General features: G+C 24.5%; 2 protein-coding genes across 2 annotated transcripts; both read left to right on the plus strand.

Moving 5' to 3' along the window:
* Positions 1-11,900: 11,900 nt before the first annotated feature.
* LOC134829050 (phenoloxidase-activating factor 2-like) lies at positions 11,901-14,188 on the plus strand. Its single transcript, XM_063842042.1, has 3 exons — positions 11,901-12,646; positions 13,541-13,821; positions 13,884-14,188. Exons 1-3 carry the CDS (start codon positions 11,901-11,903, stop codon positions 14,186-14,188), a joined length of 1,332 nt encoding a protein of 443 aa, XP_063698112.1.
* A 33,857-nt stretch (positions 14,189-48,045) lies between these two features.
* LOC134831159 (uncharacterized) lies at positions 48,046-105,310 on the plus strand. The gene is made up of 12 exons (XM_063844818.1): positions 48,046-48,092; positions 62,549-62,738; positions 71,374-71,510; positions 78,544-78,681; positions 80,944-81,048; positions 83,053-83,138; positions 86,393-86,629; positions 89,863-90,021; positions 91,967-92,145; positions 100,793-100,980; positions 102,462-104,214; positions 104,874-105,310. The coding sequence occupies exons 2-12, from the start codon at positions 62,549-62,551 to the stop codon at positions 105,176-105,178; spliced, it is 3,477 nt and encodes a 1,158-aa protein (XP_063700888.1). The 5' UTR covers positions 48,046-48,092; the 3' UTR covers positions 105,179-105,310.
* Positions 105,311-144,179: the final 38,869 nt, after the last annotated feature.

Here is a 144,179-nt window from a genome sequence, read left to right on the forward strand (position 1 = left end):
AAAAGTTTCTTATACTAAAAAATGGTAAGTAAGTTATTTTAAAATTTTTAAATTAGATCTTCTGAAATTTTTTCTTAAATTTTAAGATGCTAATTTTTAGTTTTTATTAAAAAATCTTAAAATTTAAGAAAAAATTTCAGCTTTTTTAAATTGAATCAAAAAATTATCAAATTTCTTTACTTACCACCCTTTCTCCATACAATTTAATTTTATGCCATTGCACATAAACCGGATTAAAGCAAAATTGATTGAGCAGATATATGTTCATTTTTCAATCCTTTTCCATCCATTTAACCTCTTTTTTTATTATCCCATATTCGATTGACTTTAAAGTTCCTTCCTTCACTAAAAAAAAAATCAATAAAATTGTTACAAAATTTCAAGCACCTCGTCATGTCGAAAAATGAAGCAATATTTATTTATATTTACTGACCATAATTAAAATCGTAATTGTACTTAATGAATTGAGTAATTATAATAAAACACACACGAAAAAAAACTACAATCTCAAAAACTTATAAATCATTGCCAAAAAATTCACGCACGCCAATCCGAAAAATTCTACCCATTATTATTGAAATTACATTATAATCAATTATTATTTTTATTGTATGAGTAAATAGCTTAATGAAATTTATGATTTTTAATTAAGCCTTTTTTACTGCGTTATGTATCGCCCGTCGAGGGTGGCGGCGATGCACGAAAAAAAAAAACATAAAATAACAACAGCGAAAAATGTGAAAAAAAATTGAATATGCATTAATAAATTAATTTATAATCAAAGTAAATATTCAATTGGACAATTTTTCGTTCGGGCGATTAAACTGAAATGATTTTTTTATTTCGAAAAAAATAAAATGAGATTCGGAAGAAATTTTGTATTTTCCAATCATGTAACAATTTTTGGAGATACGAACAAACTTAATCCGATTAAAAGTGTATTTGTATAATTTAAATCTATTAAATTTATGTTTGAATTGTAAAATGGGAAGAACAAAAGGGAAATGTTCGCATCTTTTGTGCAAATATGCAGAAGACAACGACATCGTGTGCAAACAATGCACGAAGAAAGCATATTAAATGCATGTGATTCAATTGTTTTCGAAACACTTCGTTTGTTCAGAGGTTAATAAATAAATTGGTAATATTTGATCTATATATTGAGTTTTGGAGGAAAAATATGGAACAGGGTTCGTAAAAATTTTAAAATTTTCAGAAAAATAAAAAAAAATTAAATTTTTGATTTTTTTTTAATTTTTAAGATTTTTTGAAAATTTTAAGTTAAAGAAAAATTTAAAAACTTAAAATTTCTAAAGAAACCTTAAGTTTGTTTAAAAATTTTAATTTTAAGAAAAATTGAAAAAATAGGTTCAGAAAAAATAAAAAAAAATTTTTTTGATTTTTTTTTTAATTTTTAACATTTTTTGAAACTAAATTTAACTAAATTTTAAAAATTAAAAGTAAAATTGTTTATTGATCAAAAAAATTAAAATTGCTCAAAAAAATCTTAAGTTTTGAAAAATATTAAATTTTTCTTAAAATTTTTCCTTAAAATTTGAGATCTTAAATAATTTTCTTACCCCGTAAATTAAACACGTTCGAATTCAAACAATCATTATTGTTACAGGCGATATCATGTTTTGCAATGATATTCCTCGTAATTCCCAGAAATTTATTGTGCACGTACATATTTGCTCTTCTCTTACAAACAACTCTTCTCTTACTCCTCGACACTTTGGGCAAATTAACTTTACAACGAATATCTCCATTTATAATTTAGGAGTTATTATTAACTTGTTGAGTTAGTGCTTGTTCTTTGGTACATTGACAGTTTTATGAGGAGCATTTTACATGCACGAAAATTCAATAAATTGTGTGTTTTTGTTAAATGACTTGGAACAATAACCGTAAAGTGCTCAAGGGTCAACTAACTTTGTTTGTTCGATTAGAAAATTTTTTAGCAAGATTAAGGATTCAAATTTAGGTCAAAAGTTCATTTGCTGAGAAGAATCTGACAAGAACCCGTTAACATACCTGATTGGTTGGCTGATGGCGGAACGATGATGACAACTTGGTGGCTTACCGCAATTCTTGCATCAAATCGTTTGTTTGCATTACAAGCAATCCCTCGTAGCGCAAATATCAGAAGCAGAAGCAGCAGTAGTACAACAATGATAGGTAATAAAAGACAGGATTACTAACAGATGAACGATCTCTTTATTACTTCAATCCACTTATTGTTTTACTGAAATGAAATACGACAATGTTTTATGTTGGTGTGTTTGTATTTGCCTGGCGATATAGTTTTTGCTGCTTGTTTGCTTTCTGCTGTGGCAGGGACGTAGATGAAAGAAGTTTTGTGAGAGGATAAATGGCAATAAATACTAAATTGAGTATTGGAAGGAACTAAGATCAAATAAAAGGTAAGAATTTTTATACAAATTTTAATATTTTTTTTTCTTTTAAGGTCAAAGATGTTTAGAACATAGTCTTGAATAAATTATTTCTTCTTGAATTAATCACACTTTCCGGAGCCAATATCATTAAAGAGGATGAGGAGCAACTGACTAACCTCTGGGATTTAAAAGATCTTGCGAATCGACGAACCAGATAGCGACAATTCGTGGATTGCCTTTGCTTAACATGAGTACAGTTTCGAATCTTCGGACAAGAAAAATGGATAGAACTTAAACAGTTTCCTAAAATAATGATATCGGTTGTAAAAAAATTGAAAGAATCAAACAAGCTATAGCAAGGATCTTCTGTGTGTCAAAAATTCATCAAAAGTCTCCTCTGAGGATCTTCTGTGTGTCAAAAATTCATCAAAAGTCTCCTCTGAGGATCTTCTGTGTGTCAAAAATTCATCAAAAGTCTCCTCTGAGGATCTTCTGTGTGTCAAAAATTCATCAAAAGTCTCATCTGATGATCTTCTGTGTGTCAAAAATTCATCAAAAGTCTCCTCTGAGGATCTTCTGTGTGTCAAAAATTCATCAAAAGTCCCATCTGAGGATCTTCTGTGTGTCAAAAATTCATCAAAAGTCTCCTCTGAGGATCTTCTGTGTGTCAAAAATTCATCAAAAGTCTCCTCTGAGGATCTTCTGTGTGTCAAAAATTCATCAAATATCTGAGGATGCTTCTGTGTTCAAAAATTCATAAAAGCAAATCCCTGTTCTATCAAAAGTCTCCTCTGAGGATCTTCTTGCCCCTTCTACAAATCTACGCCCCTGTTATGCTATGATACAATCTCTATAAAGCCAAAGCAAGAAAGAAAATGAAATATAAATTTAAAAGAAGATGCATCTCTACCAGTTTTATTGTTGGCAGTGGTCACTTTTTGCTTGCACATCACCGTCCTGAAAAAAAAACAAGAGAAATTGTATGAAAAAGAGCAAGCAAAGACAAACAATACGGCTTTTTTTATTACCCACAAAAGACAATATTGCTCGGTTTGTTCTAGATTTTTATATCCTTCTCATGCTTTCGGTTTTTTTTGCCATGCAACTAGATGTTTTATTATCATCATCTGCAATCAAACCTAAGCTCATTCAAATGCACAACTCATCGATCAAACTTTGCCCAAATTTACATTTCATTATCTCACCTCACCCGATGTTGCACGGGGCGCGATGTCTTCCAAACAAATCATTATCGTGCCATCATCATCGCATCGTCGAACAACTGAAAAAAAAGAATAAAACCATAAGAAAGAGAAACTTTTTGGAAAATATTAAATTTACGGTACATTACATCCGCTTGTGTGTCTCAAGCTCCATCCCTCACACTCCCCCATGTGAACACGAAAGAGTTGAGAGGTAGATTATATAATACTTATAACTAACGACGATATGCATACAATTACATGTTAAATACGTCTCTGGCGTCGTCGAGCATAATATAATAAAAATAAGAATAGTGGAAAAACTAATAGGAAAAATCTTATCAAGTTAGAAGAAAGTTTGTAACAGCTGCACTACGTTCGCAACTTTGGGTACGGAAGAAATCGCATAACACGTAAAAAAATGCATAAAACATGTATTTTCTTGCTCAATCATATCATCATCAAAATCTAATCATGACAAACTAATGTTTTTATGCTGCATTTTGCTGTGTTTTATGTCTGTGACGAGGAATGAGGAAGCACGGAGCATAGCATATCCGTATATAGGTACAGCCGAAGCAAGGAGCATGTGAAATGAATTTTATGGGAACATGTGCTACAAATATGATTATTTTATGAAGAAGTTTTTTATTTTATCTCGTTTTGAGTTTGAGGAGGATTTTGAATTGAGAGTTTTGGAATTAAATGGGCATTTTTTGTTTTTTTATAAAAAGTTAAATCTCAGCTTAAAAGTTTTTTTTATTGAAAAAAAAAATATTTTTTAACAAGAATTCTAAATAGTCAAGTTCATTGACGGAAATGCAAAATTTTGAATCAAAATAGATAATTAAATTTTCATTTTTTGGATTCGATTTAACTCTTCAAATTTTTCCATGACCTAAATTCAAAATTTTGAAAACTTAGAATTAAATTTTACTCAATAAGAGAAATGTTAGTTTCTTGTAAGATAATTTTAAGACTTCATGAGTTACTTTTTTTAACGTCTTGAGACTTAAAAAAATGTTTTAAATTTAATATTTTAATATTTTAATTTTAATATTTTTAATTTTAATTAATTATTTTTAATTATTTATTTTTAATCAATTTAATTATTTTTAATTAATTTAATTATTTTTAATCAATTTAATTATTTTTAATGCTTCTATAAGGATTAAATTTGCTTTTAAAAACTGAAAAATTTTGGTTGAGGCTTTAAATTGAGCTAAAATAGCTTTATTTCATTCAAAAGTTGCTCTTAAAATCTAAAAAAAAAAAATTAAATTTCGTATAAAAATTAATATTTCCTTTTGAGGATCTAAAAATGAAGTTTATGTTATCCTTAAAAGAAATTATTAAAAATTAATAAAAAAATAAATTAAAATTAAAAAAAATTAAATTAATTAATTTTTAATAATTTTCTTTTAAGGATCTATTAAGAACATAAACTTCATTTTTTATTTCCTCAAAAGAAAATATTGATTTTTTAAACGAAATTTTAATTTTTTTTAGATTTTAAGAGCAACTTTTGAGTGAAATAAAGCTATTTTAGCTATTTTAAAAAGCCTTAAGTTTAATTTATTAGTTTAAAAAAAATAATTTTTTGAAGCATTTTAGCACTTTGAAATTTAAAATCTTTGAATATGAAATAAATTTCAAAGCAAAAATGTCTATAAAAATTTTTCACATAATTTCTATAAAAAAACTTCAACCGGATTCAAATTATAAAAACAAACAAAAAACCTTCTTACGACATTTTTCTCTTTTCATTTTCCAAACAAACTTTTAATTTTTTTTTAGTTTTTTCACAAAACATTAACTCCCAACAGCACTTTTGCCATTTCACACACTCGCAGGGGACAACAAAAACTGTTATAAGAGGAAAAGAAAACAATTACTTAATAATTAATTATGATAAATACTGCATAATAAACGCCACTTTTTTAACCACAAACCACGAGTCTGCCAGCCACAGAATAATTCACATTTTTTCCCCATCATCATAAATGCATTCATATTTAACATTGTCGACGACAACGACGTTACAGCAGGACTTTATGAAAATACTGCAAAAAAAATATGAATAAGCGTTTGTTGGATTTAAACGATTTTTCAGCCTCAAGTGACTCATTAGAGTGCAAAACAACACTTGGACCACGATGCGACGCTCGAAATAAAAAAGAGGGAAAATGGAAGAATAGCAAGAAAAACACGGATGTTCTCATACATTCAATTTCCATTTCTGTCATCTTGATCCTTAAATTGAAATATTATTTCCACATTTTTGCATCATTTTCATTTTTTTTCGTTACCTGGCTTTGGAGCTTGCAATTGTGAGACCAAGGACAGACAATTTTTGCATATTAGAAGGTGCTCGCTAAGTGAATATAAAATGGGGCATTTAAAAAGAAAAGCAGAAAAAATAATAATATAAAATGAAAAGAGACACGCCGCTCCATACATGAACCCCAAACAGCAGCAGCAGCAGCAGAGACAATTGTTAGCATCTGCATATCAATTCGTACGGCGATGCATTAAAAAAAACTGCCGACCAACGACGACGAACAACGACGACGACGACGACGAGAGATATGAATTCAATTTATATGCTAATTTTACATGTCAAATTTGAATTTAACTTTTTCTTCTTATAGAATTTCAGTACAGCAAAAAAAAAATTACTTGCCTTTTTTTAAATGTTTATTCTTCATGAAAGAAACGAAAAATATGAAAAAGGGACATATTTGTACAAATTTTATTTGTTATCTCAAATAATTTCAAATCACGGTCAAAATATTATTCAATTTTGCAGAAAAAAAAGGACGGAAGAAAAAATTGAATTAACTCAATAAAGAAGAAAATCAGCTTGGCGAGTCACGATGGCGATTGATTGGGCATTGCTCACTTGTTGCATGGATTTTTTTTTTTGTATTTTTTTTTTTTGGAGGAATGAACGGAAATGATGAGAAATTTTCTATGCGTTCAAGTAATAAATTGGTGAGTGTGGTAATAAAGTTATGATGACAATATATTTAATTTTATGTTATATCTTTTTTTTTGTAGTTTCCTGTCGACACAGTAATGTTTCTGTCACTTGATTTGAAATAGGGAGGGATAATGGTTTTTTCGTAAAAAGGTAAAAATTTTATTAAAAATTATATTTAATTTTTTTTAGAATTAATTTATTTTTTTTAATTTAATTAAATTTAAAATTAATTTTAAAAAATAATTAAAAAATGTTTAAATAAATATTATTTTTTTAATTAAATTTAAGTTTAAATAAAAAATTAATTTAAAAAAAATTAATGATAAATAAAAAAATTATTTTTTTAATAATTTAATTAAATTAAAATTAAAAAAAAAATTCAAATTAAATTAAATTAATTTTTTAAATTAAACATTTCTAAAATTTATAAAAAAAAATTATTTTTAAAAAAAATAAAATTTTTAAATTAAATTAAACTATTTAATAAAATATTTATTATTAAAATTAAATTTTTAAAATTTAAATTTTTTAAATTAAAAATAAATTAATTTTTAATAAATAAATTAAATTTAAAAATAAATATAATTTTTTAAATTAATCAAATTAAATAAAATTATTTAATTACATTTTTCAGAAATATTTCTCAATACTTAAAAAAAAATTTAATTAAAATTTTAATTTATTAAATTAAAATTAATAAAAATAATAAAAAATTTCAAAAATGAATATATTTTTTAAATTAATAAATTTAACATTAAAAAAATAAATTTTAATTAAATTAATTTATTTAAATTAATATTTTAAAATAAATAAAAATAAATAATTTAAAAAATATTTTTTTAAATTAAATCAAAATTAAATAAAAATTAATTAATTTAAATTAATATAATATTTTTTTATTAATTTTTTTAAATTAAAAAAATTATATTATTTAAATTAAATTAAATTTTTCATTTTTTTTTATTTTATTTTTTTTTAATTTAAATTTATTTTTTTAATTTTTTATTTAAAATTAATTTTTTAAAAAAAAATCCAAAAAAAATCCTGTGCAGCTCAAAATCTATTTCAGTTAATTCAAACCAAGCTTATTAATAAAAAAAAATAAATTATCTCTCTCGGACCCGTAAACTTCGTTCTACCGATTAAAAATTTTTGTGATATGAGACCTAAAAATTTAATGAAACTTTTTCAATAAATTTTAAAATTTGTAAAAATTTTAACAAAATTGCTCTAAAAAGTTAACTTTTTCTCACTATTCCTGCTTCAAAATCTATTTTAATACACATTCCCATATAAGAGCCACTCAAAACGCTCATCAAAACTTTTTTTTAAAAAACAACCGGATGCTGCCTCACATTTTATATCACATTAAATAAGACATTTATTGGACAAAAGGATTGAATTTTTCCTTCCACATGCTGCTTGTAACTCTCCCTCCTACTGACATCCATCCCCGAGAATTACCATGGCAAAACTTTTCGAATATAATAAATTATTGTATCACTTCAGCTGTTTTTTTTTGTTTTATTTTTATTTTATTACAATTCCGCACACAGCAAATGCCCGGCCTCAGTTGTGCGACTCGCATTCACAAAACTCACACAAACAGAGGATGATTATCTGATTTCAATTGTTTCATAACATTATTCATATTCACATTTATTATTATTATATTGTCGTCATTTATTGTTAGTGGTAGTCGTACGAAAGTTTCTCCTCGTCGTCGTTGTAAAAGTTGAAATTTTCCGGCGTTTTCAGAGAATGTGTGTGTGTATCAAATAAAATAAAGATACAATTTATTATAAATTGTCTCAGTAACTCGTTTCTCAGAAGCGAGGCAGTAAAATAGGGGATGATGGTGACAATTTTAACGACACACGATGACAGAATATCGGCAAAGACAAAGTCTCCTTTTTGTGTTGTCTGTGTGTGTTTTTGTAGCAAGCCGCATTATTTGTACAATATTTGATACACATATGCACAAACAAACTGCCAAATGAACTTTTGAGAATTTTGTTACTGAATCGTATTTTGAAAATTTTTATTTTAATTTGAGTTTTTTTACTTTCACAATTTAAAAATGTTTCAAAACGAAAATTACTTTAAATAATTGGCAACCCTGTAATAGAAAAAAAATTATTATTTTTAATTTTCAACTTTTGGCGCCAAAAGTTTAAAAAAATTATAAAAAATTATTTAAAAATAAATATAATCAATAATTATTATTTATGATTTGTTAAAAAAATTAAAGTTTAAAAAAATTTATTTTTTTTTTAAATTTTATTAAAATATATTTTTTAGTTAAATTAATAAAAAAAATAATAATAATTATTTTTAAATAATATTTTATACTTTTTTTAAATTTTTGACGCCAAAAGAATTTTATATAGATAATTTTTTTTTTGTAAGAAAATTATTCAAAAATATTTTTTTTTGCAAATTTGGCAACCCTGAAAATCAAAATTTTGACAGTTATGACTTTAAATCTATTTTAAAAAAATTAAAACAAATAAATTATTTCAATAGAAGTTTTGACTTAAAATATAAAACTTGTTAAAAGAGAAAATTTCAATACAGGGTTGCCAATTTTTTAAAGTAATTTTCGATTAGAAAAATTTTTAGAATGTGAAACTGAAAAATTTTACTTTAAAACAAAATTTGAAGAAAAATATGTCTAATTAACTTGAAAATTATTCAAATAAAAAAATTAATTAAAACTAAAATTTTTTTTTTATAAAACTAAAATTTTTGGCAACCCTGCAATTTAAATTTTTTCTTCAAACAAGCTCAATTTTTGCTTCTCTTATTTTTTTTTTTCTTTTAACTTCTATTGAATTAATTAATTTTGTTTGAAATTGATTTGAAGTTTTTTGATGTAATTTTTGAAAAACAATTTTGACAGTTAAAATTTAGAATTTCAGGGTTGCAAAATTGTAAAAAAAATGATTTTTAAATAATTTTCTTACAAAAAAAAATTTAATAAAAATTCAAAAAATTCTTATCAAAGAAATTTTTTTGCAACCCTGGATTAAAAAATTTTCCATAAAATAATTTTTTATATAATTAGGCAACCCTGTATTAAAATTAAAATAAATAAATTTAAAAAAATTAAAATTAGAAAAAATCAAATTTATTTTAAATTTTTCAGAAATTATAGAATTGAGAAAAAAACCAACAGAAAGACATAAAACATTCAAAAAACATCTTTTTTCTCAAAATCTCCTAAAATGCTATAAAAAAATGTAGAACAGGAAGAGCGACAGCAGTGGTAATATTTCCTATTGTATTACGACTCTCGTAGCAAAGCTCTGTTATTGCATTATTGCCACTGTAATATATTTCAATATAATATAATTTTCCTACAATTTACACGAGAAATGTATCTTGTTAACAACAAACGTACGAGAGCAAAGTGTGAAAATATCTGAAAGAACGGAAGTAACACACAACATGTTCCGTTCAGCATAAATTCGTAAAAAATTTAAAGACTTTCAATGAAAATTCTTCAAAAATTGCCGCAAAAATATTATTGCAGTCCCAATTAAAACTTTATTTGTCTCAAACGATCACTTTTAATTTAAAAATCAAATTACCAAAAAATAAGTTACACAAATATTGACAAACAAAAGTTATTCGAGAGAACTTTACTTGCATTCGATTACAGACAAAAGTCACGTTGCAGTCGAATAGTCACAAAAGTCGACACAAACACAATAAAAAAAGTTGCAAAAAACTTTTAAAATTATATAGAATTTACTTTGACTCGTTGTTGTTTCGCCTTTTTTTGAAGTTTTTTTTCATACAAAAGTATTTTGTTGTCACCTGTGGCCATTATTCAAATTTTTCTACGAGTGAGAGACATCAACTACTCTCGAAAATGTTTGCACAAACAGCAAAAATAACAACAGCAACAAAAAAAAAGTTTGTAAACAAATTAATTGCAATTTATTATAGAGAAAATTTTGTTTTGTCACAAACCATCGACCTGAAACTCTGTTCGTTTTGGTTTTATTTTATTTTATTTAATTTTTTTTTCTAGTTAAATAAATTTAAATAGTAGAAGGTTCATACCGCAGTCGTTGCTCGTGTGTATGGTAAAAATTTATAAAATAAATGAGTAATAATAGTTGTGATAATCTGTAGTTGACAGTATTTATTTTTGCTTGTCATTTTAGGGGAAAAAGTTTTTAATTTAATAATGAAGAAAATTTTTGTTTGGAATTGCATCATTTTTATTTTCGTTTTTATTATTATCCTGAATGGAATTTTTATGTAATAAAAGTTCAGATTTATTGGATTTTCTGAGAAAAAATAATTTATGTTAATTAATTATTATCCTTTTTGTTTAAAAAAATTTTTTAAATTCAAATTTTCAACTAAATGAAATTTATATTTTTAAATAAAAAAATTAAATAAAAATAATTTAATTAAATTAATTTTAAATAAAATTAAATAAAAATTTTAATTAAAATATAAATACAATTTTTTAATAAAATTTTAAATTTTAATAAATTTTTTTTAATTATTATGTTATTAAAAATAAATTAAATTATTTCATCAAAAATATAAAATTTTTGAGAGATTTTTAGAAAAACAAATAATTTAATTTTTTTAAATAAAATTAAAATTAATTGTTTTAATTAAATTATTAAAAAATTATTCATTTTATTAATTATTATTATTAATTAATAATATTTAATTTAACAATTAAAAAATTTTAATTAAATTTTTATTTTTTTAATCATTAAAAATTAATATCAATTTTTTAAATTTTAAAAAGAAAAAAAAAATAATTATAAATAAAATAAATGAATAATTTAAAAAAAAATAATTAAAGCAATTAATTTTAATTCAATTTATTTAAATAATTTTTGAATTAATATTTCTTATTTCAAACTATAAATATATTTTCTAAAAATATTTTGAAAAATTCAAAATTATTTTTTTTACTTTTGTATTTTCAATATTTTATAATATTATTCAATGATATTTTGTAATATTTAATTAATTATTTTATTTTTAAATTTAATTAAATTAAAAATAATTTATTTTTTTTTCATTTTTTTTTCAGAAACAAACACACGGAAGTTAAAAATATTAAATGAAAAGCAAAAACTTACCGAAAGTGAACCTTTAATTTAAATTCGGGGTTATTTTAGTCTATAATAAAACGTTTTGTGAACCATTTGACTGTGAATTATAACTAAACTACAAAAAAATTGATAAAAAATATAACTTTTAACCAATAATTTAAAACAAAAGTTATAAATTAGCTCGACTTACCTCAAAATATTTCAGTGTACCGCGAAATATCTCACCATGTTGCAACTTATTTGTACATTCGTCTCTATTTCGATCCTTTCTGTGATAATTTTTCACATTTCCGCGCAAGATTTTGACGCTCCAACATGGGGAATGCCTCCAAATGAGGAATTTTCTCCCCCCATGGAAGAAGCACCAACTTTTGACTTTTCTCCTCCTGCTGATCAACAATTCGAGTATCAACCATCGTTCGTTCCTTCATATCCCGAACCAAATTTCGGCATGGATTCTCCTGATTTTCCGCAATTTCCCGACGAAAATTCGTACGGAGCGTCTCCCGCTTACGGCGACAATCCCGCGTATTCTTACAACGACGAAGGTCCCGGATTGCTGCGTCAAGGCACTTCAACGGCGACAATTTGCTTCTGCACGCCTGTCGGAACTTGCGTGAATGGCACGACAAATCTCGGCGAAGGACAGATCGATATTCGGGTTGGCGGAACAACAACTCAAGTTGCTTCCGAGACGCAACAACGACCGATTGTGACAAATACCGTTCCAGCAAATGTTCGATCTTGCTCGAATTCGTCGTTGCAGTTGTGTTGCACTCCGGGTCCTTATCAATGCGGGATTTCGTGGCCTGCAGTAAGAGGAAGTCCAACGCCTGCGAGTGGGCAAGCTACGTTCGGGCAGTATCCGTGGCAAGTTGTTCTGCTTTCGAGAAATGATACTTATTTGGGATCAGGAGCGTTGATTGATAATTATAATGTTGTGACGGCAGCGCATAAAGTCGTTAATTACACGTAAGTTTTTCAAAAAATTGAAGAATTTCTATAAAAAAAATTTAAAAAATTCATAATTTTTGTTAATTTTCATAAAATTTAAAAAAAATTAATATTTTTTTTTTATAAAAAATTATAAATTTCTCGAAAATTTAAGAAAAATTTTAACTTTTTTAAAAATTCTACTTAAAAAAAATATTGAAAAAAAAATTTAAATTAAAATTTAAATTAAAATTTAAATTATTTTTTTTTTACAAAACATTTACAAATCTTTTAAAAATTTTCAAAAATTTTATTTAAAAATAAATTATGAAATTATAAAAAAAATTCAGAATATTTTTAAAAAATTTAATTTTTTTTATAAAAAAATTAAAAATATTTTAAAGATCAAATTTTTTTAAAATATTTAATAAAAAAAATTAAATTAAAAAAAAATTAAATTAAAAAAAAAAATTTAAACTCACCTCAAGAATTTGACAATTTCTCGATAATTCAAAAATTTTTCTCAGAAATTTAAAAAAAATTTCATAATTTAACAAAAATTAAAACTTCAATCCAAACATTTAACAAATTTTCAGAAATTTATAATTTTTTAAGAAACTCAAAAATTTTGGAGAATTTCATAAAATATTCTCAGAAATTGATCAAAATTTTATAAATTTTTGAAAAACTCCCGAATTAAAAAATATATAAAAATGTTTGAAAAAGTTCATCAATTTCATTAAAAAAAATAATTTTTAAATTAATTAATTAATTAATAAATTAATAATTTTTAAATTAATTTTTTTTTTAAAATCAAAAAAAAATTTTTTTTAAGTTCACAATTTTTTTTAAATTCATATTTTTTTAAATAATTTAATAATAAAATAAATTTTTCATAAACTCACCAAATTTCACATTTTTTTCCATTTTCAGAGCATCTGGAGCAATGAAAATCCGTCTCGGCGAATGGGACTCCTCCGGAAATCGTGAACCAATTCCTGCGCAAGAGTTTTCCGTAAGTCGAGTTGTCATCCATCCCTCTTTCAACGCCCGCAACTTGAGAAACAGCATCGCCATGCTTCGTTTATCGGCTGCTGTCCCTCTTGGCATGACTCCAACGATCAACAATATTTGTCTGCCGAGTTCGAGATTCACGAGCGGCACGTGTTGGGTTTCCGGTTGGGGCAAAAACGACTTTCGAGGACAATATCAAGGTAAATTCTGAAAAAAATTTCATAAAAAAATTAAAATTTAATATTTTTTTTTGTTTTTTAAGCTATTCAACGGTCTATTGACTTGCCTCTCGTTCCAACAAACACTTGCGAATCTCAACTCCGAAACACTCGTTTGGGTCCCTCGTTCGCTTTGGATCCTTACAGCTTCTTGTGTGCCGGCGGCAAAGCGGGAAAAGACGCTTGCACGGGCGACGGCGGAGCTCCTTTGGCGTGTCAACAAGGCGGAAAATGGTATCTTGCTGGATTAGTGGCATGGGGCATCAGTTGCGGCGATGCCAATGTACCAGGCGTTTACATCAACATCACAAATTACATTCCATGGATGATGAACTTGACGCGCGTTTGAATTCCCTTACACAAAAAATAATGACACGAAATTAAAACATGAAAAACCTTTTTTTGCTCTTCGTTCGTTCTCGACGGTACCATTTCAACCGGATGCCATGCTAAATACAAATATTAGTCACACAATTACTTCAAACACAATTTTTGCCCGTATTTGACTTTGTTTGCTGCTGCCGTTGCGTTGATTCAGATTGATTCGTTTAGAATTTTTCATGCATGACGAGAATTGACGCACTTTTGTGACAATAGAAAAAAATTCTACTTCAAAAAAAAAAACGTTTGTATGCACAAAAAAAAAATTAAATAAAAATTGGAAAAGGGAGGTGCTGGCCTCGCAAAAATTGATGCGGCATCAAAACATTATTATTATTTAGATTCAATTCGATGCGGGTTTCATAAATGTGTACTTGTTATTTTTTATGCTTGCTTGCTGCTTGTGTTAAATAAATTTTATTAATAAAGAATTGCAGGAAATAAAAAAATATTGGAGTTAGCAGGAAATCCGATAAAAGTGTATTTTTTCGTTTGAATTTTTCATTTTCATTTGAATTGAAAAAATTCTACTTCGTTTATTTAAATAAAAAAAAAATAAATAAAGCAAATTTAGCGAAATATAAGAAAAATATTAAAAAAAATTAAATTAAGAGCTCTAATTAAAATAATAATTAAAAAAAAAATTAAATTTAAATATTTGATGAAAAAATAATATAACATATTGAAAAAAAACATTTTATAAATTAATTAAAAAATTTCAATTAAAATTTTCAAATAAATTAAATAATCTTATAGATATTAAAAAAAATCTTATTAAAAAAAATAAATAAATAAAAAAATAAAATAAATTTGAATTAAAAAAATAAAGTAAAAATTTTTAATTAAAAAAAAATGTCAATGGTAAAATAATTAATTTAAGAAATATTTTGTAAGATTTACTATTTTTTTATTTTTTAAAAAAATTTTTATGTAAGATTTTTGAAAAATTAATTAAAAAAAAGAATTTTTAGCTCCGAAATATGTGGTAAAAAAATATTATTTTATTTTAAGAAAAATATCCATTAAAATAATCACAAAATTATTTAAAAATAAATTAATAATTTTAAAATACTTGATAAAAAAAAATATATTATTCCATTATGAATATTAATATTAATATTATTTAAATATAAATATTATTTAATATTATAAAAAATCACAAAATTTAAAAAAAAAATTAAAAAATATGAATTTTAAAATAATTAATGAGAGAATTTTTATTTAATTTATTTAAAAACAAAATTGAAAAAAAAATAATTTTAATATATTTTGATATTAAAAAATAAAATATTGCTTCAAAAATCGAAAATATAAAAAATTTTTTTTTATAATTTTAAATTTAATTTTTGTTTAAAAAATTTAAAAATATAAATTTATTTAAAATGTAAAATTTTTAATTATTAAAATATAAAGTTTTCCATAGACTACAATCAAACAATAAATAAATTTAATTTGAATAAATTTAATTTTTTAATGAAAATTTAATTTATTTCGTAAAGCACAAAAATTTTCTTCAAAAAAATTTTTTTTTTTTTGAAAATAGAAAAAAAATAAAAAAAAAGTTAATTAAAAAAATCGAACTCCAATGAGACCTTTTCCTCTCTATTCAGACAAAAAACTCCAAAACGGCGCCTTTTTTCCCCGAAATCCAACCACGCAGTAATTTATCAAACAAAAATATGTGAAACGGGTGGCTGATATGACATTTTCACTCTGACATGGTTTTATTCAAAAATTGTTTTAATATTTTATGTTTTTAGGAAAAATGTACCTTTTAATTCCCATTTGAGTTTTCGTTCAATTTGAACACGACAGCGTTTTTGCGTTTGACAATTTTTGTGTCATTCATATTCGGTCCCTCACTCCCATCAATTCACTTCGCTCTTCATCGTCTTTTATCCCTTTTGTTTCCTTTTTGTCGTGATCTGGGAATTCGGAAGGACCCGAAATTCAATTATCCCCGAAAAAAACAACAAAATTAACTTTTTCGACAAAATTAAATTAATTCACTTTTGAATTTTTGGAGAATTTTTAGTGCAACGGAACTCGATATCCCCCAATTTTGTGCGTTCCTGGAAGCGCAATTCAATCCTTTAAATTAGTGTTTGATGTTTTGTGCTGACACTTACTAAAAAAATATTTTTTTCTCTCGTTTTGTGACAAATAGCGCGTTTTTATCCGATGTTTAGTGGTTCGAGTGTGCTGCTTTTCATTAGATCAGATTTTTTTTTGTTGACGACAACACGGATATCAAATCATTCATTTGCTTTTGCGCTGCCTCCATCGAAGTTTGTTTGGTTATCTGCTTTCATTCAAATGCTATCGTCGTGCCCTCACAACATTCATTGCTGACGAGCGTCGAGCGTGGGTAAGTGAATTTAACACTTTTCATTCAATAAATTTAAAACTTTTTTTTTCGTCTATTTTTTATTTTTTTCCCGTTCATTTATATCATTATTTGATGCCTTTTATTCACATCGACTGCAGTCTACTTTTTTTTTGTTTTGTTTTTAAAGCATCCGGTCATTGCTGATGTTTGTTAAAAATTAAAAAAAAAATGCTGAGAGTTTAGTTTTTTTTTGCTTGTTCGAATGTTGGTTACTCGCTGTTAGTGCTGCTTCACAATGAATTCTGCGAAACTTTTATGTTACAAGAGAATATTTGATTTTATGTGGATGCGAAAATTGAATGAAAAGTGGGGTTTTGTAAAAGTACTCAAAACGTTAATTAAAAAGGTCAATTAACATGTATTTTTGATTAAATTGAAAATTATTTTCTAAATACAAAAAATATTTTGAAATTTTTATTTTAAATAAAATATTAATTTGATTTAATTTATTTTTATTTAATTTTTTATTAAATTTATTATTATTTTAATAAAATATTTTTTATTTAAAAAATTAATGATAATTTTATATTCATAAATTTAAATTTAAATTAAACAAAAAAAAAATTAAACGGAAAATATTTTTTTTCATTTTTTTACATTTTTATTTTTGATTTTTTTAACCTCATAAATTTTTGTAAAAATTGTATTTTTTTAAATTAATAATAATTAAAATAAATATAAAAAAATTAAAAATTAAAATTAAAGAAAAATAGGAATATTTAAAAATTAATAAACAAGAAAAATATTAAAATAAAAAAATTATACAAAAATTATTTTAAATGAAAAAAAAAAAAAATAATTAAAAAAATTAATTTTAAATAAAAATAAATTAAGATAAAAAAATTAAAAATAATTTTTATTTCATTTAAATGTTAATATTAATTTTTGATTTTTTTTAAAATATTTTTAATTTAAAATTTTCATTCAGTTAAAATTTAATTCTTTATTCTTTTTTTTTGTAATATGTGTAATTTATCAAAATCAATCTATTTATTTACTTTAAAACTATTTTTTTCTGTTCTACAAATAAAGTTGAATTTCGTTAGAAATGCATTAACACTAAAAACTAATTGCAAACAGAGATTAAACCGCAAAAGTTTCCATAGTATTTGTTCAATAGATAATTGATACGTTCGTATTTTAATGACCAACGATGCTGATGAAATGGTTAACTTTTTTTCTCAGAACAGGCATTCAGTAATTTTTTTTCTTTTTTTTATTTATTTTTTTTTTATTATTTTTTATTTATTTTTTTTTTATTATTTTAATTTAATTTATTTAAAATATTAAAATTAAAGTATTAAATTAAATTAAACTTAATTAAATTAAAATTAATAAAATTTAAATAAAAGAATTAAAATTAAAAAAAAAATAAATAAAAAAAATTTTAAAAATTTAGATTTTAATGAAGAATTAAAATAAATAAAAAAAATTAAGAAATAATTAAAATTAAGAATAATTAAAAAAAATAAAATAAAAAAAAAATAAATTTTTCAAAATAAATAAAAAAAAATTAAAATCGAAAATAATTTTTATAAATACTATTATTAAACGACCAACATTAATTTTTATAAATTTTTTAACCAACAAATTTTTTTTTTTTTAATTTTTCTCCTTAAATCGATCACTTTAACTCAATTCCTAATCATTAAAACCATTTTTATTTATTTTTCTGAATTTTTCGCGTCCATTTTCGCCATTAACTTGTGTAAATACGCGATATATTAAGCTTTGTGAACAAAAAAAAAAAAATATATTTGGATTTTGCTCTCCATCTCTTTTTATTTGCCTTTTCATTAGCATAATAAATTTCCCGTTTTTTACACGTCATTCGTTTTTCTCGGCACCTTCCGTTTCTCTTTGTCTCTCTCTCACTGAATGTGTTCAATCATTATTAGACATTTTGTTTGTCGATCGGCAGTTTACTAAGACAAATAATAAAGTAAATGGAAAATGAATTGATGTCGGGATGGAAATAAAAGAAAAAATTGAAAAAAAAAATGAAAAGTAAAGAAAATTAGAGAGGGTCGAGAACGAGAGACAGACTCACTTGAGAATTGAATAAAAAAAATCAAGTAGCAGACGAAAAAAATGTTGCGGGATTTTCGTGACTTATTTGGAGCATATGTGAGTCTCTGTCGACGAGTAAACAAAGAAAAAATCTGTGCATCCATCCTAATGTATAATAAGGCAAGAAAAATGAGTCTGCTTAACCCTTAATACAATTTTATTACACAATCACACCTCTCTGACAGCGATTTTGGTCTACGACGAGCGATAAACTTTTTTTTTTCGGAGAAACTGATGCCTTTTCACTTTATCTTGTCTTCTTCTTGTGTTTCGAGTTTTTTTTTTATATTTATTATATTTTTGTCGGTACGCGCGCCATTCACGTGGAATCCTCGCATAAGCCAGTTGATTTATGTGCTAATACTTAAAAAAGATACAGACGCATTAGGAAACGACGAGGACGAAGAGCGAAATATTTCCTTTTGTCAAGCGTGAAGAAAAGCAAGATATACTATTGAAAGGTTACTATTACAAAACAACAACAACAAAAAACGTTCAGAAGAATGAAAAACGATTGAAAAATATACAAATCTAGATATTATTATGCGTATTCTCATACCAAACAACAAAAGAAAGAAAAGGAAAGAAAATTTGTAGAAAGTTTGTCAAAGAGAATGTTGAAGTTATCGGTTTTAGATTTAGAGCCCAATGCACATTTTTTGAATATAAAGTACAAATTTTAAAAATTTAGCTAAAAAAAAAAATTTTATTTTTTGACCCAATGCACATTTTATATTTTTTCTCAAACTAAATATTTTTTACCCTACCGAAAATTTTTATTCTCAATTTTTCATGACAAATTTTAATTATTTTCTAAGCAAAAGAATTTTTTTAATTTTAACACAGCTAACATTGTAAATTTTTGAACCCAATGCACATTTTTTGAACCTTAATACAAAATTAATACAAAAATTTAAAAGTTTAGCCCAAAGTAAAAATTTTTTTTTTACCCAATGCACAAATTATAGTTTAACTAATATTTATAATTTTTTTTTTGCCCTATGGCATATTTCGAATTTTCATCCCAATGCAAATTTTCGAAATTTTAACAACATAAAATTTATATAAATCTTCAAGTTCACAGTAAAAATTTTTCCTCTCAAGAGATATTTTTAGTACAATTTTTTGATCCAAGGCACAATTTCACTTTTAATTCTTATTTATTTTATTCAAAAATTTTAAGAAATTTAACTATTTTAGAAAACCCCAGTGCAAATTTTTAATTTTCTCCCAAAGTACAATCTTAAATTTTTCAAAATTTTTTGCTCAATGCAAACCTTGAATTTTTTCTCAAATTAAATTTTAATTTTTTACCTTTCTAAATATTTAAAATGTTTATCCCAATGCATATTTTGAATTTTCTCCCAGTTTACAATCTGATTTTTTTTCAACTAATATTAATTTTTTTATTTAATTTTTGACTATTGGAAAATTTAAATTTTTTTCTCAAAAATAATTTAATTTATTTTAACCCAGTTAACATTTTTGAATTTTTGACCCAATGCACATTTAAAAAATTTTTCTAATGTAAATTTTAAAATTTCATTATTTTCATTAAGAAATAGACGTCATTCCTTGCATAATTTCTTATTTTTTCTCAAAAAAATTCAGTAAATACGGAAAGCATCACAAAAAAGAGAAGATATTTGTCAATTTCGATGAATATATTTGTCGTCGAGGACGACACACTTATTCACCTAAAAGCATGGTAAGTAAGAAAGAAAAATTATGAGGGTAATATGAACGGAAATAAATCCTCATCTCACATTCGTCACCCCGCACTCATTCCTCACTCAAACACAGAAAAAAATGAACATATTCAATCAGTTCAAGATATTTTCTGTCACACTTGTCATTTTTCATTGGATTTGAAGTGAAGTGCGCGCGAAATTTCTTCTTTTTTTTCGCCATCAAAGAAAAGCCTGCATGACATGAAGACGACGAAAAAAAAGAAGAGGAAGGACGACGTCCTTAAATATTATTCATAAATAGATAAATAAATTACGTCGTCTTATCAACGGTTTTTTTTTTCTTTTTTTGACGGAAGATGGATTAGGCGATAAGATAACGAAATCTGGCGTTTATCAATCAAGTTAAGAGGAGGATGAAGGACGGAAGACGAAGGATGTAATAAATTTGATTGAATTAAAGTTTGTCGCGACAGATTATTAGCTGATGGCTGCCACGTGAAGCTGTTGAGGATAAAAATTCAAATAATTAGATTTACCTGTGAAGACGATGGCGAAGGTGACGATGATGATGATAGGTTAGAGGTCATCCATGTAAGAAATTGTACATGAATTTTTAAAGGACGAAGTTTACACGGAGAAGATTTTTACACAATTTTTACTAAAAAGAATTTTTTTATCATTTCAAAGGTAGGAAATTTATTCAAATTAATTTTTTTTTAAATTTCTTCAAAGAAAAAAAAAATAAAAAATAAAAAAAATAAAAATATAATAAAATTAAATTTAATAAAATAAAATAAAATAAATAAATTAAATAAAAAAATTAAATTAAATTAAATTAAAAAATTAATAAAATAAAATAAAATAAATAAAAAAATAAAAAAATTTTAAATAATTTAATTCGTATTAAAAATTTCTTAGTCAATAATTATTTTTTTTACTTTAAAAAATTAATTAATTTTTTTTATTTTTTTATTATTCAAATAATTTTTAAATTTATATTAAAAAAATTTACTTTAGCAAATTTCAATTTTAAAATTTATTTTTTTTATAAGTTTTTTTATTTTATTTTATTTTTTTGACAAAAATTGATAAAAATCAGATAGAAACCTTCTCTGTGTGCATCTAATTTGCGATAAATTTAAAATTTAGGCACTACTCGTTCAACGATAACATTAAGGCATTGCATATTTTGCGCCGATGACGACAAAAATATTTTTTTACCTTTTCATGCCCTGCAGCCAAGTTAAATAGATGGAAAATTTTCAATCAATATTTTATTATCACAACCACATCATTTTATTTATAGCTTGTCGATGCTTTTTTTCTCACATGGGAGACATGAGGATGGCACATGTATCGAAAAGGTGAAAATTTCTTCAAGAATTTACTAAATCGCTTTTCTTACATTTTTTCAAAGCAAAAAAAAGAAATTTTTTAATGGAGAATGAAAAATGTTTCAATTCAATACTCTTGCTTAGTGCGCTGTAAGAGACATTGCAAAGTAACGTTTAAACGATTTTACGCCAATATTCGCTCGTTACTGCTGCATTACTGGAGAAAAAAATAAAATATAAAAATTTTTTGACAACATCATCATTCTTTCTTCTTCCGAATGCCTTCTTCACACATTTCAACTCAAATTTACTCCTTCTCCATGCGAAAAAAAAAAATAAGAAATAAGGTGTAAATAAAATAAAGTTTATTTTTTCTTTAGGTGAAAAATGCTTAAACTGTCGTGTGAGAAGAGATATTAGCGAAAGACAGAGAGGCAAAAAGACGGCAGCTTGTTTGATGTTTTGACATTTATTAGATATGATGAAGATGCACCTGAAGGCGATATTTAAATATATGAAAAAATTGGTTTTAATGTGTTTCGCGTGTTTTATTGCGCGGATCAAAAACCTTTAACGGAAGCTTTTGAAAAAAAAAAATGAAAGTAAAAATTTCAGCAAAAAATTAAATTTTAGATTTTGAAGTATCTTAAATGGAGCCAAAAATTAAAAAAAGAAAAAAAAGGTAAGTTACTACTTAAAATAAATATTTTTTAATCCAAACCATATTTTTAAGAAAAAATTAAATTTTTTAAATTATTGTTAAGAAAATATGAATATGTCAATATTTTTACAATTTTTTTTTTATTTAAAGTTTATTTATAATTTTTTATTGTTAAAAAATTTTTTAATACATTTTACGATTTTTTTTTATTTTTAATTGTGTATGAAATTAATTTTTTTATTATTTATTTTCACTCAATTTAATGAAATATTTTTATTTTAAAAAAAAATTAAATGTACTTTTTTTAATGAAAATCATTTTGTTTTGTAATTTTTTTTAAAAAACTATTTTTGTTTAATTTAAAAAATAATATTTATTATATTTTATTAAATCAATTTTATTAATTTTCAATCTTTTTAATTTTTAATATTTTTTTTTATTTCATATATTTTTTTTTATTTTGAAAATATTTTTTAACGGTTTTATTATTATTTATTTTAATTATAAATTAATATAGTTTTATATAAAAGTATTTTTTTTTAAAATAATTATGAATAATTTTTTTCAAAATTTATCAATTTTTTTCATATTTTTTATTCATCTAATATTTTATTTTTTTTTTTATTTAATTAAAATTTGATTTTTTTGAAATTCATCTTTAAGTTTTTTTTTATTTTTTGTTAAATTTTTTAAATTATTATTTTTTTATTTAAAAAAAATAATTTTTATTATATTTTATTAAATAAATTATTTTTTTTAAATTATATTATATTTTTCAACATTTTAAATTTTATTTTATTTTAATTTTTTTTATTTTATTAAAAAATCATTTTTTTAAAATTAATTTTTAAAGTTTTAACTTTTCATTTATTTTTTATAATAAAATAAAAAATTATTTTCATTTATTTCGCTCCCTCTTTTTAGTTCATTAACCTAATTCCATATATTTCGTGTCAAAAAAGCACGAAAAAGAGACATCACGAGTCCCGCTGAAAACCATAAAAACCGCATCCCGCCGCCGTTGTGTCAGAAAAACTTTGTTTCGGCGAAAAATCTTCTGCGAAAAACTTTACGAGCACGACAACACATAAATTCATCTCTCGCTGTAGCAGAATTATGAAATGCCGAGAAGAATATAGCGTCATCGTCAATGATCGCACATAAAAGCTCATGAGAGTAATCAAAAGCTTTTAAATAAATTAGCTAAAATAAATAGATGGTCTGGAGCGACAAACGGAGAGAGAGCGGAGCGCAAAACCATATTATAATAATATTTTCATACAAATTTTATGTTTTGTATCAAACGACATGAAAGCAAGCAAATGTGTAACCGCAAATCTACTCAGTGACTCTTTGTGTATTCATGAAAATTGTTCGCATTATCATTATTATGAAATTCAGAGCAAAAGTCCAAAAACTTGTACATTATTATTATTATTATCGTCGTCATGATGTCATAAATTCTTTGCTGCATGCACCACAAATGATAAAAAATTCTCATAAAAAAAATTCTGTGGTCTCTTTCTAACTCCAACTAATTTTTTTTACGGAATTTTGTTCCAAAATATCCCGGGAATTCAGTTAAAAATGATTAATTGACACAAAAAAGTGAGATAAACACGAGAGGCATGCACCGATGCGTGCGTGAAAAGTCATGCAAACAACGCTATCTAAAAAATTCTAATTAGTGGAAAATTTTTCAGAGCATACACGCGACATCGACGTCATATTTTGTCATAAGTGAATTATCTAAACAGAAAGTACTTTAGGGATAATTAATGGTCGCGAATTTATTACGAGTGTTGCTCGCATGAACCATGGCATGGTAATAACTGCGGGAGTGCATTTTAATTAAAATTAGTGTAAAGTTGAGATAAAAAAAATTTAAAAATTTTTGGTTAGAAGAATTTTTTGTTTTAAAGTCCATCGCGATCTGAAAAAAATAAATTTAATAAAATAATTATTAATTAATTTTAAAAATATTAAATAATTTTCATCACAAAAAAAATAAATTATTTTTTTTTAAATTTTTAAAATATTAAAATTATTAGAACAAAATTATCTTTAAAATTTAATTTTTTTTTAATTTCATTTTTCTTAATTGTAAATTATAATTATTTATTAAAAAAAAAATAATAAAAAATTTATTAATTAAAAAAATGTTTTATTTAAAATAAAATTTTTAAAATAAATTAATAATTTTAATTTTAAGTAAATAATTTAATTTTTTTAATTAAAATTTTAATTTTTAATTTAATTATTCAATTATTAAATTTTTTTAATAAATTTTTATGGCTTAATGTTTTTTTATCATCTTTTTTTAATATTTTAAAAATTTTAATTTTTTTAAATTATAAAATGGGCAAATTTTTAAAATAAATTAATAATTTTTATTTTAAATAAATATTTTAATTTTAATTTTTTTAAAAAAGAATTAGTCAAAATTTTTAATTTTTTTAATTTTTAGAAAATTTTTATTTTTTTAATTTTTTGTAAATTTTAATATTTTAATTTAATTGATCAAATATTAAAAATTTTTTAAATTGATATTTTATTATTTTTTAAATAAATTAATTTTATGGTTATTTGAATTTCGGGTATTTTGTTTTTTTTTATATATTTTTTTTAATATAATTTTAAATATTTTTTTTATATTTTTTAAAATATTTTTTTTAATACCTATATTTTTTGTGAAACTAAATTAAATTTTTTATTCGTTCAATTTATTAATGTTTTTAAATCCTAAAAAATAAAATTAAAAAAAAATTAATAAAATTTTTTATTTGATTCATTATTTTTTTAATAAAATATTTTATTGATTTTTTAATTTTTTTTATATATTTTTTATTTATTTTTAAACTGAATATTTTTATTGCATTTCTTAAATCAAAAATTTAATTTTTTTTTATCAAAGATTTAATTAATTTTTTTCATTTCAAGATTTTTCAACATTTAAAATCTTTTTTAAAAAAATATTTAAATTATTTTCAACGTTAAAATTTTAAAATATTTTTAATTTAGGATTTTAGTGAGAAAAAAAAAACTATTTTCTATTTATTTTACAAAGAAAAAATGAAAAACAAAAAAAAACTTAAACCCTTTTCATCTCCCTTCATTCTATTTTTAGCTCACAAAACAAAACAAAATCCCTTTGTCCATTTTTTTTTTGCACAAATTTTTCCTTAATGACGACACAACAATCCAAAATCTTTTGAATTTGAACCGTAAATTGCACCGAAAAATCCCTTTTTACTTTTATTTTTACAGCCGTATGATGTCCATAATGATGCCAAATTACGAAAATTGAGGTAACTTGAAAGAAAAGTGAAAGAAATGACGAAAAAAAAACGCAAAAGCAGGAAATACCTAAGCGGAACACTCAATTTTAAAACTTACAATTTTTTTTTAATGTCTCATGCCCATTATTTTTCCCCGTTTTTCCATCGTTAATCAATCCTTCTACATTCCTCGCCTTGCCTTGTCTTGTCTGCTACCCGTACAAACAAATGATTGATGTACCTCTTTTGCTCGTTTTTTGCTGCAAAATCCTCGTAAAAATATTCGTAATAAAGTAGATAATAATAAAGAGGCATTGAAAGTGTATTACGGCGAAAAGTTAAGAGAACGCAAAAAAGGTAATAAAAAGGATGTTTTCGAGACAAATTACTGTTACAACTTGGCGAGCACGGAGCGAGAGAGAGAAAAAGAGGATGATACGAAAGTATTCCTGTTGTTCTGTTTACTAAGAATGGAAATCGAATTGAACACTGAATGGAAAAGGAATTGAATTTTAAAAATAAATTAACTTCCTGGCTTTTTCTTTCTTTTTTTCGTTCGTTCGTTCGTTCGACTCTTTATTATAAATAAATTATCCGTACATGCATTGTTGTTGCTGCGTCGAGCGGAAAGGCAAGTAATGACTAAGAAAATGCCGGATAAGAAGGGTTAATAAATAGGATTTGAATAATAAATTTACTGTTAGTGCCTTTCATTTTTTTTTTGCTGTTATTATTTGTTGAAACTCCCAATCAAGGTAAATTTCCTGTTTGCTCCTAAAAATAGTTTCAATTTGCAATTATTTATCAATTTTGCAATGCAAACAACTCGTCCCGATAATTTCATGGTTGTTCATGCGTGTGTTTATCTCGGGTATCCACGGCTCGGTGTGTAAATAGGATTCGCTTTCACACATTTAAAAGCACGAAATAATTGTTTCGCGTGTCGTGATGAATTTTTTCGATTGATTAATTTAACAATTACTTCATAAAATTATCAATTTTTAATGCATTTCGAAGAGAAAATTTGTTAAAAATGATTTTTTGCTTTAAAAATTTTTAAAATGTGCATTGGGTCAAAATTTTAAATTCGCCTTGGGATAAAATATAAAAGTTCGTGATTGAAAAAAAATATTATAAAATTATAAGAATGTGCTTTGGGCAAAAATTTCAAAATTTTATTTGAAATTAACCAAGAAGAAAATTTTCGAAATGTGCACTGGGCTTAATTTTAGAAAGTATTTTTGCGTAAATTCTACATTTGCTTTTGGAAAAAAAATGAAAAGTTTGCTTTTGATAAAAAAAATTTAATATATTAAGAATGTTTAAGCAAAAGTTTTAAAATTTGCATTGGGAAAAAATAATATAAAAATATTAAAAATGTGCATCGGGTCAAAATTTTAAAAAAACCTTTTTGGACAAGATATAAAAGTTTGTGTTTGAAAAAAAATTAAATATTTATAAAAATGTGTTTTGAGAAAAAAATTTAATATTTTATCGATATTTTATAAGGTAAGATGAAAATTATTTAAATGTGCATTGGGTAAAAATTTAAAATTCGCCTTATAATAAAATATAAAAGCTCGTGATTGAAAAAAAATTTATAAAAATGTGCTTTGGGCAAAAATTTCAATATTTTATAAGGTCAAATAAAAATTAGATAAAAATTTTTAAAATGTGCATTGGGCTGAATTTTAAAATGTTTCTTGGGCGTAAATTTTAAGCTTGATTTTGGAAAAAAATGATAAGTTTGCTCTTGATAAAAAAATTGCAATTTATTAAGAATGTGAAAAAATTTTAAAATTTGCATTGGGATGAAATTAATATGAAAATATTAAAAATGTGCATTGGGTCATTTTTTTTGAAAATGAGTTTAGAATTACTATTTTGAAATATGCAAAAAATTTAGATCTTTAAAAATTTGCTTTGGGCCCAAATTTCAAAAATGTGCATTGGGATTTCAAAAACTCAAAATACGCTTTTGGTCACTTTTCTGCCACTAACTTTTAAATTTTTTTTTTATCAAATTGCCAATTGCTACTACTCCGTTTTTTTTAATCTCATCTCCAAATTAATTGACGAAAAAGTCAGTGAAGAAAATTTTAATTGTTTAAATTTATCAGGAAATTCGTCGCTCATCGTCTATTGTTCGTTATTAAAACAATTTAATGTGCCCCGTTTTTTTGTGTAGCATTCGTTATATAATAATAATAATTTTAATGAATGAAGAGACGAAAAAAAGAGAGAAACGAGAACAAAATGAAAAGAAATATATAAAGTTAGGCAAAAGTTTTCTTTTTATGCCTTTTGTGCAGACACAAATCAAAATGCAAAAACTTTAATCATTATTTCTTCTAAAAAGTGTGCTGAAAATGCAAGAAAAAAAACTAGAATAATGCAAAAATTGTAGAAAAGTTCTTCTTAATTACTTGAAACACTGCAATTAGTTCCTCCTTAACATTTTATTATGAAATTTCTGTGGATCGCATATTTTTTTTTTGTTTTTTAATTTCTAAGTTACGGGTGTTAAAAATAAATGTTGAAATGCAATTTAGTTCAGAGTTAGTTAGTTAGTTAGTTTATTGACGTTTTAGTGTAAAAAAAAGTAATTAAAGTTACTCATTCAAACTTGACTAACAGATGTCATATTTTACGCGCGCTTTTTATCAAAATAAACAAAACAAATTTTGAGGAGTACAAAAATGTGAATTTTTTTGAAGCGCCCTCTATACAAGATCTGATCAAAAATTGAAGTTAATTAATAAAAATAAGTCTAAAAAGCTTTAAAAATATTTAAAATAATTTTTTTTCCTCAAAATTATTTAAATTAAAAATTGGCGGGAAAATTTATATTCTATTCTTTAATGAATTAAAACAAAAAAAAAATAATTCTACCACAAAAAAAAATTCCATTTTAATCACAACTAACATCATTATCGCTAGACTACAATTTATCGCTTTTGTTCGTCTGATCCAATTATAATTTTATCATTTATTATAATATTTTATTTTTCTCTCGCGTACCTCCATACCTCGTGTAGCTCCATTCATACCTTGAGTAATTAACTTCATTTCTGTGCGCGTTGGCGCGGAATGGATATCAGGTGATTTTCTCTCTATTCTCAAACCAATAATAAATTATTATTATGATACTTTTGATTAACATAATGGTCTAACGCAATGGCGCGCAGCTGAAGCGTCTTTTCCGGTTTGCGTTTCCCGCGCAAAAAATTATCGACATTTAAAATTGCATTTAATCATCCTCTCCCCATCCAAAGGGATACTTTTAATGGCATTCAATGGATAAATCAACAAAAAATAATTTCTTTGTACTTTCATGCTATTTAACATTCATTTAAATTCCATTAAAATCAGCTTTTCAATATTTATCGCTGAACGACGACAAAAAAAGAGCGGGAGAAAATGGAAGTTCAAACAAAAAACAGCGAGATTGTCGGTCGATCGTTATTCGTTCGTTTGTTGAATATTTAAAATGCAATAAAATTATATTATATTAATAACATTCGTACCTTTTATTCTTCTTTCAGTGGCAGCGGCAGCGGATGTCGAAATGTTTTGAATTGACAGTTTGATTCATCATTGTCGGAAATGAGCCTCGAGCAAAAATATGTCATACTTTTTGTCTTATCTTATCTCTCTCGTGGATCGCTCATAATTTATTAACGACATCATTTTCTCAGACGAAGAGTTTGCCAGTAAAATCACACAAAGGGCCTCGTGTATGTACGAAAATGTTGTAAAATTTTGCACAGAACGAACATCAAAAAGTTTCCTTGTCATTCTTGTGCCGCGCGGAGAGGAATGGAGTTTAACAATGTGCTTGCTATTAAAATTATAAAGGATGATGGAATTTTGATGGAAAAGTTTCCTGCTGTTTGATTTGAAGACTTTTGATATTCGGTAAGTAAAAAAAAAATAAGAAATTTCATGTTTTGTTGACTTTTCACTTGCATATCGAGGAAATTATATTTTCGGGATAATCGGATGTGTGACAAATTGTTCAAAAATGAAGTTGATCTTTCGTCTCAAGTACTTTCAGGAGTGTAAATAAGAGAAAATTAACTAATTTTAACAAATTTTCTCATTTTCGTACTCCTCAATTTATTTTTTTTTTTAATTTTACTTTAAAATCTATAAATTATGAGTTCTAAATTCATTTAAAATGCAAAAATTGATAATTACCTCCATTTTTGATAATTATTTGTTTATAGAGGGCGCTTTTACAAATTTTATCATATTCATACTTCTCATCTAAAAAAAAACGCGCGAATTTGAATTTGTAAACAAAAACAATTTTAACCTCAAAATTTCATTTAATTCTATAGTTCAGCAAAAAATGTCAATTTTCTCGTCCTTGATGACCCAATTTAAAGTTTTTCTTGTCCCTGAACTCCTTTTTTCCACAGAAGTACATAATCTCCGAACAATCATCTCTCTTGTAAAAACACCCACAAAAACAGCAATTTATTACTTTTAAAAAAATCATTTTGTAAAATGCAACGGAAATAACCTTTCATCTCGTTTACATGCAGCAGCAGCAGCATTTCTGCTTCGTTTTCGCTCTCTTCTCGCACGGTGTTGCCAGGAAATAAATTATGATCATATATGATTTAAATTCTACCATAACATACTCACACCCAGCAGAAAAAATTAATATTCAAAGTAGTTGTTCACTTTTATGCACTTCCTCTTTCGTTTTTTTTTCCTTGCTCCGCTTTTTCGATGTTCATGAATTTCATGCAGCATCCAAGCCATTAGTGTATCACTCGTCTTCTTTTTCCTCGTTTTCTTTGCTTCTCAGGCTGCCACACAACTGTTAGGTACAAATAAACTGCTTACACACACGAAAAATAATTTTTATTATCATTTTTGCTCGTAGAGGTACGTCACACATTTAACCCAGAAAAGAAACATCACGTTTTTACGCTATTATTGTCCATGTTCCTACGACAAATTTTCTGTTATTTTTTCAGATCTAACTACAAAAAAAAATCTTTGAAATATGACAGTTTTCGTGTCTTTCAGGCGTCAAGCGGAGTTTGCTGAGCAAGATTGCCGCTGTGAAGGAAATTCAAAACTCCTGAAAGTAAGTTCATATTAAGTATGAAGACGTTCATTTGTTCTGAAGTGACAGAAATGTCGAGACAGGATTTTTTGTAGCGCGCGGAGATGAGAATTGCATGTCAGAATATGTTGAAAAGTTTTTGCATGTGAAAATTTGGTTTGATGCAAAAATTTTATGAATTTTAACCAACGTGAAAAGCCAACTTATATTCAGGTAAGTTTTGAAAAGGATTCCTGATGGGATTACAGGTGAACTATTTAACCCAGTTGGAAGGAAGTGACCAATTTTTAGGAGTCAGAGGTGGGTTTTAATTTTTGTTTTATTTTTTTGAAGATTTGACAAAAATTGCTTTGACACAGTTTTTTTGCTCTTGATTTGGTTTTCAAATCAAATCTATGTCAAAGGAAAAAAATTTTTTCAGTTTCAATTTTTTAGCAGTTTTGAGTTATAAAATGATCAAAAATGATAAATTAGAGCCCTCTGACAAATTTTTATCCATTTGGAGCAAGATTTGACAAAAATTGCTTTGACACAGTTTTTGACACAGTTTTTTTGCTCTTGATTTAGTTTTCAAATCAAAACTATGTCAAAAAAAATTTTTTTTTTAGTTTCAATTTTTTGACAGTTTTGAGTTATAAAATGATCAAAACTGATAAAAGAGCCCTCTATTGCTTTGACACAGTTTTTGACACAGTTTTTTTGCTCTTGATTTAGTTTTCAAAACAAAACTATGTCAAAGAAAAAATTTTTTTCAGTTTCAATTTTTTAGAGCCCTCTGACAAATTTTTACCCATTTGGAGCAAGATTTGACAAAAATTGCTTTGACACAGTTTTTGACATAGTTTTTGACACAGTTTTTTTCAAAATGATTAAAAATGATAAATTAGAGCCCTCTGACAAACTTTTATCCATTTGGAGCAAAATTTGACAAAAATTGCTTTGACACAGTTTTTGACACAGTTTTTTTGCTCTTGATTTAGTTTTTAAAACAAAACTATGTCAAAGAAAAAATTTTTTTCAGTTTCAATTTTTTGGCAGTTTTGAGTTATAAAATGATTAAAAATGATAAATTAGAGCCCTCTGACAAATTTTTATCCATTTGGAGCAAGATTTGACAAAAATTGCTTTGACACAGTTTTTGACACAGTTTTTTTGCTCTTGATTTAGTTTTCAAAACAAAACTATGTCAAAGAAAAAATTTTTTTCAGTTTCAATTTTTTGGCAGTTTTGAGTTATAAAATGATGAAAAATGATAAATTAGAGCCCTCTGACAAATTTTTATCCATTTGGAGCAAGATTTGACAAAAATTGCTTTGACACAGTTTTTGACACAGTTTTTTTGCTCTTGATTTAGTTTTCAAAACAAAACTATGTCAAAGAAAAAATTTTTTTTTCAGTTTCAATTTTTTGGCAGTTTTGAGTTATACAACGATTAAAAATGATAAATTAGAGCCCTCTGACAAATTTTTATCCATTTGGAGCAAAATTTGACAAAAATTGCTTTGACACAGTTTTTGACACAGTTTTTTTGCTCTCAGTTTTGAGTTATAAAATTGATTTGAGTTTTCAAAACAAAACTCTTGTCAAAGTTTTCAAAACAAAAATGTTTTTTTTCAGTTTCAATTTTTTGGCAGTTTTGAGTTATAAAATGATTAAAAATGATAAATTAGAGCCCTCTGACAAATTTTTATCCATTTGGAGCAAGATTTGACAAAAATTGCTTTGACACAGTTTTTGACACAGTTTTTTTTTTGCTCTTGATTTAGTTTTCAAAACAAAACTATGTCAAAGAAAAAATTTTTTTTCAGTTTCAATTTTTTGGCAGTTTTGAGTTATAAAATGATTAAAAATGATAAATTAGAGCCCTCTGACAAATTTTTATCCATTTGGAGCAAATTTGACAAAAATTGCTTTGACACATTTTTATCCATTTGGAGCAAAATTTGACAAAAATTGCTTTGACACAGTTTTTGACACAGTTTTTTTGCTCATGTCAAAGAAAAATTTTTTTTTCAGTTTCAATTTTTTTGCAGTTTTGAGTTATAAAATGATTAAAAATGATAAATTAGAGCCCTCTGACATATTTGACAAAAATTGCTTTTTTTTGCTCTTGATTTAGTTTTCAAAACAAAACTATGTCAAAGAAAAAATTTTTTTTCAGTTTCAATTTTTTGGCAGTTTTGAGTTATAAAATATCCATTTAAAAATGATAAATTAGAGCCCTCTGACAAATTTTTATCCATTTGAGTTATAAAATGATTAAAAATGATAAATTAGATTTGACAAAAATTGCTTTGACACAGTTTTTGACACAGTTTTTTTGCTCTTGATTTAGTTTTCAAAACAAAACTATGTCAAAGAAAAAATTTTTTTTCAGTTTCAATTTTTTGGCAGTTTTGAGTTATAAAATGATTAAAAATGATAAATTAGAGCCCTCTGACAAATTTTTATCCATTTGGAGCAAGATTTGACAAAAATTGCTTTGACACAGTTTTTGACACAGTTTTTTTGCTCTTGATTTAGTTTTCAAATCAAAACTATGTCAAAGAAAAAATTTTTTTTCAGTTTCAATTTTTTGGCAGTTTTGAGTTATAAAATGATTAAAAATGATAAATTAGAGCCCTGTGACAAATTTTTATCCATTTGGAGCAAAATTTTTTTTCAGTTTTTTTGCTCTTGATTTAGTTTTTAAAACAAAACTATGTCAAAGAAAAAATTTTTTTTCAGTTTCAATTTTTTGACAGTTTTGAGTTAAAATAAATTAAAAAATTAATTTAAATTTATCGTAAAAATAATTCATTTTTTCACTTCAGGGCAACAACCATGGATCAAAAATATTTTTATTTTAAATGCAAAAATTTTTCAAAAGCGGAATTCCGTTAAACATAAACCCCTTTTGCAAAAAAAAATCATGGCAAACATTTAATTTAAAATTAATTTGAACAAACAACAAACAAATAGTTTAAAGGTCATTATCCATCTCCGGCACTTTTAACATGACACGTACACGTGAATCCTCCCTTTTTGCATGTAAAACAAGCCATTAACACATTTCTCCAAATCAATCCCCCTCAAGTTAAGTTACAAACAAGATCACAACATAAACATTTATATTTACATGCCGCACACATTTGACACATCTCCTTAATATTTCACACAAACACCTCGTGCACGACGTACAAAACTTAATACTGCATCATTTCAATTCAATTATCAGCTTTGCCATGCTATTTTAATACCTTCATTCGTGTCCTTATTTCTCTGTACTCTCGAACTCGTAGCGCTTCGTATTTTATTATTTAAACTCTGTAAAATTGATGGAGACGATAATTGATTTGATGTCTTCAAGAGCCGTAGATACGAGAGAGGTGATAGATGATGATACCGCTCTGTTATAAATAAAAATGTAAATTCCTTTCATATGCACACACGGAACGAGATAAGGTAATCGACGTTGTTGTTGATGATGATGTAAAAAAAAGCAACATGAAAAAATGACACATACACACACAAAAAAACGTTGGGGTGACACAGAACGTTGACAGCCGACAATAATGACGAAGCCTCGTCGTAGTCGTCGTCGGTGTCGTAGAGAAAGGTAGATGAGCGTAAAATGTGTGTCATGAAAAATGTAAATAATGCAGACGAAAACCGACCGACCGAAGTATCTTCCTACGGAATTCACACAAAATTCGAGAGAAAACTCGGGAGTTGGAGAGAAATTGTTGAGAGTGGCAAATATTTCGTTCTCGTGTGCAAAGGAAAAGTCATGTCAGGTGAAAATTTTGATGGAAAAGGATGAGAGGGAGAGAGAATTGAAGCTCTCTCCATTTCAAAAACCGCTCTCACAACACTTGATGGTAATTGAAAATGTACATATTTAAATAAAGCTTTTGGGTTTTTTCGAGTTTTTTTTAGACGAAAGTGGTTTTATGAAATAGTTCAAAAAATTATTTTTAATTAATTTTTAAAAATTTTTAAAAAATTAAAATAAATTAAAATAAAATATTTTTTAAAATAAAAAAAAATTAAAAAAAAATTTTTTTTGAAAAAAAATTTTTACCCATGTTTTTAATTTTATTAAAAAAAAAAAATAAATTTTTAAAAAAAATTATTTTAAGAAGTTAAAAGAAATTTTTTAAATTAAATAATTAATTTTTTTTAAATTTTACTAGCCTTGAGACACTTTTTTAAATTTTTATTAGACAAAGTTAAATGTAAATTTTTTTTTAAATTAATAATAAAAATATAAATTTTCTTCAAAAAAGTTAAAAAAAATTATTTTTTAATTTAATTAAAAAAAAAATAATAATTAAAAAAAATTAAAAATCAATTTAAAAAAAAAATTTATGAATTTTCATTCAAAAAAGTTTAATTAAAAAAATTTTTTTTTTCGAATATTAATAAATTTTTTATTTAATTAAAAAAAAATAAAAATTAATTTTAATTAAAAAATTAAATTAATTAATTTAAAAAAAGTATGAATTAAAAATTTTTTTTTTAAATATTAATTAAAAAAAAATTATATTTTTAAAATAAAAAAAAAATAATCTTAAAAAAATAATTTGTATATAAAAAATAATTAATAAAAAAAAAATAAATTAATTAAAAAATTAAATTAATTAATAAAAAAATTAAATTAATTTAAAAAATAAATTAATTAAAAATTTTTAAAAAATTAATTATTAAAAATTTTGATTTTTTAATTTTATATTTTTAAAATAAATAATTTTTTTAATATTTATATTTTTTTAAAAGAAATTTTATTTTTAATTAATTTTTTTTAACCAACAGACCTCTAAACTCCCCAAAAACCAAAATTTCTCTCGCAAAATCCCTCAAAAAATCGTCTAACACTCCGAAAAGCTCGCCCGAAATCAATGTACGACATTTGAAAAGCTTTGCGCATCGTCACACTTTCTGTCTCTGTCACTCCAACACCCGAACTCGCACAGCAGAAAAGGACACCGAAAACATATGACGTCGCTCATGCCGTTTACCGTACACATTTTACACAAAAGTTCTCCAGGTCCCAGGTCCTTCATTGCAAAACTTGTGTAGACATCAGTCGGAACAAGGACGTCATTTGCGTAACATTGTCTCTCTTGCGTGATATTGCGAAGGAAAAAAAAATATAAAAAAACAGAAAATTAATCAAAAAAGTTTCGGAAACAACAAAATTCTTGCGGTTTTTAAAATTCGCAATTATTGAAAAAAATTTCGGACAACAATTTAAATTAAATTCGCAAAAAAGAGAGAAATAAATAAATAAAAGTGGAACGAAAATCAGCAGTAGCAGCAGCATCCGAGACTCGTACGCGCGTGTTGTCGTCATTTTCGTCGTCAGTCGTGCGCTCGTGTATCTACGGGATAAAATATTAACCTATATAAAATAAATGTGAATGGATGTAAAAGAAGAAAACGAAGAAGAAATCAAAAAAAGAAGAGAAATAATAATAATAAAAGTGTCTGTTTTCTTTCATATTACGACGACGACTGCAAGGAAAAATCCCTAAATAATAAAAAAAAAGAAAAATAAATGAAGCAGTGAGAAAAATCGATAACTTTCGGAAAATATTGCTAATAATAATAAAAGAAAAGAAGAAAAATACGAAAAAAAATTATTTCTCGTGAAAAGACGAAAAATCACCATGAAAACATAAAATAACCGAGCGAGAGAGATACATTAATAACAGCAATAAAAAGTTTTATAATACCAGCATTTTTCGCGTAAAAAAAAATAAAAATAAAGAATTTTCGGATTTTCAAGGGAATTCCCGCTTTTGAGATACGAACGCGATAGACAAGTGTCTAACAAGAGATAAATTTTATCATTTTTCGCACATGTGTGAACTTTTCTCTCGTTAACGACGACGAACATCGTGTCTATATGGCTGAAGTGAAGGTCAAATAATCTCGCAACATAAAATACGATACGATAAAAAAAAGTGAGATAAATGACAAAAGCGAAAGAAGGGGGAGAAAGAAAAAGAAAAGAAAACAAGCTAAACATAAATATTCCCTCGGTGATGACGATGATGCGATAAGAATTTAACCGCACAAAAAAAAAACAAATAAAAAAAAAATACGAGAAATTGTAAGTAAATTACATAATAATAATATTAAAAAGTGTTCAAAAAAAAAATTTTTTTTTTTTCAAATTTTTTCGTGTGTGACTTCAAGATTAAGACATTAAAAAAAATTCAAAGAAAAAAGAGACAAGCACCTGCGTGTGTCAAAAACGTGCTGAGTGAAGTTAAAAAATTTCAAACAAAAAAAAAATGAGGAAAGAGTAAAACCACGAAAAACATGACACACAAAACGAACGACGACGACACAAAATATTTTTTAGTGAACCGCATGAGACTTGTCTGTGTGTGGGAGTGTACTGAAGACCACAGTTTGCTTCAGTTTTTTGTTGAAAAAAAAAAGGAAACAGGACAAATGACACACACGTGGTGTTCGGTGATGTACTGTTGAGTTTCAAAAATGACATGCTACTGAAGAGGGAGATTTTTTGTTTGAAAAAAAAAAATAAATTAGTTGGAAAGTCGTCACACGGTGAAAATAAAAAAAAATAAAATAACGAAAAAAGTTTGAAAGTTTTAAAAGTAATGTTGACAGGGAATTAGTGACCTACTTTGAGAGAGAGGATGGGTGAAAATGAACAAATATTTTTTTTCTTTTTTAGATTTTTTTTTTACAGAAAAATATTTTTTGCTGTTTCAATAAAATATTTTTTTAATTAAAAATTGTTTAAAACAAAATTCAAAATATTTAAAGTTAATAAATACTTTTTAAAAAATAAAAATTTAATTTTTGAAATAAAAATTTTAACATTTTTTAATATTTATTTATATTTTTTTATGAAAATAAAATTTATTTTTTTTTTGTATAAATATTAAAAATTAAATAAATTTAGATTTATAAATTTTTTTATTAATTTTAAATTTTATTTTTTTAACGAAATTTTTTTTTTTTTTAATTTAAAAAAATTTTAATTAATTGATTTTCTTTTTTTCTTTTTTGATTAGTTTTTAAAAAAATTAAATTAATTACAAAAAAAAAATTTTTTTTTTCTTAAAGAAAATTTAAATTTAAAATTGATTTTTTTTAATTTAAAAAAAATTTTTTTCTTCTTTTAAAAAAATTTTTTTTATTAATAAAAAAAATCAAAAATTTTATAAAAAAAAATAAATCAAAATCTTTCTTTAGAATTTTTTTTTATTAATTAAATTAATATAATAAATTAATTTTAATAAAATAAAATTATTAAAAATTAATTAATAAAATAAAAAAATTTAAAATTAATTAATAAAAAAAATTAAAAAATCGAAAAATTTTTAAATATTTGAAAATTAAAAATTGTTTTCTAATTCTCGATTAAAAATTAAATTTTTTTAAATAAAAATATTTTAAATAAAGTTATTAAATTAATTAAAAAAAAAAAATTAAAAAATTAAAATCCAAAAATTATTTGAAAATTAAAAATTTCGATTAAAAATCTTTTTTTCGATTAAAAATATTTAATTAAAAATATTTATTTAAAAAAAAAAATTAATTAAATTCAAAAACCTTCAATATTCAGACCTTAAAAATCTAATTTAAATATTCTTACCCTAAAATTCTCGAAATAAATTGAAAATTCTAATACCAAATATTTGACATCAAACAATAAACTTTTTGTTTGTTTCTTGAACCGCAAACACAAAAAAGCTTAAATTTTTTTTCTAAGCCTACCCTTCATATAATAAAATATTCAGAAATTGAACAAATTTTAACAAATTCCCCGAAAATCTATCAATAAATTATTCATTAAACTTTAATAACAAATGGAACGGAATATTGCATTAGGTAAAAAATTTGAATGGCATTCTTGGAAGGTCGATTTGACCAATTTTTTATTTTATTCATACAAAAAAGAGAGAAAAAGATCTAATTCTTATTAAGCTTGTTTTCCCATAAATTTATTTTTTACTCAAAATATCATGAATTTTTTTTTCGTAAATTATTATTATTGAGAAAAAAATAAAAAAAAAATATTTTATGAGAAAATAATCATTTTTTACCCATAAAAATAAAAAAAAATAATTTTTTAAGCACGAATTTCAGCTCAAAATCTCCAACACCAAAAACCAAAAAATATTTATAGCTTTAAAACAACCTCATTTAAAAGTAAATTAAAGGCCAAAAATGTCTGAATAAAATATGAGGTTTAATGAATGTTGTAACAAAATACATAAAACTGACTCGAAGCATCCCCAAGTACTATTTTGTTGGTATTTAATATAATGTATCCACATTTTTCCCTTTTATATAGCTTCGCATAGCACAAAAAAGGGAACCATCTACCGCGTTTCACATTAAATGTAATATTTTCCTCTCTTCCTTCTCTGCCATCATAGAGAGTGTTTTCGGTCGAAAGATCATCGCTTGAGGTGAATTTTGTGGATAAAACTTGTTCCGGGTACCAGACGTCTCCATTTACTGTTGCTTTTTAATGATAGGCGGATTAAATTTAAATAATAAAATATTGTGTGATGATTAAAAAAGTAACAAATGACGTATTTGCTCATTATTTTTACGCTTTTTTGCCTAAGAAGAAAAATTTTATTCGCCGTCGTATCATTTTTAATCTCTTAATTCTATACATTTTTTGTTCTGTGTGTGTGAAAATTCGAAGAAGAGACAAGGAACGAGCATTTCTATCATCTCATCATAATCTCTCTGTGTGTGAGTTTTTTTTCACTATTTTGCCATATCACACAAAAATTGACAGAGAACGTCTCTTGGTTGTGTGTTTGTTCATGGCAGATAATCCGCCTATTCTGGCGCTGCTTTGTCTGTTTCTTGATCATTACAAAAAAAAAATGTGATACAAACAGCTCGGACGTTGTTAGTTTTCTTTCATCTTTTTATGAAAGGTTTTGACTGATTGACGAGGCGTCTCCATTTTTTTGCTTTTCGATAAAATATCGTCTCGTCGTCAAGTGTCAACAGAGACTTAGAGGAGAGACATGAGGTTCAATTACCCTCGGCAGAGACGAAAAAGGAGATTTTGTTGATTCATGCAAAGAGATAAAATTTGATTGAATGATTTGAAAATAAGATAAAAAGAAATTAGATTTGGAAAGATGTCGTGAAAAGATATAAAGTGATCGCATTTTTCGAAATTCTGGAAAATTTTCGAATTTTTTCTTCAGTTTTAAAAATTTTTCATGAATTTTTCTTCATTTTTTAAAAATATTTTCTAAATTTTGATGATTTTTTAAAATTTTTTAACTTTTCACAATTTTTTTATTTTTAATTTTTTTGATAAAATGAAATTCTGGAATTTGTTTTTCAAACTTAATATTTTTTTTATAAATTTGCTTCAATGTTTTTATGTTTTTTTAAAATTATTTTTAAATTTTGCGAAATTTTTTACACTTACTTTCTGTTAAAATTTTTATGAAATTTCCGAATTTTTTTTTAAATTTTTCTGAATTATCTTTCAGTGTTCTAAATTATTTTTTTAAGTTTTGGATTTTTGCAGTTTTCATATCTTTCAATATACCTAATCTCAAATTTTCAATTTTTATTTAAATAATTTTAAAAAATAAAAAAAAAATTAAATTTTTTTAAGAAAATTTCATGAAAAATTTATATAAGTTTAGAAAAAAAAAATTTTCACATAAACAAAAAATATTGTAGAAAAAAAATTAAATTTATTTTAAAAAAATTATTTAATAAAATTTAACAAAAACAGGCAAATTAATTAAAATAAAATTCATTATTTAAAAAAAAAATTAAATTAATTTATTTTTTTTAAAATTAATTTAATTAAAATATTAATTAAAATTTATTTACTTGTTGAAATTAAAATAATTTTTTAAAAATAAATTTAATTTTTTTCCAAAAATTTTGTGAAAAAATTTTTTTTGAACTTATGTAAATTTTTCATGAAATTTTTAATTATTTATCAATTTATTCTAATTTTAGAAAAAAAAAAAAAAAACTAAAAACTAGAATTTAAAAAAATATTCTATAATTTTTTTTTAAATTTTTCTTGATTTTTTATAAAAAAAAAAATTCTAATATTTTTTAAATAATTTTTTTTTCACAAATAGACGACCATAAAATATTTCCCAATTTTTTTCTATAAAAACGCTCCAAAAATAATATGAAACAATAAAATAATAAATTTACCTCTCTCTCTCCTTCTTTCAAAATTTTTTTCTTCCTCGAAAATCCTTCACACAACTCTCAAAATAGAAATAAAAAAAAATATAAAATAAAATAAATCCACGCGAAAAATTACAATGTAATGAGATTTTTTTTCTCTTCCATTCCATAATAAATTAAATTTTTGACGCATTTTGCGAAAAAAAAAAGAAATTCAATTCTCGCCCTATACCACGCGATGTCTCGTCGTCTTCGAACAACGATGATTTTTCGTTTTTTTTCTTTGTCGATTGTTAATGAAATTCCGAGAAAAATGACGAAAAAGAACACAGACAGATTGTTTTTTTTTCTCCGCTCCGTGTGTGTTTGCAAAGTGTGTCGACCTTTGTTTGTTTGTGTATTTTTTGAGTGAAATGTCAAGGAACGATTTATTTACGATTTTGAGGAAAAAAAGAAGAAATAAATTACGCGTGATGATGTCAAAAATTGCCTTGAATCATTTTTCACGAATATTTTTTGGCGAATCGTCTTGAAGGTAATTTCCGAATTGTCTGACACTTTGGGAAAACACTTTTCGGGCTACATTTATGGCCCATTGAACGTTAGTGTCTATAAATAAACAAATAATTTCCAAGACAATGGATGTTGTCGACAACTTCAGTAAATTTACCCAACTGGCACTTTTGTTTGCTTTTCGGTATCTTTCGAAAATTATGAACAAACAAAGGTTAAACTATTGATTAGAATTGCCGTTTCGTTACAATTCCGAACAAATTTTATGATTATTAATAAATTTCTTCGGCACGAAATTTCAATGGAGGTGTTGCAAAGTACACAATGGAGTACTATTAACCCTTTTTTAACGCAATAAATATCATTTTTGTCGACCTCAAACTATTATTATCGGCTTTCAGTGTCGAGCGAGCTACGGATTGTTAGTGCTTTTTTGTGTTATTTTCACAGCTGAATGGATACAATTGTGTCTAATTTTAAAATATTTCGAGTGTTGTTTTGTTTATTTGTGAAATTTTGTACAAAAATTTGCCCGTTCTTTGTTTAAATATCGAATGAATGACGTCGGTGAAATTAATCGAATGAAAAAAATTTTGAAGTTATTCGGGCTTTGTGTTTGAGTAATGATGAGAAAATTATTTGAATGGGAGGATTTTTACTATTTTTATGAAAAATAAAAATTTAAATATTTTTTTACAATATAATTCATTCTAAATTTATTTAAATTAAATTAATAATAATTTTATTTAATAAAAAAAAGTATTAAAAAATAATTAATTTAGTTTAAATTTTAATAAAAAAAAAATTAATTAAAAAATTTAATTTAAAAAAAAATTAAATTAAAAATTTTTAATTAATTTTTTTAATAAAAAAATAATTTATTTTTTAAAAATTAATTTGATTATTTAATAATTAATTTTTAAAAATTTAAGAAAATTAATAAATAAAATAAATCTAAAATTTTTTACTGAAATTAACTTAATTTTTATTATTATTTATGGTTTTTAAACAAAAAAAAATAATAATTAAATTTAAAAAAAAAAATAAAATTTTTAGCGGTTAATTTCTTGAATTGACATTTAAAAAATTTTAACATTTATTATTCAATTTTTTGACAAAATTATTTTTATTAAATTTTATTTAAAAAAATTATTTATTATTTTTGGACAGTTTTTATATATTTTTTAAGGAAGACACTTTCAGTATTTTTCAAAAAAAAATTTTAATAGTTTTTAAAATTATTTTAATTTAATTTAGATTTTAAGAATTATTAAAAATTATTTTAAAATTTTATTTCGATATTTTCTAAAGTAATATTTTATTTTCTGAATTTTTTAAACATAAAATTAATTTAAATTTATAAAAAAAAATAAAAAAAAATATTTTTTACGTTTAAAATTTTTAAAATCAATAATTTTTATTTTTTTTTATTAAATAATAAATTAAAATTTATAAAAAAAAAAAAATAAAATAATTTTTTTTATGTAAATTAATATTTTTTTTTACAAAAAATTCACATAATATATTCTCAAAAAATAAAAATAATTAATTGAAGCATCCAAAACCATCAATTTTTGTCTCCGTGTCTCTGAATCATCAACAAACAAACAACAATCATCATTATAATTATCATGAAAGCCATTTCCACGCGCCAAAAATGTAAATAAAATCCTTACCCATAGGCAGACACGAACACACACACAGATAATGGCAAGCCGAAAAATCTCGTCAAAAAGTTAAATACGACACTTTGTTCACTTTGTTCCGCGTTTGTCGTTAATGATAAATGTGTTGTTGTTGCTGCTGCTGCCATGCCACGTTTGAAGCTCAAATTAACTGTGTCGCTTTATTATTATTTAACGCAAAGATTATATTTTTGTGGCAAGTTCGTGGAATGTTTAATGATGATGTTTAACTTTTTTTTTTGGCTCGGTGACGAATATTAATGGAAGGATTTAATTTGTTAGAAAATTAAGGAAAAAAAAATGTCTCGAAGGAAAAGATGACGAATGACAAAAAATCGATTGGAAAAAATAATTTTTTTCTTGTCTGTTTTTTATTTCTGTTAGGAGTTGTCGAGGAATTGGCTAAAAATAAAATGAAAACGTAGAGAGAGCAATTTCAATGCAATAAAACAGATGTCACCTATATTTCCCGTTGTCTTCGTCTTTTGTTTGAAAATCGATACGCGATACAATTTATTTTATTTTATTATTTATGGATTTTTTATCGTCGTCTTTTTTTCTAAGGAGTGTTGCAAGAAATATTGCGATTCGTTGCCAAATAATGGAAACGTCTGGTTTTTTTTATTAAAAAAATAAAATAAAAAATATTAAAAATTAATTAAATTTAAATATTAATAATTTAATAATAAATTGAATTATTTATTTATTTTTTTTTTTTTGAATAATTAAAATTTAATAAATTTAAAAAAAAATTAAAAATTATTTTAAATTTATTTTAATTCAAAATAAATTAAATTAACCTATAATAAATTTATTTAAAAAAAAAATATTTTTTAATTTTTTAAAATTAAAAATTATTAAAAAATTTTTAAAAATTAAAAAAAAAAAATTAATAATTTAATTAAAAAATAAAAAAATTATTTTAAATTGAAAAAATAAATTTAAATTAATAAAAATTATTATTAAATTGAATAAATAAATAATTAAATTTAAAAATAATTTCAAAAAATAATTAATTAAATAAAAAAATATTTTAAATTTATTTTAATTTTTAATTTAATGATTTTGATTTTAATTAAATTTATTTTAAAAATTATAATAAATAAATAAAAATAAATTCAATAAAAAAAATCAATCATCACAAGATTATTTGTGAAAAATTGCAACTGTTGCCTTGACAGAAAAATAAATAAAAAAAAATCAAATCCATAATTTTCATCGTAAACGACCCATTTAGAAATCCCCATCCTTCCATTCGCCAGAGCGGCAGAAGAGAGATAACCATCACACTAAAAAACATTAAACGAGGAGCCAACAATTTTAATTGCCTTATCTATGAATGAATCGAAAATATTTTCCTCTCGTGCTTGTGCCTTGCTGCATGCATGCTGCAGGTGTCGTTATGAAAGTGAAAATCCAAATGTAATTGTTTTTTGCTACGAGAGAGAATTTTAATAGGATTTTACACACCTGACTGCAGGATGCCATGCAAACATTTATCTCTCCAGCATTTTCCTGGCATTTCCCATTTTTTTTCTATTTTTTTGCCCTGTTTTGAATAATACTAACAATAAAAATGCAACAAACACAAATTGATACCCAAAAATTCATTTCTCTCTCTCTCTAAAAATTTGCTGCAAAATATTTTAACATTTAAATGTTTAATGTACATGTGCATAAAATAGGCATATTTTATTTTATTTCATGTATGAAGCTCCAGTGTGAGGATGAGGATGCAAAATTAAAATTGCCAAAGGTGCAATTGGTGCCATCAGATAAAATTTTTGGTATAATTTCCATTTGTTTGGATATTTCCCTAAAAATTAATTTAAATTTGTTATTTTTCTTCCATCTCTTTTCCTCTCGTTTCTCTTCTTGTCTCGATTTGTAGGCAAAATGAGGAATTTTAAAGGGTGTTAAAATAAATTCAAATAAAATTTATCAATTTTTCGTTCTATTTTGTGCTGCGTGTAAAATTTAGGAGGAATTTAAATCATTTTAACAGGTTCATAGAATAAATAAAAGTTCATTAAATGAGAAATAGAAAATTATTTGGCTTGAACCTGATGTGAATTATTTTTATTTATTTTAAAATTGTTGATTTAAATTTTAAAAATATTTTTATTATTAATAAAATTTTTCTCTGATTTATTTTTTTTTTTTAAATAATTAAATGAAAATTTATTTTAAAAAATTAAATAATATTTATCAAAATTTTTTGTTTTTATTTAAAATGTTAAAAATTACAAAATAATTTATTTTTAATTTATAAACAAATTTTTTTTTATTTTTGATTTTTAAACAGTAAGCTTTAAAAAAATTTAAAAAAAATATTTATTTTTTTTTTAATTTTTTTTTTTAATTTTATTAAAATTTAAATAAAAATATTAAATTTGAAATTAAAAATAAAGTTTTGAAATTAATTTAATTTAATTTTTTAATTTTAATTTTTTAATTTATTTTTTTTTATTTTATTTTTTTTAAATAAATAAAAAATTTAAAAATAATTAAAAAAAAAATAATTAAATATTTTTTATTTATTTATTTTTAATTTATTTATTTTTAAATTTTTTTATTTTATTTTTTTTTTATGTCATCTAATATTTATTTTAAATCCTAAAAAAAACTCATTAGCAACTCCAAACCATGAAAATCTAAGCAAAGCAAAAACGAATCCAATTACCGACTATCATTTAAACCATCGCAGTCATCATATCGCGACAACAAAGTGAATAAAATTAACGCAAAAAAACCTACAAATGACGAGTGATAACGATCAAATTTGTTATAATAATTATTAGCATTAACATAAAACTAGTGACTCTCATAAAAAAAAACTTGACAAACTTCGATGAAAACGCGAAAAAAATAAAAATTATTTACGAGCGATTGTCACGTGACCCGTTTTCATTCAGTTTTTTTTACACATTTTTAATCGTCGTCGGTAGGGTTTTAATGCAACTCATTATTATTACAAACCCAGCAATTTTTCTTCCCTTTTTATTTTTTTTTTTGTGTAATAATCTGACATTATCATCTAACGTTGCGGCTAAGTATCAAAAAAGAAAAGTTGCTTAGCTAGATAATAATTAAAAGCTAAAAACGAGGGTTTTCTTTCAAATAATCAAAAATTTCCTTGAAAAACTTGAAATTTTTGGCTTATGCAATTTTTTTTACGGTATTTAACCCATTTTTTTCGAATAAATGGAATGAAAGAAATAGAGAAAAATTCTATTAAATAATTTTTTGCACTTGTTCGAGTTCGTTCATGTACAATTTGTAGAGTTTGACCTTTTGTTGAGTATTATTTAATCCAATCAAGCTCTTTCTTTGGTAATTGTTGTTGACCTGAACTTTCAGTTTTAATGCTTCATGAATTGAATGAGTGATTTTGTGATTTTTTAAAATTTATTTTTATGAAATTGACATAATTCTATATTAATTTTTTTATTTTTAAATTAATTAAAAGTAATAAATTAACTTTAATTTAAAAAAATTAAAAAAAAAAAATAAATAAAAATAATTAAATATTTAAAAAAATAAATTTCTTTTATTTTAAATGTTAATTTTGACTCAAAAAAAATTAAATGAAAATAAAATCTATAATAATGATTCACACAAAAAATATATTTCGGGTCAAAATTTTAAGTCTAAATGAATTGAAAGAAAAAATAATATTTAAAATATTAAATTATTTTTAATTCATTTTTTTTTTAAATTTAATTATTTTTAATTTATTTTTTAAAATTTAATTTAATTTATTACTTTTAATTAATTTTAAATTAATTAAAAATATATTTAAATATTATTATAATTAAATTATTTTTTTGAAATCTATTAATTTTTTTTAATTAATTTAAGTTTATTGATTTTTTTTAAAATTTATTAAGAATTTTATAATTTTATTTTAAAAAAATAATTTTTATTTTAAATTAAATTAAAGTTTTTAGTAATTTTACTTTTATAAAATAAAATTAAAAAATTTAAATTTTTAAAGTAATTATTTTTTTTATTTATAAAACTATTAAAAAATTAACTTTTTACTTAAATTAAAACAAAAAATTTAAATGTCATAATTAAAACCATAAAAATAACTTTGAGGTCTTCTTTTGTTAAGAACTTTCAAGTACCATACTCTAACCCACAAAAATTTTAACCAATAAAACTTTATTTAGTAAGAATTTTTTTTCAAGTAACTAACTTCACTTTTCATTAGCCATCCCTATAATTTTTATTAAAAATAACTGACAGGAGTTAAAAAAAACTTTTATTTTTTTCATAATTCTCGTAATCACGCGATTATTTATGAGACTTTTCCACGTATTTACGTTGCGATGAGTGCTTAAAAGTATGTAAACACAGTGTCTTCGTGTCTCGTGTTTGACATTCGTGGGTGCCATAAGACGTTGCCTGTAAGTGGGTTACACACCGCAAATAGGCTTTAATTTCTTAAATCAACATTTTCACGGCAAGCAACCGAATTTTCCGAAGTAATTCCAGGGAAAGAAATTCGATTAACTTTTTTCCATCCGTTTTTCATTATTTTTAAGTAAATTTAATTTTTTTTCTCTTTCTCTTGTTTTACTTACAGCATTCTTCACTGCCATCATCATTTACAAAAGAGGAAAGAAAAAATATTAAACAAAAGAGAAACGAGATAAAAGTGAATAAAAATTACAACAAGTAAGTAAAAGTGCTTCGTCTTCTCTTTTTCTCTCGCAGTGCCTCTTGATTCATTGATGAGATAAACGAGTGAGATAAAGACGAGAACGACGACGATTCGAGGAAAAATTTAATTCAACGGGAAAAATATGTGAAAATTCTCGTTTAGAAAAATAAATTTGTGTCGTTGTGACTAAAATGACTGCGATTCATTACAAAAAGTGAAAAAGTGAGAGACAAAAAAATAAATAAAAAAAAAAACAAAAACAGACGAAGCAACAAAAGAACGCAGAAAAAATGAGTTTCCAGGATTAATTAGTTAATTAATTAGAAATTACAAAGGTGAGTAAAGAATTTTTTTTCTCCTTCTTTCATCTTTTCTTCTTCACAAAATAAAGTGTGTCGGGCGAAAATTGATTGTTGTTGCTTCGGCAATTAAGTCCCGCCTTGTTGCGTCAAAATGTAAATCACGAGTTAATGGATGTAATTAAAAAATGATGAGGATATTGACGTCTTTGCAAAAAATCTCACAAAATATCTGTCCTCCCAAGAAATTGGAAAAAAATCGCTCGAAGCGAAAAAAAAGTACAAAAAAAATTCTCGGAAAAATAAGAAATAAATAAATTTATGACGCCCACAGCTATTTTATCCGGTCGGCTAATGTTTGGTGACTTTTTATGGGAAGAGTCTTCTTCAGTCTCAGCGTTGATTTGAATGCAAATTTTATTCATTTTGAAAAAATGTGAAAAGTCGTTGCTTGACAGGCAATTTGCATGGAAAATCAATAAATAAGGGAGAACAAAGTATTTAATGGAAAATGGAGAGTTTTTGATTGAATAGATTAATTGTTGAAAGTGGGTCAATTTTGAAGTGATTTATTGAATTTATTTAAAGTTTTTTAAAATTTTAAGGAAAATTAAATTTTTAACAAAAAAATGTTAATTTTTGGCAATTTTTGTTCGAAATTATGAAAAAAAATTAAAAAAATAATTTTTTAAAAAATTCAAAATTTAAAAAAACGACCGAAATTTTATTTATAGAATTTTTTAATTTAAATTAAAATAAATTAAAAATTTAATAAATGGTTTTTTTAATAATTAAAATCGAAAAATAATTCAAAAAATTTAAGTTTTAAAAGTTTGTTGGTTTAAAATAAAATTTTATAAGCTTAAAAATAAAATTAAAAATAAATAAAATAAAATAAACTTTTAAAGCAATAGTTAAAATAAATTATAAATAAGTTAAATTATTAAAATAAATTAAATAAATTAATTGAAAATAAAAAAAATAAAAAAAGTTTTTTTAATAAGGGAGAAAAATTTAATGGAAAATGGAAATGAAAATTAAAAAAAATTGTTGAAAGTGGGTCAATTTTGAAGTGATTTATTAATTTAAAAATTTCAACTTTTTGAAAAAATTTTTTTTTAAAGAAAAAAATTATTTTTTAATTTAAATTAAAATAAATAAAAAAATTTAAAAACTATTAAATAATTTTAAAAATAAAATTTTGCAAATTTTTTAATAAAAATTTTCGAAAAAAAATAAAGAAAATTTAATGTAATTTATTATTTTACAAAATAAAACTGCATTTTTTTTAATAAAAAATTTTCAAAAATGCTCAAATAATTATTTTTTAAATATTTTTTTAATTCAATTTTTTTTTAAAAATTTTAATTAAAAAAATAATTAAATTTAAAAAAATTTAAATTTAATTTTTTTAAAGCATTAATTATTTATTTTATATAAAATTATTTTTTTTTTTTATTATTTTAATTTTTTTTTAAATTTTTAATTTTAATTTACATTTTTATTTTATTAAAATATTTTTTTTATTCAAAAAATTTTTTAAAATAAAATAAAAATTAAATAAAATATTTAATTTTTTTTAAAATATTTAAAAATATAATTTTAATTTAAAATTAATAAAATAGAAAAAAAAAATAATGGACAATTATTCATTTTTACTATTAAAAATTACAAAAAAAAAAAAAAATTCAAAAAAAAAAATTATTAATTTGCAAAAAAAAATGATGAAATTCGATTTTTTTCTTATTTTTAACTAAAATTCAAATAAAAAAATAAATTTCATGAAAAATTAAATTTAATTATATTAAAATGTGTCAAAATAAAAATCTTTCCATAGCAATATGGAATTAAAATAAAGACACTGTCATTTCCAAAATCTCCTCCAATCTCATTTCACTTCAACGCTACACAAAAAAAGTGCAAAGCAGGACAAAAAACAAACAAAATCCTCTCCATCTGTTTATTTTCCTTTAAAAAAAATGGCAAAAAATAAATATTTTCCAAAGACAATATAAAAGTAATTAGGACTATTGCGTTAAATTATGTCTCGTTTGCTTATAAATGACCGACCTTCGTATCTTTCGCACACAAGCAGTTGTAAAGTCTTCGTATGCAACATTCTTTCTATTTTTCTTCCTTCTCTCGTTTTTTTTTATAATTTCTTCATTATATTCCGAAAGAAAGATAATGTGGCGGAATGTTTCTCATCTTCCGTGCTCCAGACTCGCAACGAAAAAGACAATTTAATGGTTTTCCGAGTATTTTCATGCCATTCATGTATTTAATTAAATTTTAATGACCAAACTACCATTTTCCCGTTTTTGCCTCATGGCATGCTAGAGATCCACATTTTACGGCTCAACTGAAGGATTTTAATATATTTATAAATAAACATCTTCGTTTCTTTTCATCTCTCGTTCTTTCTTGGGTCGTTCGAGAGTTTTTAATGCTCATGTCCATTTCTTTATAAAAAAAAAAATTGTGAGTAAAAACGACACGTAAATGTTTATGGGGATGTCTTAAAAATTGTACAAACGAAAAAAAAAGTTGCATGCATTTCTTCCTTCGCTTCACTTTAACTACCGACGAAATTTACGACTGACATGTATGAACTGTTGTTGGGCGAACAGTTTCGTGCCAGCTTATGGCTTTATCATTGTTGTTATTATTAAATTTATGAACTTTTTACCCCCTTCTCGTATTTTAGACGGTATTAAATGTAAAGCTGCTGCTGTTGGAGATAAAGTAAAACGGAGAACAAACAAATGACATTTAAAACTATTTTCAATTAAATTACAGGCATGCGTTTTGGAGGGACAATAAGGGATGCAAATTATAGTGAAAAATACTTTTTAAAGTAAAATAAGGTTAATTTAACATCTTCTGGAGAGTAAATTAACATCTTTAGGAATTATTTGAAAAAAAATTCTAGAAAAATTAACAATAGGTTTACAAAATGGGTCAGTTTAACGCATTTTGAGTCGATTTTAATTCTTTAGGTGTTAATTTACTTCCTTAAAGTGTTAATTTAACAACTCTTAGGTTTATTTTTAACACTTTCCGGATAAATTTAATCCTCTAATACTTTAAAAAGCTAATTTTTGGGTGTTTGAAATTTAAATGAAACTAAATCAGGGTAAGAAAGTTTCTTAAAATTATTTTGTATGTTAAAATATAAGAGAAAAATTGAGGTTATGTTTTGAAGTATGCAATGAATATTACATTTCCTTTTTTCAAATTTTCTCAACTTTCTGTCATTTTTTTAATTTTTTAAACTTTAATTATTTTATTTTATTATTTTTTAAAGTTAATACCTCATTAATTGAAAAAAAAAATTATTAAAATTTTTTAAAATTCAAAATTAAAAAACTACTACTATTAAAAAATTAATAGTTATTTTTATTTATTCAATAAGGTTTAAAAAAAAAATATTTTAATTTTAATTTATTTTTTTTAAACTTTATCAAATATAATTTAAATTATTCCCATTAGATGCTAAATTAACCCCTTTCTTCATTTGAACTTCAAAATGACCTGTAACCCTTCAATCCAACGTCACAAAAAAAGCTTTTACTCACTCCTTTGACTCTTTATCGTTCCTCAAAAAAAAATCACATATCACTTCCAAAGAAAGTACGATCAAAAACTATTTCGAATCCCTTTTCAAACCCTTTTTCAGGTCCCATGACAGACAAAAAACTCTCAGATTATGACAAATTTACATGCGTCTCACACCGAATATCACACATGTGACAAAAGTTTTTTTTATTTCAAATTTCAAACCGAGAAAAAAATCAACAACAATATAAAATATTTACCAACTCATTTTCCTCCAACGACATTAACGATTTTTTTTGTGGTTCCCTTTCTTTATTTTTTTTTGTTCCTTTCAATGACTTTTGTCCAGGGAAATTTTTAGAATTTTTTTTTTTCAGGTAACAAGATTTTTTTGTTTGTTTAAAAAATGAAAAGAAAAAAAAAAGAAGTAAAGGTGAAGACAAAAAGTGAGCGTTTTAAATAATTAATTAGGGTACCGAGATTAGGGAACGTGGATTTCATAAAATCCAAACCGAAAAAAAATTGTGACAAACTTTTTGAAGGATTCGTCGGCATTGGCAGGTGTACGAGCCAAAAAAGGAAAACTTTCTCCTCAGACTTTGTGTGTGTCGTGTTTCGTTTTGTTTTCCTCTGTTCTCAACTTTGTCCTTTAATTTCTTATGTTTTTCTGGTTATTTCATTATTATTATAAAGTTTTCGTCTCCTTCCTCGTTTTTTGGTCGGATCACAATAACTAGAGGTAGGTAAGAAATTTCCGTACAGACAAAAGGTACATATTGTTCGGGATATAATTTGATAAGAAATTTATGTTTCCTCTCTCTTGTTTCTTGTTGTTGCTAATTTTTTTCCTCTCCTCTGTTTGCATTATTATTATTATTTTGATTCATGTTGAAATTTGTCGGTATGGGATCGACAAGATAAGTTTTGTGTTCCCTTGTTTTGCGCATAAAACAATCAAGTCGCAAGACAATGAGTGCACAGGTGCTGTAAGAAGGTTATGAATACCAACAATGAGCAGCAAAAAAGATGTTTTGATAAATCAAAGACAGTTTTTGGGGTGCAAGACAAAGCAAAGCAAAAAAAAAGTTGATAAGGAACATTCATTAACGTGATAAAAAGGGACAGCGTTGGATAATCTTTCCGTGATTTGTGTTTCTGATTTGATAAGCGAGAGATAATAAAATTTAAGATGTTTTGTTTAGTCGGAATAACGATCAACTTTTGTTTAGGATGTCTTCGAAGGATGATGATGAATGGAAAGTTTAACGGAGGTAAGAAGATTAATGAGCTTACAAATACTTAATTTGGAGCGATTTGGAGGAAAATTGGGTGATTTGATAAGCCGGGGTTTTTTTTTTTAGAAAAATAGTTAAAAATAAATAATACAAAAATTAATTAAAGAAAAGTTAAGGATAAGTTTTCTATGAAATATTTAACATTTTTAAATAATTATTAAAATATGAAAAAAAAATATTAGGAAAACATTTTATAACTGATGCTTTAAATTTTTTTTTTTTAATTTTTTAAAATTTAAATTAAAATTAAATTAAATTAAAATTAAATTAAAAATAAATTAAATTAAAATTAAATTAAAATTAAATTAAATTAATTTTTAAAATAAAAATAAAAATTAATTAATTAATTTTGATTCAATTTTTTTTAAATTTTTTTAAATTTTAAAAAAAAATAAAAAAAAAATTAATTTTAATAAATTTTTTTTTAATTATCAGGAAAAAATTTTTTTATAACTTTAAAAAATAATAAAATAAAATAATTAAAGTTTAAAAATTTGAAAAAAAACCATTGGAAGTTAAGAAAAATTGAAAATATGAAATGTAATATTCATTGCATACCTCAAAACATAACCTCAATTTTTCTCCTATTTTTATCAAACAAAATAATTTTAAGAAAATTTCTTACCCTGATTCAGTTTCATATCAACCAAAAAGGACTTTCTTCATTTCTTTTCAAAGAAATTTTCCATTTCTCATCCTCCAACCCAATTTCCAGCCCCTTTGGCGTCTTCTTTTCCCCCGCCATACTTCCATCCGCTCCAGACAGAGTAATTTCCTGTAAATTGAAATTGCGACTTTCACTGGTTTGTTAATGCCTTTTTGCGCCTTTGTACTCCATTAAAAGCAACTTTTAGCAGAAAGGAACTTAACTAAATGCCTACACAAAGCTAATCCCCAATCCATAAAATTATTTATGTACATTCCGGAATGTCCGTACATCAGGCATCAACTTGGCATTAACAAGCTATTAAAAGGCGTCGTATTTTAAATGGAAACAGAATTATCATCAAACATAAACAACAACTTCGATGCAAATAAATCACTTTCGTGTCGCCTTCGTTGTAGAATAATAGAATTTTAATCGTTTGTCTCGTTATTCGTCAAAGTCTTAGGGAGAGAGAAACAGTTAGTCAGTAAGGAATTTTCTTGTTAATCTGTTTGTTTCATGACAAAAACATCAGGTGAGTGATGGATCGAAATTTCTGCAAAAGCTTTTGAAAAGTTTCTTTTTTTCTTCGTCGTCCTTGTCCGGCTTTTTGTTACGCAATCGATACAATAGGCGAGCAAAAAACAGCATTAAAAGGGTTGAATGGACAAAAACTAATATGTTAATGTAAAAACTGCGCTCGTTATCGTACGTACAGAAAAACCTTTTTATTTTACTTGAAAAGCAACCTCAGAGAGAAAACTTGTAGGAGAAAATGTATTGAATGACAAGGCACATAATAACAATAATAACGTTGAGCTCATACAAAAAAAGAAAACTGCCTTATTGTTATGTATTTCCTGTGTGATCCATTTTTATGCAGAATGAACAATGACGAACCTTTACCGTTTTTTTTTTCTTTCTACAACGAGTAGGCATTGAAAAGTCTTGGTGATGTCATAACGAGCAATTCCGCATTCACCCTGCCGGCGATTTGAATGAACATGAAGCGAACGAAGGAAAATTGAATCAATGATGTTCTTGAAAATGGCGCTCAATGCGATGGGAATGATAGTACCTCTTACTTGTCTGTCGAGGCGAATGTATGAGGTACCTTATGGTAGTTAAGAATCTGTTTTCTATGGGTAATCTACATGGGGCGTTTTTGAAAGAAATTGCTTCGTAAGGAGTCTGTCAGTTAAAATTTTACTTTTTCAATTCCTGTTTTTAAAAGTTGAAGTCAATTTCAAAAGATTTTTAATTATTTCTGTTTAAAGGTTCTGAGGTTTAAATTTTTCTTAAAACTTTTAATAGAAATTTTTTGAAAATTTTCTTTTTGAATTATAAACTTTCTTTCATGATTAATATTTTACAATTAAGTCTTTAATTAAATAATTAATTTCTTTTGATAAAAAAATGCTAAAGTTATAGAAGGTACTTCATGAATATTGTTCAAGGTCAAAAAGGTCAAATTTCAACAAAAATTAATTTAATGGATTTTCTTGAAAATAAGTTGAAAGTTGGTCATTGATTCAAATAAATAAGTGACTTTTTCTTATGCTTAAGCTTAACTTAAGATAAAGTCAACTTATTTTAAACCTCAATTGTCAGTTTCCTTCATATCGCTATTAACATCATGAATTCGTTAAATTTTTTGCTTGGTTTGGATTAATTAGATTATTTTTGCTTGGTTTGGATTAATTAGATAGGATCTTTTGCTTGGTTTGAATTAATTGGAATAGATTTACCAACTTGGATTAGAGTTTAGAATGAGCTTCGATATTTTTAGGCACTTTTAATACAGTTAGGTATGCCAAAGAGGTACTTGAAAACTCCAAACCCACTAAAAATGTCTAAAATCTCAAAAGCTCATTCCAGAATTTTGAATTTAGGTTTTTTCGATTACTTTAGGCCTAACTAACACAAAACCATCAAAAAATCTCATGCCATTTTTTTTTTTTCGATAAAATCATGAAGCTTTTTTCCTGAAAAAAAATTAAAAGAAAAAATTACTGAAAAAAAATTTAAATAAAAAAACTTACCAAAAACTCATAAAATGCGCTCTCATCTTCTTTTTCTTCAAATTCTCCAATTTCCCTCACTTTTTATCGTTAACCTCATTATTCTTCTTTTGTCTCTTCCTCATTTTCTTCTTTTTCCCATGCCATCCTCTCATCTTACGGTTTCTTAACAGTAATTTTCCGTCGTTTAAAGTTACGGGCTATCCCAAACTAAGCATACGACAAAAAATTAAACGGGATACGATTCTACCATAGAAATTGTTGACGTCGAAAGTGATATTAATTTCGAACGATTCACCTTTTCGCCATTATATCCTCATACTTTTCTTAAATAGGGGACGAAGATCAAAGTGACAATTTATTTACGTAACTTTTCATCATTAGCTCGGCTCGTGGCTTAAATAAGGGCAGGTCAAGGCTGTAAATTTATTTTTATATCGATTAGTTAAAATATGTTAACTCACCTCCGTTATAATTATTAATGCAATCGACAGTGCATAAATTTTCCAATCTCACTTCCCGTCCATCTGCAAAATGAATAAATAAATCGATTTCGCGTTTTTTTTTAATTATGAAATATCCCGAATACAGAAAGAGAGAGAGAGAAAAAGCACCGCAATAATCAAATGGTTTTTTTAGTACTCGTTTAAATTTTTTTTGCGCTACATCGCCACAAACTCGTATTTTTATTTTTTCGAAAAAATAAAAAATTCATCAGCAGTACCAGAATATTTCCTGTGACTCTGTATCTCTGTGTCGGGCACCATTATTATAATAAAACAAGAGAGCAGAAGAATTTGAATGGAAAAAAAAGTCGGGAAAATCAACTAACAGAAGTAGGTTAAAACAATATTTGTATAAAAAGTGCAACACTGAATGAATGAATCCGTCGTAGCTACAACTTGCGAATTGCCAGCTTTTTTTCCGTAGTTGTTGTTATTTTTCCTACAAAATATGCAAATCTGGCGATGCCGATGTATAATATTGTTATAATGTGTGTGTGCATGAGGTTTCAGTATTTTTTTTATGTCGTCCTACTCTCTCCTACTTTTTTTTCCGTTGAAGCCATATATAAGCCATATACGAGACACTAACCAATATTTATTATTGTGTACATGTGTTTGGCTTATATTGGTTTCACCTGAATCAATAATTTTGTTAGGTTGTTGTTGTGATTTAGAATTTTTTTTTTTTTGCTATTTTGTATTGAGGAAGGAAGACTGGCTTGGCATATATTTTTATTATATATTCACTTTTCAAATTGGATTAGAAGCTTTAATCAAAATAAAAAGAATGATGCCAATAAAAAATATAAAATAAAAGGGTTGGAGGAGAGGAAAGGCGGCAAATATAACGAGGCAGAGAGCAAATGAATTAGAACGAAAATTGGGGTGAATGATACTCTTTTTATTTTTAGCACAGGTGAATGCGATGGAATTTATGATGAAAAAAGGGTTAAGTGTTTACAAAAGAGCTTAAAGGGAAATGGTTTGAGTGAAAGGGAAATACGTGAAAGTGAAAGTGACAAACAGGTTATGGGATGTTCTAAAGAATCATAAAAAGGCTTCGAGGTAACTTTAAATTACTTTCAAGTCTTCCATAGAAGTTTTGAAGTTTCAAGAATCGATCTTGAAGCTTTATGAAAGTCTTCAGAGGTTCAAGAATCGATCTTGAAGCTTTATGAAAGTCTTCAGAGGTTCAAGAATCGATCTTGAAGCTTTATGAAAGCCTTCAGAGGTTCAAGAATCGATCTTGAAGCTTTATGAAAGCCTTCAGAAGTTCAAGAATCGATTTTGAAGCTTTCTGAAAACCTTTAGAGATTCAAGAGTCGATCTTGAAACTTTCTGAAAATCTTCAGAATCGATCTTGATGCTTTATAAAAGCCTTCAGAGGTTCAAGAATCGAACTTGAAGCTTCATGAAAGCCTTCAGTAGTTCAAGAATCGATCTTGAAGTTCTATGAAAGTCTTCAGAGGTTCAAGAATCGATATTGAAGCTTAATGAAAATCTTCAGAGGTTCAAGAATCGAGCTTGAAGCATAATGAAAGTCTTCAGAGGTTCAAGAATCGATCTTGAAACTTTTGAAAGCCTTCAGAGGTTCAAGAATCGAGCTTGAAGCTTAATGAAAATCTTCAGAGGTTTCAAGAATCGATCTTGAATCTTTCTGAAAGAAATAAGAACTTCAAGAACCAACTTTAAGTTTTCAAAACTTCCTTAAAAACTTTTCAATCTTCCACAAAATCAATTTTTATTTCTCTTCTGTACCAAAAATTTTCAACTTGCCATAAAACAAAAAGCATCCTTGACAATATTTCACTATTTATTCACAAATTCCCCAAAAAACACAACATCCACTAAATCTCGCATTAAAATTTCATGACAAAAGCGCATTTGACTTGCAAACTCATAATTTCCGAATTCCAGACACAAACTCACATGCTTTGTATTTGCCGAGGACCAACCAACAAAAAAGACATCGACACAGCCTGAAAAAAAAGTAGAAAACAAAACGACATGAAAATTTATTGCACCTAAAACAAGTCACACACATGTACACATGAAACAATGAATTATACAAAAATTTATACTCTACATGGCCTTTACTTCAACAACGGGCCGGAGAGAGAGAGAGGAGAACTACTACTGCCTCCTATAAAATGCATGCTTACAAATAATCTTTTTTTTTCTGTCGTATTTTAAATATACGAAAAAACGACGAAGAAAAAACTGCAGCGAAAGAACATTGCTTTGCTAAAAACATTATCATAATGCATACGAAATATATTACATTATGGAGTCAGGAGCATGAAACGGGACTTTTCACGTAGCTATGGCGAGCATGCATAATAGATAATGTCTCCCTGCTTTCATTGTGTACGTGTGGCGGTGGCTCCAGCAATAAATTTTGAAAGAAATTTGTTTGGGTCATATGTTCATTTTTGGGCTTTTTTTGTGTTATTTGAGAAAAAACAAAAGGAACAAAGGAAGGCACTTTGTCATTGTTTTGTCTAAAGTTTTTTTCTAAAATAACTTTAAACAATAAGAAATTAGGTCACGTGGTTTTTTAAATTATTCTAAAGAAAATTTTCTCATATTTGATCACGTGGTTTTCGAAAAAAATCATAAATTTCACTTAAGGGATTAAATAATTTTTGTCAAAAAAAGTCACGTGGTTTTCCAATTTATTTCAAATAATTGTTCAATGTTCAAATATTTGGTCACGTGGTTTCATATAAAAATTAACGAATTTCTCTATAGTTATTCAAAAAAAAAATTTTCAAATTAAGTCACGTGGTTTTTAAAATTTATTCAAGCAATTTTTCTCATATTTGGTCACGTGGTTTAACCAAAATTGAACAAATCTGAGAAAAATTGCTTGAAAAAAATTAAGAAAAATTTTTTTTAAGGAAAAAAATTATTTAAATGTAGGAAAAAATACATGAAAAAATTTTTTAAACCACGTGACTTAAAAAAATAATTTAATTAAAAATAAACATTTTAATTCAAGAAAAATCATCAAAAATTCAACTTGAACCAAATTTTATATTTAAACAAATTTCAATAGAAGTTCCTTTAAATTTATGAACAAATACAAGTCTTTCCCTTAAAAATTCTTGTTGCATAAATAAATTATTAAATTCACATTTTTTTTTACATTTTCCGAGCAAAACTTCCATAGAAACGCTCGAGACAAAGCAAAGTAGCAACGTTCTAACTGAAAAACCGACATCAATGCACAAGAAGGCAATACATTATAAAATTTTAATTCTCTTTTAAATTTAAAATCTCCAGGCGATTTTCAGTGGTTGGCCAGAGAAAAAACAAACAACATTTTGCATACATGCGCTTTCAATGGGAAAATTCGCATAAATCTTTGGGTTTTTCAGCAAACACACGTGGTTGCGTGCTCACACAGAGAAATAAATTTGCATTCACTGCTAAAAGAAAAAAAATCCTAAAAATTACATAATTTTAAATCTCAAAATTTGTAGATGACCCATTTTTGAGGAGAAAACGCGCTAATTCATCGCGAAGCACGTAACTCGAAAGTACTTGAAAAAAACTTTCAAACAAGAGAACACTCAACATATTTGTAAAGAACGAGCTTTACAAAAGTAATAATTGGGTGAAATAAAAAAAAATACCTGAGAGTTGTTATTTTTCCAACCGAGTTGCATCCAAGCTACATCTTTCGTTCGTTCTCTCTGGATAGAGTGTGACCGCCCCCGGTGCAATGCATTCAAGTTGATATATGGCCGAGGGAAAGAATAATAACAGCACGACGACGACGACGTTGAAATAAAGTAACAATATGCACTATTTTATTCAAGATTTAATGCCTGACTTGCAGGTATTGCTCGCCGTTGCACGAATTTGTTGAATAAAATACATTTTGTGGTGTGCATTTTCGGGTTTGTCGGCTTTGTTTGTCGAAATGGATGGATGACGTGAAACTGAGGTTTATGTGTCGTCGTCGTCGTCGAAAGTCGACACCGAACAAAAATACCGTGAATGGCTGCCAACTGCTGACAGAAATGGTTGCGAGAGTAAATTAGAGGAGTTATAGCGAGAAAAGAGGTGAAGGACTGGAAATTTTTGATGTATGAGTTTTGGTGAGTGAATCGATTTTTGTTTTGATGGTCAACATTGTTTTGTTTTAATTTTCATCGTTCTCATGAAAAAAGAGCTAAAATGATAAAAATTGAAAAAAATTTTAGTCAGTAAATTTTTGATTCAAACCTTAAAAATTAAAATAAAATATTTTAAAAATTATAAAAAAAAAATAAAAAAATAAAATACTTTTTTATTAAAATTTCAGAAATTTTATAAGTAAATAAATTTTGATAATTTATTTAAAATAAATTTTCATAATTTTTTATATTTTTTTTAAAGAAAATGTTTAAATTTTATTTAAATTTAATTTTTTTTTAATTTTTTAAAAATAATTTTAAAAACAAATTTAAATTAATTAATATCTTAATTTATTTAAACATTTGAAATATAGATTATTTTCACTTAATTGAAGAATCTCAAGATTTCTTTATTTTTATATTTTTAATTTAAAAGAAAAATTCTTAAAAAATATTAATTTATTATTTTTTTTTAATAAAAAAAATGTTCAATGTTCAATAAAATTAATTTTAGATTAAAAAAATAATAAAAATTAAAAAAAAAATAAATAGCAATTTTTTATTATATTAATTATGTATATTTATTATTATTTTTTTTTTATTTAATAAATAAAAATTTATTTTTTGTCATTAAAAATTTTAATTTATATTTTAACTTCTTCAGAAATTTTAGTTCATTATGTTTAAATTTTATTCTATTTTTTTCATCTCATTTTAGAAAATCTTTAGATTTTTTAAAAATTTATTTATTTTTCAAATTAAAAATATTTTTAATACAAAAAAAAATTTTTTTCTTTAAAAATAAAAAAAATCAAAGCAAAATGATTTAAAAAATATAATTAAAATTTAAAATATAATTAAAATTAAATAAATAAATAAATTGAATAAATAAAATTAAAATTATTTTTTTTTTAAATTTTAAATTAAATTAAAATATATAAATATTTTCAAATTACTTTTTTAAATTTTTAAAGAAAAAAAAATATATTTCAATTAATTAATGATTTTTTCATTCAATAAATTTTTCATTTTTTTTTTAAGTTTGAATAAAAAAAAAATAAACTTTTAAAAAATTTTAAGCATAAATTCAACAATTTTCCTTGATAAAATAAAATTTCTTTATAAAAAATATTTAACTACAAAAATAAATAAAATTCATAGTGCTCTTGACAACTTTCACGATAACTCTTGAACACTCAATTTCGATTTTCCTACCATCTTCCATGTAAACTGTCATCTTCCTTCCTAAAATAAGAAGATGAAAAAAAAATCTCGAAGCAAAAAATCCATTAGAACAACATGTCAACAAGAAAAATTTCAATAAGCACTTAACTTCATAAAAAAAGCAGCAACATCACAAAAAATCCTCAGCAGTACATTCTTCATCGTGTTATTTAAAAATATAAAAAAAAATTCTAAACGACTGGCGAGCAAGTCCATAAAAAATCCCAACGACAGAAAAAAAAGATTATGTTCTCCTAAAAAAAAAACAGAAAAAAGTGTGTTATGATATTGTTATGATGGACCAACTAAAAGACACTTTCGGCACGGAAAAAAGGCCTTTTTGGCACAAAATCTTACGATGCGAGGAAAAAACGGAATATTATATATGCAAATTTAAGGACAAACAATAATTTATGCATGGAACATATATGTTGTTGTTTGGGCCTGCGACACATATTTGAGTGAGTGCGGGATGATATGGGAATGAAATTTTATTTTTTGCATAAATTTCGTCTTTTTCGTTGCCGATGACAAGAATTTACAGCAAAAACGACCTCGTTTTGCGTTTCTGGTGATTAGATGGAGGCAGAAAAGATGGTTTTTTGGGTCCAACTGATTTATTTATTTGTCCTTTTTATTTGTTTGCGGAGAGGTGCGACTCCGAATTAATGACTTACCTTTGCCAAAGTCACCGAGCGGGTCGGAACTATTCAATTAATTTAATTAAATTACCAAAATTCAATTTATTGTGATTATAATTTTCCGCATCTACATATTCATTGGCATGTAAAATAATTTTATGACAACTTTTGTATTTGCTCGCCGCCCATTCCATGATGATGTAAAAAAAATAGTTTTTCGGTGTAACGCAAAATAACAACAAAGCTGTGTGGGATGAATAGTTTTAATTTAATTATTTAATTAAAGTTATCCCTTTGCATAAATTAATTTGTCTCTTGTCACCTTTTTTCTGCCGCCGAAGCAACAAAACATGAACCGAATTTCGTATGCAAGGGTGTTGCGTTGTTTTTCGGGCCATTTGGGGATTTAAACAATAACACGCAAAACAATTTTGTCAATTTAATGAATATTTTTCTCTCTTTTTTTTGTGATTCCAGATGGTTCAACTAATAGCGGTAGTGTTTTTGATCCATCTTTGTGTACTACAAACGGCAATACAATCGGGCGATGCCTGTAGAATATCGGAATTTATGTGCAAGGGAGGCAAATTGTGTCTGCCACTCGATAGGTATTGCGATGGGAGAGACGATTGCGGGGATCGGAGTGACGAGCCGAAGCATTGCACAGGTAAGTGATTTTTTTAAATAATTTAAATTAATTTTATGAAGAGATTTTGCGAAATTTTTAATTAATTTATCAATTAATTTTAAATGAAAAATGGTAAAAATTTAATAAAAATATTTTAAAATTAATTTTTTTAATTTTCATACAAAAAATCATTAAAAAAAAATTAAAAATATTTTTTTCGTTCCTGTCGTTAATTAATTTTAATTTAATTTAAATTATTTTATTAATTATTAATATAATTAATTATTTTAATTTTATTTTTTATTTAATTTAATTATTAATTATTTTTTTTTTATCTTAAATACTTTAAATAAAATTTAATTTTTTTTTTAATAAAATTAAAATAAATTTATAAAATAAAATAATTTAGATTTAAGTCACATAAATTCAAAATTTTTTAAAAATATTTACATAAACATTAAAAAAAATTAAGTAATATTTTTAAATTAAAAAAAATATTTTATTAAAAAAACATATAATTTAAAAAAAAAATTGAAAAATCTATAAATTTAATATGAAGCCATAAATGTTTAAAAAATCATGAAAATCCGTTGAAATAAATAATTTAATTAATTTTAACCGATATATTTTTTGTTGTTTTTGTGAAAATTTTAATTGTTTGAAATTGTGAAAGCGAAAAGTTGATTTCTGAAAATTACTTATACTTTGAATTACTTACACTTTGAATATTTTTTCTATAAAAAAAATATTTTTTCAATAAAAAAAAAAAGTAATTTAATAATTAAATTCTCAGAAATCAATTTTTCGCTTTAACAATTTCAATAAATTGAGATTTTAACAAGAGCAACAAAAAATATTTGTGTTTAAATTAATTAAATTATTTATTTCACTGGTTTTTCATGGATTTTTTTTTTAAATATTTATGGCTTAATGGTAATAATCCTCATAAAAAGATTTATTTTTTTTTTATTATTTTTCTAACGAAAATTGTTTATTTTTTTTCTACTGATTTCTATTTCATTTTTATCTTAATACTAATAATACATTAAAAAATAAAAAATCGTGTCAAAGCAAAAATTTAATTAGGTAATTTAATTAGTTTAATTAATTAATTTAGTAATTAAATTAAATTGTTGCTTTGACAAAACGATTTTTTTTTATTTTTTAATTTCTTTAATTTTTTAATTAATTAATATTTAATTAAATAAAATTCATTAAAAGGAGTGAATAAGAATTTAATTAAATAATTTAAATTAAAATTTAATTCAACAAAAATTTAACAAAAAAAATATAAAAATTATTTTTTTCACCATCAAAATGATTTTGAAAAACAAAACCTCATAACCAACAATTTTCCAATGAAACCACAATATGATTGACTATAATACTTTTCCAATGTGCCCCAACGTAATAAGTTTATTACACTCTACCACACATGCATTATCTCCCATATTTTCGCATGTATGTTTGTGCAAATAAAATAATAATAATAATAAAACTGACAACAACAATATAAATAATAAAACATAACAACAACTGAGTCTAACAACAACAACCTACAGTAAATTATATTGTTTTCGCGTTAGGCAGGACCACAAATGAAAATTTCCCATATTTTTCACGAAAAAAAAATCGTTTTCCAAAGAAAACTCAATTCCACAAAGACTTTTGTGGGCGAGACGTTTCGCAGTTAATATATCATTACTACACTCCGTCGTCATTCATTATTTATTATTATGATATGCATTACAGGAGAAAACAATAACTTTAACTACACCGACAATGCCAATGATGGAACAGCAATAATAATAATAACAACAAACAAACGGCATTTTCCAATATATTTGTTGAGATGTCTGTTTAGCATGCTCAACTTGCATATAAATTGTCGATATGCCAAACACAGCCAACACTCGAGTGTATTAAAAGCTGCTGTTTTCGTTCTCACACAAATACTCGTTTGACACGAGCAGGAATTCGCTTTGAAGAAATAAGTAAAGGAGCTTATGACTCGTTTTCATGTGAACGAAGGAAATTTGTTACCTAATGAGAGAGATTTTGTGTTTTGCAAGTAATTGTAGTAAATTGAATTGTTTTAAATGATATTCAACCAAAGTTTGATAGAAATTTTATTCAAAAATTTTATTATTTTAGAATTCTGAACAAATGATTAAATTCCAAGGGGATTTGATGTGACTGGAATGACATTCTTCAACAGACCAAAGTAACCAAGTAACCAAGAGGACTTTTAGATGAAATAAGAGCAAAAGACAATGATGTTAACTTAACCGCCAATTATTGGTTATGGAACATTTATCTGAATAGAAGGGATATTGGATCAAATCAAGAATACTCAAATCGTTAATTTTATCGAAAACAGTCTATATATGAATTTAAATTTAAATTTGTGCCGAAATTAAAAATTTTACTTCTCGAGAGTAAAAAAAGACATCTAAGCTACGTTACATGTCGAATTAAGATTGAATTATTTTTTTTGTAAAATTTGGACAATTCTGAGAGATTTTTTAAAATTGTTTTTGACTTTTAAACGATATAAATATTTTAATTTCCATAAAAAGGAAATTTTTTTAAATAATTTTTTTTCAAAAATTTTATTAATTTAATTTAATTATTTTATTTTTTTTATTCAATTTAATTCATTTTTTAAAATAAAAATTCATAGTTTTCCAAAAAAAAAATAATTTTAAAGATTTTATTAGAAAATTTATAGGCTTTTTTTAATCAGTTCTGACTTTTAGTTTATATAAAAAAAAATTAATTTCAATAAAAAGAAAATTAAATTTTTTTTTCATAATTTTTTTTTTCACGAATTTTATTAAAATAGTATTATTTTTTTCAAATTCAATTTTTGAATTAATTTTTTTTTTCAATTTTTTTTTTAATTTTTTAACTATTTTTTTTTTTCAAAAATTTTATTAAATTTTTTTTTATTATTTGATTAATTTTTTAAACAAAAATTTATAGTTTTCCAAAAAAATTTAATCTAATTTTATAGATTTTGTTAGAAAATTCAAACATTTTTAAAAAGGTTTTGACTTTTGTATTTTAATTTCCATAATAAGAAAATTCTATTTTTTTAAATAATTTTTTTCAAAAGATTTATTACCTAATATTATTAAACTATTATTATTTTTTAAAATTATTTTTTTAATTTTTTTTTTCAATTTTTATTTGTTTTTATTTTATTTTATTTCATTTATTGTTTTAAATTTGTTCTATTTAATTAAATTATTAAATTAAATTATTATTAAATTTTAAATTTTAATTAAATTTTTTTTTTGAACCAAAAATTTATAATTTAATTTTAAAAAATTTTTGTTGGGAAATTATCTCAGGATAAAAAGACCAAATTTACATTAACTTTTTTTATAAATTAAATTAATTCAGAAAAATCTAAAAAAAAACCTAAAACTTATATTTAATAATTTCAACTCATTAAATTACTTTAACTAATTAACGTCTCTCTAATCTTAAATCTACTTTTTCTTCTAACAAACTTATTTTCTACTTCGAAAAAAAAATCTTATACCTTATTTTATTCATCGCAGCACACTCTATCATTACCGCCCAAATTACATGATGGCCTTTGCCACATTTTCCCAAACACAAACCCCTTAAAATATTAAAATATATTAGCTAGTCAAACATGAAATTTGCACTTAAATGACACAAATATATCATTACTCATACTGCCGTTCGTCGTTATTGTTGTTGTTGTTGGCAAAAGGCTGAATTGCGAGCTGCCTATCACCTCTCAGTCATGTTGTTGCCGTGTTACAATAATCATCAATATTAAATTATATGTACAAGACACATGCTACAGATTTTGACTTTTTGGCACTAAAATCGTAATAATTTCGTTAGGTGACGACGATAAATATGCATGAAGTCGTCATGAAACAATGTTTCGCGCAAATAAATATATAAATAGTAGTTGCTTATTGATTTTTTTTCCTGACATGATTTTTGATTAACTTTGCAACATTGTTTGCGTTTCGTGTCGACGTCATTTCTCGTTTGGACAAAATTGAATAGATAAATGACAACTACATCATTTTTTATTTGATGATAGCTCAAAAAAAAATTTTTTAACAACATTTTCAACTTCATTAAAAATTACTCAAAATTCAATAGGGCAAAAATCGTAGAATAAACGAATCTTTTTAAAAAACAAACTTTTTCATTGTTATCTCGTCTTTTCTTCTCTCTCTATTCATGTTATTATTTATTCATATCCTCATACGTTCGTTCCCAGATGTCTTTTTTATTTAGATTTTTTTTGTGTGTGCCTGTAGTCAGCTTGCTAGTTGATAGTTTCTTATAGTTTTGCCGAAAATACGAGAAAAAAAATATTCATCATGAAAATTTTTCGACTCACATGTGAGAATACAAAGTCGAGAGTTTTTTTTCTTTTTTCGAACAAAAAATTATTTATGACGTGAACGAGTGGAGAAAATAGTTAAACAACAACTGCTCGTAGGCAAAAGCAGTTGAATGAGAGAGCTGCCAAATGTCAAGCTTATCAGAAAAAGTGTTTTTGTGGATATGAATTTTTAAGAGAGTTCGGGATTTTTAGCAGGAATGTTGAAAATAGAACATTTTTTGAAGGAAATTTGAAATAAATCAATTTTTAACAATTTTTATGGAATTTTATTTATAAAAAAAAATTAAGCTTAAAATGCAATTCTGTTGAAAAAAATTATTTAAAATATTTTTTTTAATATAAATTAATTATATTTAATAAAATTATTGTAAAATTAATTATTTTTTTTTATAAAAAAATTTTTTAAATTAATTATTTTTTTAAAAATCATTTAATAAATTATTTATTTAATTTAATTAATAAATTTTTTTAAATTCTAAATAAAATTTTAATTTTTTTATTATTTTTTTTATATTATTTTTTTTTCGTGTCACTTAAGTTAATAATAAATTTAAATTTTCTAAATTATTTTTTTTTTTTAAATAATTTTTTTTATTAATTTTTTTTAATTAATTTTTTTTTATTTAATTTTTTTTTAATTTTTGAAGTAATTTTAAATTTTTTAAGTCAAAAATTCATAAAAAAAATATTTTTTAAAACTAAAATGATTTTTTCTTAAAAAAATATCAAAAAATCAAGAAATTTTTCTTAAAAAACCTCAGAAAAATAATTTGAATACAAAAGTTGAACAAAAATCAATCAAAAAGGTGTCTCATCTCATTAATTCCTCCATTTTTTCCAATATGTCTGTAAATCTGACGCCAAATGATGACTTCGACATAATTTTGATTTATCTCTCAACATTTCCTTTTTTTCGCATCATCCTTGCCTGCCTCAAAACCAGCATCTCATGAACCCGCAGAGAAACACAAAAAATAACAGAAAAAGTTTGTCAACTCCTTCATATTATCGTTTATCATTCAGATTTTGCCTCTGTGTGTGAAGCCTGCTTTGTTTATTTTCCCATAAATCAAAAAATGCGACGAAAACCAAACAACAACAAAAAAAAAATCGCAAGGCGTCTCCATTCTTCCACTCTCGAAACTTTTTTACATAAACTTTTGTTACATCATGAAAAATATGTAAGAGTCATAAGTAAGTTGTATCTTGATAGCAGAGCTCCTACTCGTTGTTTAATGTTTATCTTTTCTCCTTTTCTACTTCATCTTTTTACGAGAACGAGAGATTCTGTCTCGATGCTGCCACAACATCTATTCGAGAGACGTCAGATAAACAATCTTACGACGGATAAATTTTGCATCAATAAAAAAAAAGTTCTTTTGTTTCAAGTAATATTTCTTGAGATGATTTTTTTTTGTGATTTTAATGGAATGGTGTCGTATTTCTTTTGTTTTTGTGTTTTATTTTGCAAATAACTGAATGGCCATCAATTTAAGGTTAGGGCAATATTATAAAATGTTTCATTTTACAAAAAAAAATCTGATCTAAAAAATTTAAAAAAAATAAAGCTTTAAGTAAAAATTTATTTTTTAAATGGTTCATGAGAATTCCTTTAAATTAAAAAAAAATATTTAAAATTTTTGCTTTGATTTTTATTAATTTTTTTTAAATAAAAAATTTTAATGAAAAAAAAATTAATTTAAAAATTTAATAAAATTAATTTTAATTAAAATTTATTAAAAATAATGTTAATTTATTAATTAAAAATTAATAAAAAAATGAAATTTTTAAAAATGATAAATTAAATTTTTAATATTTAATGGTCATTTTGAGTATTTAATTTAATTGTAATTATTTTTTATTTTTCATAATTAAAAAAAAACTTTTAAATTTTTTTTAATTTTTATTCAAAATGAGAAAAAAATAATTCAAAATTTTTAACGGTTATTTTTTGAATTGACATTTACGAATTTTCATCTTTTAAAAGTTTAAAAAGTGAATTTAAATTTTCTTAAATTTAAATATTTAACCTCTTTGCTGATCTTCTTATAATTTTAATATAAAAAATAATTTGAATTAGCGAAAGTCAATTTTGTAATTTTTAACGGTCATTCAAAAAATTGAATTGACATTTACAAATTTTATTTTTTTTAAATATTATTTTAGATTTTTCATAAATTTTGTTCATATTTTTATAAACATTTTGAAAAATTAAAAAATTTAAATAAAAAAAATAGTTTGAATCAGCAAAAAGCGAATTCCAAATTTTCAACTGTCATTTTTGAATTGTCATTTTAGATTTTTTGTCATTTTTAAAGCAAAAATTTACTGAAAAAATTTAGAAATCTTTTGTTTTAAGATTCAAAAAGAACATTTCAGTTAATTTTTGTAAATAAATTAACAAAAAAATTGAAATTATTTTAATTAAATTTTTCACTAAAAATTAACAAAAAATCAAATTTGTTTAGAATTTAACAAGAAACACCTTTCCTCATTGTTCTTGCCTTAATTTGATCATCCAATTTTGTTTGAAAATTTCTTTGTTATTAAAAGTCAAACACAATGTTGCAAAAATGAAAACCCTTCATACTAATCAGTTCTCTCGGCACAAAGACACGAATGTCTCGGAGCACTTATTTTGTGTTTTATTTTTGTTACTTTTTGATGCAAAAACCATCCCACACGTACACACACAGAGGACGACGGCAGTAAACATCCAAAGAGGATTATAAATTTACTTTGCAAAAGATGAAAATAGATAAAATTGAGTCTCATGATGATGCTCCGTGTTGTGCGAGAAACGAGCAATTTTAATGCGAAACAAAACGAGAAACGAACGAACGAGAGAGATTACCATTTGTACAAAATCCATAATGCATGAAGCGATTTTTGTTTGAAGGTAGAAGTGTTGCTAGATTACAACAAAAAACAATGTATTTTATTGTGTTTTACTGCCTTGATGCCTGACTAGCTGATGTATTTTATTTATAAAATATTTTATTCCTTTGTGCTAATTTTTTCTCCGTCGCTCATTGTTTCTGGCGTGCCTCGTGCCTCGCCGAAGAAGACAAGAAATAAAAGGCATTCAAATGATGAATGTGATAAAAGGAAACGAGACAGGTGGATTGTTGTTTTGTGACAGTTTGTACGACGACTCTTCTTGCCTATTTTTTTAAACTGATTTTTGAACAGGAGGAATTTTCGCCTTTTGTTTGTTTGCGTCGTTCGTTCCGTTTTGTCAAGTGAAGTGTGTCAGTTCAACGTTGCTTTGTCTTTTGTTTCGGTGAAAATGGCACCGGGACAGCCTATTTTGACAGTGTGCTGATTAGAGATTCTCTTTATGTCATTAATTCTGTACAATTGTCTCGTTTTTTATATTTTTTGTGAAAAGTTGATATTTCGCAAATATTTTTTTTTTCGGTAAGAATTAAAAATTTTAAACCGAAAATTTAAAAAATAAAAATTATTAAAAAAAAGAAAATTAATTTATTAATTTAAATTATTAATTTAATTTTTTTTGAATAAAATAAATTAAAATTTAAAAATAATTTTGAAAATTAAATTTAAAAAAATTAAATTAAAAAAAAAACATATATTTTTTTAAATTAAAAAAAATAAAATTTAGTAATTTTGCACTTCAAAAGATTCTTCAAAAATTATTTTTTTAAAATATTTTTATTTTATTATTTTTTAAATATTTTTATTTTTTAAATATTTTTTTAATTGCTTTGAAATAATTTAGAATTATTTTTAAATTTAAAAAAAATCTCTTAAAATTATGTAATTTTTTAAACTATTTCTAAAAGATTTTTATTTAAAATTTTTTTCGAAAAAAATTTTAATTTTTATTTTAATTCAAGTTGATTGTTGATAAATTTTTTAAAAATTATTTTTGTTATTTTTTTTTAAATATTTTTTTTATTTTAAAATTTTTCTGTTTAAAAAATATTTTTTTTTAAATTACTCTAAATTATTTATTAAATTTTTAAAATTTGATCTCACAGAGTCAAGAAAAATTAAAGAAAGAATTAAAATTAAAAATTATGAAAAAAAACTAAAAAATATGAAATTTTTATCATTTAGCTTCAATTTTTTTTATTTTTATTTTAATTTATTTTTTTCATTTAATTTTTTTTTTTTTTTTTTTTTTTTTTGTAAAAAAAAATTAACAAAAAAACTCTTTTTCTCTTCATCTCATGAAAGCAATTTTTGAACAAATCTCTCTCTAATTCCGACTAATATTTGGATTTTCCTCTTATTTTTTTCCAGTTTGCAATCGGACGTATTACGGCGACGTTGGCAGAACATACGCGATAAGAGTCCCACCGCCACAATGGAACAAACTGCCATTTTTGTGTCATTTAACGTTCACTGCCTCCGGACACGATAACGGAGATATTGTACAGGTAAGCCTTTTCAAAAGAATTTTTTTTGCTACTCGCCAACTTTGTGGGCGTAATTTTGTTAATCCGTAAATAATTGAAAGTTAGAGGAAAAAATGTGACCTCGTTCTTAACCTCACACGAAAAAAAAACGACAAAAAATGACGACAATGAAGACAAATGCTTTGCCGAGAAAATCACGATGTCGTTGTTCCAACATGTCCCAAGTCCTTCAAATAACATCATAAACTAATGTATCACATTTAACATGTCAGAAGTCATGACTGCTGCTCCAACCGAACGACAACAACAACACTTTCTGCGATTATTTTACGTACGTCGGGCGTGCATGATGCTTTTTCTTTCATGTCAAGTGTGTTTATGTGTGAATTCTCGTAAATTAACGCTTGCCGAGGTGCTTGGCTGATTTTTAAGTGAAGTTGTTGGAGTGACATTACAAGAAAAAATAAAAAAAACGGCGATAAAGGCGTGAAGGCGTAAAATTTTAAAGTAATTTTTTATTCTTGAAACTCAAGAGTTCTAATTTTTTTTTTAAAAAATTAAAAAAAAATTAAAAAATAAAAAATAATTTTTAGCTCTTTTTGTAAAATTTAAAAAAAATATTTTTTTAAAATTAAAAATTTTTCAAAATTTAAATTTTAATGGATTTTTAAAAATTATTTTTAAAAAATTAAATTAAAATATTTTTTTATAAATTATAAATTTTTTCAAAATTTAAAAAATTATTTTTTTTATTTAAAATTAAAATTAATTTAAAAAAATATTTTATTTTTAATTATTTTATTTATTTTTAATTAAAAAAAAAATAAGTTTTTTAATTAATTAAATTATTTATTTTAATTTTAATTATTTAATTTTTTTTTTTTAAATTTATTAAAAAAAAAATTATTTTAATTTAAAAAAATTATTTTTAATTTTTAAAGGTTTTAAAATTTTTTTAAAAATATATTTTTGATTTTCTATTTTTAAAAATTAAAAAATTTTTTTAAAAAATTAATTTTTTTTTAAAAATCCTTTAAGGATCGTGAAAAAAATTTAAAAAAAATTAATGTATTAAAAGAGATTTAAAGCACTTTTTAATTTTTTCTTAATTTTTTGACAAAATTTCAAAAAAATAAAATTTTTCAATAAATTTACCTTAGAATTTATTAAAATTCACAAATATTTTCAAAAAAGAAAATCAAAATTTATTAATGTTCAAGCAAAATTTTAAAATAAATTTGGTAAATACGCTCATTCATCTTCCATCTGGCGACTTTTGCCTTATTTTCTCCCTGTAAACGTGCTCCATCATTTCAAAAAACTGTAAAATATGTTTTTTTTTATTTTTCGTTTAACTGCACCCTCGAGACTTGACTTCATACAAAAACAACGACGAATTACATTTTCCGACACAAAAATCATGCTCGCCATCGTCAGAAAATGCAACGACTGATGATCGAGCTGAGGAATTTTACGAGCTCTCGTACCTTAAAAACGAGAAAAAGCAACATAAAATTTTGTGTTTTTGCAACAAGCGACGAAGCACGACTCAAGCAGGGACGACAAGATACATTTGATGATGATTATTATTATGATGATTCTCCGTTAGCACACATCACATTTCTCTGTCTCTCACTTGCCTCGTTTTTCTCTCGTTTTAATAATAAAAACTAATGGAATGTTTAGAAGTTTTAGCAGAAAATTTTCTGTCTTTTTGCTTAATTGAGAAATTGTGTACTTTGGCTTATTATTATTATCATTTTTCTTACAACCCCGATGATGATGCTCGACAATTTTTTTTTTTTTTTGGCAAAACACACAACAATGGAGATGATGATGAGAATGTTTGTACAAGAATTTATTGTTCTTGTTGAAATTTTTAGGTTCTCATGACATAAGTTTATTATTCGTTTTTTTTTATTTTCTTTATTAATGTTGACAAATGAGTAAAAATGTTCGTTTGAGCAATTTTTGAGTTTTTTATGACCTGGTTTAGAGATTATTTGACATTTTTTTCCGAGTTTAGCAATAAAATATGTGAAAACATGATTTTTAGACATGAAATTGCTTGTAAATTAGATGAGATGAGGATTTTTTGTTGAATGTTAATTAAAAATTTTAAGCAGGATAAATGTTGAAAATTTTTGCAAAAATTATTTTTATGATTTAATTAATAAAAAAAAATCTTAAAGCAACCAAAGAAAATTAAATTATTTTTTTTTTCTTTAAAAAAATTAAATTTTGATAAAAATGATAATTAATTAATAATTTTTTAAAAAATACTGAACATATTAAAAAAAGTAAAAAATAAAATTAAATAATTTTAAATAAATTATTATTAATAAAATAATTAATAAAAAAAATAAAATTAAATAATTTTAAATAAATTATTATTAATAAATTGATTAATCAAAAAAAAAAAAAATTAAATTAAATTATTTCATTTTTACAAAAAAAAATTTTTTTTTGGATTTGAGTAAGAAATAATTTTTAAATTTAATAAAATATAATTACATTTTTAAAGTAATTTAAATAAATATATAAAAAATATTTCCTTTAATAAAAATATAAGAAAAATTTTTTTTATTTTATTGAAATAATTTTTTTTTTTTAAATTTTTAAAATTAAATTTAATTAAATTTAAAAAAAAAAATTTATCCATAATTTATAATTTTAAAAATTAAAAAAAAATAATTTTTCACAGTTTATGCAATTCAAAAAAAAATTATTTTTTTTTTTACTCAAAATTCTTAAAAAATTTAAAGCTAAAATCATTAATTTATTGTCTTAAAATTATTTTTTAGTTTTTAATTAATTTTATTTAAATTAATTTTGAATTAATTTTATTTAAATTAATTTTAAAATTTTTTATTAAATATTAAGATTAAAAAAAATATTATTAAATAAATTAAAATAAAATTATTTAATATTTTAAATAAATAAAAAAAATAAAATTAAAAAAATAATAAAAAAAAAATTTATTAAATTTAAGAAATTTTAAAAATTATTCTTGCCAAAAAAAAATTTTAAATTAATTACTTTCGAAAAAAAAAGAATTTTTGAAGTTTTTTTCTTTAATCTCAACAATAAAAACAATTTTGCTTAATTTTTTCTTAGAAATTTCATTACAAGCAATTCCAACAATTCCTCGAAACCTAATGAACTTTTCGCAAAAAAACGTCCTTGATACTTTTTCATCGACGAGAAAAAAAATCCCTTTCTCGTCAAATAATTAACATCCCATTTAACATCTGATCCGGAAACATCTAGGTCACGTCTGACACAACCATCCTCCTCCTCGTCACCGTATTTATTTATTTTTTTGTCGTTCTTGTAAAAAGTTGTCACTTACCACTTTTATTTCAGTCAAAGCGCTCGCATCAAGCACGTCCCTATGACGAATGATTGTTGACACAGAAATAAAATGAGAGTAAATAAAAGCTGAATGCAATGTTTATTATTATGGCTTTTCCGATGAAAAAAGTTGCGAGAAAGGTTGCGAAATGTGTGGAAAAAAGCAAAAGAATAGTACTTCAATTAAGCTAATTAAAAGAGAATATGTGAAGCCGAATGAAAAACTTTCTTTTTTCTTTCTTTTTTTTCGAAAAACTCTCGTAACAACAACTCTTCTTGAGTGAATCTCTTGTGTAACATAATGATAATAACGAGCGCACACAAAAAAAAAAGATAGAAAAATGTCATCGGATCATAATAAAAATTAATTTGCGGAAAAATTTTTGCTTTTTTTGATCAACTTTGTCGCAGTAAAAAAAACAATTGGGTCCATCCATTCCTTCGCTGCTAAAAATCACTCGACATTTCGAGATTTCATCTTGATTCGCGGAAAAAAATTACGAAAGAGAAAACATGAAAGATGTCAGACACAGACACGAAAAAAAAGTTTTTTTTTTCAGATTTAATTAATGTCACGCCGAAAATTGGTAAAATTTGCGTATTTTTTTGGAAAAAACGAAAAAGAAACGAAAAAAAGGAAATTTCTCGTTTATTATTAATTTTTTTTTTCCTTTTCATAAAAAAATGCGGAAAAAAAAAGTTTGAATGAAAAAATAATCGCGGTACACCGCACGCAGGCAAAAAAAAAGAGTAAATAACTGTTCAATCGATAAAAATCTGGTCCAAAAGTTGATGACTGTTACTGACATCGATGAATTTTCGTCGTCGCGGTAAAAGCAACAATTTTACGAAAATTTTCACAAAAAACGGAAACGAGAAGAAAATACAAATTGTGAAAAGTTAAAACCAATTACATGTCCATATTTTTTAGTAAATAGCTCGTTCTCTTCCTGTTTCGCTAACATTTTTTGGCGAGTTAATGGATGATTGATTTAGGAGCGTTTAATCTGTTCGCAAATTCACAAAACAATAAATTGAAGTGAACGAAACAAAAGGAAGACAAACCGACGCAATGAAACAACAACAACACAAAAAAATGTTGAATGAAGCCCATTCGATTATTTTAATGGACATGACGGTGTCTGTGATGATGTTTGAGGGAGCATCAACGGAGTGAACCACACACGTAATTTGTTATCGGAAGGCAGCGTGATCAGCAGTTTTTTGTTTAGAGCAGAAAAATGTGAAAAAATTAATCAAATGATCGAAAATGAAGCACAAAAGCGTATTTTAATTAATTTTTAATATTATTTAATTAATTTATTTTATTTTAAATTAATTTTATTTAATTTATTTTATTTTTATTAATTAAAAAATAAACAAAATTTATTTTAAAAAATTTTTATTAAGAATTGCTCAAATTAATTTTTTTAAGAAATACAAAAATTTTGTATTACAAAAAAATCCTTATTTTTTTTCGAATTCATTCTAAAAAATTTTAAAAAAATTCAAAAATTTATTTTTTTAATTTAATTTAATTTTTATTTAAAAAAATAATTTTTTTCATCAATCTTGAGCTCAATTTTGTGTTTAAAAAATTTTATTTTGCATAATTTTTTTTTTGTTTTTAGAAAAATGGTTTAAAAATTTTTTATGATATTTACCAAATTATTGAATTATTTTTAATTTCTATTTTTTAATTTTTTTTTTTTATTTAAAATATTTTCAAAATCTTAAAAAAATCCCCAACTATTAAAACAAAATTTATTCTAAAATCCTTAATTTAGTATTTAAAAATAATATTTTATTTACTTGCAATAATTATTTATTTTTTTTTTTGTTATTAAATTTTCAATAAATTCGAGAAAAATTGAATTTAACTCAATTAATTAATTTTTAATATTTTTTTTTATTTTTTGATTGAATAAAATCTTGAATGCCTTGGTTCATTTTTAATTATTAAAAATTTTTAAGATGAATTTAATAAAAAAAAATAATTATTTTTTTTAAATTTTAATAAATTAATTTTAATTAATTTTAAATTTTAAAAAATTAATTAAATTTTTTTCTTTTAATTTTAAATAATTTTTTTTCTTAATTTTTCAAGCCTTTGTATAATTTTTTAATTTTAAAAATTTTAATTTTAACGAAAAAGTCAAAATTTTTTTTTAAATTATTCAAAAATTTAACTCAATATGGAAAAAATTGAAACAGACAGACCCGTTTGCTGCCAAATCTCAAGAAAAAAAATTCAAATGTGCCTCAAACTTCCTTTTTTTCAACTTTGACGCTTGTTATAACAAATCAAACGATGCTCTGGCAGGAAATGGAACCAACATCAGAGAGAAACACACACACCGACGAAAAAAAAAGTGAAGAGAGAAAAATGAATGTGTCCTGTTTGAACAACACAGAAACAACGAACAAACGACAACGACGAATGTTACGAAGACAGGCATTATCTGTATAATTTGCAAAGCTAAGCATCTATTGTTGTTCTTTGATTATATAAATTGTGTGAAGCAGCAAATCCATCTTTCTGTTATTTTTTCTTCTCGTTTTTTTTTGGTTCATCATCACATCAGTTTGGCGAAGACAAGCTATTTGTCAAATTGTGTACCGAACGTCGTCGTCGTCGTGCGTCGTCGTCTTCGACAAAAATGTTTGCTTGATTAGTGAAACGTTTGCAGAAATTTTCTGCAGAGTTTATGATTAAATAGACGCAAAGGAGAAAAAGTTTTTGATTTATGTCATTATAAACGATGACGATGAGCGAAAGGGAGACATCTTAAAATAAATTGACATTTGATTTAATGATCTTTTTTTCTCGGTTGTCGTACTTCCTGATTTGTTATTTTTGTTCCTTATGAAAATAAGGCTTGAGACAATAACGGAATAAATGACTTGTCTTTATTTTAAATCACATGCGACACTCTCTGACATAAAATGGGACGAATTTGACGTTCGAAAGGAAGTTACTAGCCTCAGATCTCGAAAATCAGAAATCCGTTACTATCCTCAGATGTTTTATAGAGATTTAAATCCTCAGGATGTTAATTTAAACTCTTAAGGGATTCAATAAGTCTCTGAAAAGATCTTCAGAAATTCATCGAATCCCTGAAAACGTTAAATTAACATCCTGAGGATTTAAATCTTTCTCTAAATCATCTGAGGATAGTAACGGATTTCTGATTTTTGTGAAGATCGTAATTTTTTTATAAATTTATTTGCTTGGTTTGAATTAATTGGAATAGATTTTCGCTTTTTAAGGGATTATAACATCTGAAAAAAAAATAATTCGTTCAGATGTTAAAATAATTCCTTAAAAAGATCTGTTTGAAAGATCAATGGGAAAGATCTATCTGATCTTAAGATCCTTTAAAAGCTTAAAGATCTTCAAAATATTTCTTTAAATTTTGTAAAGAAATACTTTGAAGGTCTTTAAGGATCTTAAGATCAAATATATCTTCCTCAAAATCTTCAATAAAGGTTAATTTAAAGTTTTTGAGGTTAACTTAATTTTCTGAAAGATCAATATGATCCATAAGAAAATTAAGTTAACCTCAAAAACTTTAAATTTAAGTCTAAAAGAGTAAAACTTACCTCTTCTTCCTTTACAGAGCATTAAAAAACCTGATAAAGATGTCAATTTATTAAAAACCGAAACGTAACAAGTTCTCTTATTCTCTCTATTTTTCAGATAATTTTCGACTCGTTCTCCGTAGGACGCTTTGACGAGGGATTAGTTGATAGTGATTTAGAAAATGGGGATGCTACTGCATTAATATCCAGTCAGCTTGTTGGTGAATTGCCAGGATGCCCCGAAGGATTTATGCAGGTGATTATCTAATTGATACATTGGCCAAAGTCCGATTTTTTTTTGTGCCGAGAAATTAAGACAAATGATCGTTGTTCTCTCGATGCTTTTAGAAAGAACATATAAATCTATTTTCATCTCATGTCTCACACCTGATAAATAAATAAATTGCTCCTTTACTAAAAAAAAAAATAAAAAAATACAATGAAGAAAAAATACTGTCGTCCTGTCCTGATTATTACCGACACATCTCGTTTATCTCGCAATGGCACGTAGTATATAACCTACTGAACTGCTATCGACTAACCAATATCCATCCACTTTGGACCAACTTCACTTAAAATTTGTCAGAAAAGAAAATACATTATTTGTCAAATGACCGCAAAATGTTACCTAACCCGAAAAAAAAGCAGCAGCAAAATAATAGAAGAAATTTTCTAAATATATATTTTTTTCTCTCTTTCGAACATTTACTCGAACGGAATACTGAGCAACTATATCATTATAAATAAAGCTCTTTGTCAGTCACTGTGTGTGTGTGTTTAACGAAACGTTTCACACATACCGAGACACATTTTCAGCAAAAAAAAACGAGAATTTCGAACCAAAAAATGTTAACATGGACAGGGATTGACCGTACTTTGTTTCCCTTTTGTGTGTTACATTGTCTTGGTAGTGAAACAATATTTGACGTAAACCATATTTCAACTCACCATGATGCCTGATGGTTCTGATTATAAGGACTAACGGAACATTGTTTTTACTTTGAGAGGGGATTTTTGAGAGGAAATCATCTTAATTTTATGTTGAATTGTGTCTTCATTATTTTTGGCGGGAAATTTTATTTTTAAGGGTCCTAAAATTTTTTTTAAGGTCCTTGAATTTTCTCTTGAGAATTAAATATTTTTCTCAATGACTTAAAATTTACTCTTGAGGTCTTAAAATTTACTCTTGAGGTCTTAAAATTTACTCTTGAGGTTTTAAAATTTACTCTTGAGGTTTTAAAATTTACTCTTGAGGTCTTAAATTTTACTCTTGAGTTTTTAATATTTACTCTTGAGTTTTTAAAATTCACTCTTGGGATCATAATTTACTCTTGAGGTTTAAAAATTTACTCTTGAGGTCTTAAAATTTACTCTTGAGGTCTTAAAATTTACTCTTAAGGTCTTAAAATTTACTCTTGAGTTTTTAATATTTACTCTTGAGGTCTTAAAATTTACTCTTGAGGTCTTAAAATTTACTCTTGAGCTCTTAAAATTTACTCTTGAGGTCTTAAAATTTACTCTTGAGGTTTTAAAATTTACTCTTGAGGTCTTAAAATTTACTCTTGAGGTCTTAAAATTTACTCTTGAGGTCTTAAAATTTACTCTTGAGGTTTTAAAATTTACTCTTGAGGTTTTAAAATTTACTCATGAGGTCTTAAAATTTACTCATGAGGTCTTAAAATTTACTCTTGAGGTTTTAAAATTTACTCATGAGGTCTTAAAATTTACTCTTGAGGTTTTAAAATTTACTCTTGAGGTCTTAAAAATTACTCTTGAGGTCCTTAAAATTTACTCATGAGGTTTTAAAATTTACTCTCGAGGTCATGAAATTTACTCATGAGGTTTTAAAATTTACTTTCGAGGTCTTAAATTTACTCTTGAGCTTTTGAAATTTACTCATGAGATTTTAAAATTTACTCTTGAGGTCTTTATGTTTACTCTTGAGGTCTTAAAATTTACTCTTGAGGTCTTAAAATTTACTCTTGAAGTTTGAAAATTTCTTCTTGAAGCTTTAAAATTTTTTTTTTGAGCTTCGAAGACCTCCTATAGAGACCCTTAACTTTTTTAAACAATTGAAATTCTCTCATAAAACTAACAAATTTAATTTTAATAATTTATCGCAAAATAAAATATAAACAAACAAGAAGTCCAAGGAGCAAAAACAAAAAGTTTGCAACTCGAGAACAAGAAAAATAAATACCAAAAATATTTTTGAACACATTCATATGGCAAAACAACAAACATTACTAACAACAAAAAATGAAATAAAAAAAACGAAACTTGTTAAGTTAAAATGTTTTCCAAACATCGCAATGTTGTAACGTATCTCTTGTTAAATAAGTTCACTGGAATGTGTTTTTTATTTTGAACATGAGCGTGTGCCAAATAATTGATATGCCCCAGTTTTCAAAGAAATATTATTAAATGGGCGACACAGACTTTTCCGTGCATTCAACGAGAGAGATTTAAAACAAAAATTTCTTTCAAAACTTTTTAACGATTTTTTCTCATTTTTTAGTTGAGCGAATTGGGACGTCCTTTCACAGGCGGATCGTGGTGCGGCAAAGCCAGTGGTCATCAATTATATTTCAGTGAGACATCAACAGTAACGGCATCAGTAAAGGTAATTTTTCTCCCTCTTTTGTCAAGTCTGATAAAATAAAACCCAAACACGTGTTCGACTCTCCTTTTTTTTTCGTTTGTGGCAAGACTCGAAATTAATGACTCTTGTGTATTGTCAACTGACCAATCTCCCCCTTTTCGAATTGAGGTCAAATTCTGACATGTTCTGATAAATTACTCTTTACTTGCTGCGGAGAGAGAAGAATGCCTTTTAAAGTTTCAAAAGTGACACACAAACAAAAAAAATCCAATTTACTTCCCTTTTTCGTAGAAAACTAGCTGAAAACCCTCATAGGCAAAAATCGAATCACATCCTTTTGCAATTACATTAAAATTGAGTTCGAAGCGAAATGTAAGGCAGGTGTGTTCGTTTCATGCGAATTTCGGCGTAAAAAAAATGAAAACACGGGAAAAATTGTCAAGCAATAGAAAACAGCAGAATGTTACAAGTCCGATCAGTCGAATCTATTGAATTAAAAAAATTAAATAACATTTTTTTTGGCGAGTAGTATCCAGCTAGTTTCAGGTACATTTGATCTGTGTTTGGTTTATTTTGGGGTAAAAAATGGTCGAAAGTAGGTCAAAAAGGATGTTTTGCATTAATTTCAAAGCAAAAATTGATTAGATTTTAGAAACGAGAATTTTGTTGTGATAGATTGAAAAATTTAATAAATATTTTTTATTAAAAAATTTTTTAAGTTAAAGAGCAATAAGTTAGAGTGCCTTAAAAAATAAAAAAAAAATTAATTAAAAATTATTTTAACGATAATAAATTTTTTTAAGTGCTACGTTTGAAAAATGTCTGAATAATCGAAATTATTTTATTTAAATTAATTAATTTTATTTTTTTTTATTTTTGATTCAACTTTTAACAATTTTATACATTTTTAATTTAAATTTAATAAGAAAAAATTTAAAATTTTAAGTTTAATAAATTTAATAATTTTTCACAAAAATTTTAATAAGCTTTGAAGCTTAAAAAAATTAATTTTTGACTTTTTAAAATAAATTATTTAAAAAAATTAAATTCTATTAAATATGGTCAATTTTTATAAATAAAAAAAAAAAAAATATTAAAAAAAAAAATTTAAAAAAAAATTTAAAAAAAATTTATTAATTTTTTTTTAAATTAATTTTAATTTTAAATTAAATGATTAAAATTAATTAAATTAAAATTTTTAAAATTAAAATAAAAATTGAATCAAAAATTTAAAATATGAATTGATTTAAAATTGAAATAAAAAAAATCAAATAGATTTGAATAATTTTTTTTTTAAATTTAAAATTTTTAAATTTAATTAATAATTATTTTCAAATTTAATTAAATAAATTCATGAATATTTATTATTAATATTTATTTAATTTAATTTTTCAAATTTTTTTTAAAATTTTTTAATATTTATTTAATTTAATTTTTTAAATATTTTTTTAATTTTTTCTTGAAAAATCTCTCATTTTTTTTTTTTTTTTTTTTTTGAATAATTCGCCACTAAAACGTCTCTTGATAAAAAAAATCAAGAAATCCCTTATCACAAATTACCAAAAATTACTTCATGCCATGAATATTAACTTCCGACTTTAACTCCCTTCAACTCCTAATTTAAATAAAATTCATAAACACATTTATCCTTCTGGCAATTTCCAATCGACTCCTTTCCCCTTTTTTAAAACCCGAATTTCCGCCGAATGACTGCCAAATAGCTCTATCCCCAATTTAAGGCTCAAGTCTACTGTAAAATTGGTGAAACTCTTCATGTTACCCGAAAAATTATAATTCCAAATGCATTTCGCAGCAGCAACGGAGAGAGAAAGAGAGAGAAAACACACAATCATCATCAGAACATTTCAAAAAGGCAAACAACCGAAACGCATCGCAAAGATAATTTGGTGTGTCGTCATATTTTGCCTGCTCGACTGTTTGTGTGTCGCTGCGTTAAAGTTATAAAGTTGATGAATAATTTACATTCTAATCAAGTAAAATTTTCCTCTCTTTTTGTATTCACAGGTATTTCATGCGCCAATGCAGACAGCCACACCGTTCGAATTCAGCATTCGCTACAAGTTTATTCCACAATCAGAAGCCATTGTTCGGTAAGTTTTCCTCCTGGATCTCTGTGTGTTTGCGTTTGTTTGTGTAATTTGTAACGTGATTTCTGCCTCTCGATGTTTCTATTAAAACATTCTCACGATTCTCGGGGGATTTTGCTGCAAAGACAAATTTTTGTCGCGACCGTCACGCATCAAAAAATTAAAAATTTAGTCGACCTTTTTCGTTGAATAAACCTGAAAAAAAAATTTATCGGTAATAAATTGCTATGCCATACCATGCAAAGTAGCTTTTTGTCTATTTATCGTCTCCAAAGCGTTTTTGGAATGTCCCATGTTTGAATACGTGTCTGAAGAATGCTCCTCCGAACAAGACAAAGACTAATGAATGTCGGGTGTCGTAGAGAAGATTGGAAAGTTTTGTCCGAAGATGTGAAGAGGAGAATTTGTCTTTGTCTGGGCCGAAAACGACACCCGAAGAACAACAGAGAGCGAAGATGAAAAGATTAAGTGATTGTCAATATAAATTTTGTTGGTAGTAATTGGTTGAGAATTTATTGGAAAAAGCTGTGTGTGTGATATGTGGACTAAATTGATGTCGGGAGTTCTTAGAAAATGTCTTAAAGTGTGTAAATTTGATATTTATACTTCATGAGAAACACTTTAGGTAATACAAAAATCTTAGAAATATAATATTTTAACAGAGAAATTGTAAGAAAATAAGGTTTTTCAGAAATAAAGCGCCATCTATTGTCAAAATAATTTTAAAATAGGGATAATTTTTAAAGTAAAATACTTCTAAGAACCTAAGGGTTCAACACTAAAGAGATATAATTAAAAAAAAAAAACAAAATATAATGCAAAACGTAAAAAATTTAAGTTTCCAAAGCGCCCTCTATTGTTGAAAAATTTATTTCAAAGCATAAAAATATTCATTTATACAAAAGATTAAAAAGATTTGATTTTTGGAGCTCGAAAAATTCATTTGAAATGATTTGATTACTTTCTGAATCAATGAATTATCTCAAAATAAAGCTCAGTTGAATTTTAAAATTTTTAAAGCGCCATCTATTGTCAAAATATTAATAAGAAAGTCTAATTTTTAAAGCAAAATACTTCTAAGGGCTCAAATTTAAAAATAAAAAATTTTTATAAAAATAAATTAAAAATAATCATAATTGAAAAAAAAAATAACCCAAAAAGATTGCAAAACCTAAAAAATTCTTTGATTTCTAAAGCGCCATCTATTGTGGAAAATTTATTTCGAAATATAACAAATTTTCTTACAAAATGTTCAATGGTTAACTCAAAATTCATTCAGAAGCAAAAAATTAGCCTCATATGAATTTTAGTTGAATTTTAAAATTTAAAAGCGCCATCTATCGTCAATTTTTTATAATCATAATTTAAAAGCTATTTTTAAAAAATTATTATTTTTCTCAAAAACCCCTGATACGTAAGAAACTCCGTATAATGAATTTCCATATAATGAGCGCTCCGTATAGTGAATTTCAATATAATGAACAAAATCCATGCTCTATAATGAATATACAATATCGGTAGATATAATTATGGAGATTTTTGGACAATTTAAGTCAATGGGACAGTCTATTGGGTTGTGAGGTATATGAAATTGTTGTAAGGGCCATGAAAAAATTTGAAATAAGGAGGAAGAAAATGTGAAATATGTATATTTTAGTGAGAAAAGTCCTTGATTTAAAGGTAATATGAAGCTATTGAAATGCCAAGAGGAGTATAAAATTGTGAAGTGAGGAGTATTGAAATGTAGGACATTTTTAAGATGCAAAAAACTGAAATTTATAAAGTAATTAGATTAAATATGTGAACAATTCACATTTTCTTACTCCTCTTTTCACATTTCCGTACTCCTCATTTCATATTTTTACACTCCTTATTTCACTATTTCATACTCCTCATTATCTGAAGTCTTTTTCCATTAAAATTCACAAATTTTACATTTTTGTACTCCTCATTTCACAATTTCGTACTCCTCATTTCACAATTTCTAACCCAAAATTCATTTAGAAGCAAAAAATCAACCTCATATAAATTTTAGTTGAATTTTAAAATTAAAAGCGCCATCTATCGTTTATTTTTTAAATCTTAAGTTAAAAGTTATTCTGAAAAATTATTATTTTTCTCAAAAATACAAAATTTTAGTCTTCAAAGTTATTAAAAATGTTAAAATGTTTAAACGTAGTAAGTCTTGTATGCTAAGAATCTCAATTTAATAACTAAAAATTTTATTTAAAGCGCCATCTGTTGTAAGAAATTATTGGAAAAGCTCTTAATAGTCCAAAAAAGTATTTTTTACAAACTATTGTCTTTAAAAAATAGTTTTTATGAACACAAAACTTTATTTTGAATGCATTAAGAGCTCCATCTAAAGGCAAAAATTGATAATTCGTAATTTTCAACGTCATCTGTTGAGCAAATTCGTTGATAAAAATTATAAATGTCTTCAATCTCTTAAAAAATGGACTTTTTAAATGTCTTTGAGATTATTTTATTAACCAAAATTCTCAACTTAATTAAAATAAAAGCGCCATCTATCGCCAAAAACTCAAATTTCATTACTAACAACGCCATCTATTGTCTTTTTTTCTAAAAACAATCAAAAATTACTCCCGCATGCAGTTCAAACTCAGTTTTTATGTCACCCATTTCTGTTCCCTTCTCTTCTGGACGTTTCCTTGCTTTATTTCCGAGATCCGACGGAAAAGTTTGCACACACAAATGAAGGCATGAAGCAATAATAAACAAGTTTTGATAATTTAAACATCTGTTCAGCATTTCAAAAACTTCTCTTGTCGCACGTCACACACACGAACACGAGCCGAGCTGCACACATATCGACAATTGCATTTCCATTCTATTGCACAAACGCACACGACACGACAAAATCTCTCTCTATATAAATTTTATATTCTATTTGTTCTTTATTAACAGCATCATCATCATCATCGTCGACGTCCTCGTATTTCATGCGTTTGCTTTTGTCTTGTTTTGTTAGTAGTTATTATTATTCATTTTGTGTGAAAATTTATCGTAAAACATGGTATTTATCATAAATCACGTACTCGGGCATTAACAAGGCTTTTTCTGGTGCATTAATGTCCCGTCTCTCTCTCTCTCTCGTGTTTGTTGTGCAATTCATGCGTGTCCATTTCCTGATGCGATTGTCTCGTTTAATTAATGTTCGGTGCATTTCTTCCGTCTCATGTCACGAAAAATCGAGTTTTAAATCTTTAAAAGAAATTTTTTAATTTTTTTCGCAGATACGGTTCGCCAAACGAGCTGCTCGAACTGGGCAAAGTTACGCCGGGCACGTATTGCACGCGGCAATTCGACGAATGTTACCGCAAAAAGTGCCGTCTCCAAAGTCCCAATTATCCTGGCATGTATCCACGGAATGTAACGTGCTACTGGACGATACGGCAAAAAGTTGTGCCAACATGTAAACATGCGATGGTGGCTGTGGGCCAAGAAAACGAACACAAAGCACTTGTTAAACGGTAAGTAATAATAATAATAATATTATTTTAAGAATGTTTGTTTCGCAATCACACGCCTGTCGGTGCGCGCTGCAGCATGTGTGATGGCTCTCACCGAATTTACCGAGAAGGAATATTTAATTAGAGCTTTCGGAGAAGAGATGCGATTTGCAGCTGCCAATTAAGCTGAAATCAAGATAAAAGGGAGATAATTGATGTTTAAATTGAATTATTGGGAGGGATTTTCAGTGAAAATTTAGAATATTGTCACATACGAACGATTGGTTGTGATACTTTTTGATTTGAAATTTATAGTCTTTGAGCAATTAGTGACTTGAAATAACAAAATTAAAGTAAATAATCAATTTTAGAGAAACAAAGTTTTCTTGAAAAGAAAAAATTTTTATAATTTTTTAAAAAAATAAAAAAAAAATAAATTATAAATATAAATAAATAAAAAATAATTAATAATAATGATTTATTAAATAAATTTAATTTTAATTAATTTAAAATTTAATTTTATTTAATAAAAAAATAATAATTTATTATAAAATTACTCAGAAAATTTACTTAAAAAAATTTTATTTAATTAATTTTTTTTAATAAAATTACTTAAAACTCGAGATTCTTTTATTTTTTTTTAAATATTAATTTTTTAATAATTATTTTTAATTTTTTATTAAATTTATTTTCAATTTATGTAATTTAAAAATTCACAAATTTAATTAATTTTTATTTTATTTTATTTTCTTATAAAATTATTTTTAATTTATTTATTTCAAAATTTTACAAATTTTTGTTCAAAATTTAGTTGACTTTTTTGAACACACATTTTGAGCTTAGGCTCATCTTAAAAGTAAGTTTTAAAAAAATATTTAAATTTTTTGATCTTCAAATGACCTTGAGATGTTCAAAAAAATTTTTTTGCTTTAAACTTTTAGTCCTTTAAATTGAATATTATTATTTAATGAAATTATTAAATATTAAAATTATTAAAAAATAATAAAAAAATTATTTTAAAAAATTTATTTAAAAAAAAAATATTAAATCTGCTAAAAATTTGGCTAATTTCTGAGAAAAAGCAGTTTGTTAAATATTTTTATAAAATTTAAAAAAAATAATTTTTTATATTTTTAATATTCATTTCTGATAAATTTATTACCGCTTTTCAAAGAAAAAAATGCGGTTTTATTAATTTATTTTTTTTAAATTATGCACGGGGCTAAATTTGCATTAAATTTGCGAAATACAAAAAAAAATAAATTTGTTGATAAAAATAATAATTTTCAATGCGAAATTTTGTCTAAATAAAAATTAAAAAAAATAACAAAAAATATTCTTTTTTTTTTATTTTTATTAAATTATTATTAATATTATAAAAATTAAATTATTTTAAAATTGAATTAAAAAAATTAAAAATGCAAATTTTGTCATTTCATGAATTAAAAAAAATAAAATTTTTATTTTCTTAAAAAAAATACAAGAATCATTAAATTTAGCCACAAAAAATCTCTTTAAAGAGCATTTTCATAAAAAAAAAGCCGCAACACGATAAACATAAAAAAATCAACTCGTGAAACAAGAAAATAAGATAAATTACTTGATTCCATCGCACAAATTGACAGCTACAACAACAACAATAGACACAGTCAACGAGTAACGAAATCAATATTCCATCCGTTGATGATGATTCGTTTTCATTTTATTCTTATTTCTTTGCAATTCCTTGCCATTTCCATCACATCATCGCAGCGACGACGCCAACGAGTGAGTTCCGCATCGTAATTTATGAATAAGAGGATTATTTTCAGTTCAATTACTTATGTTAAATGCCATTGAATGGAACCAAAAATGTTTCTTTCTTTTTATCTTTTTTTCATCGATTGAGTCCAACGAAAAAAAAAAACAAATAAAATAAACATAAACAGGCCATCTTCTAATGATGAAAAGAAAAAAATCTGAAAAAAGAGGAAATTAATTTGTCAGTCGATGACATCACAGCAAATAAAAAGTTTTTTTTTCAAAAGCTCAAAGAAGTAGATAAAGTGGTTCACGAGGAAAAAAATCGAGAAAAGGAAAAAGGAATCATGGGATCAAGGAGTTTTTTTTTGCTTATTATTTACTGCGAGAAAAAACGAGAAGAGTTGACCAAGAGGATGGTAAAGTCGTGACTTGAATCGACTTTTTCTTTGATTTGATGGCTTGAGTGTGTCAGTTCGGGGGAAATCAAAGGCGGAAATGCCCTTTTTTGTGTAGTTAGCGACGAGGCATGGGGAAGATTAAAAGATAGGCAAAGACAAGAAAAAGTGTGAATTTTTGATTAGAGGACATGCGGGAAGGAAAGGAGAGGAATTGCTTGATTGGAAGTTTTCAGTTGATTTCTTGAAAAAGAATTTTTTCTATTGAGAAAAAATTTATTTTTCATTTAAAAAATTTTCCCATAAAAAATGTTTACAAAAATTTTCGTTATTTTTTTTTTTAATTAATTTTAAAGCATTTTTTCACGATTTTAAATATTTAAAAAATTAATTTAAAATTTTTTTTAAAATTTAATTAAATATTTTTCAAATAAATTAAAAATTAATTTAAAATTAATTTTCAAATTTTTAAAAAATTTTATTTTTTAAGATTTCAAAAATTTAAAATAAATAAAAAATAATTTTTATTTTTTTGAAATATTTCTTAAAATTTTTTTGACAGATGTCATATTTTCTTTTGTCAAAAAAAATATATTAAATTAAATAAAAATAATATAAATAAATAAAAATATAATTTTCTGAAATTAAATTTGATTAAAATTAAAATTTTTAGACAAAATAATAATTTTAACCAAAATAATTTTGAAATAAATAAATTTTATTAAAAAATATGACAGCTGTCAAAATTTGTCAATTAATTTGATTTAATCTGTTAATTAAATTTTTAATAATTTTTTATTTTCATAAGTTTAAATTTAGATTTAAAAAATGTTTTTATTTTAGATAAAAAAATTCTCAAAAAATGAGATTTTTTTTTTAAATAAAATAAAAATAATTGACAGATGCAAAAAAAATTTGGATAAAAATAAAAAAAAATTAAATAAATTTAAAAAATTAATTAAACAAAATAATAAAAATTAAATTAAAAATTTTTTTCTTAAATTTAAAACAAAAAAAATATTTTTAATAAAATAAATAAATAAAAAGTAATTAAAATTAAAAATTCAACCTAAAAAAAATTCCAACTAAAAAAAATATTTTTCTTTTTAATTTCAGTTCCATCGCCAGCTTCAACAAGACATCAAAATCCGTTCGTGCATGGTCCGATTGCACCGGCGAACGTGATCATCTCATTTTCTACGACGGCAGTTCGACAAATGATCCTGTTCTTGCCAAGTATTGCGGAGGCGACTGGTTACCGAAAGTTGTTTCACGGTGAGTTGTAATCCAATTTATTTTACCGCATCGCAAACGAACGAAAAAAAGAATCACTCGGATTTAAGACACGAAAAAAAAGTCTTCTTATCAGATTCAGACGATATTTTTCCGTGAAATCTCTTCCTCGTTCGTTCGTCGTCGTCGTCAGGAGAAAATTCGCAGAGGAGATATAAATAATATCCCCAAAGAAAGAAATTTATACACGTTTATCGAGCGTGGCGCTGTAAAGAAGTATCTGAAACGGAAAAGTTTTAATCTCCAATATTATGAATGGATGGAATAAATGCAAGACTTGGAAAGTTGACGGCATGGCAAAAAAAAATAAGTGGATTTTTTTTTTACTTTTTCTTCATAAAAGTCGTTACCTTTCGGGAAAAAGTTTAGAAAATACCTTCGAACGTACCGAGAAGGAGATATTTTGATGCACTTCGCTCGCCTGCCTCGAAATAAAGCTTTTTTATGTCTCTGGAATATTAATCTCATCGCATTTAGTAAATGAAACCGTTAAACTTTTTAAATTGAACACACGGCACGGCAGTCGAGACAGACAAAATCTTTGAAAAATCAGCAAAACTTTTTTTTTCGTATTTTTTTCAAACCATACGTTCATTGTCTGCCTCTTTATCCTCGTATGTCGTCACTTCTAAGCGCCTTTCAAAAGTACAACGAAAAAACTTATGCTCTCATTGTCATATATGCAAAACGAAACTTTTTCAAGCCTTTTTTTGCATTCAAAAAAAAAAGTTTTTCTCTGTACATTTTTTTTTTCGACGACGACGAGATAGGGCACTACTGATACATTTGTCGCATACTAATAAATCATAACGAGATTAAGACAAGCGTCGCACAATTTGAATGGAACCGACACAAACACGCACGTACAAACGTTTCTTTATTATCGGTCATATTTTGTTGTGTCACACAAAAAAAATCGGAGAAAATTTGTTTTTGGGTCGAGAAAAGGGTCGTCCATCGCAGAGAGAAGAGTCTTAACACTTTATCACTTTTTTCTTCGTGATTTTTTTTTTCGGGGGAGATTCTTTGGTGCATGGCCAAGAAACAAAACAAAAATTGAAGATGTGAAGGGAATTTTAATGGGATTTTTTTTAGATAATGTCGAAATTTATTTTAAAAAATAATTTTTAACGGAAAATATTTTTGAATCTGATAATTTTGTAAGTTTAAAAAATTTTGGAAAATATCTAAAAAAAAATTAATAAATTATTTTTTTCACAATTTATGGATTTAAAAAATTTAAAAATTATTTTAAAAATTTTAACTAAAAAAATAAATAAAAATAATATAATAAATAATTAAATTAATAATGAAGATAATAATTTTTAAAATTTTAATCTTAAAATATTTAAAATAAAAATAATTTTTTTGTTCAAGATATTATTTTTTACTATTTTCAAACTTCTGAAATAATTTATAAATTTACATAAATATTTTATTTGTTTTTTTTTTATTATTTTAAATTAATTAAATTTGAATTTTTTTAAAATAATTTTATTTGTATTAAATTAATTATTATTTTTTTTCTATAAAATCTATTATAAGATTTTTAGGTGAAAAATTAAAAATCAATTTTTTTTCAATTTTAATATTTATTCAATATTTAAAATTATTTAAAAAAAATATTTTGAACAAAAAAAATTAAAATAAAAATTTTCAATTCAAAAAGAAATTGTTTAATTAAAATTTGAATAAAAATTCAATTGATCTTTGAGTTTAAATAAAAATTTAATTTATCTTCGAATTTAATTTAAAATTATATTTTTTATTATGTTTTTTTTTATTAATTTTTTTTTAATTTTTAAATTAATTTCAATTTTATATTAAATAATTAATTTTGAAAAAAATTAATTTTTCAATTTTTTGACCTAAAAATCCTTAAAAAAATTTTTTTGAATAAAATTGAATAATTTTCCTTTTATTTCAGTGGTCCCGAAATGCTCGTTGCCTTCCATTCAAGTCCGTTTTCCGCGCCATTACAATCCAGCATCCCCAATCGTGGCTTTGAGCTCGACGTGGATATCCTCTTTGCTGATTCCGACTCTTACAACTACGCCAAAGGAAGTGCTGGCAAGTGCGAATTTCACATAAACGCATCGAGTCCGGGTAAGTTTTTTGCAATTTTTTTCGTCGATCATGTACTTGAACACTTTATCACGACACAATGACACGAAATGCAGCCAAAATACGTGAGTTTGTGTGTCTGCGAGAGAGGGAGAAAGAGGCAGAAAATTGCATAATATCGGTAAAATTCAATTTACTGGAATAAAATATAATAATTTAATGATAATCCAATTAAAAAATTGATTACGTTTTTGTTGGTCTTGCCGCGCGCACAAACCATATGCTTGATGCAGAATTTTCTAGGATAGTTTATCGAGGTGTATAAAAATTATTTTTTTTTTAAGCAGAAATTATTCGCCGGATAGAGCAGAGTTTATAAACATGTAAAATTTTCGTGGTTTCACCGAACTACGAGCAGATTTTCATTTTGTAAAAGTCGGTACGGGAGGCCATAATTAAACTTTAATTGACTTGACGTTACGTTGTGCAAACCAATTGTTTAATTATATTTTGTGTGTTTTCGATTTCAGTGTGCAAATAAAGTCGTGATTAATTTTAGAGAGTGACTTTTTTGTTTCTTTTTGAAAAAAAGTTATTGACTAAACTTTGCTTTGATGGATTTTTAATGAAAATTTACTTAAGATTTTTTGAAAAGATTTTTTTTTTTCTAAAAGGTCATTAAAAATTAAAATTTCCGCATTGAAAATTAATTTATTTTATGTTTGTTTTATGTTTAGAAAAAAAATCTAAAAGGTCATTAAAAATTAAAATTTCCGCAAATTCCGAAAATTAATATTTCTTTAAAATATTGTTCAAAAAAACTATTTTATTTTTAATTTATTAATTTTTTAAAAATAATTAATAATTTTAAAAAATTTAGTAAAATAAAAATTAAAAATAAAAATTTTTTTTTCAAAAGTTAATCTTTTATTTTTTTTATTAAATAAATTTAATAATTAATTTTAAATAAATTTTTTAATATTTTTTTTTATCATTTTTTATTTAAAATATTTTTTCATTAATTTTTAAATGATTTTTTAATTTTTATGGTAAATTCTGAACTTTCAGAGATATTTTTTTATAATTTAAAAAATAAAAAAAAATTATTAATTTAAAATTAAAAAAAAATAAATAAAATTAAAAATATTATTTTAAAAGTTAAGATCTTTTATTTATTTTTTCAATTTTAAATTTTTAATTAATTTTTAAAATTTTAAAATAATTAAAAAGTAAATATTATTTAATTTAAAATATAAAAATTAAATAAAAAATAAAAAAATATTATTTTTTAAAATTAAGAATTTTTAAATATTTTTTAAAAAGAAATTTAAAATAATTTAATAGTTTTATTTATTTTTATTATTTTTTAATAAATTTAATTTTTAATAATTCTTGTTAAAAAAAATTTGGATTTTATGAGAAAAATTATCAATTCGACAAAAAAATAGCAAAATTAAGTAAATTTTATTCAAACAAACAAAAAAATTATTAATCCATTACTCACCAACCAAACGGCAAAAAAAAATTCCTCTCACGTATCCCTTATCCCTGGCGAATTTTCACCGTTGTCTGCCATTTTTAACACTTTCTTATCACAACTTGGCATTCATCATTCGTCATATTTTTTGTTGTGTGCTCCAAATTGGGTAAATAAAGACACAAAAACGAACGAACGAACGTCGCAAGTAGGTAAATAAGACAATCGCACCCGAAAAATTCCCTCGAGGTGTCGTTTTCTTCATACATGACATCTCTTTTTTCTTCCTCTTCTTCTTTTCCAATTTTTGTGATATGTGAAAAAAAAAAACAAAAGCGGAAAAAAATGATACACAAAAGGAAGTGCGTGTTTTTAACCTTCTTCATGTCTGTTTGCCATGCCTGCTGCCTGAGACAGAATTTTTTTTGCGAACATGTTTTTTTTCTGCTTCGTACCTCGAGGCTTCTTGCTTATCAGGTAACGTTCTTCAATTTAAAAACAAAAAAAAAAAAACAGTCAGTCAGTTTTCCGTATATTATTTCAAAATATTATTCGACGTCATCATCACTCAAACTCCCGATGATTTTTTTGTGACTCGGAAAAAAATAAAAAAAAAACGCGAACGTAAAAATAAGGAAAATAATAAAGGTTTATGTGCTTACTTTGTTCCTCTTGCACGTCGTCGTTGGCGTTTCCAAATCAAACAAAATTCTGGTCTACGGGGAGCAACCCACACACACTCCGACACACCGATTTCATCAAATATTCATAAATGTGTTTTGCATTTGTGTCTCTCTCGCTCTCGTTTCCACGAATCTCGTGTGTTTGTGTTTTTTGTAGCATTTTGTTCTATTCTGTCTGTTTCTGGCATAAAATTTTCCGAATGCTGCTCCAGTGAGACGCCCTTAATAATACTATTGCCTTATATTGTTGTTGTCGGATGTAGGAAATGAAGCGCAGCTCTTGCTGGGGAGATTGATAAGAAAAGTCAAGTTATGACAAATTTTTTGACATTTGCAGGTTTTGGGATCATTTTGGAATTCTGTAACTAAAAATAGAAAATTTTATTAATTATTTTAATTTTTGTAAATATAAAGTCTCGATTGCTGAAAAATTGTAAAAATTTATTTCAAATTTTTTTTTAAATTAATTAATTAAATAAATTAATTTAGTTGAATTAAATCAAATTTAAATTAATTTTTAAATTTATTTAATTTATTTAATTTTTTTTTGTTTCAAAAATAGAAAAATAAAATTAATTAAAAATTTAAAAAAAAAATATTTAAACGAAAATATGTTTAAGAAATAATTTTATTGACCAACATATTCTTTTTATTTTAATTTAATTAAAGAAAAAAAAATATTATTCGTTTTTACATAAATTAAATTAAATGAAATTATAAATAAATTAAGTTGAATTAAAAATAAATTATTTTTTTTTTTTTTTAATTTGATATTTCTAAAAAAAAATTTTTTTTTCTTTTTACTAAAATTCAAACAAAAAATATTTTAGAAGCTACAAGACATTTTTTGTGACTTTTTAATAATTATTAGAATTGAATTAGCAAAAAGAGCAATTTTCAAATTTTTAACTGTCATTTTTTGAATTGACATTTACAAAATTTTCCATAAAAAAAATTTTAAAATTTTCTTAAAGATGCTTAATTTTAAGAATTTTCTGATGGATTTTCTGTCTTAAAATATAAAATAAATTTTTTGAGGATTATTTTGATTTTTTTTAAAGAAATTTAATTTTTAATTAAAATTACTATTTTTTAAAAAATATTTTATGAATGAATTTTAACTCCAAAAATGTTAATTAAACATCTGTCAAAAATTTAAAAAGAAAATTCTTTCAAAAACAAAAATAATAAAAATTACTCTCAAAAAATTAATTTTATATTTTAAGATATCAATCCATCAAAAAATTCTTAAAATTAAGCATCTTTAAGAAAAATGATTTTTTTTATAAAAAATTTTGTAAATGTCAATTCAAAAAATGACCGTTAAAAATTTGAAAATCGCCTTTTGCTAATTCAAAACTATATTAATTACCTACAATTTCCTCAAAATGTCTGAAACTAACTCCCCGAGGTCTTAAATCAACTCCTTTTCACTTTAGAGAACACATTCACTCGTTTCTCGAGAAATTTTTCATTTTGGCATCTACATCTGAGATTTGCAAATTGATGTTCTCAAATTCGATTGTATGTGTTCTGTTCGTCTCCGTACCGTACATAACTATTTGAATAGAAATGAAGCCGAAATCTGCAGTAAAATTTTATTCATTTTGGTTATCGCTATTGTCTCACACTTTATAAATTATACGATTTTGTGCCTGAAACGGAAGAAGATCCTCCTAATCTAGTCACTTATGACGTGTGTGTCTCTCTGTCTCTCTTCTGTTACCTTTTTGAATTAAAATGATTTGTATAGCACACAGCTCTATAAAAGTTCAATTTCCTCCGCATCTGCATTGAAAAATAAGGCAGCAACGCAAGCATTGGAACTGATTAAAAGTTTTTCTCTTCGAATCGACGACGACGATGCCACACAGATGAAATGGATAGAAAAGTATAATTACTTTAATTAAAACTTTGAAGCGGAATTACACGTACAAAGAGCACGAACAAACTAAAAAGATCGGAGAATAGTTATTATTGTGATTATATGTGTGCTTGTTCCCTTCTCGTTAGCTCGCATGATGAGCTGCGCTGCCGTCTTGTCTCGTTTTCATGTAAATGCCGCAATTTAATTGAAATTTAGTTTAGATGTTACTTATTTTTTGAAATTGTTACAATGTTTACCTTTTCTCCTTCTTCTTCTTCTTCTCGCAAAGTTGATGAAAACGATGGAGGCGGAAAACGCACACAAATTTTATAAACTATCATCGATGTTTACTTTGATTGTTTTTTATGTTTGTTGTTTGCGAGAAATTGTAGGAAGAAAAGTAAATTGAATTATAAATAGAGAAGACGTTTTGCATGCATTGTGTGGCTTCGTATCTAGTTTGTGTGAATGCAAAATAAAAGTTATTTTTTCTTTAAAGTTTTGTATGAAAAGAAGTGTTGAGAAAATGGTTTTGTTGCAAAACTTTGATATTTGTGATGTGAAGTTTAGAAAAATAAACCGATTAAAGTTGTTTTTCATACGTATTTTGCATCTTTTGTGGAAATTCATTTGGAATGAATCGATGTATTTTCTTTCAATTTTTTGAAAGAAAAGTTTTAATTTAAAAAAATTTAAGAAAAAATATTTTGAAAATTTATTTTAATAAATAAATAAATAATTTAATTTAATTAATTAATTTTTAAAATAATATTTTTTTCTAAATCTCTTAAATTAATTTTTTTTTTGATGTTTTGATATTTTAAATTAATAAATTAAAAAATTTTTATTAAAAAATTATTTTTTTAGAAATTAATTATTTTTTTATAAATTTTATTTTAAAAATTTAATTAATTTATTAATTTTTAATTAAAAATATAAAAACATCAAAAAAATTTAATTTAAGAGTTTTAGGAAAAAAATATATTATTTTAAAAATTAATTTTAAAATAAAATTTAATTAAAATTAATTATTTATTTATTAAAATAAATTTTCTAAAATTCTTTAAAAAATCGAGGAAAAAAATTTTGAAATTAATGAAAAATTAATTTATTAAAAAAAAATAATTTTTAAAATTAAAAAAAATAATTAATTAAATTTTAGTTTGATAAATTAACTAAAATTTTAAAACATTCACGTTAAAAATGTTAAAAGATTTAAATTATTATTTTTTTTTTGTTAAAAAACACAGATGACATTTGCTTTAAAAAATTTACAAAAAAAGACCTTGAAGCGACATTTCTGCTTTTGATACCAAAAAATATTAAACTTCAACAAAAAATTCTATTGTTCTCTCTCTTACTTTGCAGCAGTTGTCGATTTATTTTTTACGCAAATAGCAAAATTTAATGCTCAAAACAAAAACTCATGGCAAATATTTACAAATCATAAGAGACGAAGACATTTGCTGTTGACTTTTTACATTTTCTATAAAAATAAAAATAAATTTGAGTCCAAAGAACGTAAAGTTTAGTCTAGACAGAAGTAATTACTCGCGTGTTATGTCTTCTAAGGTTTCACTTTTATTATTTATTTTTATTTATTTCAATATCACATCTGTTCATATTTTTTTTCACAGAAATTTTCTTTAAACATTTGAATAAATTAAATTAAAGAAGGAACAAAGTCAAAGATTTAAAATTTAATCTTTTTTGTCCTTTTTCTAAACTTTTTTAAAAATTGCTAAATTCAACCCGAGAAAATATTGCAGCTCGTGACCCTTTTTTCCCTTAAATTTGCATAAAAAATATAAAATGAAAATGAAACCGATCCACAAAATAATTCCTTCTAAACACCTCTAAGCTACTCGAATGACCAAATTTTCCAAGAAATAAAATGACAAACAAACAATCGTGCGAACGGTTTTTTTTCTTGTTTTATTTTAGAACGACCAAAGATAAATCTTTTCGGCTCATATTTCGCTCGTCTCGTCTCTTTTTGAGTAAACGTTCAAAATTGACGAGAACAGAAAAAAGGCAAAAAAAAACAAAAAAGGATCAATATCGACAAATGAGTGAGTGAGTGTTGGAGTCGTCGTTTTTTCTTGTTGTCATCAATGGCTAAATGGCATTAACGAGATGAAATAAAAGCGAAGAGGCGAGGAAAACGAGAAAAATGAAAATAAAAAAAAACGAACGAAAAGAGGAATAATATGTCAAAAAGGCTCAAGTAATGCCGCAGAATTATTGATTGAATGGAAACAAATGACGAGAAGGATGTCGGCAATACGCATTTTGTCGGTAGTTTGTTTCGATTTGATTTTTTCATTTTTTTTTTTTTTTTGCAGAGAACGTTGTTTGTTCTTTAGTTCATTATAGTCGATAAAATTAATTATCGGGTGGTTTTTTTTACTATTTTTAATTATTTAGTTTGAAGAGAATTTCTAACAATAAGTTGGGATCTTGATAATTTTCATTTAATTTATTTCAGAAAAGAAGAATTTAATTCTGTTCTCAATGGAAAGAAGGAAAAAAAGGGCTTTAACTTTGATTTAAATTCCTCTTGATTTTATAGAAGTTTTTTAAAATAGGGTCGATGTAAAATTTCATATTAAATAGCACGTGAAAGTTACATCAATTTTTATGATTTTTTTCTTTGAATAAAATCTGAAAAATATAAAAGAAAATATTAAAATTAATTTTAATTCAATAAAATATGTACTTACCTAATTAAATAATAAATTTTGAAAATTTTTAATTAAAAATAACCAGTCGCTCCATTTGACATCGTAAAAAATGTTTTTTTCAAGAAACTTTTCCTAAAAATTATTGACAAAGTCATATATCGTCTGCCTATTCATTACTTTTATTAAAAAGTTTATGGGAATTATTGAACATATAAAATTCAATTGGTCCAAAATGTAAAAACTTTTAGTTGGATGCAATTTCTTCTTCTCCTTTTTGCCGTTCCATGCAACTTGGTAACAACTCACATAAATGCTCGTTACTTAGTTAAAGTTTCATGACTCACATATTGCTCGGCAACACGAAAGAAACGAATAAAAATGCAACAAAATGACGACCATCAGTTATGAAAGTATAAGGACAATTTTCCAATTTTCTAATTAATAGAAAATCGTTTTTTTTTAATCAATTCAGAAGAAAGGAGAAAAAGTGAGAGAGTCAATTTCCTAATAAAATGAACATAACAATATTTTTTATCTGAAGTAATGACATTAATAAAGTATCATCAATGTCCTTCGTCGTCGTCGTCGTCGTTGCAAGAGTTCACTTTGCCTTACTCGTGAAGAGGAGAAAAGGAGAGACACAAACCATTGACATAAGTCTTTGAGTTTTATCTCATTTAATAAAAGTGCAATGTTACTGCAAAAAGTTTTGTTGCAAAAGGATAAAACTTTTTCCAGCCTATAAAGTATTTAGAGAGCAAGTCTTCAGAGAACTTTTGAGGCAGGATGCAAAGCAAATAATTTACTTTTGCCTAAAATTGTGGTCAAGGCACCAATTAACTCTTAGTTTGTTGTTGTTGTTGCTAAAATTTATATGACGACTAATTGGTTTGTTATAAAGTCTCAGACGTCTTTGGGGTTGATTTGAGGATTAACTTAGTTTAAAATGATAAGAGATTTATTTTTTTTCTTGTTTGTTTTGGTTCGAGAGTTTGTTATTGTAACGTGAAAAACTTCCTGTAGTCATTAAATGAAGCTTTTAACAAGCATTTGTTTACCGAAAATCCATTTAAATTGAAAATTGCGAGAATTAGGTTATGCAATGAATTTTACATAACATGTTTTTCAATTTTTTCCATGAATTATCAAAATAATTATAAAAAATTTTTCTCAGAAACCTTTCTTAAGTCATATTAAAGCATTTAACAAAATAAAGTTTAGAGATTCGTGGAATAGAATTTGAGTTATTACGTTACAAAATTTGTACGGAGGCCCATTCATAAATTTGAACTTCAAATCCATACAAATTTTGTAACGTAATAACTCAAATTCTGCTTAACGAATCTCAAAACAATTTTTTGTAAATTATTTTGTTCAATTAAAAGTAAGTTTCTGTGCGATAAAAATTAGAAAATTTATTGGAAATTTCGTGAAAAATTAAGAAAATGTAATGTGAGCTTCATTGCATATCTCAGGGGCACAAAATTCGTTTTTTTTGTAACTGATATAAATTGCATAGTTTCAGGAGTTCAAAAAAATTTAATTGAATAGGTTAAAAAATTTTCAGAAGAAATTTAATATCTTGAGGTATTAAGTAAATATCTTAAGGAAAAAAATTACTTCTTGAGAAGTAAATTAAAGCTTCCTCATACATTAAAGTGAACGAAAAAATTCCATTAGAATCACAAAAGCTTCCGTTAAGAATGTTTTTGTCGATAAAAAATTGTGTAATAAGGACGAAACGAGCACAAAACATGAATGATAATCAGATTATTACGAATTTTCGTGTCCTCACGTATTTTGTGTCTGTCTTGTTTTTCCTCATTTTTTTGCGTGTAACTTAGTTCAATATCACTATCAAAACACACACAAAAACCCATATACTTAATGAAATGATTTTTTTCCTCCTCATTATTTTCCTCTCTTGCACACTTATTTATTTATAATCATCATAACCGTCTAACGTGACATCTTCCAGATGAGGTTTTAATGACGCGACGTGGTCGAATGGGAACAATTCTGAGTCCGAGACACACGCTGCCGCCAAATACCACGTGCACCTACTACTTCCATGGCATCCCGACAGATCTCGTATGGGTTTCGTTTGCCAGCTATCATTTGCAGATACTGCAGCCATCATCGAGTGACAACACAACCGTGGCACGGGTAAGTTGATACCTACATGAGAATTTGGGTCAATTTTATGACGCACTAACGAGAAATAATAATTTCTTCTTTTTCTGTTTTCGGGCTGAAAAGAGAAAAAGAAAAAATTATGTGTTACGACAAGTGCAATATCAACAAAAATAAACTTGAGTGGCGGAATGTTTACAAATAATAAGTGGGGTTTTCTGCTATGAACATGTCTTGTCCATATGGAGAGATATGTGACGTTAACACGAACGTTCGTACGAGAAAAAGGCGGACAAGAAATCAGTCACATGTGATGTTTTCATAAAAATTATTATTATAGAGTATCTCATGAAAATGGGATTAAGCGAAAATAGGTAGATTATTTTGGGTTATTTTCTGAGTTTAGACAAGAAATTATGAAAATATCACGCTCACAATTTAATTATTTTTGAAGAAAAATATAAAATTTTTGATTAAAAAAAATTTCTAAGTTAAAAAATACGAAAAAATCAAATTTTATGAATTTTAACAATCAGCGCCATCTATGAGACTCGTGACGAATTATTAAAAATTAAAAAATGTTTAAAATAATTAAATTTAATTATAAAATAAATTAAATTATAAATTTTAGTTAATATTGGTTTTAAATAATTTCGAAAAAATTCATAAAATATCAATTTGAAACATAAAAAATAAGAAATTCAGTACAAATTAATTAAAATTTTGAATTAAAAAAAATTAAATTTTGAATTTTAATTTTAAGAATTTTTCATAAAATTTCAAGAAATAATTTATGAAAAAAATTTATGGAAAAAATCAATATTGAAAGCTACGAAAATGAGATATTTAGCTCCAAAATCAAAAATTTTCTTTTTAACAGCGCCATCTATGGAGCTCGTGATTAACTGCTAATCAATAAATTTCCTTTATAGTATTAAATATGCTAAAATTTAGGATTCAAAATTTTTAACTTTTTTTATAATAAAAATTTCAACGAAAAATAACGCCATCTATGGGTTTGGAAAAAAAGCTAAATAATTAAATAAATAATTTTAGAAATTTTTTCTTGAAATTAATTTTAATTATTTTAAATAAATAAATAAATAAATTATAAAATAATTAATTAAAATTAAATTTTTCTATTTTTTTTATTTTAAAAGAAAAATCAATTCTTGATAATTTTATCGAAAAATATTCTATTTTTAAATTTTCATTAAAGCCAAATTTAAATCTCGAGACAAGCAAGTCACTTTTCATGTCACTTATTCCTCCCTAATTGCATAAACGGAGGACATATCGTAAATGTAATACCCCACTCAAGTTAATTTGATAATGGAATTGGGAGCATAAAAATATTCCGCATACTCACATATTTCCTACAGAATAAAACAAACATATAAATTGTGCTTTTTTCTCTCTCTTTTTCCTTTTTCCTCTCATCCGCATTTGTGGTTTACTTCTCATCATTTCTCATCGACGGTCCTTCCTTTCTCGCAAAAATTTATGATAAACAGAACGAAATTCCGCCCTGGATTATAAGATTACGAATTTACGACACTCTTGGCACGCATTCGACAATTGTCAAGACAACGACACCGAGCAGCAGCATGTCTGGCGATCGTCGACAATCAATGACGTCGCACAATGGCACAACGATGTTTAATTACTACGCCTCGTCGCCAAATCCGTTTGCCAGTGAGCAATACAAGATCAACGTTGACAATGCGTGGAATCCGGTTGACAATTACATTTACGGTCCAACGAGTAACAGTATCTTTAATCAAGTTTTGAAAGATCCCATGGAAGAAAGGGCAGCGAAGAAAGCGTCCCAAGGCTTGGGAAAGGGAAGTGAAAAGGATATTTTGAACGCTATTAGAGACGGAAAATATCCTTTTGATAAAGAAGCGAAAAAAGCGAAGTATTACGAAAGAAGTAAAGAACGATATTCTACGAATCGCCGCTTGGTAGCTGAATTCTATGACAATGAAACCCCGAAGCTTTGCGATCACGTGATCTTAGACGATCAAACTGAAGATATTCGCGGCGCTCGGGGATGTACTCCTCTTGAATCGTACGTCAGTACAGGCAGAGATATGAAGATTGAGTTTCACTCATTGACCGGTACGGCGCTTTTTCCCGCCATTTTCGAGATGAAATACGAATTTGTCGATACAGATCTCGGCGGTGAGCCATGGGCTGGAAAGAAAGATGAAGAAGTTCCTCCTTTATGTTCTCGAGTCTTTAGAAAACGAAAGGGAAATATCTCAGGACCTCGAAATATTTTCCTTCACGGAAGAGGAGGAGCAAAGAACATCAGTTGTTTGTATCGCTTCGAAGCGAATATTGGCGAAAGAGTCGTTTTGCAACTTCATAACGTTTCCTTTGGCGATAGTGCTCAATGTAGTACTGAGCCAGATCCGCATACGCAACGCCCTAAATGCACGGAACTGGATGTGCTTGATCCCGAGGCACGAATTGGCGAGCTTAAATTCTTCGATGTACCACAAAAAGATGTGAAAATACCTTTAGGATGTTTCTGTGATAATACAAGTAGTTCTATTAGTTCTCCCATTACCATTCAATCGCATTCGCGCACGATGGAACTCACGTTTTTCGTGACGCGTCTCAATGCGAGCGAAGATTTTGCCGACATTTACTTTTATGCGTCCTATGAGTTTGTCCGTGTGCCCGAGTGTCGCAAAAAGACAAAACTAAAAGGCTCCGGAGGCGAGGAAAGTGTTGAATGGCCCTTGCGACGAAGCGATGCCACGTGCGATGGTTTGCCGTGGGTCATTGAAGCGCAAGAGGAGCATCGGAGTTTGTTCATTCAAACGTGGGGCACTTATATGCCCGTTAATCCGACAATTGAGGATATCGCAAGGTGTCCCACAAAGAGTAGGCTAGTTATTCATTCGGGCCGTCCTTTGAGAGTGATGCGTGTGATTTGCCCATCGTCGCCGGGAGCAAGAGCCTCGGCGCTGCAGATTTTCAGCGAAGATTGGATGAATCAGCAACCCGGGCTGTTTACGAGTGGGCAACCGATTACGATGGTACTTGAGGCAATTAATCGCGACACGGGCAAAATTGCATTTTCTTGGCTCGAAATTCAACGTACCAAGGCATCGTTAATCCAGCAATTAGATATGCAATCGAATAATACGCTTAATGAGACGTATGCCGCATTTGGCTTGCTACCAAAAATGGAGGAATGTGAGCACAAGTGTCCCGAAATTGATGCCTGTATTGGCAGGAGTTTGTGGTGTGATGGTAAGTTAATAATTACATTTGCTTTTATTACAACATTTCGATTTTTTTTAATTTTCGACTCAGAAAACAATTTTAATTTAAACCCCAATGCACAATTTGAAATGATTTTTCAGTTTTTCTTAAAAATTCTCATCCCAATGCATATTTTGAACTGCGACTTGATTAATTTTAGTTTTTTCCCAATGTACATTTTTAAATTTTCACTTAAATCATATTTTAAGATTTTATCCCAATGCACAATTTATAAATTTAAATAAATAATTTGTGCATTGGGATCAAAAAATTAATTTTTGCTTTATGTCAATATTTGGAAATGTGCTTTGGGACAAAATTTCAAAATGCCTGAGGTTTAAAAGTTTTTTGAAATGTTCATTGGGTTTTAGTCGAAATTAAAAACTCACTAAATTGCGATTAAAAATGTGCATTGGGGTAAAAATTTAAAAATTTATTTTTTCTAAATAAATTTAAAATGTGCATTGGGATACAACTTTAAATTGTATTCTGGATGAAAATTTTTAAAATATTAATTTAGGAATGAAAACTCGAAATGTTAACTGGGATGAAAAAAATCAAAATGTGCATTGGGCTTATGTCAAAATATATCAAAATTTGAAAATTTTTACCTTATTTAACTAAAATCTCTTTAATTTCTCCCACAGGTCGTCCAAATTGCCCTTCCGGCTTCGACGAATCGGAAGATCAGTGCGGCGCCATGATCACTCTTCTCGAATTTCCGGGCGGCGTGTTTGCCGTTCTCGGATGCATCGCTGCTGCCCTTTCTGCCTGCCTTATTTTCTGCATATTAGGCATGGTACGAAAACGCAAGAAGCCTGTTGATGTGAAGCAACTCAATGGCGGTTCACATCATCCGACAGGCACACTGACAAAACACTCGCAAAATAATTCACACAGTCACACGTACAAGAAGGAACCTTTCTTCTTCGATCCTCCAGATCCCTCCTGACACGGACTTCAACCGGTCGAGTATATTCACGTCGATCGGGAGACAACAGTGTGACAAAATTGTTGTCAAATCGTTTTTGTAGACTATTAAAAAAATTCTTCTTACCGTAAAAAATAAATAGGAGAAGCAAAAAAAAAATGGGAAAAAAATTAGAACTAAAAAAAAATTGACTAATTAAATTAAATTAATTTAATAATTAAAAAAAAAACAAAAAATGCCATTACTTTGTATAAGATACCGTTTTTATCTATTGTTAAACACTATAAAATAATATTAAAAATTATTTAAAACTTGTAAGGAAAAGCCAAGCCAAAGTTAAGTAAACAATAAGTTAGAGACTCCTCGAACTAATAATTTTTTTAGAAGTAAAAAACTCATCATAGTGAACCTCAAAATAGTGCAAAATCAAAAATAACCGATTTTAACCCGATAACCAAAAAAAAAATTAATCAAAAAAATAAACATTTATAAATCGAGTTTCATCACAATAACACACTTCTTCACAAAAATACAAAAAAAATTGAAAAAAAAATTATAGAAAAAACCCTCGGAATAATCAAGTTTTTGATCAAAAATTCAACAAAAAAAGGTAAGACTCTATAAAAAAAAACATGTGATCAATAAATCTTATTTTCTTATGAAAACCTGTTAAAAAAATCGATCAAAAGCAATGATTATATCCATTTATAAATAAAAAAAAATTATCTAAAAATAAATAGAAAATTGCACTCTTTAAAAAATAAAATTAAAAAAAATCAAGGATGTAAAATAATAATTTAAATAAATAAAAATAAAAAAACTAATCATCTCGAAAGTGTTGTGTAAAAAATATTTATAAAAAAATCACGTTGTTTAAAAAAAATAATTAAAAAAAAACATGGAATCTCAAAAAAAAAAATATTAAAACGTATTTTTTACTCATGCACAAAAGATTTAGAAATATTGATGATTAAAAAACTACGTAGAATTAAATTTAATTAGGAGAAAAAAAACTAAATAAAAAATATAGAAAGAAGAAAATTTAAATTTTCTTTAAAAACAAACAACTTTAAAACTGCATTTAGTGATAAAATATTTAATTATAATTAAATAAAAAAAGAAATAAATGATAATTAATTAATGAATAAAGGAATGTCAGGAAAAAAATATTAAAAGAAAATTATGCTCATAAATTGATGGAATCCTTATCTCGTGGTTTTTTGGTTTGTCTGGGAATTTAATTAAGGTGAGTTACTTGTTTTATAAAATATTTTTACTATAACGGAATTTATTTGCACTGATGATTTTTTGATAATTAATTAATTTGATTTTAATAAAAAAAAAATTATTTAATGTTAATTTAATTAAAAAAATAAATATTTTAAAAAATAAAAATAAAATTAAATTAAATTCATTTTATTAAAAATTAAATTAAAATAAAAAAAAATTGATAAAAAGAATTTAATTAATTTTTGATAATTAATTAACTTTCATTGAAATTTTTTAAACTTATTTAAACTTAAATTTATTAATTTAGTTTAATATTAAAAAAAATATTTATTTTTAATTTAATTAAAGAATAAAATATTTAAAAAAATAATAATTAAATTAAATTAAATTTATATTATTAAAAATTAATTTTTTTTAAATTTCAAGATCAATAAAAAAATTTTTATTTAATTTAAAAATAATTTAAATTTAATTTAAAATAAAAAAAATTAATAAAAACATTTAATAACTTTTATTGATTTTTTTTAAATTATTTGAATTTTAATTTATTAATTTAATTTATTATTTAAAAAAAATAATTAATTTTTATTTAATTTAATATTATTAAAAAATTAATTAATTTTCATTTATTTTAAATTTACTAAAAAATAAATTATTTTTTAATTTTATAAAAAAAAATAATATTAAAAAATTAAATTAAATTAATTTAATTTGAAAAAATAAATTTTTAAAAATAATTTTTGCTCAATGAAATTTAAAAAAAAATAAAAATTGTAAAAACAAAGAAATTTAATTAAAATTTAAAATAAAATGATTTGAATTCAAGATTTAATTGAAATTTGTTCGTGACATTTTTCACTGATTATTTTATTTAATTTTTTTGTCTTTTAAATTAAACTTCACAAAAATAAACTTCTATATTTTCTCGACACAATAATTAAAAATTTCTTCCTTTTAATTATTATTAAACCTCAACATAGACTGCAAAAATGAGTGAACTTAACAAAAAAAAATGATGAAAAAATTCCAGACAAAAAATTAAAAGTAACAAAACCGGAACGTCGAAAAAAAATTAAAACGTACTGATTGTTAAGAAATTTAACAAGTTTTAAACTGACGACATACACAAAGAATTTTAAAAAATAAAAGAAAAAATTTCCTAACCTTATAAAAAAATAAAATAATAATGTAATAAAAAAAAATACTTACAATAAAAAAAAATATAGAACAAAAAAAAAGAAGTAAGCTGTAAATAGAAAGACTTATACCTTTTAAATGTAAGAATAAGAAGCAATTATAAAACGAAGCGCAAAATACTGCAAAAAAAGAAAATCAAATCAAGGCATGCTGGTTCATTATATTCCTTCAAAAAAATTTATAAACTATCCACTTTTATACAATTTCTAACGAAAAACGAAATTTTATTACAAAAAGGAAAGTTTTCTTATTCCATGCCCCGAGAGCTCTCTTTTATGAACTTTGTTAATTTCGTTAATTGATAATGTGTGACATTTAAGGAAAAAAAATTAAATAAATCATGAAAAAATAAAAGAAATTAAGGCAAGCCTTGAGATGAGACAAAAAAAAACATTTTGCGAAAAAAAAAATTAAACGATGAGATAATTGAGAAAAAGAAATTAAAAAGAACAAAAAAAAGAGAAATAAACCAATTAATGAGAACATTTTAAATGGGTTTTATTGACGACGACGACACTTGTAAGAAGGAGGTCATTACTGTCGATCCGGATAATGGCGATGTTGGCTTTTTTTATTACTTTTTAATTCGCTCTTTGTATGATTATGTGACGAAATTCGCGCGCGCGATAAAAAAAATTATTGAAGCGAAAAATGCGCAATTTTCGAGGGTAAGTCTTTGATTTTTTTTTTCGCGCGTAAAAAAAAGAAGAAACAAAAAAAAAGGTTATAATTAATTAAATGGTAAGTAAATAAAATGATAATCATCTTTCGACGCGTCGACTTTTTTTTGTGACGCCCATCATTTTTTTGTTTTTAAATCAATAATTGGAGATTAGAAAGTTATTGCGTTGTCTGTCATTAAAGTTTGTCTGTGAGAAACAAATCAATCAATCAATAAAGTTTAATTACTTACGTAATTTTGTCTTTCTTTCGGTATTGAAAGTTTATTGTTTTCTGTGGGATGGAAGCTGTTTAAAGTTGCAATTTGGCACAGCATGTAATTCGTGATAATTGATGAACTTCCAAAAAAGGGTTTGTTTTGTCGTGACTTTTACTCCTAAAAAATTTAAATAAAAAATATTTTTAAAAAATTAATATTCAATTCTTTAGAATTTTGCAAATTTCTTCTTTTTTAATAAAAATAAAATTGTTTTATGCAATTTTTTTTTAATTTTTAATTTTAGATAAAACTTTCATTTAAATAAAAAAATTAAAATATTGAAAAAAATTAAAAAAAAAATATTAAAATAAAAAAAAATAAATTAAATTTAAAATTAAACAATAATTAAAAATTTCGATAATTCAATTCTTTAAAAATTGTCCATTGTTCAATTGTTTTAAGAATTTTTTTTTAAATTTTTAATTAAAAATAAAATTCCAAGGCGTTGTATTGTTTTAAGTTACTTTTTTTTTAATTTTTATGATTTTATTTTTAATAAAATTTTCATTCAAATTTAAAAAAAAAATTTTTTTGCAAATTTTTCATATTTTTAAAATCAAATTTTTTAATTTTTATGTACGTATATTTTTTGTAAATTTTGAATTTTTATGAAATTTTATATAATCATGAAATAAAAAAATTTAAACAAAAAATACATTTAATGCATTGATTCCAAAATTAAAACATTTTATTCATTAATAAATTTTGAAAAAACATAAAAATTCGAGATTTTCAAAATTATTATTAAATTAAAATCAAATTAATTAAATTAAATTATTATTAAATTTATTTATTTTATTTGAAAATAATAATTTAATTTAATTTAATTTAATTTATTTATTTATTTTTTTATCATTTAAATTTGTTTAAAAATTCAACTAATTACATAAAAAAATTGAAAAAATTAAAAAAAAATCTATAGAAAAAAATTCGCCTTTCTTAAATTCTCTCTTAATTTTTCATTGACTCTGTAACAAATGACAACCATAACAAACAATCTATAGGTCTCTTTCTCTTTTTACACCTAAAGACGACGATTTCAAGTAATAACTAAGTTAAATGACAAGATTAGATAGGTTTTCAGATGCCTTATCTCGAGCCATTCCTACATCATTATTATCACTCGTCGTACCACAAAATGCTCTAAAAGCACAAAAAACGAGAAAAAAGCGAGAAAACTAATAATGAATGAGACCTTGCATTATCACACATTTTCTTCGGACACTTTTCCATTGCAATTTTGCGAAATCTTTTCTCTCTCTGTGTCCTTTTTCTCATCATCACGATGCCATCATCATTATTATTTTAACTGACAAGGAGCTCTACCTACGAAGCCATCACACTTCTCTTCAATTCAATTCCTGTCTAATGTTTACTCAAGCTACCGCCCTGCGTCTTTTTCTTTAAAACGGCAGCACGGCAAGAGACGTTTCTCCGTTGTTGATGTAATTTAATTGAATTTTATGCTGGCTTTGCATTACTTTCATTCCATTCAAGCAAATAACATCTTTTCGTGTGTCTCTCTCTCGGTGTTGTCACTTTGTCGTCTATCGTTGGAATCTGGCGCGATGGGCGAGGTGCTGCTGTTAAATCTAATAAAATTACGATTGAACATGAAGACGAATCGCAATAACACTAAATTTCGTGAGATGAGGACACAGCTGCGGAGATAACCGACGAGAAATGACGAAATAAAGTGCTTTTTATTCTATTTATTTTGCAGCAATTTAATGACGACGACGACGACACGAGAAAAAAATACAAGACGTTCGCCAATTTTTAATTTTCGATTCGTTGAGTGTCATGTCAGCTGAAAAAAGCACTTTTCCATGAAGTAAAAATAAATAAATAAAAAATGTGTCAACGGACTTTTAATGACAACTTTTATTTGCCACTTGATGATCGTCGTTCTTACTTTGCGAAATTGGCAAGTTTTTGTTTGAGTGACCTGAAAATTTTATTGAAATTGATAGAAATCACTCATAATTTAAAAGTTATATGAGAAATTTTATTTTCGAAAATTAAAATTGATTTTATTGAAAAGTCCTGAAAATAAATAAAATAAATAAAAAATATCAAGATTAATAATTTTCGAAAAATTTCGAAATTAATTGTACAAATTTCTAGTTTTCGAAGATAACGATTATTAAAAAAAATTAAAAAGAAGTTGGAAAAATTTTAATAATTTTCATAGAATATTTTATGGACATAAAAAAATAAAATGAATAAAAGTTTTTCGAAAAATTTTAAATTTCGAAAGTTTTCGAAGTTAATATTCTTCGAACTTTTTCGAAATAAAATTGTAACTTTCGAAGAACATATTTTAAGAATTTCGAAAATAAACGAATCTAATTTCGAAAAAAATTAAAATTTTCAATCTCTTAAAAATCTTTCAAAAATTTTCGAATTTCGAGGTTAACAGTTTTCGAAAATTTTCGAAGTTAATAATTTCCGAAAAATTTCAAAGTTAAAAAATTTCAAGATTTAGCTGAAATTATTTTTGAAATTACTTAAATAAGTCTAGAAAATTTTTCAAAAACTCAAAAAGAAAATTTTCGAAAATTTTAAAAGTTAAGTCGAAATTTTTTCGAAAATTTGAAAAAAAGATTTCTTAAAAATTTTATTTATTTGAATAAATTTAAAAAAAAAGAAAATTTTATTGAAATATTTTCATTAAAAAAATTATGCGAAGTTATAACAAAAATTTTCGAAAATTGTGAAGTTCGAAATTTTTCGAAAATTTGATTAATTTTTTTCGAAAATAAGCAATTTGGTGCTCTATAAGTAACGAAAAGTGCATCAAACCTCAATCAAAATTCTTTTCAATAAAAATCAATTTTCATTCTGCAGCAAATGCAGACAGACAGGAACTAATTTCATTCCGAAAAATCCCTAAATACAATCAAATTAGAAGCGTAATATTGATTTCCATGTCCTAAAATCAAATCAGTTGTCGGTGGCTGTATATTAAAAATGCATAAACACCGCATCCAACGTTCTCCGCATACAAACGCGGAAATTTATATTTATTCAATGTAGCAGCAGCTCAGTTGTCGTACGTTCGGGAGGTTACCGGGATAAACATGCGAATCGCTAATAATAGCGCGGCAAACACATTAAAACTGGGTCATCATGACGACGATGCTGCTGCTGCTCCCAATGATCCGACATGCTGTGCAACGCGTCACGTTATTAGTATGGGCAGCATTAGGAAATTGTCGAGGCACAGCGAAAAAAAACTCATTCCGAGTAATTTTATTAAACGCAGAGCAAAGCACGTAAAACCAGATGAATAGTTTGTAATCCCCCAGAATTTTATTGCGTTGGCACGACGACTTTGCCGAAAATAAAACGAATTTAATCATTTATCGTTTTCTATCATGATGATGATGAGGATGATGATATGCCCAAATTAGTGTCGCATTTTCTTTAATTTGATCGTTTTTGTGTATTTAGCAAAGCGAAACTGCCAGAGACGAGGCAATAAAATAAATCAAAAATTTATCTCACGATTCATAATAATAAAAGTCAATTAAAAATAAGGGAGACAATTGAAAATATTTTTAGCGAGGAGGCGGCGGGAAGGTAAAGTAATTAAGTTGTTGTGCGAATTTTGTAGACAAAAGTAGAAATTTTATTGATTTTCGTGAACTTAAAAAAAAATTATCTCAAGTTTTATTTTAAATTTTAATGAAATTTTTATAAAAAAATTAGTTTTTTTTACAAATAAAAATTAAAACGAGTGAACGTCTTGAAATTTTTTTTTATAAGGTATAAATAAAATTTTAATTAAAAATTAAAAAGTATTAAAAATTTAAAAAATTTAAAAACATTATTTTTTTAATTAAAAAAATAATTAAAAAAAAAATTAATAAAAATTAAAAATTAATTAATTAAAAATTTAAAAAAATAATTTAATAATTTTAATTTATATTTTTTGTTTTAAATTAAAATTTAATTAATTAATTGAAAAAAAAAAATTTTTTTTAAATATCTTTTAGTTCAAGGCAATTTTTTGGTTAAAAAAATATTTTACTTAAAAAAATAAAATTTTCGATTTTTTTTTAATTTCTTATTAAAAATAGTGAACGAAAGTTTTTACTCAGACACGCTTGAAAATTTTGAATCGTATTAAAATTGATCTTTGAAAAAAAAGTAAAATAATTAACTGTTGAAGGGCTTAGCTTCAATTTAAAATCATTTTGAGTTAAAAATTTGCTATTTTCGTTCATTTGTAGCTAAAACTTTCAAATATTTGAGAATTTATTGAAGCGTTAAAGTTAAAAAAAAATGATTCAAATGAAAAAAAATCCAGAATGATAATTTTTTTTTGTAATTCACCTAAGTTTTAATCTTCAAACGTAAATGACTCACTTCAAATCTCATAAAACTTCTCTCTCAGATAAGAAAACTTCCGGATAATTTTTCAGGAAATACTTGAGAATTAATATTCAGTTCCCATTAGAAATTTCTCAAGTAAAGATGTGCAAAAAACTTCTCCTAACATTTTTCTTTGTGAAATTAATTTCCTCTGAAGACCTTCCAACCTTCGTGTGTCAAGCTCTGTGGGACCATAACTGCGCCTTATCCAATGTCAACTTAACAAGTTCTTCCAAAAACTTCAAAATCATCCCAAATCGAGACGTTTCCGAAATCAGAGACTTTCGCATCTCCCATGAAACCTCAAAAGTTGAAGTTTTATCGCACGACGTTTGCGAAGCTCTTCCTTATCTCACGCAATTCGAAGGTTGGGGCTTGAAACTCTTGAATGTCGACGAAGATGCCTTCGAAAAATGTACTTTGTTGGAAAAAATCGACCTGAATTGGAATCAACTCACGAAACTACCCGCGAAATTGTTTCACTTCAACGTTCGTTTGAAGGAAGTAATTTTGCATTCGAACCAATTGACCACGATCGATGGAAATATGTTTCAAACCAATTTGAAGTTGCAAAAGATTTCACTGAGAAATAATGAGTTGACATCCTTTGAACTCTTAACGGAGATGCCAGCTTTGGAAAAATTGGATTTGAGTGACAATCCGCAGTTGAAGTTTAATGAAAAGATGGTAGTTAAAGCTCCAAAACTTCAATTTTTGTATGGAAAAATTTTTAAAAAGGAAGAAATTGAAGATAAAACGTTGAAGGAAGCTGAAGGAAATCACGTCACGCATTTGATTTACGTTGCGGGATTTGTAGTAGTTGTTATCATTGTTGTCGTTGGTCTGTTGATAAAACAACGTTTGAAAGAAAGACAAGTAGTTCCTGTTCAAAATATGAGCAATGATGTTGCGTATTATGACAGTGCTCAAGAATCTTTTGAATATGATCATCTTAACTTTAAAAAAAATTAAATATTTAAAAAAATTCAAAATTTTAATTAAATTTATCAAATTAATTTTTTTTATTAATTAATTTAATTTAATAAATTAAAAAAAAATATTTTAAATTTAAAAAAATATTTTTAATAAATTAAATTAAATAATTTAAATATTTTTTTTTAATTTTAAAATTTTTAAATAATTTTGTAATTTTTTTTATAAATTTATTTAACTAAATATTAAATTTGTTTATATTTTATTATTTTTTTTTTAATTTAATTTTAATTTAATATTAAATTTAAAAAAATATTTTGCTTTAATTAATTTTATTTAATTATTTTTTAATATAAATTAATTAAAAACATTCAATAAAATATTTTTTTTTAAATTAAATTAAATTTATTTAAATTAAAAATATATTTTAAAGAATTTCAGTTTTAATTAATGGACCCGTATATCTTGTTCTACCACGAAGCTTTATTTTTTGTCATAATTAAATTAACTCCCAAAAGTATGCAATTCATATTATTTTCAAATAAAATTTAATATTGTGTTTTTGGGGTATGCAATGAACCTTACATATCATTTTCTTCGATTTTCCATGAATTTTAATTACTTTTCTAAATTTTTTAGATGCAAAAACCTTCTTTTAGTCAGAAAGAACACAATTCAAAAAAATCTTAAGAGATTTCTTGCATCAGAATTTGAGTTATTGCGTTACAAAAATTTTTCGAATTTTTATTTTCTGGTAAAAAAAAGTTTTACTTACCTGAGCTTGAAAATCCATCAAAAAACCAACTTTTTTAATAGAATTACTCACCATACAAAAAAAAAATATTTTCCAAAAAAACTATTGAAAATAGGATTACTGGCCATCGAAAAGTGCATTCACAAGCCTCAAAACCAACATCGACAAAAAATCCTGTTAACATCAAATCCACAAACTTTCACATCTGATTTCGTTTCGTGTGACACTGAGCCAATTTTCTGTCCAAATAGACTTCTGACACAATTTCCCGTACGAAATTCCCTGCAATAAAACAATAAAAATCGCGACACTTTAATATTTATTATTATCATTCTCGTGTTTTGGCATATTTTGTGTATTATTTTTTTCGTGTGTGCAGCAATAATAACAATAACAACAACAACAACACAGGTTTTTAACGTAAATAAACGTAAAAATCTTTGCAATATTTTACATTAGTGTGTTCACATATATCGCCTCACATGCGATGACGTGCGCGGGTTGTTTGTTGTGTTACAGCAGAACGAAACAACAATAAAATAGAGCTCACCAACCAAAAAAATAATAATAAAAATAACAACAAGTACCGCATATCTAACCGGCCAAAACCATTTCAACCATCATTTGTTTCTCCATGAAAGTTGCGGGAAATGTGAAATTTATCAATTTTAATTTTTTTTTCTTTTCTTAATAAATTTTAGACAAAATTAAATTTTTTATTAAATTTTTATTTTAATTTTTAAAAAAATATTTAATTTTTAAAAAAAAAATTTTTTTTTAATTAAATAAAATAAAATTTTATTTTTAAAATTTAATTATCTTATTTTTAAATTATTTTAAAATAAAAAAATAATAATCAAACAAATGAATAAATTAATAAATGAATAAATTTTTTAAAATTTAATTTAATTTTTTTTATTTAGTTTTTAAAATAAATTTTTATTTTCGAAAAAAAATAATTTATTGAATAAATAAATCAAACAAATGTAATTTGAAATTTAAATGTAATTCATTTAATATTTTTATTTTTTAATTAATTAATTTTTTTAATTTTATATTTTAAAAATACAAGAAATAACCATTTTTTAGTTTTTCTTTTTCATTATTTTAAATAAAATTTTTTTTTTATCAAATTTAGAAAAAAATAAAAAGAAATTTTATAATTCAATTAAAAAAGTTAAATAAATAAATTTTAAAAAAATAATTTTTTTCGTAATAATTTTTTTTAATAGAAATTTTTTTGATGTAGAAAAAATTTTTTATTTTTTTTAAAAAAATTTTTTTTTTAATATTTTTAATAAAATAAAAATTAATTCAAAATAAATACTTAAAATTTTATAATGTTTTTAAAAAATTTAGAAAAAAATTAAATTATTAAAAAAAAGTTAATTAAATTAAATTAAAAATAAACAAAAAAAATTAAATTAAAAAAAAATAATTTTGTTAAAAATTAAATTTAAAAAAAAATGTTAAAATTTTTCTTTTGTTAAATTTAAAATTTCCCGCAACTTCGTGTCTTTTTTTTGCGCTCGTTCATTATCATCATCATCAAATCCATGTGTGTTCGGAGCTTGGACAACGCGATATATTAACACGAGAACGCGTGCGGGGTATTTAGTTTATTGATATTGCGTGAATTTTTCTGAGTAATGGTTTTCCTGGTTTTGTATTTTTTCGCTCGCTCGCAGCAAATAAACACTTTTTTCTTCCCCGGTCATCGTTTGTTTTACTCGACATGCGTGATTTTTTGCCGTTTTTTTTTTCATTTTATTTTATTTGCAATCCTTCGAGCCAATTTGCGTCGAAAGGCTCGTAACCCCGTTCCAATCGGAATTTTTTTTTCGCAACCGTTTTACGAGCAAAGTTTAATTAAAGCGGCGACATCATTACCTGCATAAAAAGAAGAAGAAGACGAAAAAAATCAAAAGTAAGTGTGAGAAAGGAAAAAATTACATCATTTAACGAGATGAACTTGTTTTGGATGTTCACCAATTTTTTCTTGTTGCGTCGCTGCTGCTTCAAACAAAAGTGAATGGTTGGCTAAATTTGAATGTGTTTAATTGAACTGTAATTCACACTCGATCACTTTCGCACAAACAAGACGACTTCGAGCAATTACATTTCAATTTTCGCCCGATTTGCAATTTCTGCGACACAAAACGTTCGGTCAGTCGATAAAAAATTGATGTCGAAAAAAATTCACAGAAAAAAATTCGAAGAAAATGCATCTTTTGTGTGAATTTTTGGCTCGACATGACGCTCTTCACTGCACTTTTCGGAACAACAACAGAACATGATGAAAAATGCTCTTCAAAGAGAAGAAAATTAATCATTTTCTGTCCTTCTCTTCTTGCTTCGTTTCGGGTTGTAATGAAATGTCCCTTTTCTCATCAAAATCTGCATTGTTTGCATTGACACAAAAAAAAGTCCGAAGCTGATCAATTTGTTATTCGGGGAAAACAATGCAAGACAGGAATTGAAATTGGCTTTTTTCAAATTTCGTAGAATTTATTTTAAAAGGTTTTCAGGAGTTGGAATGGAATTTCTGTTAAATGGACAAAAAATTTTGGTTACGAGATAAAAAATGGGAAATTAATTAAAAGGTTTCTATGGAATAAATACAAAAAAAATTTAAAGGTAAATTTTTTAAAGAAAAGTTTGAACATATTAAATATTTTTTTCTCACAAAATACAAAAAATTAAAAAAAAAAACAAAAAATTGGATTTGATAAAAAAAATTAATTAGATATGTATACCTAATAAATAATAATTTGATAAAAAATTAATAAATTTAATTTTAATTTTAAAAATTAATAATTTTATAATTAAAAATTAAAACAATACAATATTTATCGAGAAAATTTTTTATCAAAAAAAAAAATAAAAATTTTTTTTAATAAAATTAAAATTTTTTTTTTATTTTAAAAATTTTTTTAAATATCAAATTGTATAAATTGTCAAATATTAAATAATTAATTTTTCTATTAAAAAAATTAAATTCGAGAAATTTTTTATCGGGTTAAGCTTGAAAAATTTTAATAAATTTTATATCCAATTAAATTATTATTAATTAATTTTTAAATCAAAAGCATTTTTATTTTATTTTTATTTTATTTTATTTATATATTTTATTTTATTTTATTTTTTTGGAATTTTTTTATTTTTATTTTTAATAAACTTTTTTTCTTTTATTTTAATATATGAATTAATTTTTTAAATTTAATAATTTTTAATTCAATTTCTTTAATTATTTTTTTTTTTATTTTGAACAATAAATATTTTTTAATACTTTTAAATAATTTTTTTAACATTTTTTCTAAATAATTATTTTTATTATAATTTTTTTAATGTAATAAATAAAATTTTTTTCTTCAATTTTTTTTATTTTAAACTTTCATCCTCTATTTAAAGATGAAAATCCAAAATTAATACAAAAATCAATCTAATTGGTAATAAAATCACTAAAGTACGACATTTTTTGACATAAAATACAATAAAAGCTCTTTAATGACCTTAAACTTGCCTTAAATTTTATTTTAATTAAAAATCTTTTCTTTTAATGAACAACAAAAATAATTTATTTTTTCAACCATAAACGAAATTTAATGATCAATTGTATTAAAATAAAAAGAAATTAACATAAAAATTAAATTTTTATAAAATTTTGCGACTTAATTTGAATAAATACCAAATTAAAAAACAATTTTTAAAAATAATTTTATATAAAAAAATGATTAAAAAAGTATTTAAATAAAAAAATTAAACAATTAAAGCTAAATTATTTTAAAACTTTCAATTTTTATCACAAAATCAATTTAAAAAAAATATTTTTTTTTGTATTTATTTTTATTTAATTATTTTCTTCATTATTATCGCCCACGTAACACTTTAATTTCTCCGAATCAATTTTTTGTCATTAAAAAATAATACCAAAATAAATCACTGCCGTTAACCATATCTTACTCTCTCGCACATTATCTTCATTATCACGTCATTAGCAGAACGCAACAGCACCTCACGTGTTGACTTAACTGTTCAAACCGTTATTTTTCTCTTGCAAACCTGCGCATTGAAACTGCGCAAACCAACTCGTCAACTGTTATACAGCTGCGCATGCGCACTTTTTCATACAACACAACACTCACGCAGCTGCAAACAACGAAGAAAGGCACAAAACGAAACAAAAACAGCTGGTTGCGAATTCCACATGTACGCGGCGTAAGTCACTTATTTAACAGTTGTAGCGCAGAACGAGAAAAAAAGGTAAATAAATGTAGTACAGTGCGCATAGCTGAAAAATGTTGAAAAAAAATAAAATTAAACCGTAAGTAAGTATCAGTCAGTTGTTGGCTTAGTTGGTTTATGAACGGCAAAGTGAGCGCATCGAAAAAAATTTTTTAAATATTTTTTTATTTATTTAAAAAATTATTTATAATTTTTCAAATAATTTTAAAAAAAAATTAAAAGCCACGAAAAAAAATCAACAAAAATAAATAAAAAAAAGCAACGCGAACAACTTGACTGTTTATTTATTTATTAAGTTGTACAAGAAAACAATTGTTAATTTTTCGTGTAATTTGCATAAAAGTTGTTTGTTTTTCATTTAAAAAGTGTACACGCCAAATATAACAACTATATTTATCATCAAATACACGAAAAACGACCTGAACATGAACATTAAATAAATTTCGTTGTCAAAAAAAAAATAAAAATTACGAAAAATTAAAAGTGTAAAGGCGACACCACGCAAGAAAACAATGCAAATGTCTGTTATCACTGAGCCGCTTAAATTCGTGAACAAAGATTTATGAGAAGCGGAAGTGATTTTTTTTTATTTTTCACAAAAAAAAATTGTTCAAACAACAAAAAATAAATTAATGAACGACATTAACATTTTTCCGGACAAATCAAATAAAAAGTCAAATTAATTTGTATTGATTTTTTTTTGCAAAAAAATTTTTCATACGAAAAAATAAAAAGTGTCGCGGAAAAAAATCTCATTTATTTGACAAATATTTGTTTGTACATACGACAACGTTTAAATAGAAAAAAAAGAGAGTGAGCGAAAAAAAAAGACCGGTGAACAAATAATAAAAAAAGTCGGGGAGGAAAACATCAAATATTTATAATTGTAAAATAAATAAAATTAAAAAAAAAATAAATTGTTGTCGAAAAAAAAAATAAGTGACAAGAAAAATTTTAATTTTTTTGCTGTGTTTTGATAAAAATTTCGGAGTAATTGGAAAGAAAAATGTTTGGACATAAGTTGGAGCATTTGAGCAAATACAGGAGACGATCGTTTCCGAAAAGGTAAGGTTTTTTTTATTATTTTTTCATTAAATGATGAGTTTCGCGAAGGAAAAAAGTTAAAAAGAAAGAAAGCATGTTCTATTAAAATTTAAAAAAAATAAAAAATGAATTTCTCGTGGTCAAAAAAAAAAATTAATTGAAATTTAAATTTTGTATTATTTTAAAAGATTTAAAAAAAAAATAATTAAAAAATAAGCAAAAAATTATTAATCCTCAAAAAATATTTTTTTATTAAAATAAAAATAAAATTAATAAAATAAAAAAAAATAATTAAATTAAATTAAGGAAATTTTATTCAAATGAATTTCTTTAAAGATATAAAAAAAATTAATTAATTTAATTCTAAAATATTTTTTATGTTAATTTTAAACAAATTTTAAATAACAAAATTTATTAAATAATTTGAAAGAAAGAAAAAATTAAATTTCTCGTCGTTTAAATAATTATTTTATTTAATTATAATAAACTTTATCAAAAATTTAATTTTTTTTAAATTTAATTTAATTTAAATTAATTAAAAAATTAATTTTCAAATTAAATAATTCAAAAAAAAATAAAATTTAATTAAATTAAATTATTTTATTAAATTAAAAAAAAATAATAAATAATTAAAATTTTATTTAAATTAAAAAAATTATTTTAAATTAAAATGATTTTTTTAAATTTTTTTTAAATTCATCAAAAAAATTAATTTAATTCTAAAATAATTTTAATTTTATTTAAAAATAATTTTAATTTGTATATTTAAAAATTTTCTAAAATTTAAATTCAAAAATTTATTTGTTAATAAAAAAATTTATAAAAAAAAATTTTTATTAATTTAATTTAATTTAATTTAATTTATTTTATTTAAAAAAATTATTTTTTATGTAAAACATTTTTTTAATTAAAAATTTATTTTTTTTAAATTTATAAAAAAATAATTATCATCAATAAAATCCGAAATTTTTTTCCAATAAGTTTCTTATTATTTTTTTATTTATAATTTTTTTTATGAATTTTTTGATTTAAATTAATTTTATTTTTGTGCAAAAAAAATCTAATTTAATTCTAATAAAATTTCACTAAATTTTTTAAAGTCAAAAAATGAAAAGTAAAAAAAAATATAAAAAATTCACACTTTTTCCTCTCACCAAATCCCTTTTATTTCCAACACACCTTTCAAAGTCTTCTCACTCACTAAAATTTCTTACATACCTTTTTTATGAACCTTCCGAATCACCCATAAGAACACTTTATTGATCATTTAATGTCTAATTACCGTTCTTTCGGTGCGCGCCATAAATACTTTTTTGCCATAAATGATTCATTAGCTTCGAAATAAATACTGTTTTTTTCTCTCCCAAAGACATTAACACGAAGCACTAAATACATTAACATTGTGTTACCTCTTCTGAAAATGTTGCAAAATTAATGCGAGAAAATGAGAAACGAGACCAAAAATCACCGCCATTAAAAGAAAATCATAACTTTTGATTGTTTCTTCTCCACTTTTCATAATTTGGTCTCGAGAAAATTTCATAATTGGTGTCATTTGTATTTTATTTACCTTTATGTCGTCTCTTTATCGCCAAGACGAAGTCGGAGAATGAACGAAGAAGAAGAAGAGCAATTATCAATTTTAATAAATTTCAAACGATAAATGTGTCAATTGCGTTAAAATCACCGCAAATCGCTCGTTAAACAATCGTTAAATAGTTCAAACTATTTAAAGCATCGACATTAAAAAGGTAATTTGAGCGAAATAATAGGAGTTAAATTGCGAAAATTAACCCGAACATCGAGCTTTGAGTGTTGATTGATGCTTTTTCGATGCAACAAAGGAACATCGCAGAGGCTCATAAATTTTTAGTCATTTTTTCTGGTTGTTTGTTCGCCAAAACAAATGAATTTTTATTGCACGGGGTCATTCTATTGTGTTTTTAACCGTTCAATAGCTCAACTGGACCTTAGACTAGATTTTTTTTTTCAAAGAATCGTAAATTATCTGATTTCGTCAGAAAAAGTCATTCACCGCAAAAAAAAATGTTTTTAAAAAAATTGTCACGTGCAAAGAACATTCATCAAGTTCTTAAAATTTATGGACTTTTATCTCGTGTTTGCATCTCCAGACCCTTGTTTATCATTTTTTGTGGGTGTAATATTTTAATTAAAAATTTCATTTGAAAGAAATTTCAATTAAAAACAGCACGAGAAAAGCACTCAGGCATGAAAAAAGTCCCAAAAAATCACTCATTGATAGTACAATGCTTCTTCTTTTTCTTCTTATCTTTATGTTAGACCGCACAAGTAACTGCCTGACATTAACATAGAACACAAAAAACTCGTGTAATTACTTTATGATAATTTTTTTTTCATTGTCTGACCAACAAAAAAAAATTTTCTGGTTCAATTATTTGAATATAAAGGTATTTAGTCTTTTTCTGTGTCGCACTGTGCCATTTTTCTAAATAAAGAGTGCGAGCAATTATCGTATCAAGTTAATGTTATGTTTTATGGTTAATGACATAATTTATTATTATCGATTTTATGGTGATAATTAATTAGTAATGCGTGTTAAAGCTGTGGTTTGATGTGAATACGCAAGAAAAAAAAATTAGAAGCAAGTACTTACTTGTGAATAATGAGAAAAAGGGAGAATGTGGCATTGAAGGCTGAAATTGGGGACAAGTAGAGTTAATATGTGTGATTTTTTTTTGTAATATTAAGAGATTTAGAAGGGATTTTTTGACACGGATTTGGTTGAATTTGAGATTTTAAGTCAATTACTGTTTTTTAAAAATCAAAATTTAATTTATAAAAAAAAATTTATTTACTTAATTTTATTTTTAATTATTTTTATTTTAAATAATTCTTCAAAATTTTATTTAATTTTTTTTTTAAATTTTTATTGAATTATTTTTTATTTTTAATTTTAATTAATAATTAAAAAAAATATATTTTAAATTTATTTTTTAAAAAATTATTTTAAATATATTTATTTAAATTTTATTTTTATTTTAATTAAATTTACAAAGTTTTAATTTATAAAAATTTTTAACTTAATTTTATTTTTACTCTTCAAAGTTCAATAAAATTTTAATTTATTAAAAAAATAATTTTTAATTAACTTTTTTTTAATTTTATTTTTAAACTTTATTTTAATTTTTAATATTATTTTTATTAAATGCTAAAAATTTAAATTAATTTTTTAAAAAATAATTTTAATTTATTCAATTTTATTTTATTATTTTAAATTTTTTTAAATTAACTGTTTTATGAAGAAATCGGTAAAAATCAAAACCGTGATTTTGGTATTTTCATTGAAACTTAATTTTATTTAAAAAAATATTTTTATTTTTAATTATTTTCGTTTTAATTCAATTTTTTATTTTTACTTCAATAAAATCTTCAAAATTTAATTTAATTTTTATTTATTTAAAAAAAATAAATTTTTAATTCACTTAATTTTTACTTCAATTTATTAAAATATTTTTTAAATTTTCTAATTTTTTTTTCAATTTTAATTTTATTTTAATTAATTTTAAATTTTTATTTAATTTTAAAAAATTAATTTATTTACTGTATTTAATAATTTTTATTTATTATTTTAAAACATTTTAATTAATTAAAATTTAAATTGAATTATTATTTATTCATTTATTTAAATCTTCAAAATTAAACTTTAATTTAATTTATTTTAAAAAAAATAAAATTTTAATTCACGTAATTTTTATTTCAATTTATTTACATATTTTTTATTTAAATATATTTTTTTCATTTTTAATTTTACTTTTTATTTTCATTAAATTATAATTATTTAATTATTTTAATACATTTTAAAAATTTTTAATTGAATTATTTTTTATTATTTATTAAAATTTTCAAAATTAAAAAAAAATTATTTAATTTTAATTTATTTTATTTCATTAAAATAATAATTTAAGAAAAAAATTAATTTTATTTTTAATTTTTATTTTAAATTAATTATTTCTTTAAATTAAAAAAATTTCCTGTTCAATACAAAAATTTATTAACCATATTAAAATATTTCTCAATTTTCGTTCACTTTAACAAACAAAAACTACTTACCTAAACATTCCTTATCACCTTTCAATTCCAACCAGCTGCGCCAAAAACCAAAAATGCATGTAAATACCTTTTTAACAATTCGCCGTTCGTGCGCCCATTCAGCTGAGTCATCATGATAACAGACCGCAAAAGCTATTAAGTATCAAAAATGTCGCCAACTCTTATTTTTTTCAAACCTAAAAAGAAAAATATTTCACACGAATTAATAAATAATTCATAAAAAAATAATATTTTGTGTGCAATTTCTAAGCCAACTTTTAATCCAATTAAAACTGAATCGAAAAATATACAGATCAATGACTTTTTCTCGTATCGTACTCGATACCTGCCCGCATCTGTCTCTCGCATAATTTGCAGCAGTAGCACAGAATAATTCTAGCTACGACGACGCGAAAGAGAGAAAAGACAAAAACACGGAAAAAAAGAGTGAATAAAATTAAAGATATACAGCAGAAAAAAATTGGCATGCTGACCTACTTTGTGGATTCTCTTAGAGATGGTGAGTGTGACAAACTACTCGCGAACTACCGACGATATTGACGTACGACTTTTGCGGTTTGATTGTCATCAGCATGTGAATTTTTTTTCAATACGTTTGATTTTTTTCTAACCGCATAAAAAAAATTTCAGGTGATAAAAATGTTTTTTTTTTATTTATTATTTCCTTTCAAAAATTTTTATGCAATAATATTTGCTTAGGTCCATTCAACATGAATTTTTATTATTTTGTTCTGAATTTATGTTTTCATTTTTTTTTTATTTGCATAATTTTTATTTTTTCAAATCCCACAAAATCTCATTATTTTATTATATTATGATGATTTTATTTGTTCAAAAATAAATTGCCATCAAAAATGTCACCTTCTCCGAAATTATTTGAATAAAAATAATGCAAATAAACAGATGAATAATTACCCAACAAAAAACGTCGCGCCTCTCTGGCAGTAGTCGGGGAGAGAAAGAACGCGCGAGTAATAATGCAATTCATTTTAATATTGACTCATTTTCAATTCAGAAAAATAATAATAATAAAAAAATTATCATAATAAAAAATAGAATGCCATGGAAAGAGCAGCAAAATTTAAAAAAAAAATATTTCTATTCCAATTTAAATTGTTGGAATGTTTACTCGGTTTGGTGTTCGTGTTTTTTTTTTGTCAGAGTTGTTGATGTAAAGTTGATTGCCATGGTCGCCTTTTTTACGAAATTATATTGTTATTATTATCGGCATCATCATCATCAACATGGATTTAGCGGCTTAAGCATACGTTTTGTTTTGGATTAATCGGAACTTTTACAATGATATTCTGGATTATTTTTTTATTTTATTTTATTTTTTTGGTACAGAGTGAAAAAAGTGAAATTTATACCTTTATTATTTTTTTAGGGCTTGATGGGATTTATTAAATGTTTTTTAAATTTTTATTGAATTTTTTACAAATGTTATTTTGTGAGAGAAAAATTATTTTTTATTAAATGTTTTGTGATATTTTCGTGAATTTTTTTTATTTAATTTTACAATTAAATTAATTAATTTATTTAATTAATTATTAATAATTAAATTTATTATTTTTTTAATTTAATTTATTAAATAAATAAATTATTTATCCAAAAAAATTAAATTAAATTTTTTATTTTTATTAATTTAAACTAAATTAATTTAATTAAAATTTTTTTATTAATTTTTTTTTTTTTTTTTTATTTATTTTTTTATTAATTTATTTCTTAATTATTTTTTTTCAAATGCAATTTTCATAGTTTTATTACTTAAATTATTTATTTAAATTAAATTAAATTATTAAATAATTTTTTATTAAAATTTAAATATGCGCCCTCTGTCGGGATTTTTTTTTAAATAAAATTTCCGCTCATTTTTAGATCGACTTATAATTTTCAAAATTTTTAAGTACACAATTTTTGTACAAAAACAATGTATTTTTACTAACTTTTTATCTTTAAAATTTGCATTCAGAGCAATTTTTATATTTTTATACTAAAATATCGCCATATTGGATCTTAAACAAAATTTCTAACATAACCTCAAATTCATAAAATTTCAAAAATATTTAAATTTTTTATTTAAAAAAATATTTATTGGACCAAATAATTAATTTCTTCACTAAAATTTATTATTTTTCTCGAAAATTCAGAAGAAAAATAAAAAAATTCTAATTTAGATCTTTTAATATTTCAAATCCGCCATATTGGATTTTCAGATATCTAACCTCAAAGTCAAAAATATTAAAAAATTCTTTAATAAAAATTATTTTTCGATCAACTATTCTAGAATTCTTCACACTTTTGCCTAATTTAATGAATAAATAACCAAAAAAGCCAATTTTAACTCTTCTCAACGCACACACTAACCATAAACTTATATTTCACTGCCAGCCAAACAACAACGATACGATCCAATGTTTACAATAACAATTTTTATCTCAACCAAAAAATCGCTGTATATAATTTCGAGAGAGACAATAGAATTGCGATCACTCTTTGTCGTGGATGGATCATGATTGTTATTATTATTTATATTTTTATGTTTTAATAAAAAAAAATCTATCCGTCATAAAAAATAAATAATAAAATGAAAATAATCGCAACAATGTCATAAAAAATAATACAGCAGACGACGAGGTAAAAACACGACTTTTAGAATATTTTTTGTATAATTTTTAGTTACAATTTAATGAATTTATTGGCTTTTGCAACAACATATTGTTTTATGCATGACTTTGGACAACAAAATTTTAATAACGGCAATGGACATGATTTTTTGTCGTTTTTTGCCTCAATGTCATGCAACTTTCGAAATAAGCCCTTCGCATAAATATTTTTTTTAATTAGGAAATTTATGAAATTTTTTAAAAACCGGAAAAAATAATTACAAAATCTCAAATTAAAAAAAAAATGAAGAAAAAAAGAAAAGAAACATAAATTTGGATCAATATAATTTTTTTTTCTTTTTTTTTTAAATACAGACAACAATAAATATTAATGATGAATGCTAATTATAACATCCGCCACGTTCAAATGGCTTCATAGATTAATTATTGCTGTCATGACCCCTTGCTGGCGATGGTTCGGTAATAATAAACAACAAGCAATCTCTTGCTTACTTTCGATTTCTTCATCGAACAAAATTCCATATAAATGTGAAAAAAATTATCGTTAACACAAAAAAGCTTTTTATGATGATTGTGTTATTTGCTTATCAATAAACACATCGCTGATCAAAAGATCTTTATTGACATCGGGGCACGACAGTTAACTTTTACCGGTTGATCTCCATTTACGTGAACTTACAAAAAAAAAATTATGCCACCTTCGAAGAGACACAAATTGCCGAATTTATGTTCAAGCGCAATTTTATTATTAAATAAAAAAAATTTAAAAAAATTATTGAACGAATAAAAAAACGAACAAAATTAATATAATATAATTTTTTTATTTATTATGTTTAATAATAATAACAATAATAAAATAAATGAAAAGAAACGAGAGAAATTGTCGACTACAATGAACGTAAAAGTGCTCTCTCGGCTGTGTCGCGCAATGTTGCATAAGCTTTTGTTGAAAAAAAATAATAAATAAAATTAAATATGAGTTATTTCGCGAATTTTTGTAAAATTATTTTTTTTTTTTTTTTTTTTTTTAAGTGAAAGGATATCGTTGCGTCATTTCAGTGAAAATAAAAATCCAGAAATTTTTTTGATGTAAGAGACAAAACCCTGCAGGAGAAAGGTTCGAATCACGCCCAATTCTCAAAGTTGTAGTTCAGAAAGGTGCTTTGCTTGCCTTGATTAGATTGCTAAATTGCATGACATTACATCGTTACAGCAGGCTATTAATATGTGTACAGATTAAAGTGAATATGGAATGTGAGGAATTTTTGTTTCGCATCTAAAAATTTTGAGAAATATTTTTTTTAAATCTAAATAATTAAATTAATTTATCAAATAGTGTTTAAATTAATTTTCTTAATTAACTAATTTAATTTTTAATTATTTTTTTTATTTATTTAATTTTTTTAATTAATTAATTTGATTTAATTCAATTAATTTTTTTAAATTATTTTATATTTATTAATTTTTAAAATTATTAATTCAAAAAAAAAATTAATAAAATTTGTTGAACTTTGAAATTTTTCTTAAAACTTCAAGTTTATTTTTATTTCGTCTCAAAATGTAAATAAAGTAATCTAAAATTTTAATATTTATTTTAAAAAATTGTCGTTTGAATATATTTCTCGTGAATATAGGTATATTTCTTTTAAATTTTCAAAAAATTTTAAAGGATTTAAATTTAAAACTAATATAAGAATAATTCAAAATTAAATATTCAAAATTTTGTGATAATTTTTATATCTAACAAATAATTAATTAAAAATCTCAAAGAAAATTTTTAATTATTTTTTTTAAATTTAATTAATATTTGTTTTAAATTTAATTTAATTTAATCATTAATTTAATTTATTATTTAAATTATTTTTTAAAATTAAATATTTTAATTTTTTAATTAAAAGACTCAAAAAAAATTAAAAATTTTTAAATATTTTAACTTTAACATATTTTCTGAAATTTTTTAAATTTACTAAAAAATAATAAAAAATATTTAAATTAATTTATTTAAAAATTATATAGTTAACTAAATTAATTAATTAAATTAAATTAAAAAATAATAAAAATTAATTAAATTTAAAGAAAAATAAAATATAATTTTTATTTGAAATTTTTTATTATATTTATTTTTTAATTAATTATTACTCAAATTTTAATCAAAAATTATATTTTTTTATTTTTTCCCAAATTTTTTTTTCAAAATATTTAAAATTAAATTTATATAATTAAAAATGTAACTTAATTAATTAAAAATTTTATTTAATTAATAATTATATTAATTTAATTAATTAATTAATTAAAATTTTTAAAAAATAATTTAAATTTGTATTTCCTACCATTTTTCGCACAAGAAAAAAAAATTGCGAAACTAAAAATTTGTACAGTGCACGCACTTCTCGCCATCAAAAGTAAAAGTAAAGTAACAACAAGGAAAAATATTTATATAAAACCTGTCCAACACGAGACTATTTAGACATTCCATTTAATTTCTGACAATCCATCATGTGCCTTGCCGTTATCTCGTCTTGTCTTCTAATCCACTTTAAGTACCTTTTGCATTTCCGATTGTTATTAAAAATTAATTTAAGACATTTTAAAACAAAAAGAAATTTTGTAAATATTTACGATTATTATTATTTTTTATTATTAATGCCACTCATCTCGCTTCATCTTCATGGTTGAGTAAATCGTCACATGACCAGTAATTACTTTATGAGTGAATGGCAACGAAAAAAAAACGAAGAAATGGACAAAAGAAAGGTATGACGCATCAGTCTCGTAACTTCGCTCGGTACTTTTTTTCTGTTTACATGAAAAATGACGCTATCGAGATTTTATCTTACAAAACATTCAAAAAAAAAATTGTTGTTTTTATTATTTTTGTTTTACCAATGTCTCATCACTTCTGTTTCAGTTTACTTTCATTTTTCGATTATTTAATTTTTGTAATGCACGGCATGAATGGTCCGAGTAAATAAATGTTTACACAAGCAATTCAGTCTAAATAAATGTGAATGTGCTGTCCAGCTGAGATAAAAAAAAAAGTTGAAACATCTGTCAAAAAGTGTTGCGTACCGTATCTCGCCGTTAATCTTCGCAAACATGAAAAAAAATGTTTTGAGTAGAATTTTGAATATCCATGAGACGTGATTTAAGACATGAAACGAGATTAAAAGACAAAAAAAAATTGCAAAATGTGCCGTTTTGAGGTCTTTAATTGGAAGTTTCAAGTTTAAAAATGTTTTTTTGATCATGAAAAATGATAAAATTTGGCACTTTTTGTGTTACAAAGCGAATTAAAGCAATTTTTTATCAAATGAGTTTAATCGATTTCTTTGTTAAATTTAGTTGTAAGTGTCGTGACATTCAATTTTTTATCTTTAATTTTGCTGTTTATGTGCTTAAAGTTAATGCGATAAAAAATTAAGTCTATTAGAAAGTTCAAGTTATGGTTTGTGAACATTTAAATTAGGTTAGAATAAAAACTTGAAGTATTAAAAAAATTATTCTTGTAAATTTTAGACATTTTTAGAGTCTTTAAAGTGTAACAAAAAATATATTTCATTTGAAAACATGTAAAAAATTATAAAATTATGCCAGATTTTTTATTTAAAAATTTTCAATATTTTTTTTAATATTTTTTAAAATAGTTTATTTAAATTATTTTTAATAAAATTTTTAAATAAAATTATACAAAAAATATTTTAAAAAAATAAATAAAATTAAAAAAAAACCATTTTTTAATCAATATGAAATAAATTTTTATTTTTAAATTCTAAAATAATTTTGAAAAAAAAATTAATGAAAAAAAAGACAAAAAATCATTTTATCAGAAATATTTTAAAATTTTCTCGAATTTTTTATATTTCCAAAATTAATTAAAAAAAAGTCCAAAATTTATTTTAAAAAAAATTTAAATATTTATTTTATTTTTATATTATTTAAATATAATTTAATTATTATTTAATAATTATTTTTTTAAGAGTTTTTTTAAAAATTTTGATTAACGTTCTTCTAATTTTTAATTTATCTTCAATTTTAACTCAATTTAATGGTAATTGATCGTATAATTTTTAATTTTCTTAACTATCTATACTTGAAATATAAAAAAACTTAAATTTTCTTATCAGAGCACAAAAATTAATATTTTTTTAAATTTTCTTTATATCTTTTAAGTTCAATAACCTTTTTCACTTTTGCTTTTAACTGATCTTCCATCTCGTTTACATAACAAAATTTCCTTTAAATCTGCATTTTTCGTTAAAAATTCATTCAAAAACTCAATTAAAAAGTGAATTTTTACTGCATTTTGTCGCAATGTTGCTTTAATTCACACAAAAAAAGAGATGTGAGAGTCTCGCTTTACTTAATTTTAAACCACACTCATTATTTTTTTTTGTAACACTTTTTTTGCTCATCCATCCATAAGTGCATGTGAGAGAAAAAGTCGCACCAAAAAGTGAAGTGAAATGCTTCTGTGACATAACAGTCGATGGCATCATTGTGGTTCAGGTGCTCGGCAAGTGAAAGAATCATTAATAAATTAAAATCTTTGTAGCGTCTTGCATCGTCACTAACTAATTATTTTTTTTTATTAAGTAATAACAAACATCGCAAGATATAATTTTTTTTTTCATGTAAATACGAAGATGAATTTAATTTTTAATGAGAAAAAAATTTTTTTTTATATCAAAAGATGGATGATGATGGAGCGATTTAAATCAATTTGTTGCTCTGTCCCAGTTTCAGACGCGATGAAATTTAATTAAATTTAAAAAAAAATGAAAATTTTTTCGAAAGTATCCCTTTAATCGAAATTTTCACGCATGAATCGAGCGAAAAAAAAACTAAATTTGACTAAAATCTGCAATGAACGTTTAATTTATTGCTTCCCATCCGACAAATCCACAAATTACGTGCCCAGCTCCCCATTAAAGAGCGTAAAAAAGTTTCTGTGTGCGGACAAAGACAATCGTTGGCCAATTGTGCGGTATGAGAAATGAAATGAAATGTGAAAAAACTGACGTGAAGTGTGTAATTATAATGTGTGAAATGCTTGTCTGACTCCGTTCGCAATTAAAGTGTGGCAAACCGAATCATCTGTCAAACCCGAACTTAGGTAATAATTTGCTAATTTTTTGAAAGTAAAGCACTTTTACTGCTTAAACGGCAATTTTGTAAAATTTTTCGTCTCATCGGCTCAAAAAAAAATTCTTCTTCTATTGTCGTTCGTTCGTTCAATTGCGAGTCAAAGCAAAGAGAGTTCCGAGCAATTTTTTGTGTTATAAAAAATTTATCATGTTTGTGCACTTCATTTGTGGAAAATGCAATAACAACAATGGGACTGGAATGAAAAAAAAACTGTAGAGAGCACAAAATTGTGTGTATAAAGTTCATTGAATTCAATCGTTTCAATCAATTTCTTTCACATTTTGTCCAATTATAGTGAGTTTTTCTGTGACAGTGAGGCTATTATTGACCGTTTAATGGGGGAGATTTAATGAAAAGTGACACGTTTTGAGCAGAACTTAATTAAAAATATGGAAATTTTTGTTTTTTTTTTTTATTTTATGATTTTTTTTTGTCATAAAAAATAATTTAATACAAAAAAATTAACAAAAAATACTATTTAATTTAAAAATAAATTTTTATTTAAAAAAATTTTCAATAAATAAATTTTTTTATTTAAAATTATTTTTTTTTTTATTAAAATAATAATTAAATTTTAAAATATATTTTTTTGTTCATTGAAATTTTAAAAATAAAATTATTTTTTTATTAAAAAAAAAATTAAAGTTCAAAAATAAAAAGAATAAAATTTTTTAGATAAAAAATATTTTTTAATTTTTAAAACAATAATTCATTAATTTTTTTTAAATATTTATTTATGAAATTATTTCGATTTTTTTTACGAAAATTTAATATTTTTTCAATAAATTTTTCTTAATTTAAAAAAAAATATTTTTTTCACAAATCATTTAAAATTTATCGTCTTTTAAAAAAAATAAATTCTTCAAGAAAAAAAAAATAAATTTTTAGTAAAAAAAATTTTAATTATTTATTTTCTTATAATTTTTATTAAAAAAATTAATTAATTTTTATATTTTTAAAATTTAAAATTATTTTTTTTAAACTTTTTGAAATTTAGCTTTGAATTTCCACAAAATATATTCAAAAAGTTATATTTTTTTTATTTAACGAAAAATTTAAAAATAATGCGAATTTTTGAAAATTAATGACACTCATCGCCCCCTTTAAGGGCCCAACTCCATCAAAAATGACATGACATGAAGTAAATTCATCATTTAGTCTCGATTTAAACTCGATTATTGTTCGTTATTTGTATTTGTCCATTTTCCTATGCTCCGTGTAACTACCTCTAATGTATGCAATTTAGCGCTTTGTTTACTCTTCTTCTCTGCACAAATGCAACTTTCCATCTAATAAAATTTTAAAATGCACAAATTTCGCTCGATATCTGAATTTTTTATTGTTTCGAACTGCAATTCGTCTAATTTTCGCTCATTAAACTCTTTTTTTTCGGCGTCTGTTTACTTTGTAAGCGACTCGATATCGACACTTATTATCTCATGCTTTATTGTTGAATGTCATGCCGAGCGACGAAAGAATGACTTTTAATGCCATTTTAACATTTTTTGCTTTGTTTTCAATGTCTTTCGAATTAGCAATTTGCCTGTGTTCGAAATTCGTTATTCATGATATGTCAATTAAGCACACACGATGATGCGATGATTGAAACGCCGTTACTCTAATTTATTATGAAATTTCACGTGAAAATGTCTGCTTAATGCAAATAAAAAGGGGAGATCAAAGAGAAAAATGATTGATTGACACGCATTATTGATATAAATATATATCATTGTTTCGCGCATATTAACTTGATATTTTATGTGAATTTGATGTTAATACAGCTCGAGGCAGTGCGAAAATTGACGAGAAATTTGCATGAAAAATTTTTTAACGCGAATTGAGTAAAATTTAAATTTTTTTTTAAATAGAACTCAAGAGAATTGTTTGAAAAAATAAAATAATTTCTGTTATTAACAAAGTTTTTGCAGTTATTAAAAATATTTTTCTTCATAAATGAGTGAAAAAAATACGTGACAATTAAAAAAGTTGAAGATTTTTTAAATTGCATTTTTTATTGAATTGTGAACTTGACCTCTGTAAATTTTTTATAAACTGAAATTTGATCTTTAATGTCAAGTGTGTTAAATGTCATTAAAAAATTTTTCATTAATATATTAAATTTTCTTATTTTTTTATTTAAATTTTTAATCGATATTTTGTGTTGAGTTAAATTGTTTTACAAAAAGTCAAATTTTATTATTTTTTTAAATTAATTATTTTTTTACAATTATTAGAAAAAAAACTTCGAAAATTTTAGCATTAAAATTATAAAAATATTTTTATTTTTTTTTTAAATAAAAGTTATCAAATTTTATTGTTTAAAAGAAAAAAAAAATAAAATTTAAAAAATTATTAAATAATAATTTATATTTATAATTTATATAAATAATTTAAATAAAATAATTAATTAATTAAATTAAATAATTTAATTTAAATAATTTTAATTAAAGAAAATTTAAAAAAAGAAATAATTTATTTTTTTTTTAAATAATTATTATTTTTTAATTTTTTTTAATAATTATTTAATAATTATTTATTGATAATTTAAATGAAACTTTGAGTTTTTAATAATTTCTAAAAATAATTAAATTAAATTAAATTAATTAAATTTTATTAGACTCATTAAAAAAAATAAAAAAAAATAAAATTCATGCTCTTAAAATTATGTTTTAATATTTTTATTAAATTATTTTTAATAAGTCTTTGTATGTAAATTCTCATAAATCGCTCCAAAAGCGTGCTCATGTCATTTCCGCCAACATAATTTGAACCATTTCACTTTTTTATTTGTAAACATTGAACAAGAACTCCATATTTAGTCAACATGACATAAAAAAATTCTATTTAAACTTTCTATTTTTTCATAATTTTAAATAAATAAAATTATAATAAATAAATATTTGGTTCTTGATTATAATTAGTCATGTTGTCTACTGAACATATTATAACATCAACTAATTTTTTTACATAACGGTTCAATGTCCGTTCGTGTATTTTTTGACATTTCCGTTACTTTATATTTTAATTAATTTCGCCGCGTTTAGTAAAAATTGTAACGCCAAAATAAATAAAATCTGTAGGCATCGAAACTTGATTGATGAGAAATTGGAGCAGAAATCGGAAGAAATTTTTTTGTGAAATTTTTCCATCAAACACCCTTCACTTGAGACGACGACGAGCGACGTTGTAAGCAAATTACATGTCAAACTACTTTTTTTGTGAATGTGTTACATCGTCGTCTATTTTTTTTTACGACAAACTGCACTTTCATCTAACGCACAACCATCAGCTGCAGGCACCTCCGACGCGCGAGAGAAAAGTAAATGTTGTGCATTCATAAATTATGAATTTCATTTACTTCGCGCGCGCATCGAAGAGCACTTTTACCTCTTTTTCCGTTGTTTTAGTTTACTTCGAGTTACTCGACTTTGTTTAGCAAATAAATTTTGCTGCGACGACGACGAGATGAGACCAAGAAGAGCGAACAAGTGGCGAGCTTAGTATTCATGCCGTTAACTGATAAAATTTATGGACTTGAATAATTAAAATATGATGAGATGTTTGTGTGGGGAAGCGAAAGTAAATCTTTTTTTTTCTGTGTTCACCGGAAAACGTTGACGGCGAAGAGACGGTGATTTAGATGAGAAGGCGACCAAGTTATGCTCAAAAATGGACAATTGATCGTAAAGACGATTATCTTGCGTTGATTTATTGTCGCTTTTATTTAGTGTAATGAGCTAATTGGCAACGACACAGAGTTTTGTGGAAGTTTATTGAACTGAAAAATTGCCTTGTGACATGAAATTTTGTGAATTTTGGCATTAAAGGGGTTAATTTAATACCTTGAGGAGTTATTTTAACATCTAAGGGTGAGACCTCAAGGTATTAAATTTTAAACTTCAAAGGTTAAATTGAGACCTCAAGGTATTAAATTTAGTACCTTGGATGTTAAATTAACTCCTCAAGGTATTAAATTTAGTACTTTGGATGTTAAATTAACTCCTCAAGGTATTAAATTGAGACCCCTAGATGTTAAATTAACTCCTCAAGGTATTAAATTTAGTACCTTGGATGTTAAATTAACTCCTCAAGGTATTAAATTGAGACCCTTGGATGTTAAATTAACTCCTCAAGGTATTAAATTGAGACCCTTGGATGTTAAATTAACTCCTCAAGGTATTAAATTGAGACCCTTAGATGATAAATTTACTCCTCAAGGTATTAAATTGAGAACCTTAGATGATAAATTTACTCCTCAAGGTATAAAATTGAGACCCTTGGATGTTAAACTAACTCCTCAAAGTATTCAATTGAGACCCTTAGATGTTAAATTAAACCCTCAAGGTATTAAATTGAGACCCTTAGATGTTAAATTAACTCCTCAAGGTATTAAATTGAGACCCTTGGATGTTAAATTAACTCCTCAAGGTATTAAATTAAGACCCTTGGATGTTAAATTAACTCCTCAAGGTAATAAATTGAGACCCTTGGATGTTAAATTAACTCCTCAAGGTATTAAATTGAGACCCTTGGATGTTAAATTAACTCCTCAAGGTATTAAATTGAGACCCTTGGATGTTAAATTAACTCCTCAAGGTATTAAATTGAGACCCTTGGATGTTAAATTAACTCCTCAAAGTATTAAATTGAGACCTTCAGAGGTTAATTTTAATAAAAAAAAAAAATTAAATTAACAACTCAAGAATTATTTTAACTCCTTTTGAATTAAAAAATTGTAAAATTATCACTTTACAAGTCAAAATTCAACCGTTTTCAAACTCACAAAGTACAAAAAATCATTGCACAAAGGCCAATCAACCGCAGATGGCGAACATTGCCGCACAAACAACCGCTTTGATGTCATTCATTTGATAACAAAAAGTCACTTCACTTCCAAAAACATCGTTCAATTATCGGTAATTTGTATCTCCATCTGTCTCATTTTAAAAACAAAACTTGTAGCATAAATTTTAATTCCGATACAGAAAATAAAATATTGAAACTACGAAATGAAGTGAAGTGACTGCAATTGATTTGATTATGAGAGAGGAGTGAATGTCGAATCAAAACATTAGCCAACATCGTGCACTGCTTTGGATATATATTTAATTCCAATTAAAAAACAGTAGCACAAAAAGAAACATTCACTTTGATTTGGGTAATAATGTGCCTGCTGCACAAAAGCTCCGACAATGATCTGCACGGAGATTGAATATAACAATAAAACACATTCAGTTTCAAACAAAAATGCCTTTTTGAGAGAGAGAGATACGATAAAATGATAAAAATAACACAAAACGAGTGTGTCTATAAATGATAAATATAATTTTATCTGAAAGGAGGTAATCGATATCCCAAGTTTGTACGTGCTTTATGGACGTGGCTGTTTCTTTTGAAATTTATATTTTGCGTGAACATCACAAGAACGAAGACGAAGCTATTTGTTCTGGCACCGAGATAAATTTAATCAATATTTGATCGAAACATGTTTGCTTCTTCTTCTTCATTTTCTTGGAAAATTAGAGGCGTCAGGGTTTTTTTTCATGTATCTGCAAGGATAAATTTGAATTTGATAATCAATTTTTTCAGTCTGGTAGTCAAGGTTTTGTTGATTTGTTGAATTAATGACTTAAAATGAATCGAAAAAGGTATAAAAGAAGAATAATTTTTACACTGAACCCTTTGAAAAATTTGAATTGAGAAACTTTTTTTCTATTTTTAACGAAAATCGGCTTTAAATTGGTAAAATTTATTTAAATAAAAAAAAATTCAGTATTAATTTAAAGAAAAAAAAATAAATTAAATATTTAAAAAAAATAATTATTTAAAAATTTAATTTAATTTTTTTTAAATTTTAATTTATTTTATATTATTTATTTGTCTATTTTTAATTAAATATTTTTTTTTATTTAATTCAATTTAATTTCAAAAATTTTTATTTAAAAAAAAATTATTTTAAATTTAATAAAAAAAAATTTAAAAAAATCTTTAATTACTTTTCAAAATTTTTATTAAAAACAATAATTTTTAAAAAATTAATTATTAAAAAAAATTTTAATTTATTTTATTTTTATTAATTTGAGTTAAAAAATTATTTTAAATTAATTAAATATTTTTTTTAATTATTTATTTTATTTCGCAAAAATTCATGAAAAATTTTAAAATTGATAAAAAATTAAAAAAAAAATATTTTAATTTTTAAATATTTTTTTTTTTTTAGTTAAATTCATAATTTAATTTAACAAAATAATTTTTAAAAAATTAAAAAAATATACTTTTTATTAAATAAAATATTTATTTATTTTTTATTATTAATTTGAGTTAAAAAATTTATTTTAAATTAATTAAATATTTTTTTTAAATTTAAAATAAAATTTTACAACTTTTTTTTAACATCTCTAATGAACAGATTTTTTTCAAAACTTACCAAAAACTCGCCTATTTGCTTTTATTTCTTTGTCTTTCCTCGTTCCCCTCTCTGGTGACTTTTAACAAAAACTACATCATAAGCCATCAAGATAAGACAGAAATAAATGAATAACAACTCATGGCAACTCGGACAGACATGTGCCATAAATATACAACGAGACGACTGACTTTGTCGTTTTCATTGTAGGGCAGGCTCAAACTTCGTCTACGAGCTACGGGGCACAAAGTGAGAGAACGAGAACAAGAACGAAAAAGAAAGAAAGTAAATTGAAAAGTTTTGCTATAAATTATAAATGAGGTAAAATTCTCTGCTCCGTTGCTGGCTTGTACAAACATCCAAAGCACTACAATATTAAAGTTAAAGATTGTAAAAAGAATAAAGATTGATCTAAAATGATGCAATGCATCAAATTTATTCTTTTCTACTCACATACGATAAATACAATTTCTTTTAACATTTCTATGCTTGAGAGAGAGAGGAAAAGAAATAAAAATACTTGAGCTTTTATCTTTTGTTGCAATTTATCATATTAGACAAAGTTGTAAGAAGACGACGGAGCGATAGAAAAACGGAGATCTTCAGAATGTGGGTCAAGTGACGGTAAATTTATGCGCTGACTGCCTGGAATTGAAGATCAAGAACGAAGCGATGATTATCAAGCTACTACAGTGATTATTTTTGCACAGTCCATCGAATTATCAATTTAAATTATTATTACTTAGAGGAGATGATGCTCAATCGTAACTGTAGGAAGGTCGAGTGTGCGTTTTTTTTATTTGAAGAGGAGTTATTTAATTCAACTTCAGAGTCATGATTATTTGTTCAAAAAAAATTATTTAAAAAAAAGAATAAATTAAAAAAAATAAATTTTCGAAAAATTTAAATTATTTCGAATTTTTAAAAAAATTAATTTCGAAAATTTTAAATTATCTTCGAAAATTTTTGTCTAATTTTTTTTCTTAAAGTTTAACATCAAAAAATTAAAGAAAAGCTGTAAGAAAAAAATCATAAAAAAATTTCGAAGTCAATTTAAAATTTTCGAAAATTCGAAATTAATGAAATTTTTCGAAAATTTGAATTTATTTTAATTTCGAAAATAAATTTGCATTTTCAAAAATAATTTATAAACCATAAGAATTAATTTTTAAACTTTTTAATAATTTAAATAATTTCGAAAAGTTTTTATTTTTCAATTTCGAGTTCCTTCTTTAATTTAAAAAATTATTTCTGAAATATTTTTTAATAATTTTACAATTTCATGAAAAATTTTCACGAAAATTTTTCATGTTCATTTCGAAAAATTTTAAATTAAATTCGAAAAATTTTAAATTAATTTCAAAAAAATTTAAATTAATTTCGAAAAAATTTTAAACTATTTCGAAAAATTTTAAATTAATTTAAAAAAAAAAATTAAATTGATTTCGAAAAATTTTTAATTCATCTCGAGAAATTTGATATTAATTTCAAAAAATAATTTCGATTTTTTTTTATTGATTTCGAAAGATTTTAAATTAATTTCGAAAAATTTTAAATCAAATTCGAAAATTTTCAAATTTTGAAACTTTTAAAACTAATTTCAAAAATTATGAAATTATTTTATAAAATCACCTGATGAACTTCAATAAAAAGCATAAAAATATCAAAAGAGAGGGAATAATAATAACTTTATGATAGTTTATTTGCTTTTTCAGTCAGGGCCGTTATCCAAAATTAATTTAAATCTCTCATTTCAACTCCTTCCCCATCCCTGCCTCGCAATTACCATGTTATTACCGAGACGAGAACCGTATCGCAGAAAGATGAAAGATGTGTACTTGTACTTTCAAAATCACAAAGGCATGAAGTAATAGTTTTAATATCTATCTCTGATGCATACAAAATGATACACTACAACTACAAAACAAAACACTGACAACAAAGATTATGATGATATTATATGTCATTGCGCCTCTTCTTCTCAGATTTGCAACTAATTGTCTTTTGGAGAAGGCACACTCGACGTATCGTCTTTCACAATTCGTAACGATATATATGCAAGCAAGTGAGTTTGAAACAACAAGATTTGTGGGCTTTAATAGGGATTTAATAGTTAACAGACGGAAATTCATGCGATATGTGAATGCTCCGTGATAGCATCCGCTTTTATGCTAAAAACGGAATTTTGAAAGGTACATAAATTGGTAATTATTACTCGAGTCTCGAGAAAACAAAACATGAGATGAGAGAAGGGATCTTGACAACAAAGTTTTTCGTGCCAAATAATTAGTACCTACTGGTTTTTTAAAGTTGTACTTGAGCAATTGTGATTGATTTTTAAATAAAGTGTTTCGGTTCGTGTCAATACTAATTTTAATGTCTTTTTCGTATTCAATAGGCATGACATCTAATTAGTTTTGGTGAACAGTTTTGAGTTAGTTTTGTTTCTCACAGTTTATGGAATCTAAAAAATATGAGAAAAATAAAAACTGACGGGTTTTGAACCAATTTAGGGCTTGTTAAGTCTAAATTTAGAGCAACTTCCAAATCTGAACAATTTTTAGAAGAAATTAAATTTTTTCAATGAAAAGTTAAAAAGTTTCTTCTATGATTTGTAGCTCTTGACGAGATCTTTCTAACAAGCCTACATTTTTATTTCTACTGTGAAAATTCATAAAGTTAGCCCAACCTAAAATTTCAGCTCTGAGTTTCAGTTTTTGAAATTTCTTCAAAAATTAAAGCGCAGAAAGACATTTTTTCTTCTAAAACATTTAGATCTAAGAAAGACCTGTTAAAAAAGCTCTTGACCATCATCCTACTTAACAAATTAACAAAGTTAGCCCAACTTAAAATTTTCAGCTCTTCGTTTTAGTTTTTGGAATTTCTTTAAAACTAAAATGTAGAAATAAAAATTTCTTTTTTATAAGTTTTAGATCTTCAAAAGAACTTTTAAAAAAAGCACTCAACCATAATTTTTCTTAACAAATCAACAAAGTTAGCCCAAAAAAACTGAAACAAAAATTTTCAGCTCTTGAAATATCATTAAAGCAAAAAAAAATTTTTGAATTTTTTTTTGTAATTTTTAGCTCTTAATAAAAGCTTTTCTATCAAAATTTTAGCTTCACGTTTATTTTATGAATTAATAAATTTAGGCCAGAAAAACTAAAAAAAATTTTTTCAGTTCTTACTTTTACCTTTTAATATTTTATTAAAAACTGATTTTTTTTTCAAATTTTTAAACTAAATTTAATAAAATTTTTATTTTATCAAAAAAAATAAAATCTAAAAGAACTGAAAATATGGAATATTAACTCATAAAAAAATTTGATGAAAATTAAAATAATTTAAAATTTTCATAATTAATATTTCAGTTAAAATTGCAACTCACCACAAATGATCTCCAACCGCACAGTTGGCATGCCTAAAAGCTCATTAACGTTCTGTCTAACTGCAAAATGTAAAAAAAAGTGAATGTTTCAAAGCCACATCCATCTGTCACCAACACACAATTTAAACCATCGCGCTCATCATTTTCGCTAGATAATTGCTTAATTATTCATTTGCATGATAATAATACTTCTTCTCGTTGCACATCGAAACATTCGCAATCAATCTCCTTCAAAAAATGAGAAAAAAAAACACAAAACTAGAATAGAAATAATCGTGAGCTTGAGCACGTTGCTCATGATTCTTTTTGTGGGTGACGCGAAAATTAGATGTTTCGCGCGCAAAAAGAAGAAGAATGTGATGCAAGGCAAAGCATGTCAGGTTTTTGCATGAAGAAAAAAGTAGCACGAGTGCAATTAATTGAATGTAGTGCGCCGCGCACACGATGAATGAATGGCAAACTCATTAAAAGCCCATTTTGTGTTGCAATGTTTTTTTTATCAACATCTTCGTCTTGGATTCGGACGAAATCTTCAAACCTAATTTGATTATAATCTTTCGGAAAACACGAAAATTTACGCTCTACATAATTTTCGTGATGCGAAGTGATAAGCAGCGAATTTGACGCTTTTTAAACCGGCAAACGCGACGAATATGCAAACACTGTGAAATTCATTAGCAAAATTGACACTTTTCCAATTAGACAAAAAATTAATTTTTCATGCTTTCTTTTTTTTTTAAAGTGCAGTAATTTTATTTATTTTTTCTCCTCCTTCTAATTTTTTTTCATTTTTTTTTGCAGATCGGCAGAATTTGTTGCACTTGTTGCTGTCTCATGTACATTGTTCCTATTTATACACACAAAAACGTTAACAACGCGATTAAGAGAAATGGAAAATAAACTACAGCCATCTGTTATATCAGCTAGCGGTATAAGTGCTAATTCAATCAGTCAAGGTAAGAAGGTTAATTTAATTTGTTTCTCTCTCTCCTCTCTTCTCTGCTTACTTTTTCTCGTTAGTTTTGTGATTCTTTTGTTGTTGTTTTTTGTGTTTATGTCTATTAACGATAAGTTTATGTGTGAGACTTGTTTCTCTGAATTGATTGGTGTGTCGCATTTTAATTTGACTTGTTTACGGATTTTATGGTGACATAAAAAAAGCTTGACGAAATTTCATTAAAAGTTTAAGTAAAAAGTTTTTTTTGTTTTTTTCTTTAAATTTAGGTTTTAAAAGTTTGAAAAGATCTATAAATAAATCTTTTAATCTGTTTTTGAAACTCTTAACCGATCTTATGAACGATCTTTTGAAATAAATGAAACGATCTTCCAAAAAATTCTAAAAGATCGTTCATAAGATCTGTTAAGAAATTCAAAAAGATCAAATGATCTTTTTAGATCTCTTGATAGAAAACATAAGATCTGAACAGATCACCCACGAGATCAAGAAAGATCCCATCAATGATATTATGAACGATCTTCTTAGATCTGTCATTAGATCTGAGCTTTTTGATTAAATGATCTTTTGAGATCGACAGATCAGAAAAGATCATTCGATAAATTTTTTGACGATCTTTATAGATCTCGGATCTGTTGAGAGATCTACAAAGATCGTTCATAAAATCCTCAAATAAATATTCTCAAACAGATCTTCTGATCTCTTAAGGCTTGAGAAAGATCCAGAAAGATCTACCATTTCTACAAAACTCCATTTCCCGCTCAAAAACAGATCACTCAACAATTACTTTTCACATAATTATTATTCAATAACCATTCATCCAACCGGTTATTCAATCACATTAAACTCGTCATGAGCGCAAAACAGCATCATTAGTCGCGAAAATTTATCATCCATCGCCACACGTTTACTTGTAATTATTGCCATCTTATGACCGATTACCTTTTTCTTCCGTACACCATTAACTACATTTTTCTACCACTAATTTGCATTCAGCTCTTTTTCTCTCATTCAAACATTTGTCAAATGAGTGATTTCTGCCCGTTCAAACACACGTCCCCATTTTTCTGCCATTATTGTTGGAGAAATTCAGGTTTTTTTCGGTTTGATGAATGCATAGTAGTGACTTACTGACAACTTCTCTCTCTCTTTCTTAATGAACGAGTCGCAGCAACTTGAATGGATAATAAAAATTATGCTGAAAAAAAATCTTCCGGATGATATATGATCAGTTTTTGTGTTTATTATGCAAATTTTGCGGCACACGCTGCTGAACTTTTCTTTTCACACACTAAAAAATTTAACTGAAGTTGAAAGTTTGCTCATTTGCTTATCGATGGCGAGTTTGATAATGATGATGATGAGATTTAACAAAAGAAGAGTAAAAGTGACTAACGGTCAACAGTTTTTTTGTTGTTCAAATAAAAACAAATATTTGATCCAATTTCGAGCTCTTCACACATTGTCATTTCGATTTTTCCCACGCATAATTACTCGGCAAACGTTATATTTATTTTTCTACTTCATTGATTTTTATTTTTGTTTGTCATGATTATTTAATCGTACAATTTATTCACACGCAGAAGAGTTTTTAGATGAGCTCCAGAGTTGAATTGGCAATTGGTCACTAAATAATTTCATTTTAAATGCTTTTTTTTACATGAAATTGTGAAACGAAGCGTAAAT

This window comes from Culicoides brevitarsis, chromosome 2, assembly GCF_036172545.1.
Source record: "Culicoides brevitarsis isolate CSIRO-B50_1 chromosome 2, AGI_CSIRO_Cbre_v1, whole genome shotgun sequence".
Lineage (NCBI taxonomy): Eukaryota > Metazoa > Arthropoda > Insecta > Diptera > Ceratopogonidae > Culicoides > Culicoides brevitarsis.

Bases quoted from the DNA above. Each gene is read 5' to 3' on its own strand.
- LOC134829050 (XM_063842042.1), top strand. From the start codon at position 11,901: ATGTTGCAACTTATTTGTACATTCGTCTCTATTTCGATCCTTTCTGTG. The intron at 12,647-13,540 runs GTAAGTTTTTCA...TTCCATTTTCAG, and splicing joins CATAAAGTCGTTAATTACAC to AGCATCTGGAGCAATGAAAA. The intron at 13,822-13,883 runs GTAAATTCTGAA...TTGTTTTTTAAG, and splicing joins CTTTCGAGGACAATATCAAG to CTATTCAACGGTCTATTGAC.
- LOC134831159 (XM_063844818.1), top strand. From the start codon at position 62,549: ATGGTTCAACTAATAGCGGTAGTGTTTTTGATCCATCTTTGTGTACTA. The intron at 90,022-91,966 runs GTGAGTTGTAAT...CTTTTATTTCAG, and splicing joins TTACCGAAAGTTGTTTCACG to TGGTCCCGAAATGCTCGTTG. The intron at 100,981-102,461 runs GTAAGTTGATAC...TATGATAAACAG, and splicing joins ACAACACAACCGTGGCACGG to AACGAAATTCCGCCCTGGAT.